Source organism: Suricata suricatta, chromosome 14, assembly GCF_006229205.1.
Source record: "Suricata suricatta isolate VVHF042 chromosome 14, meerkat_22Aug2017_6uvM2_HiC, whole genome shotgun sequence".
Taxonomy (NCBI): Eukaryota; Metazoa; Chordata; class Mammalia; order Carnivora; family Herpestidae; genus Suricata; species Suricata suricatta.
This window is the reverse complement of record NC_043713.1, coordinates 35,702,953-35,834,838: the sequence shown is the minus strand read 5'-3', so window position 1 is coordinate 35,834,838 and position 131,886 is coordinate 35,702,953. Positions and strand designations below refer to the sequence as shown.

At 40.3% G+C, this 131,886-nt stretch overlaps 2 protein-coding genes across 4 annotated transcripts; one reads left to right on the top strand and one right to left on the bottom strand.

The window, feature by feature from the left end:
• Positions 1–27,149: 27,149 nt before the first annotated feature.
• On the bottom strand, positions 27,150–49,491 carry SLC39A6 (solute carrier family 39 member 6). The gene is made up of 10 exons (XM_029921668.1): positions 48,772–49,491; positions 46,229–46,963; positions 44,536–44,719; positions 42,937–43,106; positions 40,916–41,134; positions 35,831–35,936; positions 32,125–32,502; positions 30,877–30,957; positions 29,518–29,708; positions 27,150–28,340 (listed from the first exon to the last, which is right to left on the bottom strand). Exons 2-10 carry the CDS (start codon positions 46,952–46,954, stop codon positions 28,188–28,190), a joined length of 2,208 nt encoding a protein of 735 aa, XP_029777528.1. The 5' UTR covers positions 46,955–46,963; positions 48,772–49,491; the 3' UTR covers positions 27,150–28,187.
• Positions 49,492–49,497: 6 nt separating this feature from the next.
• Positions 49,498–120,106, top strand: ELP2 (elongator acetyltransferase complex subunit 2). Of its 3 annotated transcripts, XR_003902401.1 has the most exons (24): positions 49,498–49,794; positions 52,296–52,374; positions 54,550–54,620; positions 58,214–58,370; positions 58,629–58,706; positions 61,129–61,193; positions 61,974–62,040; positions 62,517–62,657; positions 63,716–63,811; positions 65,239–65,339; positions 65,539–65,670; positions 68,319–68,468; positions 70,362–70,550; positions 73,076–73,145; positions 73,678–73,773; positions 73,914–73,971; positions 74,586–74,658; positions 88,473–88,665; positions 90,031–90,152; positions 91,758–91,891; positions 92,838–92,951; positions 96,781–96,955; positions 104,520–104,639; positions 119,939–120,106. XR_003902401.1 is itself a non-coding variant. In XM_029921665.1 (23 exons), the coding sequence occupies exons 1-22, from the start codon at positions 49,657–49,659 to the stop codon at positions 96,935–96,937; spliced, it is 2,481 nt and encodes an 826-aa protein (XP_029777525.1). In that variant the 5' UTR covers positions 49,498–49,656; the 3' UTR covers positions 96,938–96,955; positions 119,939–120,106. The 3 variants fall into 3 exon arrangements, 2 of the variants coding, with proteins under 2 accessions (XP_029777525.1, XP_029777526.1); XM_029921665.1 differs by lacking the exon at positions 104,520–104,639; XM_029921666.1 differs by lacking the exons at positions 104,520–104,639; positions 119,939–120,106 and having other exon boundaries at positions 49,500–49,794; positions 73,079–73,145; positions 96,781–98,065.
• Positions 120,107–131,886: the final 11,780 nt, after the last annotated feature.

Sequence of the window (131,886 nt, the reverse complement as noted above, 5' to 3'; positions counted from 1 at the left end):
CCCCGAACAAAGGCGGGTAGGGCCTGTATGGGTTTGGGAAGGGGGAGTTACAGGAAATTGTGACACAGATACAGGGGTCCAATCATTATCGCATAACATCATTGGCAGTAACTTTAACCATGCACATTGTCCAGAGTGTTACTTTTGGCGAGACCCAATCACAACATTTAGAGTGTTAACCAATTACAGAGTGGACCCAGGACCCTGGACCCTTATGTAGAGTGTAACTAGCCTTAAGCAATAAGTGATTATCTATAGCTTCTATCTCTAGGCCTGCCCTTAGAAATGTTCAGGGTGTTAGCTGGCCTTTCCTGATTGGGTGTTACGAGGGTGGTCCCTCCTGCCTTGGGAAATGTGTGCCCTTTTATTGTCTAAGGATTCTGAGAAATTGACACCTAGGCCTCCAAGGTCAGAGGGGAAACTTGAAGCCTGTCATGGAGTCAGTTTGATTCAGACCTGCCTCCTTACAATCATATGTATAGTTTATCTTTCCCATTAAAAAAAAATTTTTTTTTAACATTTACTTTTGAGAGACAGAGCACAAGCAGGGGAGGGGCAGAGAGAGAGAGACAGAGAGAGAGAGAGAGAGAGAGAGAGAGAGGGAGACACAGAATCTGAGGCAGGCTCCAGGCTCTGAGCTGTTAGCACAGAGCCCTAAGTGGAACTTGAACCCATGAACCGTGAGATCATGACCTGAACCTAAGACATATGCTCAACCAACTGAGCCACCCAGGCATTCCCCCCCCCCCACCATTTTTAATGTTACTAGAGCTTGAGGTTTTGCAATACCTCAAGAGGTGAGGTAACTCTCCTTTTTCTTTCTCTGACTCCTAGATCTGTTCCTGTCTCTACATTCTTATCTTTCTTTCCCTATTGTACAGTCTTTTGTTTTTCCAATCTACTTAGTCTAGATTTTAGCCTTCACTTTGTTCAAGTTTAACTTCTCTGTCTTCTGAGACCTCAGTGTGTCCTTAACACTATTCTCTTCCAGCCCCCAGAATTGCTACGTGTCATCTCCCAAACCATGTCTTTACCTAAGATTCCAATTCTTCCTACTCCTTTCATCTCTACCTCAATTCTACCTGAAATTTAAAGACCATCTTAAATTCCACTTTTTTTTCTTTTCCAGCCAGTTCAATGCATGTAAAAAGTTCCTTCCTGTGTCATATACTGATTTGAATGTCTTATTTAGCCCTTACACCACTAATATATGTTATGTATAATTATGCAGATTATCTGTTCTCTCTCCAATGCCTTAGTCCTTGGTCGGATTTGGCTGTTCCTGCCCTCACCTTCCACAGTATCCTGTACATGTATGTGACATGGCTTGCCACACCAAGCTGTTAGTTCTATATTTATTGACATTGGTACTTATTGCTGTGTTTTCAAAGTATTGGGCATAACTGCATATGCCCTTAGATAAGTATAACTTATTTTCGTAATATACTCTGACTATACTTCTTTTAAAAAAAACTTTCAAATTATGTCACTTTCTCTTTTTTTATGCATTTTGAGAGCGATAGAGCATAAGCAGGGGAGGGGCAGAGATGGGGTGGTCAGAGGATCTGAAGCAGACTCTGTGCTGGCAGCAGAGATCCCTATGTAGGGCTCCAACTCACAAGCTGAAAGATCATGACCTGAGCCAAAGTCAGATGCTTAACTGACTGAGCCATCCAGGCACCCCTCTTCTGACTATACATCTTGATTTTGTTTTTCCAAATATAGGCCTTAAATTCAGAATAATGTGGGGCACCTGGGCGACTCAGTGGTTAAACATCCAAGTTGGGCTCAGGTCATGATCTCACAGTTTGTGACTTGAAGCCTAACATCGGGCCCACTGCTCTCAGTGCAGAGCCTGCTTCAGATCCTTTCTCTCTCTCTCTCTCTCTCTCTCTCTCTCTCTCTCTCTCTCTCTCTCTCTCAAAAATAAAAATTTTTAAAAATCAGAATAATGCATTTTTTCCCATAAGCTGTCTTTGGCGCAGGGCGCCTGGGTGGCTCTATCCGTTAAGCTTCCAACTTTGGCTCAGGTCATGATCTTGCACTTTGTGAGTTCAAGCCCCACATCAGGTTCTGTACTGACAGCTCAGAGCCTGAAGCCCGCTTCAGATTCTGTGTCCAATCTCTCTCTGCCCCTCCCCAGTGGTGCTATGTCTCTCTCTTTCTCTCAAAAATGAGTAAACTTAAAAAAAAAAATTTAAAAACCACCTGGTTTTGGCTTTTTTGGAATGGCCACTAAGTAACAAAGAGATGTGCTCCTTCAACTTTAAAAAGAGAAGCCTTTTGCAAGAAGAGACTAGACCAATATGGAATGAATGAATATGGAAGCAAAAATCCTTAACAAAATACTAGCAAACCCAATCCAGCATCCTATTAAAAGGATTATACATCATGACCAAGTGGGATTTATTCCAAGAATGCAAGGGTAGTTCAAACACAAAATTCAATCAGTATTATGCATCATATTAAAAGAATGAAGTCAGGGCACTTGGATAACTTAGTTGGTTAAGCGTTTAACTTCCGCTCAGGTTATGATCTTGCTGTTTGTGAGTTTGAGCCCCAAGTCAGGTTCTTTGCTGACAGCTCAGAGCCAGGAGCCTGCTTTGGATTCCGTGTCTCCCTCTCTCTCTAACTCTCCCCCTCTCAAAAATAAATAAACATCAAAATTTTTTTAATTTAAAAGAATGAAGGAAAAAACATGATTATTTTAATCAGTGAAAAAAGAGAAAGTATTTGACAAAAATCCAGGATACTTTCATGATTTAAAAAAAAACCTCATCAAAGCAGGAATAAAAGGGAACTTTCTGAACATAATAATATATAATAATAATAAATGTATATTATTCTATATATAGCATAATAAGCATTGATATATAATAATAAATATACACATATATAATGTGTTATATATATAGCATAAATGTATGGGAAAGCCCACAGCTAGCATTATACTCAGTGATGAAAGACTGAAAGCTTTCCTCCTAAGATCAGGAACAAGGCAAGTATATATATTTTTGCCACTTCTATTCAACATTATACTGGAAATTCTAGCCATAACAATTAGGCAATAAAAAAGAAAAACAAGGGGGATCCCGGGTGGCTCAGTCAGTTAAGCGTCCGACTTCAGCTCAGGTTATGATCTCACGGTTCGTGGGTTCAGTCCCACAGCAGGCTCTGTGCTGACAGCTAGTCTGGAGCCTGTCTTCAGATTCTGTGTGTGTGTCTCTCTCTCTGACCCTCCCTTGCTCAAGCTCTCTCTCTCTATCTATCTAAAATAAATAAAAAACATTAAAAAATTGTAAAAAGAAAAAAAGAAAAACAAGGTATCCAAACTGAAAAGGAAGATATAAAATTATTTCTATTTACAGAAGGTATGATCTTATATATATAAACATTAAAAAATCCTAAAAGTTCTATAACTAATAAATTAACTCAGCAAGGGGCCCCTGGGTGGCTCAGTCAGTTAAGCATCCACTTTTGACTTAGATCACGATCTCATGGTTCAGGAGTTTGAGCCCTGAGTTGGCCTCTGTGCTGACAGGTCAGAGCCTGGAGTCTGCTTCAGATTCTGTGTCTCCCTCTCCCTCTGCCCCTTCCTTGCTCATGCTCTGTCTCTGTTTCTCACTCAAAAATAAATAAACATTAAAAAAATTTAATTCATCAAAATAACAGGATACAAGATGAATACATAAAAATCAACAATAGTTCTATGTTCTATATACTAGCAATAAACAATCTGAAAATGAAATTATGAAAATAATCTCATTTACAATAACATAAAAAATAATAAAATACTTAGGAATAAACTTAACCAAGGAGATTTTTCAGGTTTACACTGAAAACTGCAAAAGATTATTGAAAGAAATAAAAACAGATCTAATAAGTGGATAGACATAACTTGTTCATAGATTAAAAGACATATATTGTTAATATGGCAATATTAAATAAAATAATCTTCAAGTTCAAACGAATCCATTTTAAAATCCAGTGGCCTTTTGTGCAGAAATGGGAAAGCTGATTCTAAAATTCATGTGGAAATGCAAAGGACACTGCATAACCAAAATAATCTTGAAAAAGAAAAGCAAAGTTGGAGAACTCACAGTTCCCCATTTCAAAACTTACTACAAAGCTACAGAAATCAAAACAGTGTGGCATATTTTTAAGTCAAAAAAGGAATGAAGTAGTAATATATGCTAGAAGGTAGATGAACCGCAAAAACATTATGTTAAGTGAAAGAACCCATACACAAAAGTCACATACTATATGATTTCATTTATAGAATGTCCAGAATAGATAAATCCAGATATAGAAAATGGCTGCTAGGGGCTGAGGGGAGGAGGAACAATGAAGTGACTCTTTAATGGAGATGTTTTTTGGAGCGATGAAAACGTGTTAGAGCTAGATAGAAGTGATGGCTGCAATGCATTGTACATGTACTGAATGCCACTAAAGTTTATACTGTAAAATGGTTAATTCTCACGTGCCTGGCTGGCTCTGTTGGAAGAGCATGTGACTCTTAATCTCAGGGTTGCAAGTTCAACCCCCATGTTAGGTATAAAGATTCCTAAAAAAAATAAATAAATAATAGGGGCCCTGGGTGGCTCAGTTGGTTAAGTTTCAGACTCTTGATTTCAGCTCAGGTCATGATCTCACAGTTCAAAGGATAGAGCCCCACATGGGGCTCTGCACTAACAGCACAGAGCCTGCTTGGGATTCTCCCTCTTCTCTCTGATCCTCCCTCGCTCATATGCTCATATGCTAGTTTTCTCTCTCTCTCTCTCTGAAAATAAATAAATAAACTTTAAAAATAAAAACATAAAAAATAAACTAAAAATGGTTAATTCTATGTTATGCACATTTGACTTCAGTACTAAAAAAAAGGAAGTCTAATAGGGATAATTAGATGAGTGGTTTATTTCATATTTTCCAATATTTTTATTTGAGAGAGAGAGCATGCCAGCAGGAGAGGGACAGGGGGAGAGAAAGAGAGAATCTTAAGCAGACTCCACACTCAGCACAGAGCCCAAATGTATGTCTCCATCCCACAACACTGGGATCATGACTTGAGATGAAATCAAGAATCAGATGCTCAAGCAACTGAGCCACCCAGGCACCCCTTTCTTATGATTTTCTTGGTAACATTTTCTTTTCTCTAGCTTACTTTATTGTAAGAATATGGTATAGAATACATAAAGCATACAAAATATGTGTTAATCAGCTGTTTATGTTATTGGTAAAGCTCCCAGTCAACAGTAAGTTATTAGCAGTTAAGTTTTAGTTATAGTCAAAACCTATGTGTGGATTAATGACTGTCCAGGGAGGTTGGCACCCCTAAACCTTGCCTTGTCCAAGGTCAACTGTACTTACATCCCTATAGACTTCTCTGAAATCATTCATATTACTACAATGTTCTAGGAAACAAAGGAATTAGGAGATCAGTTACTTTGGTTTTTCTCGTACATGTAAATACTGCCATATAGCCATGGCCACATCAGATGATTCAACAGCTCCTATTCCAACAAAAGGAATATGAATTACTGAACTTCCATGCAATACCAGATGAAGTTCCCAAACAACCTTCCAATCAATGGAAGGAATCTTGACAATGGATCCAAACATTACAGAGAAACACATCCTGCAGTCTGACTTCATATGCCCTTGCTAAAAGGGGACCTGAGAAAGGAAAAAGATAACCCTGGAAGCTGATAGCTGGGCTGTAGTGTTCCTAAGAAAACATCAACTATCCTCCTAGGATATAAACAGTAATCGGACAAGGCCATTCTGTGACTATTTGTGGAACAAAACAGAGCCAAGGCCATTTTGAAGCCACAAAAGTCACTAACATCTTCCTCTTATAACAAACATAAATGATCACAGTTCCTTTACCAATGATATCTCTACCCCCACCTACCTTAATCCTTTGGCATTAAGATACAAATTACCAAAGATCTACCCACTCACCAAATTCTCCCTGCTTCCTGACAGCACCCAATCCAGAACAGACCCCTTCTCTCCCTAAAACCTTTGTAGAATCACCCAACATAAGCTTGAATCTTATAAAGCCCCTCCCAGTTCATTTCTAAAGACACACCCACAGTGCCTCTGATGTGTGTTCTTGCTGCAGCAAACGAAATCAACCAAACTTTAATTTGAGGTAGTTCTTGTGGTTTATCAGTTGGACAGCTTTAATATAAGATATACAACAAACTGTTAATTTAGCTCTATGGGTAAGAAAACAGGTAATGTCTTCCTTACAATGTAGATATTTCAATATGGTTTGAGGGTTTTTTTGTTTTTTTTTTTTTTTTTACTAGAAATTGAGTTTATTTGGGAATAGAAGAGGAATTGCCATTTGGGAAATGCGTACTGTAGCAAGCTACGTATGAGTGAGTCCATTGAGGGCTTGGGGTGGACTGCGTTTATGGTCCAGGAGTGCAAAGAGAGGACAGTTCACCCCCAATCCAAGCTGGGAACTCATGGGCTTGAGGATGGAGAGGGATTCTTAGCAGAAGTCAGTTGGTTAAGAGATGAATCTTCCTCATGTGTAAACCAGGTATTGATGGGAAATCGGTTTTTCAGTTTTTAAGTTCGGCTCTTCTGAAGGTGCATTCATGAGATTCTCCATTTCCTATTTCCTGGTTCCATTAGAGATTCAAATTCTTTCACCAGTGTAATGTTCCTAAGTTTTCCTGGTTCAAATCAAATTTTCTGTTCTTGGTTGTAAAAAATATGAAATATATTTAATTTTATTCATTTAGGTGAGAAAAAACATTCAGGTATTTTTATCTTCTGCCCAACCAGGAGAATATCAGTTAATACCTGCTCTACATTAGGTCACCTCACCATGCTGCTTGCCCTGATTCCCAGGGACACGCAGACTCTGCATCACTTTGCTCTTCTGTGGATGGTCTCTCGTACTGATATTGAGCCTTTTTTCATTCTGCATTAGGCTAATTCTTCATGTTTGTTTCCTCCACCAATGGAAGGTATTTCAAGCAAAAGATTGTGTCTAATTCATCTTTATATCCCGCAGGACATAAGATCTTCAGGACTTAATACAAGTTTCCTCAGAGCGCAGCCTGGTTTATTGATGTCTCTTCTGATTCTTGATTCAGAGCTCCGGTCTTCAACTTGGCCACATTTCCTGAAACTTGAAGCTTTTCCCAGTCTCCAAAACTCACAAGCGCAGGGAAGTATGATTACTGTATTTCCATAGCGAGGAGATCGTGGGAAGGAAGGAACTTTCTAAGGGAGAAGAACAATGAAGCAGGAAGAATCCAGAGATCCACAGTCCAAAGGTCCTGAGTAGGGGGTTGGTGTCGGCGAAAATATCTCTAGAAAAGAAGACGGACAAGATGGACAAGACAACAAGACAGAGGAGACAGACAACGTGGATGGTGGTTGGTAAAAGAGCTGGTTTGAGTTTTTGACCACAAGCATTGAATGAGAAAAATAATAAATATATTTTGATTGGGGCAGGTGAGGGCCTCCACTGGTTCCCTTTGCCTCTAAGAAAAAGACCATATCCTTAGTCTGGTGTACAGGTTCACAATAATTAAATTCCGCTAATCTCAGCCCCATTGGCCACAGCTCCCCTGGGTTCTTGAGCCTCTAGCAGTGCAAACTTCCCTAATTATTTCCCAAATTCTATGCAATTCCATTTTCCACTGCCTTCTACCCATTTAAACATGCAAACAATATCGTTTCTGCAACTGCCAGTTCTCTCCTACAATAAAGAATTTCCTTTTGAAGTTTAATTGGTTTGAAAATTGGCTTGAATCCAGGTGGCTCAGTAGTTTAAGCGTCCTATGCTTTATTTCAGCTCAGGACTTGATCTCGACATTTGAAAGAGTGAGCCTCATGTTGGGCTCTGCAATGACAGCTCGGAGCCTGCTTGGGATTCTCTCTCTCTCTCTCTCTCTCTCTCTCTCTCTCTCTCTCTCTCTTTCTCTGTCTCTCTCTCTCACCCTGTCCCATACTTGTCCCACTCCCCTTTCAAAATAAATAAGTAAATAAATAAATAAGGGTGCCTGGGTGGCTCAGTTGGTTTGGCGTCTGACTTTGGCTCAGGTCTGATCTCACCCTTTGTGAGTTGTGACCTGTGTCAGGCTCTGTGCTGACAGCTCTGAGCCAGGAGCCTGCTTCAGATTCTGTGCTCAACTGACTGAACCACCTAGGCACCTCATGGCCTCTACTTCTAGATACAAGTAGCTTTCCCCTCCCCTTTGTGACAACCAAAAATGTTTCCAGACAACTGCCAAATTTTCCATGGGAAGGCAAAATTGCCCCTAGTGAGAACAACTTCTTCAGAACTGCCCTTAAGAACTACACTGACTATCAAAAAATTAAAAATCGAACTACCCTATGACCCAGCAATTGTACTACTAGGCATTTATCCAAGGGATACAGATGTGCTGTTTCGAAGGGGCACATGCACCCCAGTGTTTATAGCAGTGCTGTCGACATTAGCCAAAGTATGGAAAGAGCCCAAATGTCCATCGATTGATGAATGGATAAAGAAGATGTGGTATATATACAGTGGAGCATTACCCAGCAATCAAAAAGAATGAAATCTTGCCATTTGCAACTATGTGGATGGAACTAGAGGGAATTATGCTAAGTGAAATTAGCCAGTCAGAGAATGACAAATATATGATTTCACTCATATGAGGAATTTAAGATACAAAACAGAAGGGAAGCAAAAATAATATAAAAACAAGGAGGGGGACAAAACATAAGAGACTCTTAAATATAGAGAACAAACAGGGTTGCTGGAGGAGTTGTGGAAGGGGCGATGGACTAAATGGGCAAGGGGCAGTAAGGGAGACACTTGTTGGGATGAGCACTGGGTGCTATACATAGGAGATGACTCACCGGAATCTACTCCTGAAATCATTGTTGCAATATATGCTAACTAACTCGGATGTACATTTTTTAAAAAAGGATTATGGCTGTAAGTAGTGATACGTGTCAAGTGTCAGTTGTGGCACAAATGCCTCCACTTCTAACACCTGAGTGTGCCCCAGGGAGCTGTGTCTCATGCAGAGCAGGAGGCCCATCTACTTAAAAACCACCGCTCCTCATGCACCAGCATTTAAACTAAAACATTACAGCAATTCTCTTGTTGATAACAACAGCAGAATAAAACAAAAAGGAAAATAAAAAGAAGGTGGATAGCGTTATATAAGAGAATACTGGAAGAAGTACTTTATTTTTTTTAATTTTTAAAAATGTTTATTTACTTTTGAGAGAGAGAAAGAGAGAGAGAGCATGAGCAAGGAGGGGCAGAGAGAGGGAAGCACAGAATCTAAAGCAGGTTCCAGGTCCTGAACCATCAGCACAGAGCCCGATGTGGGGCTTGAACTCACGAACTGTGGGATCATGACCTGAGCTGAAGTCAGATGCTTAACCAACTGAGCCACCCAGACGCCCCAAGAAGTATTTCAAATAATGACACAGTTGGTGGAAATGCAAGCTGGCGCAGCTGCTCTGGAAAAGTGTGAAGGTTCCTCAAAAAATTAAAAATATAACTACCCTATGACCCAGCAATAGCACTAATGAAATTTATCCAAAGGATACAGGAGTGCTAATTCATAGGGGCACATGGACCCCAATGTTTATAGCAGTATTTTCAACAATAGCCAAATCATGGAAAGAGCCCAAAGTCCATCAACTGATGAATGGATAAAGAATATGTGGCTTATATGTACAATGGAATACTATTAGCATTGAGAAAGAATGAAATCCTGCCACTTGCAACAACGTGGATAGAACTGGAGGTTAGGGGCACCTGGGTGGCTCAGTCGGTTAGGCGTCCGACTTCTGCTCAGGTCATGATCTCACAGTTTGTGAGTTTGAGCCTCACATCAGGTTTTATGCTGACAGCTCTTCGGATTCTGTGTCTCCTTCTCTCTCTGCCCCTCCCCCACGTGTGCTCACTCTCCCTCTCTTTCAAAAATAAATAACCATTAAAAAAACTTTTAAAAAAGAACTGGAGGTTATTATGCTAAGTGAAATAAGTCAGAGAAAGGCAGAAATCATATGCTTTCACTCATATGTGGAACTTGAGAAACTTAACAGAAGACCATGCGTGAAGGAAAGGAGAAAAATAGTTTCAAACAGAGAGGAAGGAAAACCATAAGAGATTCTTAAATACTGAGAACAAACTGAGGGTTGATGGGGGGGGGACTATGGAGGGGGGAAATGGGTGATGGGCATTGAGGAGAAAACTTGTATTAAAAAAAACTACACTGCCTATGTTTGTTTCATGTCTGTCTTCACTTCTAGACCGTGAAATCCTTAATGGCATATAGAGCTTCTTCTTCATCTTAACGTCACCAGTGTCTGATTCTTATTGGGAACTTCATAGGAAGAAAGCTGGGTAGATCTTCACAGAACTTCACAAAAGTCTGAAGCCATTAGGTCTAGCTTTAGTTACTTCTACAATATTCCTGCATTATTCCTCCAGCCTCTCTTAAGAAGTCAAGTCATTGGGATTCATCTTCCTGCAGAGGAGCTCATTTTGTTAAAATTCTTAGGGTGAGTGGAAGCTTGCTCACTCCATTACTTTATCCATTGTCTCAACGCCACCCTCTGAATTCTTAAACAATTAACCTAATTTCAGTCAAGTTCATATGACAGCCCTTCATGTATATGAAGACTGCCCTTATACTCATTCATTAAATCATCCAAATGTATGCGTACTTGAATAAGAAAAAAGCCTCACTTCCTTGAAACCTACCCCAAATCACCTAATAAAAGTCTGAATGCTTTAAACCCTTTAAGTGAGCCATTCCATGGATCCTTCTAGTGTACATTCTCCCTCACTGCAATAGCTAAAAGCCAAACTTGATCAACTACCTGTTATGCTCCTCATGATCTTTGGCTGGAGGACACTGAGATACGGAACACCTAAGAGAAGCCAGGCACTGCGGATACAGCAGTGAATAAAACCAACAAAAAGCTCTGCCCCTCATAAAGCTTATGTGGAGGTACAGAATGAGCCATGTACGTAAGTGTAATACAAGGCATGGCGGGCTGAGTGCCATGAGCAAAAGTAAATGGGGGGGGTAGTTGATGTTAGAATATTATTTATTTATTTACTATTTAAAATTTTTTTGTAAATCTTGTTAGAATTTTTAAATTGCTTAGCCAGGGAAAGCCTTACTAAGATGATATTTTGAGATCTGAAGGAGAGGAAGCATGAGCCAAACAACCATTTCAGAGTGTTCCCAGCAGAGGGAACAGCAACTGTAAAGGACAGGAATGTGCCCAGTGGGGCTCAAGAAACAGGGAGAAATCCTGGGGTGGGAGGGGGTGACAGGAGAGAAGAGGAAGAGGAGGCAGAGAGTAAGATGAAGTCCAGGGAGGGAAGAAGGCGCATACAGCACCTGTAGGCCATGTCAGGGATTTCGGCATTAATCTCAGATGGAAAATTGTTGGAAAGTGTTGAACAGAAATATAACATGATCTTACTTACATTTCATTTTATTTTATTAAAAAATTTAATGTTTATTTATTTTTGAGAGACAGAGAGAGAGCGCAAGCAAGGGAGGGGCAGAGAGAGGAGACGCAGAATCCGAAGCAGGCTCCAGGCTATGAGCTGTCAGTACAGAGCCTGATGTGGGACTTGAAACCACTAGCCATGAGATCATGACCTGAGCCAATGTTGGACTGTCAACCAACTGAGTCACCTAGGAGCCCCATTTACATTTTATTGAAAAAACAAAAAACACTCTAGCTGGTAGATTGAAGAGTCACTGGATGAGGGGTGGCAGCAAGTGGGGTGACCAGGTACTTGTAATAACCCAGTGAGAAATGATGCTGATTTGGACCAGGCTAGGAACACAGGGGATGAAAAGCTGACAGATTCTGGATCTATTTGGAAAGTAGAACAGACCAGATTTACTGTTAGGGGGTAGGAGGCAAAGAGAGCTAAAACTGGAAGGCAGGTAGTTACCATTGACTAGGACAGGAAGGATAGTGGGACAGCAGTTTTTTTTAGGAGGAAAGAATAGGAATTCACATAACATTTGCAATTACCAGCGGAGATGTTGGGTAGGCAACTGAATAGCCTACAATCCAGAAGGGAGGTCTGGTTTGGAGTTACAACTTCTGAGTTTGGTGATGGACAGTATTTAAAGTCCTGAGACTGCAGGAGGGCAGCAAGCAGGGAGTGCAGACTGATGGAGAAGGTCAGGGGTTGAACTCGGAGCAATATTTAGACATTGGGGAAAGGCAAAGAAAGAAGCTAATCATATCCAAAGGAATAGTAATGTGGAATCCTAGAAACCCCGAAAAATGATTTTGAAAGAGAGAATAATCAAGTGTCAAATGTTGCTAATAGACCAAGGTAAAGATAAGAGTTGACTATTAAATTTAGTAATACCTTGGGGGCACCTGGGTGGCTCAGTCAGTTAAGTGGCCGACTTTGCTCAGGTCATGATCTCATGGTTCGTGGGTTCAAGCCCCGCATCGGGTTCTGTGCTGACAGCTCAGAGCCCGGAGCCTGCTGCTGATTCTGTCTCCCTTTCTCTGTGACCCTACCCCACTCACACTCTGTGTGTCTCTATATTTCTCTCTCAAAAAATAAACGTTAAAAAATTTTTAAAAAATTTAGCAATATCTTCCTTGGTACTTTTTCTCCAGAAGAATATTTTATTCCATTCTCTCCACTGCAGTTTTTTTGTACAATACCACTTTTTTTTTTAAAAAAGTAAGCTCTGTGCCCTACCTGGGGCTCAAACTCACAACCCCAAGATCAAGAGTCACATGCTCCACCAACTAAGCCAGACAGGTGGCCTCAAATATCACTTTCTAATACACTACATAAATTGCCTATTTATCTCATTGTCTGTCTGTTCTTACTAGAATAATAAAATAAATACTAGGGTGAGAGTTTTAATCTATTTTTTCTGCATAGAACAGCACCTGGTCATAGTAGGAACTCAATAAATACTTGTGGAATGAATGGTTTTCAGATCCATTGTTATGTTGGTCTGACATTTATGAACATGCTTGTTTGGCAATGTGTCTCTGAAACTATTAGAATATGTTCCAGACAAGTCCTAAAATACTAGGATGGCTCTCCTGTGTTTATAGCCCGGCATTTTATAGCACAGCCCAGAAAGCTCAGCCTGTCTGGCAATCGCCTTGAGACTTCACGCCTCCCTATCTGGCGTCGAGTACTTCCACTGAACTGAAGAAAAACAAAGTCATAGCCAGTCATCCCCGGATTGCTCAGGGTATGTGCCTCATCTCTGATAATGAAATCACAATTTTCAGAGGAAATGGAGAAAAAGACATTGGACACCAGATGGGGAAATCTCTTTTAAGACAGGAGTGCCCAACCTGAACACTCAAATTTTTCAGCTTTTGAGACTAATAGGAATTTCAGCCTCTTCTGTGGCATCAAGTGGCATTGTGATTTTCATCAAACCAATGAGTTTAACTGAACTTCATTTTCATTATCTGCGACTTGTAACTAATCAGGTCCATACCACAGGGTTGTCATAAAGATTGAGAGAATTATGTATAAGCCTACAATAGACTTTAATAAATGCTATCATTTTTACTTCATAACCCCTTCCCACTTCTCAAGTGTTTTCAGCTATGATAAACTGGAAGTAGAGAGCTTATTTTTTCCCCCAGTAACACCATACAATAAAAAAGGACAAATACAGTATGTGTTCTTTTGTGTCTGGCTTATTTCACTTCACATGATGTTTTCATTATCATTCATCCATGTTGTAGACAATTAAATTGAGTTGTATTTTTTCTCATGAGTGAGAAATTTTGCAATATGTAATTTTTTATATGATGAAAAGTGATTTGAATCTTTTCCTGTGACCCCATGATTTATGCCATTTGTGACTTCCTCCTAGCCAAGAACAGGAAATGCCTTTACATTTATTCAAATATATGTGTCCATTAGAGCATTTTATCTTCCCATAGATCTTGCACAGATACATTGAATAAAACTGGTTCTTTAAATTAACACAGGAGGAAAACCTAAGAGTTGAACACAGAGAGTATCATTTATAGATCCTAGTCATCCTCTCAATTTGTAGAATTTTAGTTGCATTAAAATTCCACAAGGCGGCAGACTGGTTCCATTAAATTGGGCTCAATGGATTGATTTTAAATACATTTCTAGATATTCCCAATATTGGCAACCCCAAGAATAAAACAAGTTTTTAAGCCAACATAGGGAATCTATGAAGATATTTTCCCCCAGAAACAACTTTACAAAGCTCGTTGACAAGTTTTAGCACTCAGTTGTAATAGAATATAGTACTTTACATTCAAACCAAACATAAGAAATTATTTAGTTATGTCATTTTACCCAAGTGCAAATATCTTTATCTTTGGATTAAAAAATCTATGGCAAGGGCCCCTGGTTGGCTCAGTCAATTAAGCGTCTGACTTTGGCTCAGGTCATGATCTGACGGTTCGTGGGTTCAACCCTCACATCAGGCTCTTTGCTAACATCTTGGATCCTGGAGCCTGCCTCAGACAGTGTCTCCCTGTCCTCTGTTCCTCCCCTGCTCTCTCTCTTTCAAAAATAAATAAATATTAAAAACATTTTTTAAACCTGAATATATAATGATATGATTCAGCAATTCCACTTCTGGGTGGGAATTGTGAAAAGGAGTGAGGCAGAGACTCAACACACCCATGTTCACAGAAGCATTATGCACAGTAGTCAAAATGCGGAAGCAAACTTCTATATCAATAAATGAATGAATGAATGAATAGAATGTGCAATATACATACAACAGAGTATTATTTAGTCTTAAAAAAAGATTATGACACATGCTACAACATGGATGAAACTTAAAAACATTATACTATGTGAAATAAGCCAAACTCAAAATGACAAACATTGTATGATTTCCCTTTATATGGTAGATCTTCAATAGTTAAATTCATAGAGATAGAAAATAGGACAGTGGTTACCAAGGGCTGGGGGTAGGGTGAATGGGGAATTATTGCTTAATGGGTGCATTCAGTACAAGAACATGAAAAAGGTCTGGAGATGGGTGGTGGTCATGGTTGCACAACAATGTGGATGTGCTTAATGCCTTTAACAGTCCACTCAAAAATAGATGGAGTGGGGGCTGCACCTGGGTGTCTTAGTCAGTTGAGTTGAGCAACCAGCTCTTGGTTTCAGCTCGGGTCATGATCCCAGGTTTGTGGGATCAAGCGCCATATCAGGCTCCATGCTGAGGGTGGAGCCTCCTTGGAATTCTCTCTCTCTCTCTCTCTCTCTCTCTCTCTCTCTCTCTCTCTCTCCCTCTCTCTCTTTCCCTCTGCCTCTCTCCCCTTTCTAAAAAACAAAACAAAACAAAACAGGATGAAGTGGTATAATTTATGTTATATATATTTTACCAGAATTAAAAAGATATAGTGAAGAAAATTAAATTCAATTTCAAGTATAGAATTTTACAAAGAATACTAAAATTCCTACTTTACTGTATGTACTTCCAAAATTTATAAGCATACATCTGTATCTTTGTGTAAACAACTTGATTATATATGTGTGTATATAAAGTTTGTTTATTTTAAGAGAGAGCGAGCAAGTACACCCAAGCAAGGGAGGGCAGAGAGAGAGGGAGAGAGAATCCCAATCCCTCTATGCTAGCATGAGCTCGATATGGGGCTCAATCCCATGAACTATGAGAATATGACCTGAACCTAAACCAAGATTTGGACACATAGCTGACTGAGCCACCCAGGTGCCCTGATAACCTGATATTTTAAATTGTATAACTAGATCAAGAGAGAAAAATCTATTTCATCCTTGTTTTGGGGGAAAAAAAAAGTTTGAGCCAAGCTGTTTCAGTTGGTGGAGTTTGTGAATCTTGATCTTGGGATTGTAGGCTTGAGCCCCACACTGGGTGTAGAGATTACTTAAAAAATAAAATCTTTTTTAAAAACGTTTTTTTAAAAAAGTTATCTATTTATTTTGAGAGAGAAGAGGGGGGAAGGCAGAGAGAGACTGAGAGACAGAGTCCCAAGCAGGCTCCATGCTCACAAACGGTGAGATCATGTGAGCTGAAACGGTGAGCTGAAATCAAGAGTCAGATGCTTAAAGGACTAAGCTATCCGGGCACTGCCCACCTCCCCTCCCACTAAAGTTTAACACACAGGACAATTTACTTTAAAATTTTTCAATAGAGTTCTATTAATTCTAATGCATCATAGGTTTGTGTAACCACAAGAATCAGGACACAGAATGGTTCTGTATCTTCAAAAAACTCTTTGTGCTACCACTGCACAGGCATATCTTCCCCCTGAACACTAACCTTAGGAAACTACTGATATATTCTTCTCCCTATCTTCAGTCTAACGCTCTCCCAACGGAGCTATCTCGGCAAGCCCTTCTTCTCCCTATCTTCTTATCTTTCCCAGGATATTACATAAATGGTAACGCCTAATATGTAACCTTCTGCATCTGCCTTTTTCTGCTTAGCACTATGCTTTTCATATTCATGGAAGTTGTTGCCTATATCAATTGTTCATTCTTTTTATTACCAAGTAGTATTGCATTGAACAAATACAGCACAGTATTGCTTATTCACTCAACACTTGAGGGACATTTGGGTGGTTTCCAGTTACCTGCAGTTATGAATAGAGCTGCTATACAGCTTTTTATGTAAATATGTTTCAATTACTCTAGGGTATGTACACAGGAGAGGGATTGTTGGGTCATAATGTGGGTGCATGTTTACTTTCATAAGAAATTGCCAAAGGTTTTCCATAGTGGCACATACCACTTTGCATACCCATTAGCAATGTGTGAAAGTTCCACTTGTCCTATATCCTTGCCAGGAATTGCTATTTCTGTATGTATTTGTTTGTTTATTTATTGTGAACTCTACACCCCATATGGGGCTTGAATACATGAGCCTGTGATCAAGGGGCAACTCAGCCAGGTACGTGTCTGCCAGAACTTTTATTGTAGCCATTCTAGTGGGTGAGTAGTGATAATATGGTTTTTAAAAATCATTTTTTGTTTTTAATTATTGTATTTTATTTTTTTTAATGTTTTTTTAATTTATTTTTGAGAGACAGAGAGAGACAGTGGAAGCAGGGGAGGGTCAGAGAGATGGAGACACGAATCTGAAACAGGCCCCAGGCTCTGAGTTAGCTGTCAGCACAGAGCCCGATGCGGGGCTCGAACTCATGAACCGTGAGATCATGACCTGAGCCAAAGTTGGATACTCAACTGACTGAGCCACCCAGGCCCCGTCAAAAATCATTTTTAAAAGTTGTGTGCCATGATCTTCAAAGGGAATATTTTGATAAGAAATCATTTTTCTTGGGGCGCCTGGTTCATTTGGCTAAGTGTCTGACTTTTGGTTTCCGCTCAGGTCATGATCTCTCAGTTTCGTGAGTTTGAGCACCGTGTGGGCTTGGTGCTGCCAGCACAGAGCCTTGGGATTCTATGTCTCCCTTTCTCTCTGGCCCTCCTCCACTTGCACTATGTTTCTCAAAAATAAACAAATGTTTAAAAAATTTTTAAATAAAAAAGACATAATACAAATTCTACACAAACTGTTCCAGAAAACTGTGGAGGAGGAAATATTTCTAAGAGGCTAGCATTACTCTTTCAACTTAGTATAAGCATTTATGGTTGTATTTCTAGTTTTTTCTAGATATAAGAACTTGGCATTTCTTAAGCCTTGCCACTAGAAATATGCTACTAGTTTCAAAACTCAGTAAGAACCTCTTCTAAAACAGCCAATAACATTTAAAAAAATTTGTTCTACCCCTGACATGATTTGCTAATTTGTATATGATACTTCCATAGTTGGGAGATATTCGAACTTTTTTTTGCTATCACCTATGACAGAAGGAGGTCCATATGTGGGATCCTCTCCCAAGTATACCAGAGACATGAGTTAGATAGACTATGGCTTCCAATCCTTCTCGATGCTGTATGTACATAAATTACTACATGTAGTTTCATAATGTTACAGGGTTGACTGTGAATCCACTCCCAATTTATTTTTTAAAAGTTACTTCCAGTGGCTCAGTCGGTTAAGCGTCTGACTTCGGCGCAGGTCATGATCTCATAGTTCATAGGTTCAAGCCCTGCGTCGGGCTCTGTGCTGTCAGCTAGCTCAGAGCCTGGAACCTGCTTCCGATTCTGTGTCTCCCTCTCTCTCTCTGACCCTCCCCTGATCACACTGTCTCTCTCTGTCTCTCAAAAATAAATAAATGTTAAAAAATTTTTTAAAAAGTTACTTAGATTATATTAACTATCATTGGAAAGATGTTACTTGTACAAAGTCTCTTAACTAATAGCAACAATGTGACACATTACTGTTGGACTGTTGGAGAACCTCTATACTATTTCCTTATTTTATGTAAATTGTCTAATTTATTGCCATAATTTTGCTTGTAACATTTTCTTACCCTTTTTAAAAAGATTTTTTAATGTTTTATTTATTTTTGAGAGAGAGGGAGCATGAGCAGGGGAGAGTCAGAGAGAGAGGGAGACACAGAATCTGAAGCAGGCTCCAGGCTCTGAGCTAGCTGTCAGCACAGAGCCTGACGTGGGGCTCAAACCCATGAACCACAAGATCATGACCTGAGCTGAAGTTGAATGCTTAACTGACTGAGCCACTCAGGTGCTCCTCTCTTGCCCTTTTGACATCCATAGGATCTATCCTTCCTTTAATTTATGACATTGAAAATTTCTGTCATCTTTTTTTCCTTGATCAGTTTGGCTGGGGAGCTTATCAATTTAATTGATCTTTACAAAGAAAGATCTTTTAGGGTGCTTGGGTGGCTCAGTTGGCTGAGCATCTGACTCTTGATTTCAGTTCAGGTCATGATCCTACGGTCATGGGCTGGTGCCGAGTTAGGCTCTGTACTGAGTGTGGAGCCTGCTTGAGATTCTCTCTCTCTCTCTCTCTCTCTCTCTCTCTCTCTCTCTCCCTGCCCCCCCTGCTGTCCCCTTCCCTGCTCACTCAATCTCTCTAAAATAAAAAGGTTAAAAATAAAAAAAAGCCACTTTTGGTTTTATTGATTTTATCTATTATTGGTCTATTTTCTCTTTCACTGGTTTATACTTATGGTTTTCATTTGTATTTTCATGATTAATGATCTTCAACATATTTTCATGCCCTTATTTGCCACCATACATCCTCTTTGATGAAATATGTATGAATCTTCTATCCACTTTAAAAAATTGTGTATTTTCCCTGTTCATGTCATGAGAGTCCTTAACACACTCCAAATTCAAGTACCTTTTCAAACATGTGATTTGCAAATATTTTCCTTTCAGTCTGTAAGTTCCTCTTTTGCATTCTCAGAAACAAAAATTTTCAATATTTATGAAGTTCAAATGTCTGTTATGGGTCTATTTCTGGACTCTACATTCTATTTCATTAATTTATGTGTTTATCAGTTTACAGTAAGTCACAAAGTCAGATGGTATCACTCCACCAATTTTACTCTTCTTCAAAATTATTTTGGTTATTCTAGTTCCTTTGCCTTTCTGTATAAATTTTATTTCATTTTTAATGTTTATTTATTTTAAGGGAGATAGAGAGCATGCACCCATGAGGCGGGTAAGGACATATAGAGAATCCCAAGCAGGCTGTGTTCTGTCAGTGCAGAGCCTGACACAGGGCATGATCTCATGAGCCACGAGATCATGACCTGAGGCCAAATCCAGTCAGGTGCTTAAGCAACTGAGCCACCCAGATGATCTTCTATATAAATTTTAGATCTGGCTTGTCTACCTAAAAAGATACTGCTGGAATTTTGGACTTTAGACTTTTGGATTTTAGAGTTACTTTTGTGTCAAACTTTCCAATCCATGAAAATGGTATGTTTCTTAGTTTTTTCTTTTTTTTTTTTTTTTATCATTTTCTATTTTCAGCATATTTTGTTAGATTTGTAACTAAGGGTTGCATTTTGAGGGGAGCTATTGTAAGTGGAATTTCATTTTTAAATTTGTTTCCAGTTGTAAATTACCAAAAACAGAGATATGATTAACTTTTATCTGTTGACACTGTATACTGTTATCTTGCTGAAACTGCTTATTAGTTCTAGAAAGTATTTTTGTAGATTTCTTAGAATTTTGTATATAATCATGTCATCTGTGATTAAGAAAAATTTTATCTCTTCTTTTTTAATCCATACTCATTTTGATTGTTTTCTTGCCTTATTGAACTGGTGAGGATTTCTAGCAAGATGTTGAAAATGAGTGCTGAGAGTGGACAGCCTTGCCTAATATACAGTTTTAGGGGAAAAGCATTCATTCTTTGACTAATAAGTATGATGTGAACTATCATCTGTTTTATTGGTTTTTTTCTTAAACATAAATGGTTGTTAACCTTGGTCAATTGATATGATCATGTCTTTCTTGTAGCTTTCTTGGTTTTGGTATCAGTAATGTTGGCTTCAAAAAATGAGTTGGGAAGTGTTTCCTCCTATTTTCTAAGAGAGATCATTTACTGTAGGTATTCTTCTTCCTTAAATATGTGGGAGAATTCACCACTGAAATGATCTAAGCCTGGAATATCTGTTTTCAGAAGGTCTTACTTACAAATTCAATTTCTTTAACAGTTATGGTACTATTTTGGTTGCTTATTCATCTTGGTGAACTTTGGTAATTTGTAGTTTTTTAGGAATTTGTCCATTTGCTCTAAGTCACCAAATTTTTGTTCATATAGTTTTCCTTGAACCTTTCATGTTGAACTAAAAATGCAACATATTAAAATTTGTAGGTTATAGCTAAAGCAGTACTGAGAGAGAAATTTATAATATTAAATGAAGTTAAGTAGAAAGATTTCAAGTCAATAATCTAAGCTTCCACTTTAATAAATTAGGAAACAACAAAATAAACCCAAAACTTATAAAAAATAAATGCCAAAATTAATGCAGTTGAAGACAGATAAACAATAGAGACAATCAATGAAACAAAAAAGTGTATTCTTTGTGAAAATCACAAAGATTGATTGACAAACCTGTAGTCAGATTAATCAAGAAAAAAAGAGAAAAGAAACACATTATCAGTAATAGCAATGGTTATCACTACATAACCTACTGGTGTTAATAGGAGGATAAGGGGATTCTATGAACAACTCTATGCCCATAAATTTGCAACTTAGATGAAATGGACTAATCCCTTGAAAGACACAAAGCACCAAATCTCACTCAAGATGAAGTAAATAATCTGAATATTTTTCTATCAGTTAAATAAATTGAATACACAGATTAAAGACTCCAGGGTCAGATTATTTAAGCAGTGAATTCTAACCAATATTTTAAGGAAAAAATACCAATATGCTTTATACACAAACACTTCCAGAACATAAAAAGGAGAAAACACTTTCCTACTCACTTTATGCAGCCACCATTATTCTAACACTGACACCAAACAAGGACAGTGAAAGAAAACTACAGATCAATATCCATCATGAACAAATATAAATGGTTCATTTAAAAGTTAATTTAATCTACTCTATTAAAACTACATTATCATATCAGTTGATATCAAAAAAGCATTTGACAAGATTCAACATTAATTCATAAAAATTCTTAGCAAACTAGAAGGGATTTTCTCAATGTGATAAAGGACATCTATAAAAAATTACAGCTAACACTGTATCTAATGGTGAAACACTGAATGCCTAATGGTGAAACACTGAATGCCTCTCTAAGATCAGAACAAAGATGTCCATTTTCACCACTCCTATTCAACATCATATAGGAAGTTGTAGTGTAATGTAGTGTAATAATTAAAGAAAAAGACATAAAAGGCATACAGATTTGAAAGAAAGGAATACAATGAGCTTTCCTCATAGATGACATTACTACATAGAAAATCCCATACTATCTGCAAAAATCTCTGAGAATAGAAGTGCCTGGCTGGCTTGGTCAGTGGAGCATGTGACTCTTGATCTCAGGGTTGTGAGTTCGAGTCCCATGTTGGGTGTAGTTGAATTTGGAGATAATAAAAAAATCTTTAAAAATCTCATAGAATAAATGAGTTTAGCAAGGTTGCAAGGTATAAGGTTAACACACAGAAAAAATTTTATTTCTGTATACTAGAAATTAGAAATTAAAATAAAAACCAGAATGATTAAGAATGGTACCCAAAACATGAAATACTTAGGTATAAATCTAACAAAATGTGTGGAGGATTATGCATGCTAAACACTATGCATTGACGCATTTAGATAAATGGATAAACAAACATGGCTGCTCACTTATTAGAAGACTCAACATTAGCTGTCAATTCTGGGGCACCTCGGTGGCCAGTCAGTTAAGTGTCCGACTTCAGCTCAGGTCACCATCTCACAGTGTGTGGGTTTGAGCCCCGCGACGGGCTCTGTGCTGACAGCTCAGAACCTGCAGCCTGCTTCGGATTCTGTGTCTCCCTCCTCTGCTCACATTGTCTCTCTTTCTCTCTCTCTCTCAAAAATAAATAAAACATTTAAAAAATTTTTTAAAAAGCTGTCAATTCTTCCCAAATTTATCTATAGTTTTAACCTGATCCTAATAAAAACCCAAGCACAATATTTTTGGATATTGAAAAAAGTAAACAAAATTGGATTTGTCATTATTTCAAGACTTGATTTCAAATTTATGAAAATTTAGGGGCACCTGGTTGGCTCAGTCAGAAGAGCATGTGACTCTTGATCTCAGGGTCATGGGTTTGAGCCTCACATTGGGTATAGAGATTACTTAAATAAATACACTTAAAAACAATTCAATAGGTATCTGAGTGGCTCAGCTGGTTGAACATTCAACTCTTGATTTCATCTCAGGTCATGATCCCAGGGTCATGGAATCAAGCCCTGCTTAGCATGGAGCCTGTCTGAGATTCCCTCTCTTTCCTTCTCTGCCCTTCTCCTTTACTCTCGCGTGCTCTCTAAAAATTTTTTTTAATTAAAAAAATTCAGTAATCAAGACAGAATAGAAACTTCAGTAGCAGATTCAAATAAATATAGCTAGAAAGTTACAATAGGCAAAACAGTGTGGTACTCTATAAAGACAGATAAACAGACCAATGGAATAGAATAGAGATTTTGTATATATGGTCAAATTATCTTCAACAAGGGTCAAGACTATTCAACAGGGACAGGACAGTCTTTTCAACAAACGGTGCTAGAAAACAGGAGGATATCCACATTGAAAAGAATAAAGTTGTACCCTTACCTAACACCATCTACAAAAATTACCTCAAGCTGGATCAAAGAAATAAGAGCTAAATCTATGAAACTCTTAGAAAAAAGCACAGAGGAAAAACCTTGTGACATTGGAGTTGGTGCTGGTTTCTTAGATATGATACCAAAGGTACAGACAACAACAACAATAAACAAAATGGGCTTAATCAAAATTGAGTATTTTTGTGCACTGTAGGACAAGTTAACAGAGTAAAAATCCCATAGAATGGGGGGAAATATTTGTAAATTACATATCTGATAAGGGGTTAATATTCTGAATATGTGAAGAACTCCTACAACTCAACATGAGCAAAACCCAAGCAGCCCAACTAAAACATAAGCAAAGAACTTGAATAGACAGTTCTTCAGAAAAGATAGAGCGATGGCCAAAGAGCACATGAACAGATGCTAATGATTAGTCATTAGGGAAATGCAAATCAAATCCACAATGAGACACTACTTCACATCCATTAGGATGGCTATTACCAGAAACACTTACAAATAAACTAGAAAACAAATGTTGGTAAGGATGTGGAGAATTGGAAAGCTGGTGCACTGATAGTGAGAAAGTGAAATTGTGCAGTTGCTGTGGAAAATGGTACAAAAATTCCTCAGAAAATGACACCTAGAATTTCTATACAGCCAGCAATTCCACTGCTGGGTATATACTACGAAAGAACTGAAAGTAGGGAAATAAGATATTTGTACCCCGGTTTCCAGAAACATATCTGCCATAGCTAAAAGGTGGAAAGAACTCAAATGTCCATTAGTGGATAAATGGATTAACAAGTGTAGTATATATATACAATGAAGTAATATTCAGCCTTAACAAGGAAAGACATTCTGGCACATGCTACAACAGAGATGATACTTGAAGACATACTAAGTAAAATAAATTAGACTCAAAAGAACAAATTGTAGGATTTCACTTATATGGTATACCTATAGCAATTAAAAAAAAAAGTTGGATATTGGTTACCAGGGACTAGAGAGGAGAATGGAGGATTACTGTTTAAAAGCTACAGAATTTCAGCACAGAATGATAAAGTTCTGGGGATGGATGGTGGTAATGGTTGTACAACACGTGAAGATAGGTGATGCCACTGAATTACACCTTTACAGATGGTTAAAATAGAAAATTTATTATTTTTTTTTAATGTTTATTTTTGAGAAAAAGAGACAGAGTGTGAGCTAGGGGAAGGGGCAGAGAGAGGGAGGCACAGAATCCGAAGCAGGCTCCAGTCTCTGAGCTGTCAGCACAGAGCCCAACACGGGGCTCCAACTCAAGCCGTGAGACCATGTCATGAGCTGAAGTTGGACCCTTAACCCACAGAGCCACCCAGGTGCCCCTAAAATACTAAGTTTTATTTTTATTTTGCCAGAACTTTTTTGAAAGGAAACATTCTTTATAGTTATTGTGCTTATGATGACAGCTATGAAATTGTGGTAATTTGCTACCTCCTTTTTCACTATTCTTTGTATACTTTATATGGGAAGGTCAAGCTACATTGTTTTTGGAATTGTAGTTTCTCTCTCTTTGGTCTAAATTAGTTGCTCCTTCTCTGCACATTTCCCTTCCCTTCTTTTTTTTTTTTTTTTACAAAAATACTTATTTTGAGAGAGAACATGCATGTGCGTGAGCACACGTGTTGGGGGAGGAAGGGGAGAAAGAGAATCCCAAGCAGGCTCTGCACTGACAGCCCTGATGTGGAGCTCGATCTCATGAATTGAAACTTAAAGTCATGACCTGAGCTGAAATCAAGTCAGATGCTTAACCAACTGAGCCACCCAGGTGCCCTTCTCCGGTTCTTTCTCAAGTCCTTGACTTCATAGGATGGGGATACCAAAAAGGAGGCAAGTCTTTGAAAGACTTCCTGAATTCCAAAACATTTCTTATATTTTTAATATGCTAAAAAGTTTTCCTTTAATCCTGAATTATTCAACTTTTAAAAATTGTTTTAATGTTTATTTTCAAAAGAGAACATGAGTAGGGGAGGGGCAGAGAGAGGTACAGAATTTGAAGCAGAGTCCAGAGCCTGATATGGGGCTCGAGTTCACAAACAGTGAGAACATGACCTGAGCTCAAGTTGGATGCTTATTCGACTGAGTCACCCAGGTGCCCCCTAATTATTCAATTTCTGATCCAGTTATGATCTTAAGTTTTTCTTTTCTCTAACACAGATGATAGCAACAGGTGTTCTGATGAACCATGCCTACATTCCTAAGATCACCTTACCTGATGATAGTATAAACTGAGTTTGATTTGCTACTTAGGATTCGTGTACCTATATTCATTTTTTTTCTACATGATCCTGTGGTATTGTGAGGGTCTGAGATTTTATCCAATTTAGAAGCTGCAAGCTTCTAAATTTTATCCAATTTAGAAGCTGCATGTCTCAGGGATAATGGCTGAAATAGGAGACTCCATGGACACAAAGGATTTGACTGCTCACAGCATAGCAAGTAGCATGAATAGCATTTGCATCGGTACCTCTTGACCCCAAATCCCATAGTAGCAAAGTGGAAGGTCTCCGGTGGATGCTGCACATGCTGTGAATCTGGGCAGTGGCTCAGCTTGGGGAATTTGCCTCATATACAAGCCTGATCTTCATCTCTGACCTCACCCTGAAATGTTGTTCACTGAGAAATGGCCAAGCAAGTGGTCAGGGCCCTCCGTTCTTGACCTAGTTAGCAAGAATGCAGGGAGTCTTAGGGTCTCTGGTAGATTGCCTTTCCCAGCATGGTTGTATTTCGAGCTTATACTACCCTCAATTAACATGATGAACATTCTTTTTTTTAATCCCATAAGCTATTTAGATAAGCTAGGGATTTACGTGCTGCTTGAAGTTTTGGTCAAATTCACAGTAAACAATGCCTTGTTTGGGAGGAAGGGGGAATTTGATAGGATTATTTTAACAGCAATTGACTTTCTATTTTTTCTTGAGTGACCATTTATATTTTTCCAGAAAATTAATCCATAAAGTTCTTACGTATACATATTCTACTCTATGCTTTTTTTCATTCAAGGTATTACTGGTGCTTTTTTTCTATCAGTCTTTTAAGTTTTTTCCTCCCCTCCCTCCACCCTCCACCCAATCGGCTTTTGTTTCATACTCTACAGCTTCTACATTTTCTTCTAATCTCCATTCCCCCTCATATGGAGCCATGGAAACTACTTAAATCTTCCACTTATCTACTAAGGAATTCAACCCGGAGTAGGGATTCTTTCCAGTTCATTGTTTTGTGGCTGGTCCTGCACATCTTCCACCTTCAGAATCTATGAAAAATCTGTGTTCCCCAAACTCATGGAACATTTTCAGCTATTCCAGAATGTCCTCATCTTGCACTGCTTTAGCAGGAGCAGCAAGGTAGGTCTGTGAGCAGAATTCTGAAGCAGAGTAATCACTGAGCTAGAGGAGATGCCTCAACCCAGGACCTTCTTGTCCCCCCATATCCATCCCTTTCACTTGGTCTGGGGAATAGAAATGATGGTCCAGTTGACTCTCAGTTCGTCATAGGGTCTTGTCCAATTTTTTTCTGATTCTGTAGAATGTAGGGGACCAGTGCTTCTTTTAAAGCTTAAGGCTCTGGTTGTTATAAAAGAAAAATTAAGGGCATCTTGGAACAGACAGTGGATCATTATTTTTTGAAGTGTCTTTGTGGAAAAGAATTTCAAACTGATTAAGACCACCTAATAATACTTGGTTGGTAAGTATACTATAATCTGGATTGTACTTAAAATCAGACATCTCAGATTCATAGAGATGAAAGTAGGATGGTGGTTACCAGGGGCTGGGGGTGGAGGAAATGAGGAGCTGTTATTTAATGGGTATAGAGACCCAATTCTGCAAGATGAAAAAGCTCTGGAGTCCCACTGCACAACACTGAAAATACTGAAAACCAATAAATTGCATACTTACAAATGGTTACGATGGTAAAACAAAGAAAAATCAGATCTCTGATACCAAGCTGCCATGGGGAATTTATTTTGTAGAAAAGCAACATCTAGAGAATGCCACAGACAGTCCTAGTATGTCTAAAGTACTACATATAAACATGGTAATTGCTCAAAATGACAACACTGAAGCACCAAAAGATACCAAAGTACTTTCTGAATCCAAGAAGTCAAATTATACTTAGAATGGTTTTCATGTCCTTCCCTATCTCAAAATTCTAATATGCTGACATCTGGCAATCCAGATAACCAGAATAGTCAATAGCCAAGTTTTGTGGCCACATATAAACTTACTCATACTCATCCGGTATATCTCCATACAAATATTTTAAGATTCCAATTTCTTGGTTAAGTTATATATGCTTGAGTTTGTTAAATATACTTAGACTTCTCTATTATACACAGTTAAATGTACAACTAAATTAGGAAAAAGTGCTCACTGTGGTTTATTTTACTGACAAAAATGTTTATGAATGTGTACTCTATACTTTACTAAAACTGCTTTTTTTATTCAAAATTTTTCTTCTCTTTTATAACCAGTTTTGTGACTTTTTTAGGTAAGAAATCTATGCCTTCCTTATTCTTAGATTCTTAGCTTAAATTCAGTACAAGCTTTATTGGTATCTTAGGCTTTGCGTGCGTCCTTGCTCTCACACCAATTCTTCAGAGGCCTAACACCCAGCATGGGGCTTACTTTGTTAAATTAGTTCTAGAAAAAGGACTCAAGACATTTTTCCTGAAATATACAGAATATGTCATGCCAAATCTCTTGTTTATACAATAAACTGGTAAAATTGGTAAATTGCACATATAGCTCATATTCCCAAAATAGAATAACTTAAATATTAAAACGTACCTTTATGTTACCACCAAAACTGACCTTATAAGCACAACAAATGGAAATATTGAATAAAAAAAATCACAAAATCCACTAACTGTAAAGTCTGCATATCACAGCATACACTCTCATCCTCCCTATGACCTACTCAGACTATAGACAGCAATTATTTTTTTAAGCTACTCTAGCATTTATGCCCTAACTAGAAATTTATACGAAACACAATTTTATGTTCAAATATGGAAATAAGCAACATAATTCCAAAACCCAAAAGTATCCCAGCATTCTGTAAAAAGAAATATCCCCAGCGGCTACATCCATGGTCACTAGCATCATTGTGCAGCATCTCAGGTACCTTAAAGGAAAAAAAAAGCAATGCTTAAGTTTCAGAACCACAGATTTGTTTTTATAGAACTTAGAGGGCAGTAATATTAGCTGTATATTAGCTGAATATACTGAGTCCACTCCGGAAACTCCTTAAAATAGGACATGTTGACTAATGTATTAGCTATGTAGCTAATAATGCCACATAGCTTTTCTCAGCAATTTATCCTTTTTTAAGTTTATCTTAGAGAGACAAAGAGAGGCTACGCACATACGTGAGCAGGGAAGGGGCAGAGAGGGAGGGAAAGAATCCCAAGCAAGCCTTGCACTGTCAGCACAGAACCCAATGTAGGGCTTGATCCCAAGAACCATGAGTTCATGATCTGAGCTCAAATCAAAAGTTAGATGCTCTTCCAACTGACCCACCCAGGGGCCCCTCCCAGAAGTTTAGTTAACAATGATTATTCACACTATGCTCAACAAGCCACAATCTGTATTGGGCCAGTTTGCTCCACTATTAAAATGAAGAGCTATACTGATTACTCTCTCTCAGTTACTGTGTGTAGCTGAACTGAACATGACATGTAGCTTACCTGAGTTCAGAGATCTGGAAATTTTACATTATATAAAAGTTCAGCAATCAGATTACCTGGGACTGTTACATGGAATTTGGTGACACAAAAAGGTAACTCCTTTGTCCGTTAATAAGGAACTTATGAGCACTCTGAAGTATGCACAGCATGCCAACAAAGTGTGGGATGTGCTGGGTTTCTTACAAATCTATACACAATTCAGTACCTGATTACTGAGATTCTACTTTCAAGAAGACACATCAGAAAGGGGTAGATATTTCTGTGTATCCTAATACACATTAGGCAGGATAAATGTGCTTAGGATCATCAATCCAAAAAGATAAACTATAAAGAGCCTGTATTTTCTGTGTTACTTTCTTAAAATATAGACTCCCTTATCACTATTGCATTTAATCTAATGACTTTTTATTAATTTTATTACTTATTTATTTTAAAATAAGCTCTATGCCCAATGTGGGGCTTGAACTCACAACCCCAAGATCGAGTTACATGCTCTACTGACTGAGTCACCCAGACGCCCTCTGATCTACAGCCTTTATAAAAATGAGGTTTCACTGAACATTTTCTCTATTTTATCAGTAATCAACACTATAATTAAACTTCTTAAAAACTTACCATATCAACCAGAGCCACATACATGAATAAGCCAGCAGTAAGTGCAAATATCCACATAGAAACATTTTCAGCATAATGACCAATGAAGATTCCTGTTGCCATTCCAAGATACGCCAGCATGGCTGACAAAGCGTTATAAAGAACAGCCTGCTTAACCGTCATGCCTGCCTTGAGTAAAACAGCAAAGTCACCTTTAATAGAAAACAAAGAGGGACAAAGTAATGAAAAGTCACCTTTAAGACACAAACTCATGAAACTTCCCAATTTACAAAATTCTCTAATTTTTTTGAGGGGAAAAGAAAAAGAAGCAAACTTAAGAAATTACCCAGGATTAACAGTGTTAGTATAAATCACTCTAACGGCTCCATAAATTAAAAAATTTTTTAAGTTAATTAATTAATTTATTTATTTTGAGAGAAAGAGAAGGGCAAAGAGGGAAAGAGAATCTCAAGCAGGCTCCACACTGTCAGTACAAAGCCTGATGCTGGGCTTGAACTCACAAACCGTGAGATCATGACCTGAGCTGAAATTAAGAGTCGATGATTAACCGACTGAGCCACCCAGGACGCCTAAATTATCTTTTCTAGTTTTTGTTATGGCTTTCACTTTGTCGATGAATGATAAATACCACGAGCCTACTATTTGGGCTCTTGCACTGTCTTCACAGGCTTGTAACTGGCCACCAAGAAGAGGAGGGTAGAGAACACACATGAAATGATTAGCATATGATAAAGGCAATATATAACTGAGGACTACAAACACTAAGTAGGCAGAAGGGAGGACTTGTGAATGGCAAAGGAATAAAAGTAAAAATGGCATCACATGTGTGTACAAATATGTGTCTGTAAAAAGAAAAACAAGGACAAGAACGGGGATCCAGAACAACTCTGGGAAGGTTTTAAGTCCTGGTGACAGAAGAGAAAAATATTTAAAACATAATTCATCAACTTCCGTTTTCTTCAGCTCCAATGAGTCCTTTCGCAATTTATCTCTGTTAATAGAAGATGACTCTTTCGATTCCTGTGGTCTTATCCATATTGCAGGTATGAAGATAATGATCACCGATGTCATCAGTATGCTGGTAGAAAAAGATATTTGGTAGGGAAAGAGGAAAAGAGAGGAGGCCCAGGTTTCTCTCTGGCAACTCCACACGGACAACTGTGTAATTAAATTTACAGGGCCAGAGATCTGGCTGGAAACAAACCAGTGCTCAGTAAGAAAAGAAAACTAGCCAGGTTAGCGGACTTCTAAGAAGGCATGAACGTTCTTAGGAAGCTTGCTGGAACTCACAACAACAAAAGCCAGTGACACGAGGATGAGGCATCCCCCTGGAAAATGCCACTGATGTGGTTCTCTTACCTAATTCATGAGGCAACTCGTGACAAAACACAGCAACAGATGTACTTAAACCGCTCGAAAAACCTTCAGTAAAAGCAGCCCCTGAGTAAAAATCAGAGAAAGTTTGGCTACATTATTTTGTGGGTGTTTTTTTAAAAAAAAAAAACTTACCAGCTTACAAAATGAGGTAAAAGATCTGAACTATATTCTGGTCATGAATAAACAGAACTTTCTCAGCTGTACTCCATATCTCCTTTATAAGTAATGTTCGATTACATTCAGTTAGGTTTAAATTTCCCAGGGGAGCATGAGCAGGTATGCTAGAAAAGGGAAAGCTCCACAGGGTCTCAGAGTGATTACAGGATCTTATCACGGACCTCAGAAGTAACTGCAACCACATGAAACATTTATGTAAAAAATAAACTGATTTAAAAGGTTCAAGAGTACAGATATGTTTCACTGGCCTCAAAAGAATTCACTGTGGAATTAGACTTGTTTACATTCATCCTATCATTGTCCACCAAGGACAGTCTAAGACAAAGAGCTCCCACCATTTTAAAAGCTAACACCACATGTAACTGATTGCTTATAAAGTGTGACCGAGCACCTGCATGTCCTTCTTTGTTCCTGGAGGAAGAGCACCAGGCTTCCAGGGGGCCAAGGCCTGGGCTCATCTCTGTCTGGCTACAGAGCAGCACCACCTCCTGGGGCACGCCGTTTGCCCTGCCGCGCCTCAGCTGCCTAACCTTATTTGTTTCCATCGCTCCTTCCAGCACCAAGTCACTAAAACTCCTAAGTATTCTATTATCTCTCGATAATGATGTAATAATTTAATAGCAAAAACTCTAGTTTCTTGGATAGAAATTGATAACTGAACTTCTCAGATATGCTAAGACGATTTCGGTATAAAAGATGATGAAGATTCTCTTCCCTTAATATGGTTTTTTTAATAAGTAAGGGAACTTAAATGTAAAACAAAAACAAAAACACATGCTCTGTACATGTTAGACCTTGATCTTAGGACTGCAAATTAAAATAACTTTTGATAGTTACGTTAGGTAATGGCCTAGGCAGTCTGTAGCACTTAACCTTACCTAACACTTATTGAGAACTTCCTTGTCAAAGTAGCTACAGAAGAAATAACATTTTGACAATCTTAGAAGTTAATAGCCTTGTCAAAATCAACCTGTTCTTTGTTAGAACTGGACTGGTAGTTTAATGTGACGTTTTCACAGTCAACCAGCAACAAGCAAATGTACAAATGCATACCGATTGCTAGGCCATCGCTGAAATTGTGCAGGCCGTCGCCCATTATCACCATCCAGGCCAACGTGGCAATGCCGGCATCTTTCAGCTCCTCCCGAGAGTAACGCTGACTGTGGCTGTGGGGGTGGTGGTTTTGGTGGTGGTGGTGGTGGAGAATATGATGGTAGTCATGATGGTGGTGAATGAGATCGTCTGACTGGCCGAGCGTATCATGGAAATGCGAATGACATTTATTCTTGCACCCTCGGGGTACGTATTCATTATAGACTTCTTGCGGATGAGCATGAGCTATCATGACCTCTTCTTCTTCCAAGACTGCTGGCTGTTGAGAATCAAAGTGGGAGGGCTCCTGTGAGTCTGCTCGTAAATAGCCTTCAGGTCCTAGGTATAAACACAAAGGACATTGGGACAGAGTCAGAAAGCTTCGTTAATGTGCTTGGACACATTTCAAACAGTCCCACTGACAAAGTCAAAAAAGATCTTAGAGCACAGCAAGTACTAAACAGAGTGCTATTGATGAAAAACATTAACAGGCTTTATAGCGACAAGCAGAAGAATGAATCAGGACCACTTTCTTACATCATGCACAAAAATAAAGTCAAAATGCGTGAAAGGTTAAATATAAGGCAGGAAGCCATCAAAACTCTAGAGAAGAGAGCAGGCAGAAACCTCTTTGACATTAGCTGCAGCAACTTCTTACTCAACGCGTCTCCAGAGGCAAGGTAAACGAAAGCAAAAATGAACCATTGGGACCTTATCAAGACAAAAAGCTTCTGTGAGGCAAAGGAAACAATCAGCAAAACTAAAAGGAAATCAATGGAATGGGAGAAGATACTTGCAAATGATATATCAAATAAAGGGTTAGTACCCCAAATCTATAAAGAATTTATGAAGCTCAACACCCAAAAAGCAAATAATCTAGGGAAGAAATGGGCAAAAGTCATGAATAGATACTTTTCGAAAAAGATATACAGATGCTAACTGACACATGAAAAGATGCTCAACATCACTCATCATCAGGAAACTACAAGTCAAAACCACAATGAGATACCACCTCACACCTGTCAGAATGGCTGACATTAACAACTTGGGCAACAACAGATGCTGGTAAGGATGCGAAGAAAGAGGAACCCTTTTGCCCTGCTGATGGGAATGCAAACTCGTGCAGCCACTCTGGAGAACAGTATGGAGGTTCCTCAAAAAATTAAAAATAGAACTACCCTCTGACCCAGCAATTGCACTACTAGGTATTTATCCAAGGAATGCAGGTATGAGGTTTCAAAGGGGCATATGCACCCCAAAGTTTACAGCAGCGCTATTGACAACAGCCAAAGTATGGAAAGAGCCAAATATCCATTGAGAGATGAATGGATAAAGAAGATGTGGTGTGACCACATCACACAATGGAATATTAGTTGGCAACCAAAAAGAATGAATTCTTGCCATTTGCAACAATGTGGATGGAACTGGAGGGTATTATGCTAAGTGAAATTAGCCAGTCAGAAAAAGACAAATATCATAGGACTTCACTCATACGTGGAATTTAAGATACAAAACAGATGAACATTAAGGGAAGGGAAACAAAACTAATATAAAAACAGGAGGGGTCAAAACATAAGAGACTCTTAAATATAGAGAACAGAGGGTTGCTGGAGGTGTTGTGGGAGGAGGGATGGGCTAAATGGGTAAGAGGCATTAAGGGAGACACTTGTTAGGATGAGCACTGGGTGTTCTATGTAGGGGATGAATCAAGGGATTCTACTCCTGAAATCAGTATTGCATTATATGCTAACTAACTTGGGTGTAAATTAAGAAGGAGAGAAAGAGAGACAGTCAGACATTAACAGGTGTCAATGAACTTTAAGAAATTAACTGGTCACACAGATTAGCCTTCAATAATAACTGCCCAGATTCTCCCTTGATTTCTTCTGTCTCCTTACATTTGTTTTCTCTAAGTTTTTATTTAAATTCCAGTTAGTTAACATACAGTGTAGTATCTGCCTCCTTACATTTTTGAAAGATGACTGCTTTCCTGATTATAAAAGCACCACATACTTTTAATCCTATTATCCAATTTCTTCTGTTTTGAGGGCAAAGTTCAAGGAAAAACAAGTACTGTATTCGAAATACAATGATCACCAAGGACCACTTATTATCTACTTGTGCAAAGAGAAATAAATTTCAACAGTAAAGTCTTGTTTTTTTCCCCTTTATCCTGTCCACTGAAAACACTTTTCTTAGGAACATTCCTGACACTGTGGTCCAATTCTAGGGCAGCTATTTCTGCTCAATGTTATATATTTCACTGGACTCCATTAAAAAGGTTGAAGAGAGAAGAGACATAAGAAAAAGAGCAAGAACATTACACTTACTCTTTAGAGAAAAAAAAACCGTGTGAAAAAACAAAGGGTGGACAGGAAGTCTTACAAGTAGACAGTAGCAAAAACGTAGTTTTTTCTCTCTTGTCAGTTGGCAGCTATGTAGTGAGCACCCACCCTGACCAGGTATCCTGTGGGGCACGGGGGACGGAATGGAGCATGACAAAGTCTCTAACTTCAAGGAAGTTATGTTCTCGTGGGGCGGCAGCCATATTTGATAAGGAAAATACATGTATAAATAAGGTCATTTAAGGCACCAGAAAGCATGGGGAAAAAAACCAGAAAAGGTTAACATGAAGGACGGTGACTGGGAGACTTTTGTCTTTTGGTGATGACGGAAGGCCTCTGACCCCAAATGATGGGAGCAGAAATTTGTGTGAAGATCTCAAAGGAGGCTTCGAAGCAGAAACAACAGTGAATGCAAGGCTCTGAGATAAACTTGGTGTGCTCACAGAATGAAAAGGCGGCCCATGAAACTGGATACGATGAACAATGAGAGTTGATGGCAGGGTCGGACCATGAAGGTCATGGCAAGAAGTCTGGTTTAAAAATTTATTCCTGATTCAATCTGTCCAACAAGAAATGCCAAGCTAACAAGTTTCAAGAAAAATAGTAACTTTATAGTGGAGCATCATGTTAGGTGCCACATCATGTCACTGAAAGGATGCAGTATCACGTTGTGGTATTCCTGCCCACAGCGATCAATCTAATGAGAGAGAGAGAGAGAGAAACCCCAAGTGTGGGGCAACTAGATGCAACATTTGATTCTGCACTATACTCTGGATCAATTTTTTCTTTTGGTGGAGGGAGAATATAAAAGAATCATTAAGACAATTGGAAAAAATAAGTGATATCTACAGAGACTAGATAATGCCATAGTATCAGCATTAATTCCCTGATTTCAGTAACTGAACTGTGATTAATAAGACAATGTCTTTTTTTCTTAAAAAAACATATACTGAGCATTTGGGGATAAACAGACATCTTATCTGTAACTTACTTTCAAACGGTTTAGCAAAACAATGTGTGTATGTGTACTCAGAGAGAAACAGAATGATAAATGTAGGTAAAATAACTGGGGAATATATGAAAGAGATACAGAAATTCTTTGTATTATTCTTGAAACTTGTCTGTATGTCTGAGTTTACCTCTGGAAAAACAAATACAATATAAACAACTTACAATTAAAAAGAAAAGGTATAAGGTATTTCAAAAGTAAAAAAGAAAACATTTAAAGAGGGACATAGTCCCCTTTCTTCCAGACAGTCCGAGCCACCTGCAGATCATGGCGCAATCAACCACCTCCAGCCCTTGGACTTGTTAAGACTTACGATCATCTGCATCTACTTTCTCGTCATTTGTTGAAGGCTGAGATTCATACTTGGACAGCTGTTTCTTGATCTCAACATCATCATCATTTTCAGGTTTTTTCTGATTCTAAAATGGCAAGGGAAAGCATTATTTTAAAACAGTTGACTTTGCTTATGTGTGCAACTGTAAACAGTTAAGTGAAAGGTTCAGCAAAAGACAACAGAGTAAAAGAGTTTTATCGGTATACAAGTCCCCCAATGGTAGGCAGGGCCTATAGTTAATTTACACTGCACCTAGTAGTGTGTTTCAGACATAGTAACTACTCAGAAAGGTGAAGCATCAAGGCTCCACTAATATGATATGTTGCAAAATCACATAGTCATCTTTCTCAGCGTCTCCCAGGTCATCTACTTTAAGTGTGCTCTGGGAGTCTGTTAGAAATGAATGATCTTGGGCCACATCCCAGACCTCATGAATCAGCATAGGGATTTTAACTAGATGCCCAGATGATTCATACACACATTAAAATTGAACTCTGCCTCAGGTTATCAATTTAGAACCAACTAGAGACATTTTCTCAAGCATTTAGTGATCTGCTACCCAACTGCTTGGTACTCTCTTCATTCTTCTTTTGAATGAAACCCCACACTTCCCTTACTTTCTACAAACTGAAACTATACTGTGACACTGATTGTTTGCTATTAAAACTAAAATACTTTTCCTGTAATAAAACACCATTAACAAGCTTCCTTTTTTAAACAATCTCTATTGGTTAGCTTTAAACTTATCACCATGTTTTTTAACCACCTCAATACCATAATATCCTTACTCTGAGCCCAAGTATCAAGGTCACCATGTGAACAATTATGCCTGTGTAGGATTTACTTATGTAAAAGATAATATTCAAAATGATGAAAATTGTCACACAAATAATAGATTTCTTATTTGCAGTACTTCTGAATATAACTTAATCACTACCAGACCTGAGATTTCATTCTAGCTGACAGCATATAAAATATACATCCTTAGATTATACATTTTTTTAAGGGAAGCACACAGACACATCTTTTTTTTTAAATGTTTTATTTACTTCTGAGATGGGGCAGGAGGGGTGGGGGGAAGACACAGAATCTGAGCTTCAGCACAGAGCCTGATGCGTCATGAGCTAAAGTCAGACGCTTAACTGATGGAGCCAACAGGCACCCCACATCTTTTTTTTAAATGATTATTTATTTTGAGAGAGAGAGAGAGAGAATCCAAGCAGGTTCGGCCCTGTCAGTGCACAGCTGGACATGGGGCTCGATCTCATGAACACTAAGATCATGACCTGAATTGAAATCAAGAGTCAGACGCTTCAGTCAACTGAGTCCCCACAGATGCATCTTCAATTTATCCCTAGCTTAATGCCTTAAACAGAGAAAGTACTTCAATATTTGTGACAAGAAATGAATTCAGGATATTTTGTATTACTTCAGTTAACGCTTTCTTATTGGGCAATGACTCACCCTAGAACCCACAGTTTAACCAATTCTTTCCTTCTATAAGTATTTGGGACCTATGATATTCCTATGCTAAGTGCTAACAATACAGCATAAAACAAGATACACATGGTCTCCGTTTTCCTGGAGCTTATCACCCCCAGGAAGGGAGGTTGTACAGATACAATGAATAAACAATTCTTCAATTGCTATTTTTGGTATGTTTTGCAAAGGAAAAACATACAGTGCTATGAGAGTGTATAACAAGATCCGACTAAGTTCCAGAACAGGCATCCTTGAGAAAGTGATACTTATACCAAGACCTAAAGAGAAGCAGGAGTTTGTGGGGGGTAGGCTGGATGTATTCCAGGCAGGGAAAACAGCAGGTAGGAGGGCCCTAAAACAGGAAGGGGCCAATCCCACCCCATAAATGAAAGCAGTGCAAGGTGGTTGGGGCTTAGTGGGTCAGAGATGGGGCTGGAGAGGAGGCTGGGTGGCAGAAAGAGACGTAGACGATGAAAATCAAGTTTAAAGTGTGGACTCTATCCTTAAAGTATCAAGAAGTCACTGGAAGGATTTTAAGTGGTGGTGTACAAGTTCACCAGATTTCCATTTAAATAAAATCACTTTACCTGCTCTGCTCTGGACTGGGAGAAGAAAACAAAATAATGTAGACAGGCCAGTTAGGAAGTGACTGCTGACATTTAGGTAGGAGATAAGCATGGCTTAGACTAGAATTATAGCAAAGAAAAGGGATAGAAACTGAAAGACTGGATGTATTTAAGAAAACTAGCTTGGATATGAGAATAAGAGAGATGTTATTGATGACTTTCAGGTTCCTAGCGTGAGCAATAACCTTTACTGGTAGAGAAAAGGTTTTGAGGCTGAACTTATTATAAAGGCAAGTTTGAGATGCAACCCTAGTTTGCATGTAGAGATTTCAGATTGACATACACAGTATGATATGTGGAATCGCCCAGAGTACAGAATGGATGTCTTAAGGAAAATGCTAGATAAAATATCCTGTTATGAGGTTGAAGCAGCTCTCAACACTCACCATATAATGAAGAGTTTTTAATTTAATTTTTTATTTTTTAGAGAAATATAATTTAAAGCTGGTAAACAAGTAATGCTAAGATCTGGATGCCCTTGACAAAAGATAAACTTGATACATTCTAAAAAGATAGAGAACATGTAACATTTGCAAAACTCTTTTGGGAAATCCATCTAGAAATTATGCTTATTTGCCATTTAATGTTTCTTATACATTGAACAAATATTTATTAACTACCTACTGTGTGCCAGATACTATTCTAGGCACTGGAGATCTGGCAGAGGTCCTGCCTGACTCTTTAGAGCTTATATTCCAGTAGAAACTATTTTAGAAAAGGTATCACCAAACCTTTTTTTATTACAAGTCAAAATAATACGTACATAGTAAAAGACATAATATACTGTAATATTACTGCTGCATTTAAAAACATTGGTCATGGGGCGCCTGGGTGGCTCAGTCAATTAAGTGTCCAACTCTTAATCTTGGCTCAGGTCTTGATCTCACGGTTTGTGAGTTTGAGCCCCACATCAGGCTCTTTTCTTATGGTGCAGAGCCTACTTGGGATTGTCTCTCCTCTCTGACCCTCCCTAATTGTATTTTTTCTCTAAGATGAATAAACATAAAAATAATTTAAAAACATTGATGATGACAGAAGACTGATTTCACAACTTATTGAGTTATAACTTAGGGTTTGAAGATAATTGTTCTCTATTAAATAAGAGAGAACCTACTTCTTAAGAGTCTCACATTAAAGAGTACCAGATTAAAGAAAAGCTATCTTTAGGCAAAATTTGAAAACTAAATTGAAATTAGAATGTTAAAGAAATGATGGCATTTGAATAGAGAGACAATACAAACAGACCTCCAAACCCCACACCCACCAAAAGAAAACTAAAAAGGATCATTTGTTTTTTTAAGGAAAGAATTCCAGAGAATGTAAACAAATAGGATGTATCCTCAAATCAGTCACAGAGAAGCGTCTGGCACGGTGGGAACATGGAAGATGACTCCTGAATTAAGAATGAACAAGTTATTCATATTTCCCTTCTTTCTACTAAATTTGGGTCCAGCAAGATGAAGGTTCAAAATTTGTAACTTGAGGTTTTAGTGGCTGTCTTATCTATTGGGTCAAATATTCAGAGGATGAAGGAGGCACTCTCCTGTTCATACACGCACTTGTTTCCCACAGGGAGCTCTGTGTTCAGCAAGATCAACTATGCTCATTTTCAAACCTCTTCATGCCAGTTATACTTGTTATTGTAATTGCACAATTTAATTACATACAGCTCAAATTGTGAAATGATGGTGAGAATAGGTACATCTATGAAAACTTATGTTGAATGCTTTTCAAAGATTCAAAGGAGAGTTGCTAAAAAGAAAAAAAAAGACTATCAAGTTATATAAAGCAACCACTGTTTAAAATTTTAAAAACCTACAAAACCTAGACTCTACTCTCAAAGAGCTTTACCAATGAATAACTTATTGCTCGACTTGAGAGAAACTGAAATTGGAGATCGTGGATGAAGTCACATGGCTATAGAAAAACAATGATCATATAGAACTCCAACTCAAAGAAAATCTTGGTCAGCATCAAATGACCAGAATATGAATGCATGAATGTTTTAAAATTAAAACATCTAAGATGTGTACCTGCCATTTTTAAGAGTTCCCATTAGAATAGTCTCTTGATGGGCCTGCCTGGTCACATCATACAAAAGGTGGCAGACAGCCACAGGGGACTCATGGGGTGTTTTTACCAGAGATAAGGAGCCTACTGTTTGGTTTCATACTATTTTCTGGTGGCAATTTGCAAAGAACAAGACTATGAAAGTTACAAACCCTCTTAAACACAACAGACTATTCAGCTACTGGGTGAATAAAGTTAATCACAGCAGTTAGTCTTAACTACCAATAAATACCAACAGTGTATCCATAATGCTTCTTGAAAACAAACAAACGGGCGCCTGGGTAGCTTAGTCGGTTGGGTGTCCAACTTTGGCTCAGGTCATGATCTCACAGTTTGTGGGTTCGAGTCCTGCGTTGGGCTCTGTGCTGGCAGCTAAACCCTGTAGTCTGCTTCCGATTCTGTGTGTTCCTCTCTCTTTGCCCCTCCCCTGCTCATGATCTGTCTCTCAAAAATAAATAAATGTTTAAAAAAATAAAACAAACAATCCTTTACTGACAGGTATGACTGACAATGAAAACTGCATATATTTAATGTATATAAATCAATGAATTTCGGTATATATACCCGTGGAACCATCGCCTCTATCGAGGCCATAATCGTGATGCTTCTGACCTTTAAGGCCCTGCTTATGCCTTGTTTGGTCATTTGTACAGATGTTCATCCTTTGCTTTTCCTACCCTCTCATGAGTTTGAAAGAAACACTGAAAATAGAGAGCTTCAGGGTTATCAATAATATGAATGCCTCTGGGAACAAAAATTATCTCAGGGCACTGAACCCCTGTCAAATGAAGATCACACCCCCTGGACAAGCTCAGCAAACAGACTGGTTAGAGTACTTCTCAAATAAATGTCTGATGGATAGTATGTAAACAGTACTTTTTCTTACCTTCTTCTTCTTATCTTTAAATTGCTTGATCAATGTGAGTACATGTTCGACGAGAAACATGAAATACAAGCCACCCAGAGCTGTCAGACCCTTCCATGTGGAATCAAAATAGGTACTTTCTTCTATGTTTTGAGAAGACAGATGACTGAAAAGTGGCCCTCTCTTCATTTCCATTGCTGATTCTTCATGGCTGTGACTATGGTGGTGACTTGCATGAGACTAATAGAAAAACAGTATGTATTTTATAAATTTGTGAGTTTCATACATGTCAGAAAAACTGGCTAATAAGGTCAAATATGAAAACATTCAGAATTAGGCAAGTGATGGAATACTTCAGAGCTGAGAGGGAAATTTAATATATTAAAATGACCCACAGTCAGCTGATAATTTAGAGCTTAATGTAACATGTACTAAGGCACTTAACCGAGTGCCTCTGTTCAGTGTGAAGACAGATCCCTTCCTTAACAACTCTCATAAAGGTAAAAGGTGTTTTCAATGTTTGACAAGTTACCAGGGCCACAAACAGCAGGGAACTAACAGATTTTACAGACAGACAGCGTCTACTGTCTACAGTCCAAACTGAAAGAGCCCACACTAGTCCCATCACTGTGCTTACACGAAGCCCGTGTGGGTCATGGGCTCTGGCAGGTAGCTGAGACCCACATGCATGGCCCCAGCAGTCTGCAGCCGAGCGCAGTAGGAATCACCACCACTGCACGTCAGGGAACGGAGCACGGGACACACCAACCGAGACAAGACGGGGGCCGGGTCACAGGGCCCCCTACGCATCAGCTGCCTGGTGCGGCAGTATTCCTGAACAGGTGCCTGCTGGGCCCAGTGAACTGATCATAGCAAAATATATGCAGTACTCCAGGAATGATTTTTTTCTCGCTTACCTGTAAACCTCTAAGGAAAACTTAAAGGATGAGATCCAATTATTTTAAGTATTTAATGGAACTATTAAACTTTACTCAATTTAAGAATGTACTTGTGTCAATGAGCATGAATCTCACAAATTCAACTCTCAAGGAAAATTCGTTCCTTGAGTACACAGAGAATCAGTTTTTATTTCTGTGGCAATTACACTAATGTGAGCAGATAATTCACGTTGCAATCTGTCACAGTAATAAAGCTGAGCAGAATCTGTTTCCTTTTATTAACTGGGTCCAAGAAGTTAAATTAGACTTTATTTAATAAAGTCCCATAAAGAGAAAAGCAAAAACAAACCATGAACATATATTTAGATCTAGTACAAAAGTGAAGCTTTCTGTTACCACATAGATTTTTTAACAATTTTTGTTAAAAAATTTTATTTTAACTTCTTTTTTATGTTTATCCATTTTTAAGAGATACAGAGTATGAGTTGCAGAGGGGCAGAGAGAGAGAGGGAGACACACAGAATCCAAAGCAGACTCCAGACTCTGAGCTGTCAGCGCGGAGCCCAACGTGGGGCTTGAACTTGCAAACCATGAGATGATGACCTAAGCCAAAGTTGGACGCTTAACCAACTGAGTTGCCCAGGCACCCCTAAAAATTTTTTTAAGTTTTATTTAAGTAATTTCTACACCCAAAATGTGGCTTGAACTCATGACCCTGATATCAAGAGTTGCATGTTCTTCTAAGTCAGCCAGGCACTCCACTAAATACATTTTAAAATCAACTCTTCTAGGGGCACCTGGGTGGCTCAGTTGGTTAAACGTCCGACTTCAGCTCAAGTCATGATCTTGCAGTTTGTGGGTTCGAGCCCCACATCGGGCTCTGTGCTGACAGCTCAGAGCCTAGACCCTGCTTCAGATTCTGTCTCCCTCTCTCTCTGCCCCTCCCCTGCTCATGGTCTATCTCTCAAAAATAAATAAATGTTAAAAATTTTTTTAAAAAATAAATGAAATTAACTCTTCTAAACCAAATTTCTAACCTGTTATATATATCAACATAAGGAATTCTAGTACAAACCAAAAATATATAAAGTTTTTCACTGTTGAATAATAAAATATACTAATAGGACAAATGACTGTACTTACATGTGGAAGGAGGTGTAAAAAAGCATCACCACTCAATGTCCCAACAGCCAGTGCCACAAGGAAACTCAGGAGAAACTTGAAAAATACCCGATTCATGAGAGGCACTAAGATAACACCCAGCAAAGACAGGAAACTGATGATGGAAATGGCTATAAAGCCACCAACCCAGGCTGTCAAATAAAACACAGCAAAGGGAAAATTATACAATTGTTAAACATTAAGAGTTTTTTACTTATTTTGAGACAGCACATATGCACGCAAGCAGGGACAGTGGAGGGGGAGAGAAGGGAGAGAGGGGAGAGGAGAGGGGAGTGGAGAGGGGAGAGGAGGGGGGAGAGTTCCAAATAGGCTTCATGCTATCAGTGCAGAGCCCAATGTGACGTGGGGATCAATACCACAAACCATGAGATCATGATATAAGCGAAAATTGAGTTGGCTAAGTCATCAGGTGCCCCCAGGTTGCATTTTTTTTTTAAAGTTCATTTATATATTTTTAAGAGAGAGAGAGAGAGAGACAGGCAGATAGACAGGAACAGAGACAGAGGTGGACAGAGGATCCAAAGCAGGCTCTGCACTTACAGCAGAGTCTGGTGTGGGGGTTGAACTCATGAACCATGAGATCACGGCTGAAGGCAGACACTCAACCAACTGAGCGACCCAGGTGCCACCCCCCTGCACCCCTAAGTTGCATTTCTTAAGCTAAGGAAACACAAACTCAGTGGAAGAGGGCTTTGGGAATAGTGCAATAACCAAGACCCTTGCTGCTGGCTCAAATCAACAACCTGACTGAACCCTCCTGGTAAGACCAGAAGTCTAGTAGGAAGTTCTTCAGGTAGGGGTGAACGGAGGGGAAACCACTGTTACCAGTGATGATGTCTACATCATTTGGAAACTGAGTTTTTGGACTCCATACAACTAAATCATAAAAGGGAGAAGAGTTAAAAAAAAAAAAAAGAATGAATGAATGAAGAGGAGGAAACTGGAAATTCAGCAATTTCTTTAGTGAAAAAAACAATTATTTTTTCACCATACATTTTGAGCAATGCTACAATAGAGCAGAACTTATTCTAGTTTATTAATTTATTTTTATTTTTTTAATGTTTATTTTTGAGAGAGAGAGACATACACACACACACACACACACACACAGAGTACAACTGGGGAAGAAGAGGGGGAGACACAGAATCCAAAGCAGAATCCAGGCTCTGAGCCGTTAGCACAGAGCCAGATGCACTGTGAGATCATGACCAGGGCCGAAGTCGGATGCTTAACTGACAGAGCCACCAAGGGGCCCCTCCCTATTAATTTATTAATAAGAACATACCATTAGGCTCCTAAACAGCAGATATTAACTCTGACCTTCTGAAGACAGTGTGACAACGTATAAATAGCCCAAATATTGGATGGCCCTGTAGGATGACCTCACTTACAATATGCTTTTGTTTTCAAGGCAAGGCTAACCAGTTTGCTTTCTTCACACTTGGGGCAGAGAACAATTAAGATAAGGCTGAAAAACGAATGGGTTTATGTAAAATTAGGGAAAAGGACAACATAAATATGCCTACTTGAAATTATCTTTAGTAAGAAAGGGTACCCTACCTATTTGTAAAGAATAGGTCTTTGGAGGGATTTCAGCTTTCTTTTCACTCGTTGTATGAATCAAGCACGATCTAGCGTCAATTTGATTGATGATGGCTGGGCAAAGATAGTTGAACTCTGTTGCATTCAGCAGAACCTGGATGCCCATGCCATGAGACGTGAGCAACTTGGATGCATTGAAACACTGCAGGAAACAAAGCAGTGAAAGTCACCAGAAAACGTTCCCATTAGACAATCCAAAAAAATCGTCTGATGATACAACACCCTTCCCACACTGAAGCCACTTCTTTATTTTTTTAAGCCAACCCATTAGCATCAACTCGTTTCGAGTACTTTGGAACTTGCCTCAAGCTCCTTAGAGATACTATGTGACAATGGTGGTGTCTGCCTCTTCTGCCTGCTTCTTTGGGAGAAGCAGTTAAATCATCTAGAAAGCCCTGAGTGGAATAACCTTCAGGATAAATGACATTCATAAGTCTGTTAACTCATTGTATAAACCTATTAAGGAAATGAGCTTTAATTTTTGAGATGGAGTTCATTAGAGATTGAGAAATATGTTGTTTTAATACTAACGCTATCCTACCTGGCCTAAACAAGCCCAAGACATGTCACTCTTCCAGCAATGACTGTACTTGCAAAACTTAGCTCAGTTTTAGTTCTATCTACTTGGCAAAAGCTCTACAACGAGAGAATATTAAATTATGTAAATTACTCTTGTGGAGGGCAAGGCTGGTTAATAAAACAAACCTGTACCAGCAGGCAGCTGTTTCAACAACTTAATTAGATGACAAGCTTAGTTTGAAGAGAATACCCTCTAGGTAATCTAAACTCCCCTTACCCCCCCCCTCCTCACGAACGCACACATACACATACACATACACACACACACACACACACACACACACAATTGGCAATAGCACCTGTTTCTCATCTTCTGTAAGTTACTTTAAGTTCCCACAGTTCCTTGGCCAATACTACTCAGAACAAACTTTATTACCAGTGTTGCTATGGGAATGACCATGAAGACTATTCTGGAATTGGTACAGTCATATGATGATTTGAATGAGGTACTCTTTGACTTTTGCTCTTTAATGTGTACCAACTAATTCCCTGTCCTTGGCATCTCTCAGCCAAGGAAAACTGTACAGTCTGGAAGTCTAGTCTAGGAAAAACATATGAATTCAGAACCTCACTGACCAGACTTTTAATTTGCCTACCACATGGCTCTTGGTAGCTAGGACTTCACAAGCCACAGAGATCCCTCTTCCAAGGTAACACTATTATTTTTGCCTTCTCTTGTGCTTTCAATCACGCCTTTCCCTAAAACATGGATTCTAACCGCTGCTTTTTAGAATTCCCCTTTTCTGCTTTTCCTGAACAAAATCCACCTTTAAAAGACCTATTCCAAAAATAACTTTGGTAACTGCTTTCCACACCCATTTTCAATTCTATTAGAAAACAGCTTTCGCTCCCAGTACCATTGTTACCAAAAAACTATCCCCCAAGTTTCGTATCAGGAATGTTTATAACACAAGAGAGATCAGGGCTTTTGGACCAAGTGCCTGGATGAGAAAGTAGACATTCCCTTTTCAAAAATTCATCATTTTATTTTTACTTTATACTCCTTACAACTAAAGACAGAATGGCAATGATGGGACAAATAAGCAGGCATAAGGTAAAGCAGTCACCTTACCTCCTGAGTATTTTCATTTGTGTTTCTGGAATACATAAAGCCTTTTATGGGCTCACTCACAGATTCGTTTGTTTTCCTACTAGCCAGCTGGCTCATCCGGCCTTTTTCTGTGATGCTGGGTGGAGTAGAACTGCTCACATCTTTGGGGAAAAGTTTTCCAGGTTTTGGAGTGTCGATTGTTTCTAGAAAGTGAGTTCCTTCAGAGACAGTGTTATACATAGCGGAGGTCACTTCACTAGCCGTAACGCCATCCTTGATTACAACACTCCTTCTACCATTAGTGTGTTCTGATCGGTGAGATCCTTTTCCCTGGCCGTTTCTGGGATCTTTACTGGAACTATCAGGCTCATGGTCTGGGCAAAAAGCTTTCCGATTATTTTTATTGGAGGCAGCATGATTATGGTGAGAATGGTGATCATGGTCAGAGTGATGATCGTGGTCATGGTGTATATGGATTTTTTTAATCTTATCTATGCCTATATTCTGAAGCAATTTTCTGAACCCTTCAACTGACAAGGAATTATTTTCTCCATAGCGATGGAAAAGCTGCTGTAGATGATGTCGCCGTGTGGTGACTGCCAAGTCAACGTTAATGCCAGATTCCCAATTTGTAATAATTTTCTCAGTGGTCTGAGGGAAAGCAGTTGCTGGTTCTAGTTCATGGAGGGGATTTGTGACTGACAGGGTGAAGGTCAGAATCAAGATTACAGATAAATTCCTCGCCATTGCGCTTTCCTAGAGAAAACAGAAAAAAAAATTCTTGCTTTCACTTTTAAAACAATTTGAATTAAGAAATTCCATGCTGAAAATCGATACTGAATAATCTAGGTTTACAAAGTATCATTTAGTATGATCACTGTAACCCTACATACTGTGAAAACATAAAGAACTCTATATATGTGTATATATAAAGGAAATATACAAAGAATTCTAGGCTCTACCCTTGCATTGCGAAAACACATGAAACAAGGAGAACAATTGAGTGCTAAGGGACCATAATTAGCACTGAGAAAGCAACAAGTATTGCAGAAACTGGAGAGATTCATGTGGTCACAGCCATACCAGCAATTTATTATGGCAAGAACAATGATTCAAAATGAAACAAAACCCAATTACCTCCATCATCATTAGTATTTCATAAAACAATCTTTTAAAATCAGGGAAAAAAAGTAGAAAAGGCAATCTCAGAATAATTCACATTTATAACTTTTCTAAACTGTGTACAAATCAATTTAAGGCTTCTCTCCTTCCCACTCCTCAAAGGCAACCCATTTTGCCAGTTTCTTGTATATCTCTTAGGATATTTTCTTTGCATACTCAAGTAGATGTGTCCTTTAATGACACAAATGGGATCCTTTCTCCACTCAACAAATGACACCTTTCGGTGTTGGTACATACAGATTGATCTCATTCTCTTGAATGACTGCAAAATGACACCTCTAAGTAAATTAAACTTCATAAAAAAAAAAAACAATCATTATGTTCCTATAGAACAGTAAAAATTTTATCATGGACTATCATCACTCATTCACACAATAGTATTTGGAACAAAAAGGCCTAACCTCCAAGAATCAAGATGAGCCTTGGGGTGCCTGGTTGGCTCAGTGGCTCTTGATTTCAGGGTTATAGGTTCGAGCCCCATGTTGGGTGTAGAGATCAAAATCTTAAAAAAAATCTTAAAGAAATCCCATTTTATTAAAAATCAGGTTGAGCCTTGAAAAGCAGAACTTAGTGAAACAAGGGAAAGTATAGTCCAGATAAGCAGATGGACTGATATCTCAGGACCCGGCTGACGTCCAGGACCAATGAGGGACGGGGATTGCGACCAAGTTAATCTGCCTTCAGCCAAAGAGGCAAGGGTCGGTTCTGGAGCTAGAGAGCAAGGACAGGGTAACTTAGCTTTACCACTTTCATCTGTTTTCTGCCCCAGGAAAAGCTGGTAATAATACATATTTGACAGATGACTGAAGAAACCACACGAACGAATGTATGTGCAAGCGCTCCATTAACCGTCGTCTGTTGCACACGGCTGCTTATCAAACTGGCAGCAGTGGAAAATGGAAGTGTGTAACTATTAGAGGGCTAGACTCCTCAAAGAAGAATCTTGGCGGCCTGAAGTTTTAGGAATTAATTAATATGCAAAGAATTAAGATCATTCGCAGGAGAGAAAGTCAAAGAGCAGAGTGGGTAGGGACAAGCACAAACGGGTGGCTCAGAGGGCAGCTCCATGCCTTTCTCCTGGGAGGATGCTTACTTAAGGCGGTCACGGACCTGCCGCCAATTCTTCCCTGCAAGTCAGCGTGTGTGGAAGAAAAAAGAAAGCCTAAAGACAAGGGCCTGGAAAAAGGGGCGGGAAAAGGGGGCATAAAACTGCTTCCAAAGGCTTTTGTATTTTTAATGAGATGAACAGGACAGACCGTTTCCTCCGAAAGTCCTCCGCTAGACCCTGAAACCCATCTGTGCACCCGAAACTGGGAAGTCCGGCCTCCACGGACCGCGAGGTTCCCTTCTCCGCTGTCCCTTCTCGGACCTGCGGGACTCACCTCTCCGCGGCCTCGCCGTCCCACGGCCCGGCCCCGCGCGCCGGTTCAGTTCCCCGCGGGCGGCCCGGAGGGCTCGGAACAGCTCCGTTCTTCTCTCTCGAAAACCTCTACAGGGCACGGAGAAGCGGCGGTCTCATCTGCCCGGCTACCCCTCAGGCTGGGCCGGGGTACCGCCGCGCAGCCACCGGGAAGCCGCGCCCCACGCGCCTCGCCTCCCGGGAGCAGGAGGACAATTACTAATTACCGCCGCGCGCAGCGCGCCGCCGAGAACCACCGCCTCCGCCAGCCATGACTTCAGGGCATGCGCAGTGCGGCCCGGACCCCGTCCCCGGCTGGCGGATCCGCGAGTCCGCCGGTTCGCCCGCGCCGTGGGGGTTGCAGCGGCGGGTGATGCGAAGACGCGGTCGGAGCAGACTGTGCGAGCCGCCACCAGCTGGGATCCCTTTCGTCCAGCTCCTCCCTGGCGCTGCGCCGCTCTGAGGCCCTAGACTCGCTCTTCAGGTCCCCCGGCCAGCCTCCGTCCCGCTGCTAGGAGCCTGGCCGTGAGGGGCAGCGGACGTTCCTGCCGTTCCTGTGGCACACAAGCCTTGCCTTTGTGGAGGGTCTTGAGCCACTCCACGCGGGTCTTCGTTCCTGCAACACAGGCTGTGCTTGTGTGCCGGGCCACGGTCCAATAGAAGCGAGCTGAGAGCAGCGCCCAGACACTAAGGACCACTCGTGCCAGGAGTGGGCGGGGCCGACGTGGGCGTGGCCGCCTCCGCCCCGCCCTCGGACGCCTCTGAAAAGCGGTGTGGATAACGCCAGCAGGAAAGGCCTCCACGCGGGTAGTTCCGCTCCGAGGGCGGAAGTGCGCGCCCAGGTCTCGGCCGCGGCACAGCTAGCAACATGGTAGCGCCAGTGTTGGAGGTAACCCACGTGTTTTGCTGCCCAAACCGAGTGCGGGGAGCCCTGAGCTGGAGCTCCGGGCCCGGGGGACTTTTGGCCTTCGGCACATCCTGTTCCGTGGTGCTCTATGACCCTCAGGTAAGAGAAGTGGCCGGACGCCTGTTTCCATGTTCTTCGGGGGCGGTCTCCTTTGGGTGCGTTGCGGACTGTAGACACTCCTGCAGAGCTGCAGGTAAGGTGTGTGTGGGCGAGGGGTCGTCTTTGGACGTGCCAGACTCACTCGTCTCGCACGCCGCGGCAGCCTGAGGTCACCATGTACTGCCAGTAACCTGTTTGTCTCTCGTAGCCCCCTCCCCCCCCGTATGAATGACAGCCTTTTTTGAAACCTTCCTTGGGAACTGCCATACTGTTAATGAGTTTGGATTTTAAAAGATTTGCAATTTAGGTTGGATGGAAGCCATTATCACAGGTGGTACCTCATTTCTGTATTTCAGGTTTATTTAATAAACTTGCATTGGGTTTCAAAGAAATATTTCTTGTATTTTGACTTCGGGAATAGGTATTTTAAAGAAGGCGCCGGTGGGGTAAAGGTCAAAGGGATTAGGAATCCTAAACAGGCAGGAAAGGCATATTCTTTTTTATATTCTTATAAGGCAGGAAATACATACACTTGGAACGTCACCAGGTCAGTTGATTGTTTTCTTGGTGCTCTAACCAGACTTTTTTTCTTTAAAATGTTTATTTTGAGAGAGAGAGAGAGAGAATGAGAGAGAACACACGTAGGGGGAGGATTAGAGGGAGAAGGAGAGAGAGAATCCCTGCAGGTTATGTGCTATCAGCCCCCGGAGCCCAGCAAGCTCTATCCCACCAACTGTGAGATCTTGACCTAACTGAAATTAGAGTCTAGCCCTCCATCTCGGGAGTCCAGCGCTCAATCGACTGAGCCCTACAGGCGCCCTTAACCAAACTTTCCAAGTGACTAGTTTTTGCAGTCTTACCAGAGTTTTTATGGCTCCATTCCCAGGGTCTAATTTTGGAGGACACAATTAGTATCGCTTTTCAAAAGGAGTCTCAGTATGAAAAGTAAAGTGCTAGAAATGAAAATGCAATGCAGGAGGTAGTTGTATGTATTATTGTACTGCTTTATTAATTTGATTAAAATTCCCATTCTCATAATCTTTGCACATTCAAATTTATACATCAAATAGTTGTATTCCTTTTCTGGATCTTGAGCCATCTTGCTACTTCTTTGTTTTCTTTTGTTGCCATGCATTCTTTTTTTTTTTTTTTTATGTTTATTTTCGAGAGACAGCACATTCGGGGGCCTGGGAGGGGCAGAGAGAGGGAGAGAGAGGAGAATCCTAAGCAGGCTCTTTGTTGTCAGTGCAGAGCTCAACTTAGGGCTCAAACTCCCCATGAGATCATGACCTTAGCAGAAATCAAGAATTGGCCACTTAACTTACTGAGCCACCCAAGAGAAAGCATGGAAAACCAAGGTAAACTTTACTGAGACAGTCAACAAGGACTGACTCAGCTGTAGAACGCTATTTTTTTTCTTCGCCATTTAACATATTTGTACCTGTGTCTTCCATCACAATTTTACTTTTAGTGGTAGCCTGGTGGCCATGTTAGGGGATTTTAACTTACCGAAAAAGAAGTATATTAGGCCTAAAAAGTACTTTGTTTTGTTAAATATTATTGTTTGGGCTTTAAATTAAATATAGGAATATGAGTGTGTCAGGTGGTAAAGTAAAGCTTTGGTGTGATATTTAGCAGATTTTTGAGGACCCCCAGTGCTAGCCCTGGACTGGGTGGTGATGACACAAAGAAAATGGGTAATAAGCTCTGCCCATCAAGGAATTTTACAACCTCAAATAACTTATGTGTGAAATATACTAGTTTTTGCACATTTGCATCTGAATTTCAGTTGGCATATAAGCTGATAGGAAGCTTGTGCCATTGGCAGAAAATAGGGAAAGGGGCCCTAAAGAGGAAGGCACTGTAGTCACAGAGTCAATATCTTCAGCAGCACGTGAAGTAAAAAAGAAAGCCCAAGTGTGGAGGGATATTGCTAAAAGCACTGAATACCCTGAAGGGAATGTCTGAGGAACTTCGTTGTGGCCTGGTAACTTTGTTTCTTTAAGGTGGATAATCCAACACCTGATCAGTCATAGCATGTAAAAAGAGCCATGAATTTCAATCCACTAATCATAAATTTCTCTTTTGAGGGTTTTTTTTTTTTCGTCAATAAAAACCCCCCAGATTGGTACAAGTTTGGTAGCAGTGGGCCTGGGGCCTGTGGGAGCACAAGGAAGAGTTACCTGGTCTAGCCTTGGGTGTCTCCCCGGTAGGGAAGGACCAGGGTGGTCAGAGGAGCGAGCAGATAAAGACCTGAGAGCTCAGCATGCTGAGAACACAGAACATCGGGAATGTGGAGTGGCGAAAAAGGCAGGCACATGTTAGAGTGAATGGATAGTTTAAGCTGCGGTTTAGTGTATGAATTCAGGGAGGTGATTTGGTTTGAAGTAATCCTGAACTTTTGGTTAGCATCAAAACCATTGATATCTGACTTCTATTAATCTGTTAATTCCTCTGTAGGATGAATTGTAATTTATTAACTGGTGTTTTCTTTTGTGAAGGAAAGGGTTGTCATCACCAACCTGAATGGTCACACTGCTCGGGTCAATTGCATACAGTGGATTTGTAAACAAGATGGTTGTAAGTATTCATCTGGTGTTAAAGGTGATCTCAATTGTTTTCTGATAAAGTATGAGTAGTCATTTTTCTAAAAAGAATTACTTTTAGATGGTGCTTCCAAAATCCTTTGGTATTTCCTCAGTGTTTTATATATACCTACTGTGGTCTTCTTATGGACTCCAAATTAATTTTATTTCTTATTCCATAAACATTTATTGAGAGCATTCTGAGCCATGCACAAATGCAGAATTTGCTGAATAAGTAAGACTTTGCTATGATTTTATCAGTGACATTAGAAAAAAAGTTTAATAAGCCACTTATTTCAGTTGGGAATGCAGTATTAGTCATGTTAGGTCAATAAAACCATTAAATAATAGGAAAAGGGGCTGTTGGTGCAAATACTAAAGCACAATTGTAATTACATTAATTGCCACCAACTGACATCAAAGACTACTTGAATTTCAGTATAGGGCTTTATTATAAAATGTTAATTTGGACTTTTATATCTTTCCTTTAAAAGTGAGGTTACATAAAATGAATTGGCTTGTGTTTCACTGTAATCTGTAACTATTAGGTTTGATTTCCTAAGATTAGGGCTCTACCACTAGAGAATTAAGATATTTTTTCTAACCCAAGTATTAGTGATATATAAAATTTTAACAATGTGATTTCGTATTTTTAGGAGCACCTGGCGGACTTGGTTGGTAGAGCCTGTGACTGGAATCTCAGGGTCATGAGTTTAAGCCCCATGTTAGGTGTGGAGTCTACTTTAAAAAAAATATTACATATTAAAAAAAATTTTTTTTAATGTTATTCATTTTTGAGAGAGAGAGAGAGCAACAGAGCATGAGTAGGGAGGGACAGAGAGAGAGGGAGACACAGAATCTAAAGGAGGCTCCAGGCCCTGAGCTATGAGCACAGAGCCTGACACAGGGCTTGAACCCATGGACAGGGCCGTGAGATCTTGACCTGAGCTGAAGTCGGATGCTTAACCGACTGAGCCAACAGATGCCCCTTCATATATTTATTTATTTTAATGTTTATGTTTTGAGAGAGAACATGAGTGAGGGACGGTCAGAGTGAAAAGGGGACAGAGGATCTGAAGTGGGCTCTGTGCTGGGGCTTAAACTCACAAACCATGAGTCAAAGTCAGATGCTTAGCCGACTAAGTTACCCAGCTGCCCCCATTTCATATTTTTAAAATGTCTGATTTTTAACACATTACGTTTATGGGCCTTATACTAATTCTCAAAAATCATGTAGTTAGATAATTGGCTTAATTTCTGTGATGCGTGAAGAAATTAAATCCCAAGATCACAGCTGACTGGGAGTAGGGTTTGGACATGAACCTTGGACTTCTGACTATGGATCTAATGTTCTTTAGACAATCTCCCTGTTGCTTCTGCTAAATATCTTGCACATAGACCAGAAGAAATACATAAGTGGAAAATTATATTTGATTATTTCTCCCCTTTTTTGATTGTTACTTCTTTTTCTTCTGTTACCAACAAGAAGTGTTAGTGTTTAAAAGAGCTACTTTGAAATAATTGTTTATTTCAAAAATATGTACTTGAAAGCAGCTGAGCATAAATGTCCTATATGTGTTATTCCTGCCAAAAATATTTAGCTGAGAATCTTATATGAGGAGACAACCAGATATATCCAGACTGAGGGACATTTGCAAAACAACTGGCTAGGACTCTCATTGTCACAAAAAAGGGGCTGGGAAACTATGCTAGGTTAGTTAAAGGAGACTAAAATGATATGGCAACAAAATACACAATATGTGGTCCTGAGATTCAGAATTTATAAGTGTTATAAAAGACATTACTGGGACACTTCAGGATAATTTAAATATGGACTATATGTTACATAATGAAACTGTATCAATCAACAATTAAAACTTTTTTAATATGTTAATTGCACTGTGGTAATATAGGAGAATGTTCCAGTTCTTAGGAAATCTACAATAAGTGTTAAGAGAGTCAGAGGTCCTGATGTCTACAACTTATTTTTAAATGGTTTGTCAAAATAAAGAGAAAGTGAGATGTTAAGCAAATGTGGCAAAACGTTAACAGTTGGTGAGTCTAAATAAGGGTATATGAGTTTTCTTCTATCTTTTCTATAGTTTTGAAAGTTTTCAAAACAGCTGGGGAAAAGCAATGAAAATATTTACAGAAATATAACTTTTTTCAGCTCCTTCTACTGAATTAGTTTCTGGAGGATCTGATAATCAAGTGATTCACTGGGAAATAGAGAATAATCAGGTGGGTAGACATGTTTATAGTTATAAGAAATGACTTATCTGCCTTTTTTTCAGCTCTTTTTGTCATTTCTGCTGTGTTTTTCTTTTATGAAGTTGCCTTATTCATATCAGTAATCCAGATCCTGCTTTCTATACTTCACATGCCCTGTACCCTTCCTTCTGATATTTGCTCTCATATTCATATGCTGTCATTCATCTCTGTGAATTTCCCATCATTTTGGAATGGTTTTTATACTGCACATATGGGGCTATTCTGTCTTCGCTGATAGCATAAATTAATACTGCCTTGTTCATAGGGGAGCTGTTACCATGTAGATATAGATTTACATAATTCTGAGTGATGTTAAAATATGCAGTGCTGAGGATGGATGGATGTCTATTGATGGACACTAGGTTATTACTAGTTGTAAGCAAAGATTAAAAGCTAGTGTGTTAGATATTTGACCATCTGTCATGCAGTAGATGTGGATGAGGCAGAATCCTCTTCATGATTCATGTACCTGGTTTTGAAGGCAAAATGTACTTGAATAGTTAAAGAACAAGGGTAGCTCCATAGACACGTGCTGTAGCTTGCTGTACCACAGCCGTGCTTCTATGAGTTCAGTAGAGTTTTAAGAGGTGGCCTTTGAGTTGGGTCTTAAAGTATCAGGTGGTTTCCTTGCGAGGAATTAAAAAAAATTTTTTTATGTTTCTTTATTTTTTGAAGGAGAGGGACAGAGCATGAGTGAGGGAGGGGCAGGGAGAAAGGGAGACACAGAATCCAAAGCAGACTCCAGGCTCTGAGCTGTTAGCACAGAGCCCGACGTAGGGCTCAAACTCATGAGCTGTGAGATCATAAGCCAAAGTCGGATGCCCAACCCACTAAGCCACCCAGGTACCCCTCCTTGGAAGGAATTTAAGGGTTAGAGACTTCCTGGTAGGAAAAATGGCTTTAATGAAAAAGCCCAGTTGATAAAGGAGACCACCTGCTCAGCAGTATCCAGTCTTAACCAAAGCCTAACATGTCTTTAGGGCAGGGCTTTCTAAAGTTCAGGGAAGTATTCATCTTTCAAGAAGTTAAGTGGAAAAAAAGGAATCTCTGGCCAATTAAGGTTGGGAAACACTATATTCTGTACCCCCTTTAGAGAGTCCCAGTGCACTGGGAGTGTAATGAGGGCCCTGCGAAGTTTGGATGTGGACCAACATGAGTATCTTGGTTTAACTAGCATTTCCGGAACTTCTTTCAAGACTGAACTTGTTTTTCCCTTTTAAAACTCTTAGCATTCCTTGTAACTGAATGAATGACAGAATTCTGGAAATGTTTCTTGATAAGTCATTGTAGGTAGTAATACTGGAAGAAGTACTGTAGGAGAAGATTCTGTGGAAATGTGGATATCAGCTTTAAGAGTTCTTTGTTAGTAGGCATTAGGAAGTCCTTGATGATTTCTAAGCAGAAGAGTTTGGGTATCAAAAGAAGATTAATCTGACAGCAATGTGCCAAATCAGAGTGGGGAAAAAATAGGAAGAAAGCAATGTGGGATGTTTTTGAAGGGAAAATGATTTTGACATTGACTGGCTAATTATCAAAGGAATGGGAGCTGGTGTTAGGATAGTAAGTAACTAAACCTGGTGCGATTCTGTTTCCAAGTCCTGAGAGAAAGGTGCCTCTACAAAGTAAGATAGGGAAATAGGAGGGAAGATGTGGAATTGTAGACATTTCACTTGAATTGCTGGCCAGCCATCTATACTTGTTCTCAGAAAGAGAGGGCAGGTGTGGAAATGGGGATTTTGGAAGCACCTAGACTTGAATGACAGCAAAGAGAGGTGTAGCAAACTTAACTCCTGTTTGGATTGATCTTGGTAGAGGAATCCAGAGAGCATGAGTGATTTGAACACTCATTTTTGAGATCTTGAGGTGAGACTTAAACTCTTTTCCCAGTGCTGTCCCATGCTCTGTCAATAGAGGATCGTAGACGAGTATCTGGTGACAGCAAACTCAGGGAGGGGCTGGAGGACAGAATGTGAGGCCAGACAGGGAGAAGGGCAGGAGGGTGAAAGGCATAAAAGGGACATAAAGGGAATAAGATGATTTAGAGGAAGGGGCCACACATGGAAACCTTAGAGCCTTAGGCTCCTTTCCATATGTGTTTCCATGTACACTGGTGCTCAACACACCTTGACTTTTGATAAAAGGAAATAATTCTAAGCTGGTATAATGAGAGCTTTGAGTCTTTGAAGAGTCAGTATTGTTTTCTTTTAACAAGGTGATGAACTTGAGATGTTTCTTTTTTTGAGTTTTTAAAATTCTCTGATGGTTGACATATACCCCTGCTTAAAAATGTAAAATGAGTATTTTCAATACATGTAAATTTTTAGGGAGGAAAGATATAGACTCATGTGAAGAAAGTTTACAGGAAAGCGTGGCGAAGGAAAACTAAGTACAGAACCTCAACAGAGTTAACATTCTAATGAATGTTGTTATACTTCTCTATTTGGTGTGTATAATTATACATAAAAGAGATTATACTGTGCTTGAGTTCTTTAAAATGACTTTTCAAGGAAACCAGAAGTTAATGATTGTTGGAAGTTAGTGTACAGACCTTTATATGTAATTATTATCTTCTTGAATGGTAGAGTTCTGCTTAATTGGGAAAACAATTGAGATGTTTAAGGGATCCATCTATTTTGGTAGATAGCAAATTATAAAAAGTACTTTTCAAAGATGTGATGGAATCTCACACATTTTGAACTCTAAAAAGCATACGTAAAATAGCATAAATGATACCACAGGGAGTAATCTTGCATGGAAGCAGGTAGACAGTACACAAATGGAATTTTTTAGTTCTATTTGCTCTTTTTTGTTTTTCATTTTCTAGCCGTACTTGATGCAAGCAAGTATCATGAGTGTACGCTAAAAGTATTTGGTTAAAGTTTGATGGAGAAATATTTATCCAATTCCAAAGTATAATCTTATATCACCAAAGAGATTTTTACCTTTACAGTGAAAAAACCTGTCAGAGAAACTACCTTTACTAGGATACCACACTTAACTTCACTAACGTTGGGACAGAGTGATACCATGTGCTTCCTGATGGGATACATGTGGATAGTAATGTCAAAATGTATATTCAGAATCTATTCATGAGGAAATATCAGACTGATCCAAAAGGAGGAACATTCCACAAGGCTGGCAATAGTCTTCAAAAAGTATCAGCATTGTGGTTGTCCTTCATGTAATCCTTTTTCTTGGCTACAGTGTATATCTACAATAATTCCATCAGTTCCTATTAGAAATTTTAGATTGATTGCAATTTTTCACTGATATAAAGTGTGTGTGATGAATGTTATTTGTTATTGTTTGTTACACAAGTGTGGTTAGTATCTCAGACTAGATTCTTAGATGTGAAATTGCTGTGTCAAGGGGTATGTACACATAAGAGTCCTTACGGTAGTCAGACCAACTTCTCTCAAGTTTACTTTCTCTTCACCTTGAGCGGATGTATTCTGGGTCAGGTATTTTAACAGTACTTTTAATTCTGTAATTTTAGTTCAGTAAAGGTAAAGCTGTTAATTCCTTTTTTATCACCATGTTTTTGTCAATTCTTTCTGACATAGCTTTTAAAAGCAGTCCATCTCCAAGGCCACGAAGGACCTGTCTATGCGGTGCATGCTCTTTACCAGAAGAGGGCACCAGGTGTCGCCTTACATACACTGATAGTGTCTGCAGCTTCCGATTCTACAGTTCGAGTCTGGTCTAAAAACAGTTCAGAAGGTAGGTTTAGAGAAATTATAATACAAATGAAATAGTAATTGTCAAGTGATGAAAGAACACACATGTCACTTTTTTTTAAGTCCTTTTATTCTCTGTAACGTTGTTAAAAATTGACCATTTACGTTCACATGGTCCTTGGGGCTCAGGATTAACTTCTCTCATCCCCTGCTGCACCCAGGGCTATAATGATGCTGCCGAGCTTTCCTAAGTGGATAAGCTCAGTGTTAGTTGTTCATGGTGTTTTTTATTATTTCTTAGTAACATGCCTTCAGACGTTGAACTTTGGAAATGGATTCACTCTGGCTCTCTGCTTGTCTTATTTGCCTAGTACTGATGGTGAGTATCCTGCTAAGTATACGATAAAACAGCAGTATAGGGTGTCTGGCTGGCTCAGTAGAGCATGTGACTCTTGATCTCCGAGTCATGAGTTCGAGACCCATGTTGGGTATAGAGCCTACCTAAAAATCCCCAAACCCCACGGAAAACAGCAATATATTTTTGTGTCTCCATACAACCAGAAACATTAGGGCTTAATATTTTATGTAAATGTTTTCATGAAACAAGTTGAAACGTGGATAATATATACCTTTAAAAAAAGTGGAAGTATAGTTGACACAATGTTACTTAACATTAGTTTCAGGTGTACTACATGGTTATTCCACTACTCTATTCCTTATGCTGCCTTTCCCAGAAGTGTACTTTTGATTTCAGTATTCAGATGATCTGTGTATAGAGCATAAAAGAAACTTAAAAATTTTGATAGCTGTTGAAGATTTAAGTGACCTAATCTGAAGTTGGGATTGGTGTTCTTTATCATGTACCTTATCAACATCTATAAATCTAATTTGGGAAAATAAATTCTTTGAAGGTGAAGGTCTGGGATAAGTTGAAAAAATACTGAAGATGAACCCTGTGAACATTTCTCTGAAGCTAAGAGCCTCTTCACATCCTGCATAATGACCATTTGCCTAAGACCACTTAGAATCTCCCAACAGAAATTTCCCTTTTGCTCTGAAATCCATCTGTCCATACTTCTGATTATCCTCCACAGAGGTGATGGCCAATGAGGTTCAGTGCATCTCTGCCGCCTCGGTTGGCTGGAGGACAAACCTGGTGGAGAGAGCACACCAGCCTCCTTTGCAGTCTGCAGCAAGAACTGTAACTGTGTTTTCACCTGATGAACTTTGTGCAAGGGCTTCCCTGGGAGGAGGAGCTCACACATTCTGGCTTCATAACAGAGAATTTAGTTTCTTCCCATCCACAGTGAGGCCAAGTGACTGCCAGCCAGCGGGGGAGGGGCAAGGAGAGACTGGGACAGAGAATCCGAAGTGCTGACAGCAGCGAGCCCCATACAGCTCAGACTCACAAATGGTGAGATTGTGACCTGACCTGAAGTCGAATACTCAACCAACTGAGCCACTCAGGCACCCTTGGGGTTTTGTTTTGTTTTGTTTTACCTGATTTAAAGTGAGAAAATCTTTGAAAAACACACTTAGTTTACGTTCACTTAGAAAAAGAGTCCTTATTTAACTGCTGTCCTTTGGTAATGTGAATTTTTTTATAGTCAGATCTTTCATAACATTTTAACCATGTCTTTAAGTACCTGCTCTTTTTTAAAACATTGAAGTATAGGGGCACCTGGGTGGCTCAGTCGGTTAAGCCTCCGGCTTCGGCCTAGGTCAGATCTCACGTTCGTGGGTTTGAGCCCCACATCAGGCTCTGTGCTGACAGCTAGCTCAGAGCCTGGAGCCTGCTTCCGGTTCTGTGCCTCCTTCTCTCTCTGCCCCTCCCCCTCTCATGTTCTGTCTTTCTCTGTATCAAAAATAAATAAAACACTAAAAAAAAATTAAAAAAAACAGAAAACAACAACAAAAAAATTAAAACATTGAAGTATAAATGACATTTATTAGTTTTAAGTGTATAGCATAACAATTTTATATTTATATATATTGTGAAATCACCACAGTAAGTCTGGTGAACATTCCTTACCATCTATAGGTATTATTTCCTTGTAATAAGAACTTTTAAGATCTATTCTCTTAGCAACTTTGAATTATGCAGTAATTTCATGCCCTTTATTTTGTTCTCTACTTGCTTCACAAATTTTTTTTTCCTGTTGAATTCTCAAAGTATAAGGTCCTTGAAGTAACAAACCCTTAAATCTTTGTGCTATAGCCAAGATGCTGGACTCATACATAGTTCTTACATTTTCTAGTTGAGTTGGGCCAGCAACTTTTCATCTGGTTGACATGGTGAAATGCTCCCAGCTTGCTTTTTGTGTTTCTCTTTTCACTGCTTCCTCTATCATAAATGATACAGGATGGAAGAAAGGACTCGCAGCTAATTAGCAGTGATTCTTTGCCAAGTAACTTTTTTTTTTTTTTAAGTTTATTTTGAGAGACAGAGTAGGGGAAGGGCAGGGAGAGCGGCAGAGAGAATTCCAAGCAGGCTCCGCACTGTCAGCACAGAGTCCAGTGGGGCGCTCCATCTCACAAACTGTGAGATCATGACCTGAGTTGAAATCAAGAGTCTGATGTCCAACCATCTGAGCCTCCCAGGGGCCATGCCAAGTAACTGTTAGTAGGACATTTGAGAGTATTTATTTATTCCACAGATATTGAACACTTTAAATTCATTTGTTCAGAATGTGGGAAATAGAAAAGTCTGGATTCTTTACCAAGTTCTTAGAATTCATCATAGGTGATAATCATAACATGTGACAGAGTATTTACAGTGAAGCCTCTTTTTATCCTCCCAGTACCAGTATTAGCATGTGGCGATGATGACTGCAAAATTCACTTATTTGTTCAACAAAACGACCAGGTAATTAATGATTTTACTAAGATACTGGAATTCTATGTTCTGCTTAATTACATATTTTAATGTAGCCTATTTCTAGATTATAGAATTTTAGGGATGTTCCACTCTAAACCAAAATAATCCAGCAGGAGAATCTTTTTTGACAGTCCTCTTTTAGACAGTTTTCCACTCTCTTTGAACACCAAGTGAGTGCTGCCTTGGCCCCCTGGCCCAGAGTTGTTAGCGGGAAAGGATCAGTTGATGGTGGAAGGACAGGAGAAGGATGCTGTGGTAGTGCGTTTTTTACTTTTTTTTTGTCAATTCTAAATAAATTGTAACCTATCTGTGGTGAAATACAGCCGGTAGTGTTTGTCTTTCTGAGCTTACCTAGATATTAAGACATTAGAGGAGGGAGATTTGATTCCCTTAAAACTTATTTAATAGTAGAGATACTTTTTTCTTTGCCTTCTGTAGTAAAGTTTAAAATAGTTGTGAATGCCCAACCACCCAACTTTTTTCTACAGAAAAATACATGTAATTTTATCCTGTAAACATTTAGAGTATTTAATTATTTATAGATGTTATATTACCTACTTAGCATTGCTCAATTTGATGAGTTAGAGGATTATGAGACTTTTCATTCCCAAATGAGAGCTTTGTCTTATGTCTGATTAGATAGTGTTCCCAATTAAAAAAAAACAAACCAGTGCATCAGGACTGTCTGTGACCCCAAATGAAATCACTGATATACATGAAAATATTAAATTCTTACATCAAGGCTGATGATTTTTGTTATCTTACTAGTTTCAGAAAGTGCATTTTCTCTGTGGGCATGAGGACTGGATAAGAGGCGTGGAATGGGCAACCTTCGGTCAGTATGCAGTCTTGCTGAAGTTCCTGTGACAGGGCAAGTGTGTGGCACTCCCTGCAAAGCAGCCTCTTATGGTTTCATTTAAAGTTTTGTTTGTATGTAACATTTTTCTGTTCTCCCTTTTAGCAAAGAAGGTATTTACCCCTTTTGTTAATTATTAACTGTGGTGGTCGAGGATGAAAGCAGTGGTGTTTTAAAGAGGACACTAGCTGACTATTACACATGTAGACATTTATGGGTTCTTTGTAGAATTGTGTAGACTGTTTAAGAACACCTGTCATAACCATTTATTAGCATTGTATGTATATTTGCCAATGTTACTGAAAAAGAATATAGATCAAGTGAGTAAAGGGTAGGGAAGCAAAATCTAATTTTTTCAGGAAGTTTGAAGATCTATGTATTGTTGAAGAGAAAGTCTTTTACATAAACTGAAGAATATAATGTTAAAAAAATAATAAAATTTGTTGTTTTATTAGGTAGAGACCTTTTTCTAGCAAGCTGCTCACAAGATTGCCTGATACGAATATGGAGGCTGTATATAAAATCAACGTCTTTAGAAACTCAAGATGATGATAATATAAAACTGAAGGAAAATACTTTTACAATAGAAAATGATGGTGAGTAATAAAGAAAATATTTCATGTGACAGTTTTCTAATTCATTTATCAACACACTTAGGTGAAAATTAGTTTTTCAAAAGTCTCAGATACCAGTGTGAAACTGATACAATGCATTAAAAAATTTTTTTTTGAGGATAAGTTATTTTTCATTTATGAAATTTATTTTTCTTCTAAACCATATTAGTAAGATTTTTAGAAATTGCTGAAAATGTTTATTATTTTCTCAAATTATAAATTATCAGATGCCAGATTTGTAGTTTGAGCACTGGAAGATTTAAAGGAACAAAGTAAGTTCCGCATACCTTTCCTGGATGAGAGAAGATGAGCCAGAGCACTACACTTGGGTTGGGATGTGTAATCCTGACCTCCTTGCTGTGGGAAATGGGAGCAATACCTCTGCACGACAGACCCTGTTGGTGTGTCGTATTCGAGGGAGATACGTTTAAGTGTTGAACTAAATTACAGAGTTAGTCCTCAGTCAGTGTTGTTCACCCAGGAGGGCTCTTCTTTGTTATCACCCTTCTTGGTTTGGAAGCCCTTTGGAGTTAATATTTTGATAACATAGCTTTATGGGGAGAACCAAGAAAGAAATCCTTAACCAACATTTTATTAGTAGCTAGCTATTCCCAAACATGACATTTTTGTTGCATTTTTATTAATTACTTAGTTTGAAAGGTCACAGTGCTGTTTTTTAAAGTGGTGTTTTAGGCTGTTACGTACTGGTAATGCCCGAGCTAGGAGGCCGACGCGTCTGTCTGCTGGGTGACAGCAGCTCTCCCAGGACACTTTTCGCATTGAACATACTCCTTAGTATGTACTTATGACTAGATGGAGAAAAAATTTTTAGGTATTTTTAGAACCTTTTCTCTTGTAATGTTGAATAGTGGATGAAATTAATGAAATTTGTCTTTTTGTTGAATGCTCTTTTTGAATCTAAATCAGAAATTCTGTTCTGATTTTTGGAAAGGGAGTACAGAATTGTACAACCTAGTTGGTAATGGAAATTCTTCTTAGAAGAGCTTTCAGGAGAGAACACGTCATTCTTTTTGTTGTAGGTATTACAGTAGCTTTGGCAGTCACTCTGGAGACTGTGCTGGCTGGTCATGAAAACTGGGTAAATGCAGTTCATTGGCAGCCTCCATTCTACAAAGGTAGGAAAAAATACATGTATTCATCATTTCAGTTGAATCTCACATGTGGAATTTTAAGCTGATCAAATGCAGTGGAGGAAATTTTGGTAGTGTGACCAAGTGCTCCACTAGCTGGCTGGCTCAGCTGGTGAGCCTGCAACTCTTCATCTTTAGGTTGTAAGTTTGGTCCCCACATTGAGTTTAGAGTTTACTTAAAATCTTGGAAAGAATAAAAACCCTAAAAATCTCAAATATGAGACATTTTTAAGTTGGCACGGTATAATACTATAGTTATGTTCTCCTGGACATTTAGCTTCATTGAAATTTACACTCCTAAGTGGGAAAAGTGTGAGTCCTGCTGTGATGCTGAAGCCACCATGTCCCTTTTAACTTGCTCTTTAAAAGTTTTCATCTAGTCTTCATGGGATTTAAGAGAAATTGATTTAAAAAAAATTTTTTTTAATGTTTTTATTTATTATCGAGACAGAGAGAAATAGAGTGTAAGTGGGGGAGGGACAGAGAGAGAGGGAGACACAGAATCCGAAGACAGGCTCCAGGCTCTGAGCTATCAGCACAGAGCCAGATGCGGGCCTCGAACCCATGAACTGTGAGATCATGACCTGAGCCGAAGTCAGCCACTCAAGCGACTGAGCCACCCAGGCACCCCGAGAAATTGACTTTTAAGGCAACTTCTCTGGAACCTTTTCCCCTGGAAATAGGAAGTTGTTAATACTGAGCTACATCATTTATGAAAAAACAAGAGCCTTTGTCCCTCTTTCTTTTGCCCTTACCCTCCCTTCGTGGAGTGCTAGTTGCTTGCTGAAGCTGGTGCTGCACAGCTGAACGAAGCACAGGCTTCGGATTCTTCCCCTGACCCCTTCCCTGAGGCAAGAGGAGAGAATACCAACAATGGATACTCCACTAACTGCTGTTCAGCTGTTATTTATATTAGGGTATATTTGCTGCAGTTAAAAGTGGGTATTATTGGTATTGAGGGACCCCTGTGTATTCTTTCCTGGACCCTTTCCCCTCCATTCTTCCCCTAGGACAACTGCAAGGCTGAATTTACTGCCTATCGTTCCCATGAGTGTTTTTATACTTCTACTACACATTTCTGTAGCCACAAACAGTATTGCTTTACAGTTGTTAAAACTTGATATCAATATGTATTCTCCTCTTACAACATGGCTTTTTAGCTTAACATGTTTTAGAGTTGTATTCGTGTCGATCCATGTAGCTCTAATTTATTTTTATTGAAGTATAATATTCTATTGTCTAAATATACCACAACTTATTTATCTGTTCTTCTAATGATAAACTTCTGTGGTGTTTCCAAAATGTTGCTATTGCTGCAGGTGAATATTTTTGTAGTACCTGTGTCATGTTTTTCTCATAATCTACAAACAATGCTTGTTGATCACCTAAAGGCAGTAGTTTTTATTCTTCAGATGGTCTTCTGCAGCAGCCAATGAGATTGCTGTCCGCTTCCATGGATAAAACCATGATTCTCTGGGCTCCAGATGAAGAGTCTGGAGTTTGGCTAGAACAGGTAAAAATGTGTATATTTAAGGAACAAAAAATTGGGTTTAATAAGTGATATTTAGCCCCAAGTCTGTATTCTAGAGCTGCAGAAGTGTTCACTCTGTATATGTTAAGCAAGTGAGAACATAAACAGTCTCTGCAATCTATGATTTCTACTGTGAGAAGTGTGGACTCATGATTACAAATTATTTTCTATTATTGCATAGGTTCGAGTAGGTGAAGTAGGTGGAAATACTCTGGGATTTTATGATTGCCAGTTCAATGAAGATGGCTCCATGATCATTGCTCATGCTTTCCATGGAGCACTGCACCTTTGGAAACAGAATACGGCTAACCCAGTAAGGAAAGCGTTCTTATATAAAGCATTTGTGATCACATAGAGTGAAATGCAACCTGGGTAAACTGTGATACATATTTACAGTACTCTGCTAGAAACATAGTTGGGGGGTGTTTAAGTTCAAATGACTTGTTGCTTATTCACTTCTTGTAGATATTATACTGTAGTTACACTAAGTGAAAGACTTAAGCTTTCCTAAGAAAAAAGTATTCATTTGTTGAGTCTTGTTGAGGTTTTGAAAATTGCACATAGGTCAGTTTTCTATAAAAGTGAAGTTTAAGCTGTATAAATTTTAAGCTCTGCCTTTAAGCTCTATAAATTTTTTGGTGAAAATGTTTCCTATAATGTGCAACATTCCTGTTTTCTTTAAAAATGTTTTTTAACATTTATTTTTGAGAGACAGAATGTGAGTGGGGGAGGGCAGAGAGAGAGAGAGAGAGAGAGAGAGAGAGACTGAGAGAGAGAGACCGAATCCAAAGTAGGTTCCAGTCTCTAAGCTGTCAGCACAGAGCCTGACATAAGGCTTGAACTCCTGGACCATCAGACTATGACCTGAGCTGAAGTCAGACACTTAACCCACTGAGCCACCCAGGTGCCCTATGTAACATCCCTGTCTTCTTAAAGAAGAGAACATGATTTGGTCTCCTCTTGGACAGTTAGGTACTCCATAGGCAATTACTGGTTGAATGACTGACAGAAGAGCAATAGAACCACCTGTTATTTTGTGAAGGAATGTATTAATGCTCTCGAGTTGTTGATGAGTGTAATTTTAAATGGCCGTTTAAATACTGGGCTATTTTACATCTTTTTAATAATTGTTAGTCTCCACTTATAGAGAGGTGATTTTCCTTTTGTCATCTGGGTGCCTCTTCGAATTATTCCATCTCTTACTTTCTGATTTGCTCCTGATCTCCTCCTTTGGATTTGGGGAAGTGAAATTGCAGGAACAGCAGCTAAGAGCATAGACCTTGGAGCTAGACCATCTGGCTTCAGGCCCTGGCCCCAGAACTTACTGGCTGTGTGCCCTCGCGGTCTTTGCCTAACCTCTGTCTTTGGTTCCTTCTCTGTGAAATGTGAATAGAAATATCACCTATTTATGGGGTTTCTGTGATGCTTCAGTGAGTTAATATTTGTACAGTATGTAAAACCAGGTCTGGCACATAGAGATTACTGTATAAATACATGAAGTAAATAAAGAAATAAGAGCATTGAGTGAAATGCAAGTGAGCAGATTCTGAGTGTCCATCTGATGGCTTCCTTTATAATGTAAAAACTCATGGATTTACATAAACTTTGGTAGGTGGGCTTTGTAATTTTTTTAAAGAAGTTGTAAGTTCACAGAAAAACTGAACAGAAATTACAGAGGGTTCCCATATACCCTCTGCCCCCATGCATGCATGGCCTCCCACACCAGAGTGGCACATGTGTGACAATCAAGGCTGAATTTAGGAAGAAATACTGTCCTTTAGGACTGTTACAGTGGAAAACTGTACTGATAGTCCAAAAGTGCTGCCTTTTGTTCAAAAGTTTTTGGAAACTGCATTAGTGCTTACTTTAGAATCAATTCTTACGTCACAGAGAATTAATACCATTTCTTAGTCACAATCTTTTTATTATTTATTTATTTAAAAATTTTTTTAATGTTTGTTTATTTTTGAGAGAGAGAGTGTGTGAACCAGGGAGAGTCAGAGAGAGAAGGAGACACAGAATCCAAAATAGGCTCCACGCTCTCAGCTGTCAGAAGAGAGCCCGATGCAGGGCTCAAACTCATTGACTGTGAGATTATGACCTGAGCCGAAGTCAGATGCCCAACTGACTGAGCCGCACAGGCGCCCCCCCTTTTTATTTTTTTGACCAGAAAATAAGATAGCTTAATCTCTATATTCAGTTATCTTGGCTTTGACTGACCTTTTATTGATACAAATTTAATTTTTCCTCTGAAGATCACGTTTTACCACTATGTGAGATTCTGTGTGGACCAGACATGACATTTTCTGTATTTCATTGTCACTGTTAGTTCACATGGTTGCCAGTGCAGGCTCCCTCAGCAGGTGGCCAGCTAGGTTTGATTTGGCCTCTGTTCTCTACACCTGAAGCTTCTTTTGTTCAATAAAGAAAGCCTTTGGAATCTACCGACTCATTTTACGTAATACTCTGTATTATGTAGGTTAATACTCACATAATACCCAGTATGTGCCAGCATTGTTAGGAGTGCTTTACAGATATAAATTTATTTTATTCTCCTAACGGCCATACAAGCTTGGCAACTTTCTTACGGAAGAGTTCTTTGAGGCAGAGAAAAGTTAAGTAGTGTCTGGCTTTTAGGAGGCATTCAATAAATGATGAATGGAGGGAAATTTCCTAGGGTTACTGCTTTAAAGGTCTGCAGCACAGATTTGAATGTGTAAGTTCTCATATTCTTGATTAGAAAACGCTTTTTAAAATTTTAGGATTCTATTATTTTAAGATCTCATCTTGGTTTTTTTTGTGTTTGGATTTTTGTTTGTTTGTTTGTTTTGTTTTTATAGCTTTTCACATTGCTTGGGGGCATCAGTCTTTTTCATCATTAGCCCTGAGAGCATTATCGGACTGATTGTGAGTAGCGCTGACCTTTGATTATTTTGATGTGTCAGCGTACTTTCATTGCAGAGAGAGTGGACTCCAGAGATTGTGGTCTCGGGGCACTTCGATGGCGTCCAAGACCTGCTGTGGGATTCAGAAGGAGAGTTTATCATCACTGTTGGTACTGACCAAACAACTCGACTTTTTGCTCCGTGGAGGAGAAAAGGCCAATCACGGGTAAAGTGACTTTCTAATTGACTGATCTACTTTAAAAAACCTCCCCGAGCACGTGAAAGTGGGGCAACTTTGTTAGCCCTTATGGAAATGCAAGTTAGAACCGTGATGCCATGATATACCCTAGAGATGGGCTGAAGTAGAAAGTACTGGAGGAGAGGAGCAGTGGTCAGGATGCGGGGCAACCGCAGAGTTCCTGTACCACCGGTAGGGGTGCAGAATGGTAACAGCCAGCTAGGAGGGCAGGGCGGTATTTTCTTAAAAACTTAAACGTATATATACACACACACACACACACACACACACACACACACACATAAACTCTTTACAAATTGAGACAATTTAAATGTTCATTGTTTTCAAAATGTGTTTACTGCAGTTCTATATAAGAATTCGGTTATCCATTATAATTTTAGGTTTAATTCATTAGGAAACACTCTCACGTCTGCAGTAAAAGCTAATTTCTAAAGTTATATAGTATTAGACACTAGTGCTTGAGGGCAGTTCTTAGTAACTTTTCAGGCTTGTCCCTGAGCTTGAAAAATTGCAACAAAACTTACCACTGACAAGCCATGAGTACAAGCCTGTGCTATGTAGTAGAGGAAGTTCGTGTACTCAGCTTCAGTTCCAGACGATTCACGGAACTGCCTGGGGGTCAATCCATAAAAATGAGTGGAATCTGCCACTGACACTACTAACTTCAGTGGCAATGGTAGGTTCAAATTAATAGAGTTGAGTCAAAAACAGGGCAGCTGATTTGCAGTGGTTCTCTGTGGCTTTTTGTGATTTGTTACCCATATAGCTCAGTTGTTGCTTATTCATCATCTATTTTAAAAATAGGGGCGCCTGGGTGGCTCAGTTGGTTAAGTGACTGACTGGGCTCAGGTCATGATCTCATGGTTTCTGAGTACAAGCCCCACCTTGGTCTCTTCACTAACAGCACGGAGCCTGCTTTGGATTCTTTCTTTCTCTCCCTCTGTCTCTGCCTCCCCACCCCAAAATAAACTTAGGAAAAACTAAAAATAAACAAATGGATAGATAAATTAGACTTCACTAAAATGTAAAATTTCTGCTCCTTTAAAGATACCGCCAGGAAAATGAGAAGACAAGTCACAAACTGGTATAAAGTATTTACCAAGCACTCCAGTGAGGGATTTATATCCAGAGTGTATAAAGAATATCTCAGAACTCAGTGCTAGGATAACAAACAATCCAGTAAAAAAAAAAAAAAAAAAAAAAAAAAAAAAAAAAGGGCAAAAGATTTGAACAGATATTTCTCCAAAGAAGATATAAGGAAATAAAGACAGGACAAGATTCTCAACACCATTAGTCTTAGGGAAACGCAGAGTAAAGTAAAGCTTGCAGTGAGATACCTACCCTCAACACTTGTCATGTCACCAAGTGTTGGGGAGGGAACAGGCAGCTGGCACGCTTGTACTCTGCTGGTGGAATTGTAAAACACATAACCTCTTTAGAAAATAGTTTGGCAGTTTCTTAAAAATGTCAATATGCATCTCTTATATCATCCAGCCATTCTACTTCTAGGTAGTATTAACCCAAGAAAAACAGCAGCCCACGTGTATGCGAACACCTGTACAGAAATATTCACAACTGCTTTTTCAGTAAAAGACAAGCTGGAAACAACCTAAGTATCTATCTATCAGTATGTGAATGAATCAGTAGGCTTGTGTGTGTGTGTGTGTGTGTGTGTATCCATATAAGAGAATATTACTCAGTAATAAAAAGGATTGGATTATCGATAACACAGATGAATCTGCTTTGTTGTCATAGTTCTATGACATGATAAATGATTTTGCATCTGATGTTTTGCTTGTTGAAAAGAATTTGGTTTTTGAAACATATGGTCATTTTTATTTATCCTATTTTAATACATAGGTTACTTGGCATGAAATTGCCAGGCCACAAATACATGGGTATGACCTGAAATGTTTGGCGATGATTAGTCGGTTTCAGTTTGTATCTGGAGCAGATGAGAAAGTTCTTCGAGTGTTTTCTGCACCTCGGAATTTTGTGGAAAATTTTTGTGCCATTACAGGCCAGTCACTGAGTCTTTTGCTTTGTAATGTGAGTATTCCTCTAAATTTAGTTATGTGGAATTAAATTCATTCATTTCATTTAAAAAAATGTTGCTTAAGCCTATAAATGGAGATTATGGATAGAAAGGAAGTCAGATTGTATTTATTATTGGCCTGACAAACTTTTGTGCACACTGTGGCATGTAGTAATTTAAATGTTTAAACCAGAAATTTCTTTAGAAAGTAGTCTAAGGCGGGAATACCATGTATCATCACTGTGATTGTTACCTACAATAAAACAACATATGTTAGATGGGTCATATTTTCAAGGAGGTTTCCATGTAACTCTGGGTAGGTGTAGGGAACAGTAGAACTGAAGTACTTGCCCTTGGATGAGGCCAAGTATTTTTTGGTGGCTGAAGAAAATTATTCATAGAAGGAAGAGGTCTCTGTACTAATGAGAAAATGGTTAATGGGACTTCATTTGGGTTTTAAAAAGGTAAGGTTTTTTTTTAATGTTTATACTCTCTTTGTACAGAAGATTTGAGCTACTTATAAAAATACATAAGTTATGGGGCACTTGGGCACTAAGTTGATTGGGCATCCCAACTGCTGCTTTTGGTTCAGGTCATGATCCCAGGGTCATACAGAGATCAAGCCCAGCATCGGGCTCCAAACTGAGCATGGAGTTGCTTGGATTCTCTCTCTCCTGCTCCTTTCCCCTCTGTCATGCGTGCGCTCCTCGCGCTCTCTCTCTCTTAAAATTAATAAATACATGTATGTTATAAAAATTATAAAGTAGTTTAGAAGGAAGGGAAATTAGGAAGATAGTTTCTGTGTTACGCAGAAGTGTGCACATCATATGGCTCTTTACCGTACTTAGAGTTGGGTCACAGCTTTGGTTCTGAGATTGAAAAGGGTAAGTACACTTGATAGGGAAAAGGGAGGGGAGAGGGGGAGCATGCACATGCATGCAGTAGGGTGGCTCTAGCTGTTCGAATGAAGAGTATTGTTTCCAGGGAAATGGAGGGAATGGGAGAAAGTCAAACGCGGGAGGTCCTTGTGAGGCAGGCACAATTTAGCCTATGGGGTGCTGTTGCAGGTCCCTAAACATAGGCAGTGTTGAAAAGTACTTTGGGGTGAAGAGAGAGCAGGATACATTTGAGCCTGGAGACACTGAGGACAGGGCAGCTAGCACCATCTGGGTAAGACTGGAGAAGAAAGTGAGTCATTTGAAATAAAATTTCCAACTACATTCTGTAGAGTGTATACTGAGCACCCATGACACAGTTATTCTTGATTATGTGAAGAGGGGTTAAGATTCTGTTCTGCTGGTTTCTAATCATAATAAACAAGGGGAATGAGATCAAAAGGGAAGTCTTGATTGGGATTATTAGGTAGAGCCACGGGGGTGGAAGGGCGGTTAGCGTCAGGCTCTTAGTTCTAGGGGTTGAAATACGGTTTTAGGATTCCACAAGAGCCTTAGTCACAGGTAGACCCTCAATCCTGTGTCCTAAGAATCAGAAGCTTCATGGACTAGAAAGCCTCTTGCTGTGTTTTGGATTGCTGAATGTTGGGATAGGTTTGTAGCAGTGCTTCTTATTGCTGTTTTCCATGCTGTTTTATTTTTCTTGGTTTCTGAGATAAAGCATGTGGTCTCTTATGTCCCAAGTAGCTCTTCTTGATGCTTTAAATTCCCATTGCTCATGTTTATGTTGAGTTCCAGATCCTATATTAAAGCCTAAATTGTGAGAAGTGTTCTTAGATTATAGACAGTGCCAGTTATGATGGTTAGCATATAGTTTTTATGAGATAATTTGATTGGTATACATTGCAGAATATAAACAGATTATTGGCACTTCAAATGGCACCTTAAAAGTTTTTAAAAATACTGAGTTATTTAAATATGTTTAATGAAAATACTATGTGCCTTTTTAAAATTTTTATTTTTTTAATGTTTGTTTATTTATTGAGAGACAGAGACAGAGAGCGAGCATGGGCAGAGCAGAGAGAGAGAGAGGGAGACACAGAATCTGAAGCAGGCTCCAGGCTTTGAGCTGTCAGCACAGAGCCTGATGTGGGGCTCGAACCCATATACCACAAGATCCTGACCTGGGCCAAAGTCAGACGCTTAACTGACTGAGCCACCCAGGTGCCCCATGTGCCTTTTTAGGAAACTGTGGTGTCTGCATGTGCATCATTAGGGTTTGCTTGGGAAGCTCTTGGAAGTAGAGCCCTGGGCATGCCATTTCCTCCCACTCTTCTGTTAGAAATGAGCCCAGTGCATGCCCTGTCAGACTCTGAAACTCACTGAGCTGTTAGGGTTCGATGAGCTCATGGATGAGAGGATGTCCCACTCTGGATCGGGTTGAGGCTTGGGGGTCAACTGTAGCCTGTCTGTGGAGAGTAAGTGTTTAACATTGCATCTGTTGGTTTAGGAAATGGAAGTGTAGGCAGATACCACACAGGTTGGTTTTTAAATGGTTCTCTGCATTTATAAGCATGACATTTTTGTATGCCTGAGGTAACAGTAACTTTTAGTGTTTAAAACATGTATCATACCTTTTATTCCAGCAGGATGGTGATCTTCCAGAAGGAGCCACTGTCCCTGCATTGGGGTTATCGAATAAAGCTGTCTTTCAGGGTAAGGCTTTAGTGTCCAACATTTTTGAACCGATTGTATTTAAAACCTAGTTTCACACTTGTGTAATAGGTACCTCTTGTTTATTACTGATCTTTTTTTTTAAAAAAACACAATACATACATCTTCTTTCTCCACCACATGTTCACGGTAAGCACTCCCTACATGTACAGACCCTGAAATAGGTACATTTTTCACAAAGTGTATTCATGGAGCTCTACCATCTACCACTTCACATGCTAATATGGGGAGCCAAAAGAATCTGTCCAGTTGTTCTAAAAGTTTGGGAAATATTAGGGCAAAGAGAGAGGAAGAAATCTTTAAGGGATTTACTAGGGATTCAAAGGACACATTTGGAAAATACTGGAAGAGTGGAAGTGCCCTTGGATTTGGAATCTCATTGATACATCTTGAAGTACAGTCAGTACTTTGAGGTACCACTGCTTTCTAACCGATGTCTTAATATCAGGACGTATGTAGGACATAAAAATAGAGGGACTGTATTCATAATGTTGACGTGTTTCTTTTAAACTAGGAGACCTAGCTTCTCAGCCTTGTAATGAAGAGGAGCTGTTAACAAGTCATGGTTTCGAGTATCAGCCAGTGGCCTTTCAGCCTTCCGTACTTACCGGTAAGAAATGGTAAAAAGGTGGTTCAGTAGTCGTCCCTGCACATCGTGGGGCACCTGTCACCGCTGACCGAAAGAAGTGCTGTAGAACTCACCTGCATGAAAGCAGAAACAGTAATTGCCGTGCTGTCCGTTGATTATAGAGCCGCCCACCGAGGATCATCTTCTGCAGAATACTTTATGGCCTGAAGTTCAAAAACTGTAAGTGAAACTGTGCTAAGCTCTTTGATCCAGTTCTGTTATAACTTGTGATTTTTTTTTTAATACACAAAACTTGATTTTTTTCCTTTGCTTTCCTCTTACCTACATTTTCCCCCCAGTCTAAAAATTTTCAGAGGCCTTCCCAAGAGGCAAGAAGAAGAATCGAACTTCTCATAGATTTTTATGTTACTGTGCATTCTATTTACTTGATTTATATATATATTTATTTACATATATATATAACATTATGTTTCTTTTTCTTTCTTAAAAGGACTTCTAAGATTTATTATTCTGTTTTTTGTTTTTGTTTTGGTGGCTCTCCATCAAAACCTTTCCCAGATTTATTGTGTATCGTATAGGCTGGCTAGGGGTGAAAACTTGCATTTTAATCTAATTGTTTGAAAGCTTGTATCACTTCTAGGAAGCTGGCATTTTCCCCAGTAACTGTGTTTTTTCCCCCAAATGTTTGCTTAGACAAAAATGTTATGTCCCTGGAAAGAATTGCATGCTAGCTAGAGAGACTGATGTTCTTCCCACGTTTTAAAACTTAGCAGCATGAAGGTAGGTACTTTTATTAATACAGGGGTCATGCATTTTCTCTTTTTAAATTTTAGATATGGACACGGTTATGAAATATTTTGTGTTGCTTGTAGCAACTCAAAGACTCTGCTTGCCTCAGCATGTAAGGTAGGGGATTGTACTTCTTTATTCCACTTGGTCCACACTATATGAGTCACATGAGTTCTCAGGCTTCTGTGGGTTCTGGCCATGTAGGCAGAACCTTCGTGAAAGGCCACTGGGGCCTGTTTCTGAGTCTTGCTTTCTCAACCTCTTTTCCCTCTGTCCCTTCAAAAGCTTGCAGTTGAGGGGTGCCTAGCTGGCTCAGTTGGTAAAGTGTGTCACTTTTGATCCTTGGGGTCATGAGTTCAAGCCCTGCATAGGGTGTGGAGCTTGCTTAAAATAAAAAGCTTGCAGTTGAGGGATGCCTGACTAGCTCACTTGGTAAAGTGTGTCATTCTTGATCCTCAGGATCATGAGTTCAGGCCCCATGTAGGGTATAGAGCTTACTTAAAATAAAAAGCTGGGGTACCTGGGTGGCTCAGTTGGTTGAGTGTCTGACTTTGGCTCAGGTCATGATCTCACGGTTCATGAATTTGAGCCCAGGTTTGGACTCTGTGCTGACAGCTAGGAGCCTGGAGCCTGCTATGGATTCTGTGTCTCCCTCTCTGCCCCTCTCCCACTCGTGCTCGGTCTCAAAAATAAATAAGCATTTAAAAAATAAATAAAAAGCTTACATGCATTTTAAATCTATTTCAACCATATACTTTTTTCTTCAATACTTGATTTGAACTGATTTACACCTGATTTATTTAATCAGGTATTTTTAACTTAAAAATGTGATAAATTAAAAAAAAAGTTTAATGTTTGTTTATTTTTGAGAGAGAGAGAGAGAGAGAGAGAGAGAGAGAGAGAGAGGGGGAGGGAGGGAGGGAGACAGAGTGCAACTGGGGGAGGGGCAGAGAGAGAGAGGGAGACACTGAATCTAAAATAGGCTCCAGGCTCTGAGCTGTCAGCATGGAGCCCCATGCAGGGCTCGAACCCATAAACTGTGAGATCATGACCTGAGCCAAAGTCAGATGCTCAACTGACTGAGCCACCCAGGCGCCCCATGAATGTGATAAATGATAATAAATAATTGGAGTCCTGGAGACACAGGGGAGTGAGAAGTGAAATCCAGAGTGCGCTTCGTCTGTTGACGGTTTCTCCAGGAACAGACTTGGGTCTGAGTGAAGTGGATGGGGTCCCTCAGGCCGTGCTGGGGTGGGACAGAGTGGTGGCTGGCTCACTAGCACGGGCCATTGCAGAGTAGTGCTCTTTACCATTTGCTTGTGAGACTGATCTCGTACTTACAGTCAGTATTTATCCATGTTCTGTGCAGTGAACTAATATGTATGGAGGATTGTCTGAAAGGTCTTGAGACCTACCCATTTTATCTACGTTTTCTAAAATATATTTACTCGTTTCAAGCCTGAGGATGCGAGTTGCCTATCTGACCAGGCTCCTCTGTCTTTGTTTTTGCTGCAGCTTCTTGCTGTTGGCCTGTACTGACATGCATCCTAAGAAATATCACTGTGCCCCTCCTGCCCCGCCTCCTTTGCTTGTTGTCCCATCTGTGAGGGTGGTACTGAGAACAGGGACCTGGGGGAGGGACGGAGCTCGATGGCCGGGAGAGCCGTGCTTGTGCCTATCAGCCAACCTATTTTTAGCTTTGGGGATTGTCAGTCATGTAACTGACTCTTTCCTTTTCAGCTTGGCTTGCTTGTCGCAGATATGTGCAACTTGCTTTTTGTTATTTGTATACTTTTTCTAAGTATTTTGCATTTTAATAAGTAGAAAAGAGGTGTGGATAATAGTATGGCTTGAGAAGTTTAAATCTGAAGGTTTGTCTCAACTTCTCTGCCCAATAGAAGGGTAAACGATCCATGGGAACTTTCAGTTCTTTTGGGCACCAACCTAAAGGTAGCTTGGTTTCTTGAATGGAGGATGCCACAGATAAAGCAAGTGATTAGGTCCATCTTTCTTTGAAACTAACATTTTTAGCAATTTTATTTAGATGTTGTTTGTATATTATAAGTTGTGTGTTGAAAGTGGCCAATTTGATTAATTTTGACATATGTTTACACTATGAAATCATAACCACAATTAAGATAATGAACATAGCCATCAACCCCAGAAGTTTCCACTGCCCCTTAGTAAGTCCTCTTTCCTGCCCCTTCTTACCTTCTCCTGCCCCATCTCTAGGAAACCACTAATCTGCTTTTTGATAGAATACTTGGCATTTTCTAAAATTTATATAAATGGAATCATACAGTATGACTGTTTTGGTTTGGGTGGTGGTGTTTGTTTTTGTTGTTTTGTTGTTTTGTTGTTGTTGTTTTTGGTCCAACTTGTTCATTCAGTGTAAGAATTTGAGATTCATCCGTATTGTTGCATGTATGAGCAGTTGATTCTTTTTTTTTGCTGGGTAGTTTTTCCTTCTACAGATGTATTACAGTTTGTTGATCTCTTTACTTATAAATGGACATTTGAGTTGTTTCCACTTTTGGCCTTTACCTATAAAACAGTTGTGAATATTTGTATAAGGTCTTCATATAGGTATATGCTTTCATTTCTGTTGAATAAATATCTCTGATAGAATTGCTAGATTATATGGTAGATGTACATTTAAAGTTTTAAGAAACTGCCAAACTATTTTCCAAAGCGGTTATACCCTTTTACAGTCCTACCAACGGCGGGCATTCCAGTTGCTCCACAGCCTCACCAACACTTAGTATGGTCAGTCTTTTTAACCATTCTGTTTGTTGTATAACATATCATTGTGATGGTAATTGGCATTTTCCTAAGGACTACTGGAGTTGGGCATCTTTTCATGTGCTAATTTTCCATCTATATTTCTTCTTTGATGAGTTATCTGTTCACATCTTTTGCTCATTTCCTTATTGGATTGTTTGCGTGTTACTCAGTTTGAAAACGTTCTTTTTATAACCTGGATACAAGTATCAGATACATGCTATTTAGATAATTATTCCCAGAGACTTATCTTCATTTCCTGTTTTTCAAAGAGCAGAAGTTGTATGTTTTGGTGAAGCTTAATATACATCAACTTTTTTCCTATATGGTGTTGTGCTTTTTGTGTAGTAAGAAATCTTTGCCTAACTCTAAGTCACAAGCATCTGCACATCTGGTTCTCTGAGTTTTATAGATTTTTTTTAAGTTTTATGTTTAGACCTATGATATGTCTGTAATTAATTTTTGCATTTGGCCTGGAATATAGGTTAAAGCTGGTTTTCTACATGTGGATAGCTAATTGTTCCATCTTTATGTGTTGAAAAGACGATCCCTTTACTCCCTGCCTTTTGCACCTTTGTCAAAACTCAGCTGTCCATATATGTGTGGGTCTATTTCTGGACTTTTGATTTTTTCCATCCGTCTTAATAGGTATACCTTTCTGTAATAGGTCTTAAAACCAGTCAGTAATTATCTTCTAATTCTCTTCTTTTCAAAGTTATTTTGGCTATTCTAGGTTCTTTACTTTTTTATATAAGTTTTAGAATCAGTTTGACAGTTTCTACAAAAATATCTATTGCAATTTTGTTGGAGATTACATTGAATCTATAGATCAATTTGTGGAGAGTTTTAACAATATTGGGGTTTTTATGACACACAAATGCAGTGTGTCTTTTAGGTGTTTAATTTCTGAGGACTGATTTTTTTTTATGTTTATTTTTGAGAGAGAGAGAGACCGAGCACAGGCAGAGAAGGGAAGAGAGAGAGGGAGACGCATTCTGAAGCAGGCTCCAGGCTCTGAACTGTCAGCACTGAGCCCAACATGGGGCTTGAACTCCCAAGCTGTGAGGTCATGACCTGAGCCAAAGTTGGATGCTTAACCAACTAAGCCATAAAGTGCCCAGGAATGATTTTTTAAATTAGACATTTTATTTTATTTTAATTCATTTTATTTTATTTTATTTTTAAGATTTTATTGTATTTTAGTAAAACATTTACTTTAGAATGATTGTAGATTTAACAAAATGTTGCAAAGATAATGGAATACCTCTGACCCAGTTTTCCCCAGTGTTAACATCTTAATATTAATAGGACTGTTTTGTAGTTTTCAGTGTCTGGTCTTATACATATTTTGTCAGATGTACCCTTAATTCATATATTTTATGTCTATTCATTATTTACATACGGAAATACAGTTGCTTTTTGTTTATCAATCTTATATCCTTCCTAAACTTATTAGTTCTTGTAGCTTTACTGTAGATACTGTAGCATTTTCCATATAGATGCTTATGTTATCTATGAATAAGGAGTTTTACTTCTTCCTTTGCCATACAGATGTCTTAATCTTAGATAAAAATGGTAATAGCAGAAATCCTTAGCCTTATTCCTCACCTCAGAAACAAAGCATCCCTTCTTTGTCCATTATGGATTATCCCTATGTCCATTATGGATTCTGTGATTCTTCTTTATCAGGTTGCCGACAATTTCCAGTTTACATTATATCAGGAATACATGAGGGGCACCTGGGTGACTCAGTCGATTAAGTGTCTGACGTTGGCTCAGGTCATGATCTCCCAGTTTGTGGGTTCGAGCCTGCTTCGAATTCTGTGTCTCCCTCCCTCTACCCTTTCCCTGATCACACTGTCTCTCTCTGTCTCTCAAAAATAAATAAATGTTAAAAAAATTTTTTTAAATATATATCAGGAGTAAATGATAGATTCTGTTAAACAATTTTTCTTCTCTATTGACAGGATCATACAGTTTTCCTTTTTTAGTTTATTAACATGATGAATTACATTGATTGGTTTTTCAAATAATAAACCAAAATTGCATTCCTGGAACCAAACCCAACCTGTTTATGATACATTATCTTTATATACTGTTGGACTTTACTAAAATTTTGTTCAAAAACTTTTATGTATAGTACATGAGGGATATTGCAGTATAGTTTTCTTTCCTTATAATGGCTTCATCTGGTTTTGGTTTCAAAGTAATGCTAGCCTCTTAGAAATAGTTCCTCCTCTGCAGTTTTCTGGAACAGTTTGTATAGAATTTGTATTAAGTCTTTTTTATTAAAAAAATTTTTTTTAACATTTATTTTTGAGAGGGCACAAGCAGGGGAAGGACAGAGACAGAGAGAGACACAGAATCTGAACCATGCTTCAGGCTATGAGCTGTCAGCACAGAGCCCAACGCAGGGCTTGAACCCACGAACCATGAGAACCTAAGCCAAAGTTGGATGCTTAACGACTGAGTCAACCAAGTGCCCCAATTATTTCTTTTTCAAATGTTTCAGAGAATTCTTCAGTAAAACACCTGATCCTGGAGTTTTCTTTGTGGAAAGGTTTTAACTACAAATATAATGTCTTCAGTAGATGTAGGACTATTTGGGTTATCTAGTTTTTCTTGAGTGTACTTTGGTAGTTTGTATATTTCAGAAAATGTGTCCTTTTTACCTGAATTGTCATATTTGTTGGCATAAAGTTATTCATAATCTCTTATGAGACTTTTAATATCTAAAGAATTTCTGGTGATGTCACCTTTCTTATTCCTGCTATTAGCAATTTGTGTTTTCTCTCTTACTCCCTCTTTTTTTTTTTTTTTTTGTGAAGCATTCTGAGAATTGATCAAGAAATCAACAATTTTTTTGATACTTTCAAATTCAGCTTTTGGTTTTGTTGACTTTCCTCTGTGTTTTTCTTGTTTCTGTTTCATTGATTTTTGCTGTTTCTTTCTTTTACTTGGATTTCCGTTTTTGTTTTTAGTTTAATAAGGTTAAACCTGAGACAATTGAATATAGATCTCTTTTTAATATGGATGTTGAGTCCTATACATTTCTAAGTATTTGAGACATTCCATAAATTTTGGTATGTTTTCATTTTCACTTAACTAAAAATATTTTTCAAATACACTTTGATTTTTGTCTTTACCTATTGGTTATTTTGAAATTTATTATTTAGTTTCCATATACTGAGTGTTTTCCAAATATCTTTCTCCTATTGATTTCTAATTTAATTTCATTGTGGTCAGAGAACACGGTATGATTTCAATCCTTTGAAATTTAATCTTGATAAATCTCCGTGTTCACTTGAAAAGAATGTGGATTCTGTTTCTTTTGGGTGGGGTGTTCTGAAAACAAGAATTATGTCAGATTGGTTGATAGTATTCAAGTCTTTATTCTTTCAGTTTTATTGAGAGTAGCATTTGAAATCTAGGACTTTAATTGTGGGCTTATCTTTTAATCCTTGTATTTCAGTTTTTACTTTATATATTTTGAGATCTCGTTTTAAAAAAAATTTATGATTGTTACATTTTGTTGATTAATTGACTAATTTATCATCATGGGATTATCCTCTTCATTTTTGGTTATATTTTGTGCTTTCAGATCTGTGTTGTCCAGTGCATAATAGGCACTCCAGGTTTCTTCTAAGAAGTGCTTGTGTTACATATCTTTTTCCATCAATGTGCTCTTAAGCTACTTATTTCCTTTTATTTTCAAGTGGGTTTCTTAAAGTCAGCCTACAGTTAGCTCTTGTTTTTTTTACTCATCTTGATAATTTTTCCTTTTTCTCTGTTAAGTTTCTCCTGTTAGACTTATTAGTGAAAACATATGGTATCTGTCCTTCTCTGCCTGACTTATTTTGCTTAGCATGACACCCTTGAGGTCCATCCACGTTGCCATGAGTGGCCAGATTTCATTCTTCCTCATTGCCATATAGTATTCCGTATACATAAACCACATCTTCTTGATCCATTCATCAGTTGATGGACATTTAGGCTCTTTCCATGATTTGGCTATTGTTGAAAGTGCCACTATAAACATTGGGCTACATGTGCCCCTATGCATCAGCACTTCTGTATCCCTTGGGTAAATTCCTAGCAGTGATACTGCTGAGTCATAGGGGAGTTCTATGGATAGTTTTTTGAGGAACCTCCACACTGTTTTCCAGAGTGGCTGCACCAGTTTACATTTCCACCAACAGTGTAGGAGGGTGCCCCATTTCTCCACATCCTTGCTAGCATCTATATTCTCTTGATTTTTCATTTTCGCCACTCTGACTGGCATGAGATGGTATCTCAGTGTGGTTTTGAATTGTATTTCCTTGATGATGAATTATGCTAAGCATCATCTCATGTGTCTGTTGGTCATCTGGATGTCCTCTTTGGAGAAGTGTCTGTTCATGTCTTCTGCCCATTTCTTCACTGGATTATTTGTTTTTCAGGTGGAGTTCGGTGAGTTCTTTACAGATTTTGGATACTAGCCCTTTATCTGATATGTCATTTGCAACTATCTTTTCCCATTCTGTCAGTTACCTATTAGTTTTCTTGATTGTTTCCTTTTCAGTGCAGAAGCTTTTTATTTTAATGAGGTCCCAATAGTTCATTTTTGCCCTTGATTCCCTTGCCTTTGGAGATGTGCTGAGTAAGGAATTGCCATGGCTGAAGTTAAGGAGGTTGTTGCCTGCTTTCTCCTCTAGGGTTTTGATGGTTTCCTGTTCCACATTCAGGTCCTTCAGCCATTTTGAGTTTATTTTTGTGTATGGTGTAAGAAAGTGGTCTAGGTTCCTTCTTCTGCATGTTGCTCTCCATTTCTCCTAGCACCATCTGTTAAAGAGGCAGTCTTTTTTTCCATTGGATACACTTTCCTGTTTTGTCAAAGATTAATTGGCCATACATTTGGGGGTCCAATTCTGGGTTCTCTATTCTATTCCATTGGTCTGTGTCTGTTTTTGTGCCGGTACCATACTGTCTTGGTGAGTACAGCTGTGTAGTAGAGGCTAAAGTCAGAGATTGTGATGCCTCCCATTTTGGTTTTCTTCTTCAATATTACTTTGGCTATTCAGGGTCTTTGGTTCCATACAAATTTTAGGATTGTTTGTTCTAGCTTTGAGAAGAATGCTGGTGCAATTTTGATTGGGATTGCACTGAATGTGTAGATTGCTTTGGGTAGTATTGAAATTTTAACAATGTTTATTCTTCCGATCCATAAGCATGGAATGTTTTTCCATTTCTTTGTGTCTTCTTCATTTCCTTCATAAGTATTTTATAGTTTTCATCATACAGGTCTTTTACATCTTTGGTTAGGTTTACTCCTAGGTATTTTATGGTTTTTTGTATGGTTGTGAGTGGGATCAGTTTCTTGATTTCTCTTTCAATTATTTCATTATTGGTGTATTAAAATTGATTTTGTACCCTGTGACTTTGTTGAACTCATGGAACAGTTCTAGTAGGCTTCTGGTGAAGTCGGTTGGGTTTTCCATGTAGAGTGTCCTGTCATCTGCGAAAAGTGAAAGTTTGACTTCATCTTTACCAATTCTGATGCCTTTCATTTCCTTTTGTTGTCTGATTGCTGATGCTAGGACTTCCAGCACTATGTTAAACAACAGTGGTGAGAGTGGACATCCCTGTCATGTTCCTGATCTCAGGGGGAAAGCTCTCAGTTTTTCCCCATTGAGGATGATATTTGCTGTGGGCTTTTCATAAATGACTTTTGTGATGTTTACATAAGTTCCTTTTATCCCGACTTTTTTTTTATGGTTTTTATTAAGAAAGGATGCTGTATTTTGTCAAATGCTTTTTCTGCATCTGTTGACAGGATCATATGGTTTTTATCTTTTCTTTTGTTAACGTGATGTATCACATTGATGGATTTGTGAATATTGAACCAGCCCTGTAACCCAGGAATGAATCCCACTTGATCATGGTGGATAATTTTTTTTATATGCTGTTGAATTCTATTTGCTAGTATCTTCTTGAAGATTTTTGGATTTATATTCATCAGGGATATTGGACTATAGTTCTCTTGTTTTGCTGAGTCTCTGGTTTGGGAATGAAAGTGATGCTGGCTTCACAGAATGAGTCTAGAAGTTTTCCTTCTATTTCTATTTTTTTGACTAATTTGAGAAGACTGGGTATTAACTCTGATTTAAATGTCTGGCAGAATTCCCCAGGGAAGCCATCTGGCCCAGGACATTTATTTATTGGGAGATTAATGGTAACTGATTCACTTCCCTCACTAGTTATGGACCTGTTCAGATTTTCTATCTCTTCCCGTTTCAATTTTGGTAGTCCACGTGTTTAGGAATTTGTCCATTTCTTCTAGGTTGCCCAGTTTTTGGCATAAACTTTTTCATAGTATTCCCTGATAATTGCTTGTATTTTTGAAAGATTGGATGTAATAAATCCATTCTCATTCGTTATTTTGTCTATTTGGGTGCTTTCTCTTTTCTTCTTGAGAAACCTGGCTGAAGGTTTATCAATTTTGTTTATTTTTTCAAGAAACCAACTCTTAGTTTCAGTGGTCTGTTCAACTGTTTTTTTGTATTCTATAATGTTTATTTTTGTCCTGATCTTTATTATTCTCTTCTTCTACTGGGTTTGGGGTATGCTTGCTGCTCTCCTTCTACCTCATTTAGGTGCGCTGTTAGATTTTGTATTTGTGCTTTTTCTAGTTTCTTGAAATAGGCCTGGATTGCAATAGTCTTAGGACTGCCTTCACTGCATCCCAAAGAGTTTGGATTGTTGTATTTTCATTTTCATTTGTTTCCATATATTTTTAAATTTCTTCTCTAATTGTCTGGTTGGCCCATTCACTCTTTAGTAGGCTATTCTTTATCCTCCAGGCTTTTGGAGGTTTTCCAGACTTTTTCCTGTGATTGATTTCAAGTTTCATAGCATTGTGATCTGAAAGTATATCAGGTATGATCTCAATTCGTTTTATATTTATGGAGGGCTGCTTTATAACCAAGTTATGTGATGTATCTTGGAGAATGTACCATGTGCACTCAAGAAGAAAGTGCATTTCGTAGCTTCAGGATGTAGAGTTCTAAATATATCTGTCAAGTCCAACTGGTCCAATGTGTTGTTCATGTCCATTGTTTTTTTAGTGATTTTCTGTCTAGTTGATCTATCCATTGCTGTAAGTGGAGTATTAAAGTCCCCCGCAGTTGGCACATTCTTATCAATAAGATTGCTTATGTTTGTCTTATGTATCTGGATGTTCTGGAATTCGGTGTGTAGACCTTTATAATTGTTAGCTCTTCCTTATTGATAGACCCTGTGAGTATTGTATAATGCCCTTCTTCATCTTTTGTTATTGCCTTAACTTTAAAGTCCAGTTTGTTTGATATAAGTATGGCTATTCTAGCTTTCTTTTGACTTCCAATAGCATGATAGATATTTCTCCATCTCCTCACTTTAACTCTGAAGGTGTCCTCAGGTCTAAAATGAGTCCCTTGTAGATAGCAAATAGATGGGTCTTTTTTTTTTTTTTTTATCCATTCTGATACCCTGTGTCATTTGATTGGAGCATTTAGTCCATTTACATTCAGTGTTATTATAGAAAAATATGGGTTTAGAGTCATTGTGTTCTCTGTAGGATTCTTGCTTGTAGTGGCATCTCTGGTAGCTTGTATTGCTTGCAACATTTCCCTCATAGAATCCCCCTTAGGTTCTTTTGTAGGACCTTAGGTTCTTTGTGTAGTGGTGATGAAGTCCTTCAATTTTTGTTTGGGAAAACCTTTATGTCTCCTTCTATTCTGAATGACAGCCTTGTTGGATAAAGGATACTTGGCTGCTTTTTCCCCCTGTTCATCACATTGAAGATTTTCTGCCATTCCTTTTGGCCTGCCAAGTTTCAGTAGATAGGTCTGCTACTACCCTGATGTGTCTTCCTTTGTATGTTAGGGCCCTTTTATCCCTAGTTGCTTTAAGATTTCTCTCTTTATCCTTATATTTTGCTAGTTTCACTATGATATGTTGTGCCGAAGATCAATTCAACTTACATCTGAGGGGAGTTTTCTGTGCCTCTTGGATTTCAGTGTTTGTTTCCTTCCCCAGAGTGGGGAAGTTCTCAGCTATAATTTGTTCAGGTACCCCTTCAGCTCCTTTCTTCTTCTGGAATTCCTATGATATGGATATTGTTCCATTGATTGCATCTCCCTGTTCTTGAATTCTGCTTTTGTGCTCCTGGATAAATTTCTCTCTCTTTTTCTCAATTTCTTCTTTTTCTATAATTGTATCTTCTAATTCACCTCTTCTCATCTCTGCCTCTTCAATCTGTGCTGTGGCTGCCTCCTTTTTATTATGGACCTCATTTATAGCATTTTTAAATTCATCATAACTTTTTTTTAATGTTTTTAATGTCTTTATTTTATTTTGAGAGACAGAGGCAGAGAGCAAACTGGAGAGGGGCAGAGAGAGAGGGAGACAGTATCTGAAGCAGGCTCCAGGCTCTAGGCTGTCCGCCCAGAGCCTGATGTGGAGCTTGCACCCACAGACTGACGTCATGACCTGAGCCAAAGTCAGACGCTTAACTGACGAGCCGCTCCTCATCGTAACTATTTTTAAGATCTATACTCTTTGTAGGACAAGCATCTCTGCCGTCTTCTATGCCTTTTTCAAGCCCAGCGATTAATTTTATGACTATTGTTCTAAATTCTTGGTCAATTATGTTGCTTACATTTGTTTTGACCAATTCTTTAGCTGTCACTTCTTCCTGGAATTTCTTCTGAGGAGAGTTCTTCCGTTTTGTCATTTAGGCTAGCTTTCTATCTCTTGTAAATTTTGAAAGCTTGTTATTCACTCTGCACCTGTGAGTATTGCTCTATTAAAGGAGGCTCATGGGCTGTCCAGGGCCTGTCCATACTGGAAGTGTTCTTTTAATGGTGTCCCTTTGTCTCTCTTGTGACTTTGGTTATTTTATTTCCCTACTCGTAGTGATATTTGGGACTCCCTACCATGTGTGCTTTGGTATCATGGAGATATGTACCATGTTTGTTTCTTGAGGTAGCCCTGGGAAAGGAAAACAGACAAACAGGGAACAAAAGCATGCAAACGTACAAATACACAAACACACAAACAAACAAAACCCCCAAAAACAATAACAAAAGACAAAGGACAGTCTCAAAGCATAAAACCAGAAATCCTAGCTACAAATAAAGAGCAGTGTGGAGGCATGGCTGATGGTAGAGCATATACAAAGAGAGAAATGACAGGGTGGAGTGAAAGAGAAATTAAACATTGACCAGGCAGAGAGACTAAAAGGCTTAGTTCAGAGAAGAAAAAGAATAAGGCAGGAGGTGAGGAGGAAGAAAAACGGAGATAATGTTACCCTGAGAAACTGTATAGTCTTAATTATTTCAGAGTGAGAGAAAGGAAGGGTAAGGAAGATGTAGAACATGCATCAAGAGAATGGATTAAATATGCCTGTGTAAGCAAACCTATAACCAGAATACCCAGTCTGGAGGAGGAGAGAGATAAGAATGAGATAAAGGAGAATATATCTGAATGGCAAGAATTGATCTAGAGTTAATCCTGGCAGTGCATCAATGCTGGTCTTGGAGGAGGGGCTGTCTGTTCCCAAAGCATCTATCCGTCTCCTGTAACAAAGCAGCTAACCAGCACAGATGGGCGTGGTTTGGTGTACGCACCTCTCACCTCCACTGTGGGTCCTGTGGGCTGCTCCTTGAGGCCGCACCTTGGTGGCTGTGAGGAGAAAAATGGCAACCCCCCCCCAAGTCTTTTCTCGAATCAGGTGTTCCAAATCACTCCTTTGGGCCTGATCTCACTGTGCCGAGGGTGCAGCCAAGGTGGGCCGTGTTCTATGTGCCATGCCCAGCTGCATTTTGAGCTCTTACTCCCTGTGCATTAATGATACCGCCCGAAATGTATTCCGCAAGCTGGGGCACTTCCTAGCAGGGGTCCGAACAGGACTGAGCAGGGGACCGGTTCCTCCTGATGCTAACTACGTCCCTTGCATACCGTCTATCCTGGAGGGAAGTTCTGGGACCAGGGCACTGAGCCCAAAGAAACCTCCGCAATTAGAGAAGGGGTCTCTCTCAGAAAGCCCTGCGGTTGGATGTGGGATGATAGAATCCCTCTCCATCCTGGGCCGAGGTTTTTCTCTTCTCCAGGTACAGTTCTACAATTCCGCAGCCGCTCTTTCTCTTCCCTTTGTCTCTCCGCAGAAGGGGCTCCCTCCCCTCCGTGCCTCCGTGTCCCGGCCAGTTTTTATCTTCTCCCGTTTACAATCACATATCTGTGAGGCTGTCTTCTTAATGGACTCCATCTCTTTTCCTCCAAGACTCTTGCGGGTCAGAGTCCTTTGGCTTCAGCCCTTCCTTGTTTGAGAGATGCAGGCGAGAAGTATGGAACTCCCTACTTCACCATGTTGCCACCTACCGCAACATCAGAAAAGCAGTTTTTTTGGTCTCTTAATGATGAGTTTTTTTTTTCAACAACTGCATTTTTCTTTTATGGCTGATTTTAAACAATTTTCTTCATGTGTTCTGTGCTTGGGTTTTTATGGAACCTCTTGAATCTGTAGGTTCATTGTTTCTATCAAGTTTTGAAAACTTTCAGCCATTTTTAAGTATTTTTTCTTTCCATTCTTTTTGGAGACTCTAGTTATACCTATATGTTGCTACTTAAAGTTGTCCTAGAGTTTAGTGATGGTCTTTTCTTTTTCTTTTTGTTTATTCACTCTGAGTTTCATTTTGTCTCTCAGAAATTAGTGTTCTTTGTTGCCAAGAATCATATTTTGAAGTGCTGTTATTTTCAGCTATAATGTCTAGTTTTTTAGTTCTGTCGCACCAGAGTCAGTCTGGTCCCTGTTACTCCATCATATTGACCACAAGTCAAAGTCTCTAAATTATTAATTATACAATTATTACACAAGTATATTCTTCTTGTAAAGTGTTGAAACTCTGTGATGACAATGCCAGTCTCTGATGAGTCACCTATTTGAGTCCCATTCTTCCTCCTCCCGAGGTTGAACTGGCTTGTAGTGTGTATCTCCTCAGAATTTTTTTTCCCATTAGACATATACAAAAAATACAACCATAGAAACAATATATAATTTTTTTTAATGTGTGTTTTTATTTTTTCAGTTCATTTCAACCTAAATTGCTGATTCTTTCATCTCTATCCTACAGGCAGCGAAGAAAGAGCATGCAGCTATCATTCTTTGGAACACTACATCTTGGAAACAGGTGCAGAATTTAGTTTTCCACAGTTTGACTGTCACACAGATGGCCTTCTCACCCAATGACAAGTTCTTACTAGCTGTTTCCCGAGATCGAACGTGGTCACTGTGGAAAAGGCAGGACACAGTCTCTCCTGAGTTAGGTAAACTAGCTTCTGATTGGAAGATTATTAGTGAAAAACTTATGTCCATTTATCTCCCTTGAGTAGCTGCTAGGTGAAAAGGGATCGAAATAGTAACGGGGTGAGGAACAGAGTCTCTGTTAGGAAATCTTTCAAAGTTATGTATAACTAAGGAAGATTTGACCTTCCTTTTAAGATTTAAATGCAGATGATCCTTGAGTTCACTTCCTTGTGATTATATAGTCGGATGTGTTCAGACATCTCAGTTAAACATCTCAGTTAAAACACAAAAATATTTAAAAAAATACAGATTTGGGGGATGGTTACAAAATGCCAGCATAAAACCAAATGGACAGCATATTTTGAGCTAGGATTTTATGGGATAGCATTAATGAAGATGCGATTAAATTATGGAACTTTAGAGGACATTATATTTACCCTTTTCCTCCTTCCTCCTATCACTTTGATAATTAGGAAGGGCATTTTAGGTATCCCTCTGTGAATACCATGGCCCATGGGCAGGATGTTAACACCTACCTGCATTCTACCTTGAGCCTAGCATAAATTAAAAACAAAAGGGAAAAAAAACTATATTGTTGGAGCATGGTCTATTTGTATTCCCCCAGTTTCTTTGGGTAAAATCTAGAGTCTTAAAAATATCTTTGTGTTATTTAATTGTTTTTTAATTTTTCCATTGATAGAACTTGCATGCAGTTGTTTTTTGTGATATTCATAGTCTCTTAGTTTCTTGTATTTTAGAGACTGACACATACTGAACATTATATGTTAGAACAGACTGACTCCTTTTGCATCTAGTGATTTAAAAAAATTAACGTGATACCAAAAATATACCCATAAACTATTGTTATCTCTGTGGATTATGAATTAATAGATGCATTCCTCTTCCCTCTTTATAAGTAATTAATGTGTTTTAGGTTTAGTCCCTATAAGGGCTAGAAGTTACCTTATGTTTAAATCTTACAAGGGAAAAGGTTTTTTAAGGTTTTCATTTGTTTTTGTTTTTTAAGAGTACATTAATCTTTTTTCCGTATATGTGAATCTGGCTACTCCCTGAGTAAAGTTAATTTGCTCAGGCTTCTTTCTTGGGAACTGAAGTGGAACTTTCAGTTACATGCCTGAGAGATGGTTGCCATCTGTCACTAGAGAGTGACTAGTAATATAAAAGCGTTCCCTTCCAGAAACTGACTATGGCCCGTGGCCTTCTGGTGAGGGTCAGCTGCCGAGCTGCGGTCTGTTGCCAAAGTCAGCATGTGTAATGGATTATGACAGGACGTGATGTATATGACGCGTAAACATAGATTTCTAACAGTTAAAAACCTAGATTTCTGTCTGCCTAGTGAGTGGTGTGTATGGTGATTCTTTCAGACCCCATTTTCAGCCTCTTCGCCTTCACCAACAAGATAACTGCTGTGCACAGTAGAATTATTTGGTCTTGTGATTGGAGTCCTGATAGCAAGTATTTCTTCACTGGGAGTCGGGACAAAAAGGTAATTTTTTTACCTTCATATTTTTTCAAATGTAAAATAATATTATAGGTATGCTTGGATAGAAAACACATAAACCTGACTTTCTGATTCGCTTTTTAAAAATAGATGTTTTCTCTTCTGTGTTTTTCATATGCATGCATAAAAAGGCTTTTCTTATTAAATTGTACAAATACATGTCTCCAAAATATCCAGTATGGAAAGAAAGCCTTTCAGACACATCACATGGCACCAGAGGGAGAGAAGTAGTAAATGAATGGTCCAAGACTAACTAGAAGAGCAGGCGGGGATGGACGGGTGTAAGGAGGAAAATAGTTGCTTCTTTTCTTTTATACTCTTAGGAGTTAAAATTTTTTTCTATTATAGATGATTATTGCCTTTTCATTCAGTGGAGGAAGCAGTGTGTGGGTGGGTGGGTGTTTCCCAAGCTTGTTAGATTTGAAAAAATCAAAACAAGTTGCTCATGGCCCTCACCTGGCCTTTGGTCTTTCTAGTCCTTACACTCTTTTTTTAAAGTCTATTTATTTTGAGACCGAGACAGTGTGTGGGAGGAAAAGAGAGAGAGAGAGAGAGAGAGAGAGAGAGAGAGAGAAAACGAACCAGGCAGACTCCACACTGTCCATGCAGAGCCTGAACCCGCAAACCTTGAGATCATGAGCTGAAACTGAGAGTGGACGCCTGCCTGCCTGAGCCCCCCGGACACCCCGTCACACTCTTTATTTAAAATATTCTCTCCCATTTTCTGCAGTGCCTGCAGACCAGAGATGGTGAGGCAGTTGAGCATTTCCTTTCCTCTCCTTGCCCCCTCCAGTTGTCGTCCTGGTACAAATTACCAAAGCAGGGGGCTAGCATGGACCTGCAAACACTGAAGTGTTAGCCTCTAACCTGTCTCTGTTAGACCATCACTTGCAGTCATTTGCCTGTTCGTTTCTCCCCGGCGTCGATGTGCCCATGCTGTGCTTGCTGCTGAGGAAGCAGGACTGCCTCTGCCCTGCACAGTCCCCCCAGTAGCAGAAGGCTCTGTGCCTTCTGCTTGGAATCTTTGGTCCTGCATTTTGCAGCTGTTGTCTGCTTCAGTTCCCTCTCTTCTTTGTGACCAGTCCCACCCCCTGGAAGTGAGAGCTTCTGGGGAAGCCTCCTTTCTTACGCAGGATATCATCAAGGTTAGGTCCTCCTGACTGCCGAGTTCCCTGAGTGCAGTGGTGTAGGAGGAGAGTCCAGGGCTCGACTGGGCCCCATACGTTGTGGGGTAACTCCTTGGAGACGTGCGTGAGCTTCTTGGTGAGGACCTGACCAGTGGACTCTCCCTGCATCAGAACTGGTTTCCTGAGCGTACAGAGCATGCTAGACCTTCTCTGGTCTCTGGGCAGGGAGAATCCATCTTTGGACCAGCACAGTTAGGTAGTTGAGGACTCAGAGACTTGTGTCTACTACATATGGCTTCTCAGTGATGCTTGGAATACTCTGAAATCCTGGAACATAATCCCCAAAAGTAAATGGGGCATTTTTTAAAAATGCTAGAGTGAATATTTTGCATTATCTATGCCATCGATACTCTAATTAATGCACTGCTGGAAATCTTGACCGAGTTTGATCTGTCTGTGTTAGGTGGTCGTCTGGGGTGAGTGTGACTCCAGTGATGACTCCGTCGAGCACAGCATCGGCCCCTGTTCGTCTGTCCTGGATGTGGGTGGAGCAGTGACAGCTGTCCGTGTCTGCCCGGTGCTTAACCTTGCCCAACGGTCAGTCTCTGAGTGGGGCTTTGTTTTAAGTTGTTATGACCACTTGGTTTCTTAGTACGTAGCCCTCTTAAACTTTCATTCTTGGTTCCTCTTAGCTTCCAAGTTGCTATTATTTTCATAATGCTTATGTTTGTGGTAAGAATTGTTAAATTGATAGAACTTGATGATACTCAAAGTGGGAAAATTGGAATTGGGAGTGTGGCTCAGAGGTTCTTATGACACCAAATGTAGAACTGTGCTGCTTTCTCAGTAACCATCTGCAGTACAATGGGGCCCCTGCAGCCAGCCGGGGCAACCCGGGCTTGTGGGCTCTGCCAGCAGAGGACAGGGAGAGGACTTGGTGCACCCTGGGTAGAGAGGAGGCTCCATGACGGCGCACTAGAGCAGTGCTCTGTCTCCTGGGCTGGCGTAGTCGGTTAAGCATCTATCTGATGCTTGATTTTGGCTCAGGTCATGATCTTCTGGTTCTTGGAATCGAGCCTCCCATAGAGCCCCATGTCAGACTTTGTGCTCACAGTATGGAGACTGCTTGGGATTCTCTCTTTCCCTCTCACTCTGCCCCTCCCCCATGGACACATGTACACACAGCTTTCTCTCTCTCAGAATAAGTAAATAAACATTCAATAAATATCCTTTTGATATTCAAAGTTTGTTTATTTTACAGAGAGAGAGAAAGCAGACAGGGTAGGTGCAGAGAGAGGGAGAGAGAATTCTAAGCAGGCTCTGCACAGTCAGCACAGAGCCCGGTGGGGGGCTTGAACTAACAAACCGTGAGATCATGACCTGAGCCAAAACCCAGTCAGACAGTCAACCGACTGAGCCACTCAGTTGTCCCCGTGGATGGTTGGGAACATTGTAAAGAAATACTTTAGAGTATTGATATGATGATGAAGATAACAAATTCATGCTAATTAATCACTGTCCTCTCCTCCTCCCTTAAAAACAGATACGTTGTTGCAATAGGATTAGAAAGTGGAAAGATTTGTTTATACACTTGGAAAAAAACCGATCAAGTTCCAGAAATAAATGACTGGACCCACTGTGTAGAAACAAGTCAAAGGTATTTTCTTAATATTTTTGCTTCAATCAGACTAGATATTATTATAATTATATAAATTATAATTATATTTGTTGTGAAACACTGAGTTTTTAACAGCATTTTTCCCAGTTGTATTGAGAAGTAATCAACATACATCACTGTGTATGTCTAAGGGGTACAGCCTGATTTACATACACTGTGAAATGATTATCACAATAGGTTCAACTTACATCCACCTAATAGTGTAGATGTGTATGTATAAAGAAGAGAAAGAAGAATAAAGGGAAAAAAATCTCTCCTGGTGATGAGAGCTCTTGGGATCTACTCTCCGAACAACTTCTTAGCACATCACCCAGCAGTGTTCTCTGTCATCCTCGGGTCGTGCATTCCATCCCTGGTACTTACTCTTCCTACAGTCGGGAGTTTGTACCTTTTGACCACCTTTATCTGATTCCCCCTCCCCCCACCGTCTGCATCTGGCGACCAGATACCTGATCTCTTTATCCATCAGTTTGTATTTATTTTTATTTTTTAAAAAGACTCCATAGGTAAGTGAGATCATACAGTATTTGTCTAGTGGCAAATTGACGCCACATTCTCGTGGAGAGGAACACAAATCTTTGTTTATGGTGCTTACCCCTGAGTGGTACTTGGGTGTTCTGCGGTAGTCCCTTGAGATCGATGCTTGCTACCATACTGCACTTGGTTTGTAAACGATTACTTTAACAGATTGCTTGTTGCTTCATATTGTCTTTATATGCAACACATTTGAGATGAAAGTGATTTTCCTAATGAAGTGGTCTAGAATATGACTGTGGTAGATTTTTCATAAAATTGGGTTAAAAGTGTTGGTGATATTTTGAAATGTTGTATGTTGTGTTTTGGTAGCCTTGTCTTGTTTGAACATGTCAGCTCAGATTCCATGGTGGACCAGATTGTCACGTGCCCCTCAGAGCCACGGGAGTGCTCTCAGGCCCGGGAAGTGCTCCCTGGGCCTCCTGCCCTGGGCCCAGGCCGTTGCCTCCTGCTGGCTTAGAGCACCTGTGGGTTACAGACTTCTCCCCACCCTCACCCACCTAGGCGGGATCATTTTCTAATCTAATTTTAATCCGTCTTCTGCTTTTACGATGTCTAAATTATCAAAAAGTCAGTAACCTCATTCTGTCAGATTTTTTAAGGATCCTTTAGCCTTCATATATGCAAACTGTTCAAAATAGAATTTCAAACACAGCTCCAAATGAGTCTCACGATGAAAGTGATGGGCTTGATGGAGAAAGACCTGTGACATGTCTTTTACACGGTATTTCATCCAAGGGAGTTTGTCTCCGTCTTAGCAAAGTATGTTAGAGCTCATAACAACTGCACTTGTTAAAATGTGATTTCTCTTTACTCCTGCTGCCCTTATGGCTTCTCTCCCACCTCGCTGACGCTGGGTACAGCCATTGAGACAGCCATGCTGTTGCTTGCTGAAGAAGGGGTCCTTCCGCAAAATTTCATTTTTCAGGCATTTGAAATTTTCTCTGTTCCTGGCCTCCCACTCCCTTCTCTTTTCCTTCCTTACACCCTGCCCTGTCTGTGGTGCTCGCTCTTGTTAACATACTAGATTTAAAGAGTAATGCCAAAAAAAAAAAGGAAACTTGCCATTGTAAAGCTAAATAAGTACTGTTCCTCAAAGTTGCTCCCCTGGGAAGCAGTGTACAAGCAGCCCTTGAACAGCGTGGAGTTAGAGGTGAATCAACCCCAGAAAAGCATAATTCCTAGTAGCCTACTGTTGACTGGAAGTCTTAGTGATGAACAACAGATCTACCCATATTCCGTATGGTCTGTGTATTAGGTGCTGTATGATGACAACAAAGTAAGCTAGGGAGAAGAAAATGTTATTCAGAAATCATAAGAGAAAATACATTTACGAGATTGTGCTGTGTGAATTGAAACAAATCCGTGTATAAGGGGACACATGCAGTTCAGGTCTGTGTTGTTGAAGGGTCACCTTCAAGTTATATATACTTGTTTCAGTAATATGTCAGTACTTCAAACCATTCCTCTAATGAAATGAGAGATCTTTAATATTATCAATAACATGAGATTCTGGTGATGTTTGTGTCACTTAAAATACCTTTGGAACTTCCGTTTAGGAATTATGTTCAGAACCAGCTTACTATGATTCTAATACTTCAGTTGTACTCATTTGATCACTTTTTTCTTAAGCTTGGCATTGACTTTACTTGTAAAGCTCAGCTCCAGCTGACTCTTGACTGCCTTCAGTGTTGGGATTCAAACTCCCAGGAGGGCCAGTAGTACTGAGATACTCAGGTCCCAGCCTGCGTAGTATGGAAGCGATGCCTTGCGAAGACTGTGAGGAAGCGCTAGTGGGCGACCGCGTTGTTGAGATGTGCGGAACCTCCAGGGTGGCCCCTTGCAGGTCCTCACCGCCATGTGGTGTGTGGCCTCTGCTGTGCTGATTTTTAAAATGGGTGTCATTACCTCAAGGTTATATTTCATTCCTGCCTTTGGTGCTGAGAGTGTCTGGTGCCATGTGGGCTCTCAGCACCTGAAAGTGTAATTGGTGTGCTCTGGTATTGTTTTCGGGGTTTACTGCCTTAAAGCCTACTGAAGGTTTCTACTTTATTCTTCCTTGCTTCAGAGGTCTAATTTGCAGGTTAAATTTGTAGAGGGTGTTACATTCTCCTAGGGATTTATTAATAACCCGTGGTAGCATTCTAGGCCTGTCGTGGGGTTGAGGGGGCATTAATAGGAGCGTCTTACCCAAGGTCATGCAGTTAGAGGTCACATTGGAGTCTAAGGTTGTTTCATTGGGCAATTTATTAAATCTTTCATTATCTTTCCTTACCCAGCAGTAAACGTGTAAGAGTCCCATCTATGTCACAGGGATGTCAAGTGAATAAAATAATCTAGAATATGTAGCAAAGTTAGAATTCTTTAAAAAAGAAACTCATTTAGTAATGTTACCCGAAAGACTGATTCTAATAGCCATTTTATGAATTGCACTGATCACTGAAACACAACTTGACAAAAATTTGTTGTCTATGTCTTATGGTGGTGTGCCTTGTCAGTAAGAAAGACATTTAGTCTGACAGTTTTAAGTAAATAGAGTAAGATGTTTCCAAGGTTAGAATAAAATTACAAAAGTAATTGTGATGGTATTTTAAAACCTGTAATTAAAATAATTTTTTTTACCATTTTTTTATTTGAGTATGGTCGACATACAGCGTTACATCAGTTTCAAGTGTACAACTTCGTTTATACATTATGCTGTGTTCACAAGTGTAGCTGCCATCTGCTCTTTTACATCACTGTATTTAAAAAAAATTTTTTTTAATGTTTTTTAAGTTTATTTTCGAGAGACAGTGTGAGCAGGGGAGGGTGAGAGAGAGGGAGACACAGAATCTGAAGCAGGCTCCAGGTTCTGAGCTGTCAGCACAGAGCCTGACACAGGGCTTGAACCCACGAACTATGAGATCATGACCTGAGCCAAAGCTAGACGCTTAACCGACTGAGCCACCCAGGCGCCCCTTACATCACTAGTACTATTGACTGTATTCCTTTTTTTCTTTGTGACTTATTCATTCCATACCTGGAATCCTGTATCTCCCTCTCCCCTTCATCTATTCTGGCCAACCCTCCACCCCACACCATCTGACAACCATCAGTTTGTTTTCTGTATTTATAGGTCTGACTCTGCTTTTTGTAAAACCTGTACATTTTGTGTACAGGTTTTGACTTCCATTTATGTTCCCATTAATAGAAGGGCATAGTAATTAATATGTAGGTAAAATATTTTGTAGTCACAGCATACATTTATTTCATGATTTCTCTATCTTTGTTTTAGCCAAAGTCATACACTTGCTATCAAAAAATTATGCTGGAAGAATTGTAATGGGAAAACTGAACAGAATGGAACAGAAGGCGCTGAGTGGTTACACTTAGCAAGTTGTGGTGAAGATCATACCGTGAAGATCCACAGAGTTAACAGATGTGCGCTGTGATGGACTTAGTAACTACAGGCATGTAGATATTGGTGTCTTTAAGATATTTATCGTGTAAATAGATGACTTTACCTCAGAATTTCCTTGATTTTCATTTTTAAGCCCTACTGCAGTAGTACTGGGTCACAGACCCTTTGATGTGATGACAGCTGCAGACTTTTGTCACAGATATGCATATGCACACACCCTTGGAACCTTGCCCACACTTTCAGGGATCCACACCTGCATCCCTGTGTCCCAGATTAAGAACCACGTTCTTTGTGACTGAATTTCCCTAATTTTGTGTTATTTGGGGACTTTTCTTTTCATATGCCCGTCTTTGGGACATTTCATTGTTTATTACCCTCTTCAAAGGGAGGATATAGAAAATAAAAAGATAGAAAACCCAGATTATTCCACTTTTAACAGTTTTTGTAAATGAACAGGCCACGCTTTGTGTGGTCTTGACCCTTCCTTCCAGTACATCCCAACCATTTTAGGAATTTGGCAGGCGGTTGGTTGTGAGTTTGAACTGCAGTGACTTCTTTTATTCTTTAAAAGGACATAGATTCTTCTTTTATGGTTTGACTTAAAGCAGAATATCCTGATATTTACACTGATAGATGTAGGGGCTAAAAAGTGGAGTTCTGTCAAAAACACATGAATTGATGTGAAGTCACATACATGAGTCATGAGAGAAAAGAGTGTCCCTGAGGGTAAATGAGTAGTAGGAGCAGAGGGAAGAAGAAGATGCTAGAAACAGAATGTTGAGGTTGCCAGCTGAGGTTTGGGAGGTGGGCCATGACAGCTGGGAGCCTGGGAGTTGGGCGGAGGGAGGGTAAGCCCAGGAGAGCAGTGCTGGGAAGACGGGCATGAGAGAAGAGATTTGCCCTGACCCAGTGTCCTCTGGCAGATTGGCAGTGAAATGAACATTGTATGTAATATACTGAGAAGAGGAATGTGGGGATCTTCCTGGTTGGCATTTGCCATTATCTAACATGACATTTTGCTTCCAAAGGAGTGGTGATATTTTGTTTAAATGGAGATTTCTAGACCAGCATTATCCAGTATTTCTAGCCCAACAGAAATACAATGTTAGGTATATAAGTAATTTTCTGGTAGCTATGTAATAAAAAGAAGTGAAATTTATTTTAGTGACCTGTTTCAACCTAGTGTGTCCAACATAAGCTATATATTTCAGCATCTGCAACATCAAATATTGTGGAGGTATTTTACACTTTAAAAAAATTTTTTTTAATGTTTTTTCATTTATTTTAGACAGAGAGAGACAGTGCGAGCATGGGCGGGTCAGAGAGAGGGAGACACAGAATCCGAAGCAGGCTCCAGGCTCTAAGCTAGCTGTCAGCACAGAGCCTGACACGGGGCTCAAACCCACGAACCGTGAGATCATGACCTCAGCCGAAGTCGGATGCCTAACTGACTGAGCCACCCAGGCGCCCCTATGCTTTTTTTGTATAAAGTTCTTGTACAATATAAAGAGTGTTTTATATTTAGAGCCTATCAGTTTGGACAGCCACATGCTGCTAGTGGCCATCCATATTTGACAGTGCAGTTCTAGACGATTGAGTCTGTGTAAACTTGACATACTCCCTCAGGCACGTGTGTGCATGTATGCCCCAAGCAAGGCAGGGAGAACCTGAGTGCCCAACCTCGGAAACCAGGCCACCCTATGGTAGTTTCCTTGCTTATCAGCTGAAGGATCTGAGTCTTTAACCCCACCTGCGTGCTGGGAAGTGTTGGGATCCCAAGCGTGTAGGATTCCAGAGCAGAATCAGTGAAATAACCTGGTATTGTAGAACCTTTTCAAGCACAGAACTCAACCCCCTGAGTTTCCCTGAAAATAGCCCTACTCTTGGGAAGACTGAATACATAGGTATTATTTTGTCAGTTGGGTTTATGCTAGACACTTTCCCCAGGTTGTCCTGAAGCATTTTCCTCAGGAACACCCTGGGCAGTTCAGTTCAGTGAGTGTTCAGAGGACTTGCTCTACACGTGGGCAGTCGGCACTGTAGTTCATACCCATGCATGGCAGTTTGACAAGTATCTTAATCCGCTAAAGGAGCACCCTTTGAACCATACTGTATTACAAATCATATTGTTCATCACATCTTTGCTCCCCCCGTGAGGGGAACTTGCTGCCTCTCCTGGAGAAAATTCCATGGTTGCATAGATCCGGTTGTTAGAAGGCATGCCCACAGGACTGCAGTGTGACGGTCCTAACGGAGTTGAAGAGAATGTGGCTCTGTTTCAGAGGTGGAGGGCAGGTAGCTAGCTGTAAGGATACCGCATAGGATTACCATACCCAAAGTTTAGATTTATTCTTTTTCTTTGGAGGGACAAATACTATGTAGAAGACACAGAAATGCTTACATAGTCTTCGTTGTTAGAAAGAGTGGTGCTGGGTAATAATATCGGTCTAGTACATGGCTCATTGTTTTGTAGATTAAACAGGAAGCAGTTCCCCTTTCCTTACTGACTTCTGTTAGCTTGCGATGCAAAGCTTCAATAATAGGATGTATATCCATCTCGGCTCCCCGATTGGAGAGTTTTTGCCCTCAAGGAATTGATAATCAGAATCTAGACTTGGTTGGTAGCAGACTGTATGTGGGAAACCAGAGGAAATACAGGCTCATTAATTACTCATTAATAGTTATTTATTATTTTATGAATATTGTGCATCTCCTCAGTTGGACTGCGTATTCCTTCAGGGCAGGAAGTGTTTCTCCTGCCTGACTGTACATCCAACATTGAGCACAAACAACACCACACCAGTCTGGGCTTCATAATTATCTGTAGAAAACTGTGTTGTAGGGAGCGCACTGAAACAGGTGTTGAAGATTAGTATGATTAACGATGGCCAACAAGCCATTGGTTTAATGCTAATAAAACATACTAATTTAAAGAGTACACTGCATTTATTTAACCCCTCATAACCCTTAACACATGTAAACTTTTGTGTTTTTAAAGTGCTTTAAAAGATACTTATTTTTGTAACAGATGGAAAATAATGTCCTTTAAAAGACATTTAGTTTTTAGTGGAAAATGGTATTACCAAAAGCATGTAACAAGTTGTTCATCACCTTCAAGATACGGGATTTTTATAAATAACATGCGACACCGAGTGCCAAAATGACGGGTATGCATGGTCAGAGTATGAACTTTGACTTGCTATTAATCCCATCTAGGCAGTGTCTTAAGTCAAGAATGATCTTGAAAGACAGGGAGGGATGTTGGGTAACTGTGCTTTTGAAGGTGACTTCCCTTGCTGTGCACTAGGTTTGCGCTGGTGGTCAGGACAGCCATTCAGACTGACAGTTCCCTGGACATCCATGGCTTCAGTGACAGGGATGGGAACGTGGTTGACTTGAATATTCTTTAGACAGCCAAAAAATGATTTCCACACAGGGAACGTCAGGGTCTTCAAATTGGCTTAAAGAGAAAAGGGGAATCATTCAATGGATAATTCATACTGTTAAGTGAATGTGCCCAATTGAAAAAAAAAATAGTCTTATTAGAGCTAAAGGGACAAAGGACCTCAGGCCACCAGGTCACCTCCTCCTTTAAGCTGATACCCCACACCCCTGCCTGCTGTGAAAATTCACCAGCAAGTCTACTTACTCTTCAAGTTCTTCAAAGAAGCAAGTTACCTGCCCAAATCAATAGATAATAACTGAATGCTAGTGCTTTTTAGAGGTCATGGAAGACCCATAAAATTAACAAACTATTTGGAGAAACATAAAACAAGGAAGAATGACAAGGCCCTTTCCAGGCAAAATTCCAGAACCTGCCTGGCTCTCCCATTCTGGCCCCACAAAGCTTAATAACTCATCAGTAAAACTAAATGTTTGGAGAGGAGAGAACAGTTTCTTAGCTCCTTTCCTAATTCTTTGCTGATATCAGGCTTCTAGGTGAATGCAGCCTCCTTAGAGAGGGTTATCAACAATAGGCTTGGGACAGGAGAAGCAGCAGTAATGTGGCTTGGGTTATACAATGTGCCCATTGCTACCAACTGGGTTTTTCCATGTGTTGGAGCAAAGGGCCTTACTGTCTCCACTGTCCAGCCAACGGCTGCCCGGCTAATAACCCATGGCGGGGGCAGTGGATTTGTTGGGGTAAGATGGAAATGGTAAGAGCTGATGTGGGGCAACATGGGTGTGAAGTGAGGACAAGAGTTACCTGGAATGCCTCCAGTGTATAGTGGTTCCTGAGTGCTGGACGGTGGGAAGGGGAGGCGTCCAGCCGTGTAGCTGTTTTCTGTGTCCAGCTCCAGGTGCAAGACATGTTGTTTTATGGTGACTGGTGGGAAAGGAAGTTGGTCAGGGTGATTACCTGAGGAGAATCCTGCCCGATGTTTAATGACTACACTAGTGCTTCACCCCAGGCTTCTTTCAACTCATTGCTGTGGGAACACTACTGGGAGGAATTCCGTCAACCCAGACACAAATTCAACTAATTTGTCAACACTAAGTGGCATTTAGGTGCTTCTACATACAGTACAGAATTTAATCCTTAAAATGAATCTGTGAGAAAGATATTGTCATTATTCTGTCCCAGATAAAAGGTGGTGACCCTCAACCACTGAGGAGCCTGGCAAGACGGCTTGGTTATAAGTCCAGCTGCTGTTTCCAGAGGCCATCTTTACTTCACCTGATCTTAACTTCCTTCCAGGGAGACGCTGACTTCTGAAAACAGAGTCACTTTTGACCCTCCAAATAAAATTCCTCCAATGTTACAATCTTAACTAATTGCAATGTAGTTAGCATTCAAATTAGACAAGAGACTTTTTTTTAGGAAAGGTATTTTAGCCAATACAGTTTAATATATCACCAAACTAATGTGCATAAGTTATTCATAAAACAGCAGATTTGGTTTGGGAGGCGATGCCTATTCTCCTCCCAGTGGGGTTTGTCTAAATTGTTTGCAGTAATATTAAATGGTTGTTGAAAACAAAAACCTAACCATGAACTTGAACAATAGCAAGAGCAAATACTTACTGGATGCTTACTACATATTGGACACTGTTCTGCACTTTACATGGATTATCCCATTTGATTTTCACCACCCTGGGAGGTGGACACTATTTTTTATCGCCACCGTGCAGAGGGGGAAACTGAAGATAAAGAGCAATTAAGTGGCTTGCCCAAGGTCACTGAGATAAGGGCCAGAACTGAGATGTGATCTCTGTTCCTTTTGATTTGAGCTAAAATCTTTTTTTTTGTTTGTTTGTTTTTTAAACATATATTTTTTAGTGCTTTATTTATTTTTGGGAGAAAGAGACAGCGTGAGCAGGGGAGGGTCAGAGAGAGAAGGAGACATAGAATTGGAAGCAGGCTCCAGGCTCTGAGCTAGCTGCCAGCACAGAGCCCGATGTGGGGCTCGAACCCATGAACCGTGAGATCATGACCTGAGCTGAAGTCAGATGCTCAACCGACTGAGCCACCCAGGCGGCCCTCAGAGCCAAAATCTTAATATTACACTGCCTTGAAAACACAGATGATCAGCTTTCTGAGCTCAAAAAGAAAATTCTCTGTATGTTACGGAAAACAGGTTGCAGCAGCCATGAGTTGCATAAATAGAGTTGGGGCTGAAAATGGACATGTTCTCACCGTGTTAGCCTGGTGGACTGAGCCCGGTCCTATGCTAATGGATTGATAAACCGAGGCTGTATCTGGGACATTCAGATCCAGATGGAAAGGGACAGGGTCTCAGGGTGTGAACAACAGGACACTTGACATCATACCTGTCACCGAGTGCCACCACCTGTCACACACAGACTGCTTTGGTGTGACTGATGTCAACATCCCCCCCGCCTCACTGTCCACAGAGGCCGTGACATGGAAGACACATGCATTTTCCTATTTCCTTCAGAAAGGCTGTGGGGCCAACTTCCCTGCCTCCTTCCCTTCCCAACAGCTTGTCACCCTGACAGCCCTGAAGCACCTTAGAGGTGATCCCCCTCTCCCCGCTGCACCAGGTGATCACAGGAGGGCCAAGGCTTTGCAAGAATCTCTCTGCTGCATCCCTTCCAGGAAACAAGCTGCAAACAAACCCAAGGCTGACCTGAAGCTGCTGCCAAAGGTGACAAGCTCTTCCCTCCCAATCCAAACCCCTCCTCTGTTAGGCTCTACTCAGAGGTGACTGATCAGAATCAAAGATCCTCCTCAAGGCATGAATACATGACCATGACGGTGGTTCTGTTTAGAAGGACGAAAAATTTGGAAGGCAAAAGTGCTAGCTGAGGCCTATGCCCTGCTGCGAGGGCCAGACAATTAGAATAATTCCATGAACGCATGCCTGAGGGTTCTTGTTCAAGGAATTCAGCAAGCTAATGGATTGTGCTTGTACTGGGCTCCTGTCAGGGGTCAGGCCTCAATGCTCCCATGTAGAATCCTATTCCCATTCTCTGGACCAGGGCCAAGGGCTGAACCAAGGAGAGAGAAATGATCGTTTATTACATATAGGAGAGTTTCTGTTCTCTTGTCAAAAGCCCCAAGATATAATCATTATTATCCACATTTTAAAGATAAAGAGCGCCTGAAAGAGGTCAAGTAACTTCTCCAGGGCCATATAACTAAGTGGTGCACTTAGAATTCAACCCAAGCTGATGAACAGGAAACACAATGACCAAATGACTTGCTAAAGGAAAATAGTAAGTTAGCCCTCAAGTCAGGTCTCTTTTTTCTTTTTTCTTTTCTTTTCCTTTCTCTTCTCTTCTCTTCCTCTTCCTTTTCCTTTTCTTTTTTTGAGACAGAGAGATAGTACAAGAGGAGACAAGACGGGGGAGAGAATCCCAAGTAGGCTCCATACTGCCAGCACAGAGCCGGAATTCAGGCCTCAAACCCATGAAGCTGTGAGATCATAATCTGAGCTAAAACCAAGAATCAGATGCTTTAGAAACGGAGCCACCCAGCTGACCCTGAAGTCAGGTCTCTTAAAACAAGATTGGATCCCACTCCATCACAACTCCACCTACGGTGGTCTCCAGAAATGAATGTGGTTCTAATGTAAACCCATAGATCCTCCCCCAGCCCTCCCCCCCCCCCCGCCCCCCACCGCACCCTCTCCATCAAACTGTATGTACGCACATTACCTCCCTCCATATAAACACATAGGTGCTTCCCAGGCTGACTTCCGATGTGCATTAGGACACCAGTGAGGCTTCTTGGGCAAATGCTGAAGACAAGTTTAAATTCCAGCCCCAAGAGCACAGAGTTAGCTTTCAAAGGAAAATACAGTTAAAACAGTGTAATTGAAGAAAAAGAATGGAGTTCTTCAGGCTCAAAGACATAAACTCTTCCAAATTGCCCCTTACCTAGGATCGATCATATGACCTCATTCTTGGGAGAAATAAATGCCTTTCTCCAAAGGGCCACCCAAGCAGGGGGACACAGCGACACTTGCAGCAATGGTGTCCAGGGGTTTCAGATTCAACTGAAAGTTCCTCAGGTATCCCATAAAGCTGTTTTTGGGGAGGCTCTGCAACCAAGCCAAAGAAAACCCAGGCTTTAATAGACCACAACTGTCACACGGGCAGCCAAGGTTAAGGGCAGGGCAACTGACTGCAAAATCCATCCTCCCTCAGAGAATCAGGTGGACCTGACTGTTGCATTTGGCTCCCTGCTCACACTACCAAGAAAATCCTGGATACCAGACGTCCCGTGGATTGCTGAAGTTTGAGGACGAAGTCTGACTGCACCAAGTGGTATGTGTGCAGGGGGCAGGGGCAGTGGGGGTTGCTAGCCAGTGCTGGTCACTGACCTGACCGCGGTCCACATGGACTGGGCTACAACAAGGACGTTTCCGCCTTCTGGTGTACAGATCTCACTGCCTCTTTGTAGGTACAAACCACTTCTTAGAGTTTCAGGAGCCTATGTGATTGCTTAATACAGGGCAGCTGACTGGAAAAGAGGCCAAAACATTCCAAAAATTACAAAGTGCAGAAAAGCTTCCTAAATTGTTGGGCTCAGCACGCCACCAACAAATCATGATTGCTGTGGAGTTAAAATAAGACATGAGGCACAGCATCAGTGGGCATGTGTGCAGCACCCGAAGGTGGCCTGGAACAAGGGCTCCTCACCTGGGGCCCAAGGGTGCACCTCCAGGGTTCTATGATCTCTTAATGCACATCTCTGATGTGCATTTCCCTGGGGAAGAAGACTAGCTTTCTTTTTTAAATTTTTTAAAATTTATTTTTGAGAGAGAGAGAGAGAGCATGAATGGGGAGGGGCAGAGAGAGAAGGAGACAAAATCTGAAGCAGGTTCCAGGTTCTGAGCTGTCAGCACAGAGCCCTATGCGAGGCTCAAACCCATGAACCATGAGCTGAAGCCAGATGCTTAACTGACTGAGCCACCAAGGTGCTGGGAAAGACTGTGACTTAAAAAAATTTTTTTTTTCAAATTGAAGAATCACTGAATAAAATCCTTAAGCTCCCTTCCAAAATAAATGCTTTTAGGACCCTGGAATCCTACACAGACAATGCACTATATGATAATTTTAAGACATGGTGATATTAGAGATGCATATAGTGTCAGTGCCAACAATAAACTACCGATGGGGCTCCTTATGAAAGTTTTTGTTTCTTCAAATTTACCACCTTATGCAATGAAGAGCCTGTATCTGAAACCAAGCTCAGACTCCTCAGGGAAGGTCATAGCCCAACACTGAATCCCTAAGCGAGACTGCAGTTTGTGGTGCTCAGACTGGACACGGATTGGATGCTGCCTGCCCTCTGAAATGATGTGGAGCAGAGTAATCCGTGGTTTGCATCTTCAGGTTGAGGGGATGTTGCAAAAAGAAACTTGGTTTGTACAAATGATACAAATGGGGTATTGTGGATTGTCCCAGAGATTAGGATGCCAGCTGCAGCTTATCCAGGCCAAAAGCATACCCGTACTGTGCTTCTGAATAGCTACCCCATCCTGTGATTTCTCCTAGAGGCAAATTGGTAGAGGGTACAGAAAAGCAAACATTAAGGATTCTCCTTAGCAATTAATGTTATATATTTTGCATGTATTATACAACATATCACATACATATATTGTATAATATTCATTATATAATGCATATTATATGTTATATAATATGTGTAATAATATATAGTACTAATATATGAAAATTATATATCTTTATTATATACTATATGTAAACATACATAATACATACAGTACATATATGTATAATATGTATTGTACATGTATTATATGTGTATATAATATATAATATACAGTATATATGTATAATATATAATATAGCAAAACACTACTTCATGACAGGTTGGAACTCTGACCCTCCGGCAAAGCTCAAGTGGGTCAGGCTGAGCCCTAGGGAGACACTGTGGCCTAGGTCAGCCTGACTTCCCAGAATCCAGATTGAAATTTCCTGTTCTGATTGCTTCCATTTCCAGGCCCAGATTTAAGTCTCGGTACTTCGTTCCCCACTGCAAGCGAACATTGCACCAGAATAGGCCACCAGCCCCAAGTTAAGGACGAGAGGGGCTGGGCATGTGGCAGCACATTTAGGTGAAGGGCAATCCTAGGCCTGAACTGTTGACAGGACCAGCATACTTCACTGTGTGGGAGAAAAAGGCAAACCTGGGAGAAGAAAGGCAGGTGGGCGTCGTGCCCCAAGCAATGCAGGTGTGATCAGGGTCTGCCAGCGGGGGAGGAGGGAGGAGGGCTAGGGCATTCACAGGGCTCAGCCCCAGAGCCGTGGCCACACGGGAGCCTCTGAACTTGACAAATCCAGTACGTATCCCTGCTGCTTGGGGACAGACGGACTTGTCACTGGCCCCTAGCCCAAAGTTTTCCCAAGTTTGGTTCTTGAGGTAATTTTATTTCAGGCACTGAATAACATTAAAACACATATTCAGTTATTAAGTTAGTCCTTTTTCATTCGTCTTTCTAACTTTCTGATTATGACAAGGAACAAATTCTAGATTTGTGCTAATATGTCTTAAAATGTTGTAAATTATCATTTCTTAATATCGATCACTTGGGAAGCTCCTTTTTCTCCGAATGAAGGGGGTATAGGGCACACTATCTGGTCAGACTTTAAAAAACACTATTTTGTTTACATATATTTATATTTATGGTTACCTACTCTATATGGTAAAAAGTACTGGGTTTCCTTTTATGGGGAGACAAAAACATCTGTTAAAAATAAGCTTAAATTAAATACTGAGTTGATGGAGCACCTGGGTGGCTCAGTCAGTTAAGCATCTGACTTTGGCTCAGGTCATGGTTTATGGGTTTGAGCCTTGCATCAGGCTCTGTGTTGACAGCTCTGAGCCTGCTTGGGATTTGCTGTCTCCCTCTCTCTCTGCCCCTCCCCTGCTTGTTCTCTCTCTCTTTCTCTCTCAAATAAATAAATAAATAAATACTGTAAAAACATTAAAAAATAGTTGACTGAAAGTAAGCTATTAAGTAAATTTTTTACATGTGCTTGGCAAAGTTGAAGGTCTGGCTAAGGTTCAGAAAACATCTTAATCAAAAATCTCCATCTACCACCTAAAACCTATGTTTCTGCATTCCCTGGAAGAGAAACTAATATATTCATGTCTAAAAATCCAGGTGGGGGGCGCCTGGGTGGCTCAGTTGGTTGAGCATCCGACTTTGGCTCAGGTCATGATCTCACGGTTTGTTGGTTCGAGCCCTGTGTCGGGCTCTGTGCTTACAGCTAGCTCAGAGCCTGGAGCCTGCTTCAGATTCTGTGTCTCCCTCTCTCTCTGACCCTCCCCTGCTCGCACTGTCTCTCTCTGTCTCTCAAAAATAAATAAAAAACATTAAATTTTATAAAGCCAGGGAGAAGCCTTAGATTCACTCCCTCAGGCCTGTGTCTCAAGCTGAATCTTAAAAATGAAGGGCTTGGAATGGGGAAGGGGAATCTTCTCTGTGGGCTTAAGGAAATTAAATGTTAAAAAAGTTATTTAAAGTATTTTGAGATTCTTGGGGCACCTGTGTGGCTCAGTTTGTTAAGCGTCTAACTTCAGCTCAGGTCATGATCTCGTGGTTTGTGAGATCAAGCCCCTCACTGGGCTCTGTGCTGATGCTTCAGAGCCTGGAGCCTGCTTCAGATTCTGGGTCTCCCTCTCTCTGCCCTACCCACTCACACTCTGTCTCTTTCTCTTTCAAAAATAAATATTTTAAAAATATTTTGAGATTCTGGAATATAATTAAAATATATATTAGAAATGTTTTAAGATATAATTGATATATTATTTTCAGGTATGCAGCATACTAATTCTATATATACAGTGTTTTGAATACCATAATAAGTCCAGTTAACATCCATCACTACACACAGTTACAAACTTTCTTTTCTTATGGTGAGAACTTTTATGACTTACTTTCCTAACAACTTTCAAATATACCATACAGTATTACTATTAACTGTAGTCACCGTGCCTTATATCCCTGATTTATTTATTTAATTTCTTTTATAACTGGAAGTTTGCATCTTCTGTTTTCTTTTTTTTTTTACAATTTTTTAAATTTTTATTTGTTTTTTAGAGACACACAGAGAAAGTGTGAGCAGGGAAGGGGCAGAGAGAGGGGGAGACACAGAATCCGAAGCAGGTTCTAGACTCTGAGCTGTCAGCACAGAGCCTGATGCGGGGCTCTGCCCACCAGCCATGAGATCATGACCTGAGCTGAAGTCGGACGCTTAACTGACTGAGCCACCTAGGTGCCCCTGGAAGTTTATACTTTCTGGCCACTTTCATGATTATATTATAAGGTGAATTATTTTTATATACGATTCTGCAGCATGATTGGTTTGTTTTTGTTTTGTTTTGTTTTGTTTTGCATGAAATGCTCACCATGCTGTGGTTACCATTTGTCACCATACAAAGTAATTACAGTATTATTCACCATATTGTACTTTATATCCCAGTGAATTATTTATTTTACAACTGGAAGTTTGTATTTCTTAATTCCTTTGACCTCTTTGGCCCATCTCCCACCCTCCTATACCCCACCAACTTCTGCCAACCACCAGTCTCTTCTTTATATTTATGAGTTCTATTTCTTTTTTGCTTGTTTGTTCATTAGTTTTGTTTTTATGATTCTACATATGAGTGAAGTCATATGGTATTTGTCTTTCTCTGTCTCACTTATTTCACTTGGCAAAATAGCCTCTAAGTCCAGCCATGTTGTCACAAATGGCAAGAATTCATTCATTTTTATGGCTTCTTTATCCATTTATCTATCAGTGGACACTTGGCTGCTTCCATATCTCAGCTATTGTAAATAATGCTGCAATAAACATAGGGGTGCCCAGATCTTTTCAATTTAGTGTCTTAATTTTCTTTGGGTAAATACCCAGCAGTGGAATTACTGGACTGCACAGTATTTCTATTCTTAATTTTCTGAGTAACCTCCACACTATTCTCCATGGTGGCGCACCAGTTTGCATTCCCCCCAACAGCGCATGAGAGTTCCCTTTTCTCAATTTCCTCGCCAGCTCTTGTTGTTTCTTGTCCTTTTCATAATAGCTTTTCTGTCAAGTGTGAGGTGACATCTCATTGGGCTTTTGATTTGCATTTCCCTGATGATGAATGGTGCTGAGCATCGTCTGTGTGCTGGAGAAGCATAAATATTTACCTTTGGTTTCCATGAGAGAGGCGACCCCAGGTAAACTGGTGCTCTGAGGCTGAAGGTGTAATTCCAGGCCAACTTCCCTCCCGGGCCCTCAGACCGTCTACAACCAAGTGCCCCTTTTCTCCATCTTGCCCAAACACCACCTTAAGAGGAAAGAAGATAAAGCAATCATTTTAATCTTTGACAACTGGCGATGCATTTGATTACCGGTCACAGGACATTTTTAAACAATGTTTTTCTGTTTCTTCAAAGACCTTTAAAAAATTAGAAAATTTTCTCCATCGTATTATCAGCATCATCACCATTTTATGAAATTATGGTAGATATTGGATAGAGTAAGCTAGAAAAGTGAGCTTTGAAACAACGGATTCCTAGAAACTGAACTAATAAAAAGACACCCTTGATCTAGAAACTTATGCAAAAGAGAAACAAATGAAGAGCCACAAGAGTATAAATGAAGACACACCCAGGCAACAAAGGGAAAGGAACAGTTTGTGCAGAGCTAAGAAGGTGAACATCACACACTCCCTTCTGCACGGCTCCGGGAACAAGGGGCCAGCGGCTACTTCTTTACTAACAAGGGAGCACACATTTTAAACTCTTTGCTAAATGTCAGGATCCCTGGGCTCTCGGGTGGACCCTGCCATCTCATGGCTATGAGACTATTCACTAATGACTCCCCAGCGTATACTCCCAGCTGTGACCTCTGGCCTCTCCACCTGCCTACTGACAGGCGGGCTTGAATGTCTGACAGACAGCTCAACCCAAGGATGTCCACAGCAGCACCCTCCCCCTTCCCCAGCTCTGAAGTGCCCCCTCCCCGGCCACAGCTGCTGCCGCCCAGTAGTAGTCCCTCTGTTGACCCAACTGCTGGCCCTGCATCACAGGACTTGATACTGACTCCTCTTTCTGTCACGCTTCACATGCAATCCATCGGCAAACCCTGTCGGTTTTCAGAGCACGTCCTGGACTGTGCACTTCTGTCCATGATCATGGAGGCCTCTTGGAGCAAAGACAGTAGCGTCCATCTGGCCGCCTTCCATGCTTACCCCCACTTCATCTCTTCAGGCTAAAGACAGCCTTGAAAATACACATCTGTTTGTGCAGTTTTCCTTTATGAATTTCAGACCTCAGAAGCGTCAGAGACACTCAATAAAATCCGAGTCCTCACTTTGGTTTCAAAGCTTGTATGATCTGGGCTCTGCCTCACTCTTGAGTCCCATCTCTTATCCTTTGTGTTCTGTTCCCTCAGCTAATTCCTATCTCAGGGTCTTTGAGCTTGCTGTTCCCTCTGCCTGGAACACCTCTCTATAACTTCAAGTGACTGTCACCTCCCCAAGGAAGTTTTCCCTCACTACCCTATCTGAAGTAGCCCCTGTACTCAGCCACTTCCTTACCTTGCTTTAATGCTTTCTCCAAGCACTTACCAATATCTGACATTATATGGGGGATATTTGTTTATATGCTCTAGGATGGCAGCTCATTAAATATTTGTTGAAAGACTAAGTGATGGGGCACCTGCGGGACTCAGTCAGTTGAGCATCTGACTTCAGCTCAGGCCATGATCTCATACTTTGTGGGTTCGAGCCTCGCGTTGGGCTCTGTACTGACCGTTTGGAGCCTAGAAACTGCTTCGGAATCTGTGTCTCCCCCTCTTTCTGCCCCTCCCCCATTAGTGCTCTGTCTCTCTCTCACTCTCTCAAAAATAAACATTAAAAATTTTTTTAAAAGACTGAGTGAGTATAACTTGTCAAGCTGCTTGCATTTTTTGAGTTCTAGTTCCCTCATCAGGAAAAAAAACCAAGATCCCTTCTTGTCTTAAAGTGTATTTCTTCTAATTTGGGATGCCTTCAGGGAAGATCTGGAATGCTAACGATATGGGTCTTCAGGCTTGCACTATGCAGAAGGCATTCCAGGCTCAGAGAGGGGCCTGGAGACCCAGACATGGTCTTGACAGACCTAAATGGTCTTGGAAGCAGGGGTAGGAAGCACAGCCCAGGGAGGCAGGGCGGGGACCAAAGAAGTGGTCGGTAAAGCCCATCCGGGCACTGAGGCATCCGTGCACAACATCCTTGCCTGGCACTTGCAGCCATTTCCGGTGCCGAGTTTGTGGGGGTGCTAGGCGCCTCCTACCACACAGGCTCTCTGTGGCTGGGGCTTCTGTGGCCGGCAGAACGCTGAGACTCCGAGACTCCTTTCAAGATTCTCAATAGTAAATTCTGATGCGGTGGAGGGTCTCACTCAGCTCCAGCTCTTACCATGTGCCATTTCCCATCATTGCACTTCTTTTTGCTTTTGAGCCTCAGCTTTTTCCCTTCTGCTCCCAAAGCAAAGACGAGTCGTCCCTTTGAAAGATAAAGAGCCATGTAGGAGTTCTTCATGCCCTTGTAAAACACGAGTCCTCTGGAAGACGCCGTCTGCACGTCCACAGCGAACAGTGAGCTGTCATGAAAATAAAGCAATAGGCAAAGAAGGAAAACAGAAGTTTTTAGTGTTATTCTGAGTCTCTGAAGCTGGTTAAAGAAGATGTGGAACAAACCCCCATGATTCAAATGAATGAACTAAGGCACGTACTGATTAAATGACCTCTCTCTTTAGGAATTTTTTTAAAGCCACTGTAGTCCAGCTATTAAACGTTTTATATATAATTTTCTTTCTATATTGGGGAATAATGAGCAAACTCTATGGCAGACCTAGCCAGTGGGGTAAACTTCAGCATATGGCAAAGAAAGAATATGCCCTACTGTTTTAAAAAAAATCTGCATTTAAACAGATCATGGTAAGTTATATACATAATTTGCCATTTCAACCTTTTTGAAGTATACAGTAATTAAGTACATTCACACTGCTGTGCAACCGGTCTCCAGAACTCTCTTCACCTTGCAAGACTGAAACTCTGTACCAGCAAACAACACCTCTGCATTCCCTGTCCCCCGTACTGCTGGTGACCATCCTACTTCCTTTCTCTCTGAATTTGATTACTGAGGTCTTTCATATAAGTGGAATTACATAGTATTTGCCTTTCTGCGACGAACAGTTCATTTCACTTAGCAGCTGGTGCCTTTTTAACCCAGTGACTATCATTCGATTTTGTATATGTGCAAGGAGTAGGACATTGTAAGGGGAAGTGTGTGTGTGTTGTGGGTGTGTGTGTGGGGGGGAGGTAATTTGGATAACAAGGATTTGATTTAAGTATCAGGTAAGCATTTCTTTCTGTTAGACATATTTAACACAGAGGCAGGAAGTACAGATCCACCTTCTCCCATCCACCTTTATATTTCTTGGACCTTAATACCCCACCTACAATGAAACAGGAATTAAGCAAGCATCATGCAGTAAAAGCAGAGAATGAAAGTTAGTATTCCTTTGCACGATGGTTACATATCATACGCACATCTGGCTGAGCTACCTAAAAGTACAGCGTGACAAGGTGGTGGGCGACACACGGATTGGTAGCTTGTCATCACCCACTCCCTGTGGCTTATGTCTAAGCACAACCCAGACAGAAGCAGGAACTAGGTCTATGCTGCTTGAAGCTGTATCTCCAGTACCTCGTACACAGTAGGCAGTTAACAAATAGTTTGGCTGAATTAAATAGTTAACTGAATAGTTGAATTAAATGGTAAATGGAAAACTCAGAGGCAGAATCGGGAAGTGAAAGAAAAAAATGACACTATTACTTCTCTTTGCTTTTTAATACTGTGAGGCTGAGCAAACATGGAGATGCTTTAACTTTTTAGATTAGCAAGTTTCCTTGAGGGTGATGTTCTTCTAAATGAAAAAGAAATCTATACTTGTTAAATTAAACTGACCAGATGCTGACACCACTCAATATTTCTCTTGGTGTAGTTGTGTGTGGAAGTTTGGAGAATGAGGGTTAGGCAATTTAAGGAGGATATTCCAACTTGCTACAGAATGAAAGTACATTACATATTACATTACAAACTTGACATTTGCTTTTCAGAGTTATTTCTTAAAGCCGTTTCCTTTCATAAAAGGCTAACTGACTAACACCCACAAAAGACAGCCGTATATTCAAATCCTGGCACATAACACTGTAGCTATGACTCTTTTTTGCTGGTGGATAGGAGAATGAGGAGGGAGTGAACCAGCGTTTTTTTTGCATTCATCAAAAGGATAAAAGAGTGGTGCAGCATTTTAAAAGAGAGGCCAAAAATTGCTAGGATATAAATTAGAATGAGAACAATGGAAGAGATATTGGATATCCCATATTCTGGATCAGTAGCATCCTGAAAATACACTCTGATTGCTAAAATATTTGAGACTAAGATAATAAAAAATATATCTACTAATGATAACTTTTTCCATTACAAGTGTTCCATTTCCCATTTATTGCGTATAATTCAGTGTTGCAAGTGAAGGTGCGGGGGTCAAATCCTCAGAAGAAGCCAGAGGACTCACTACACTGAACGTGATGGACAGAAGGTGCAAGACAAAACAGGGCTCTGCAGGGAGGGCGGAGGGCAGGGCTGGTGGAGAAGCGTCTGCACAGAGAGCATCGTCCATTAAGCTCAGCTTGACCAAGAGCACAGTGAGCGGGAGTGGGGCCTTCCTCCCGACAGGAAGCCCCGGAAAGGGCTAACCGAGTGGGACCCCACTTCTTAGTCTCCACTAACACAGTTCTGGCAAATCAGGGATCCCAGCTGGAGTTGGAGAGCTGCTGGCTTAGGGTTCTCCTCCCAAACTCCACCCTTCCCTTTCCTGGCCTTCACATCTGCCTGTGAATCGTGCACTTGGCTTACTGAGTGCGCGAGGTCCAGCCCTGTGCAAGCTTCTGTGCCTCCTCCCTGCAAGGAAAGCATTATCGATGCCACTTAGCTAATGAGCAAATGGAGAATCAAAGAAATGTAGCAACTTGCAAAAACATGTGAGACAAACATAATGATGCCAAGTTTACAGAGAGGAAGCTGGGGCTTAAGGAAGCTGAACACTAGCCTCTGGTGTCCATGGACTTGCTGCTCCCAGCTCTAGTGAATGTGCTGTGGGGACACAGTGACTGCCCCCGATCTCGCCCCCGTGCCCTCAGGTCTGCAGAACCATATGGGTGATTCCCAGCCAAGAACTGAGCTCTGCAGCAAAACTAGAGCCGGGCCATTTATGCCCAGCTGTTCTGAGGGGGGACCTTTGCTGCTGCCCCACAGTTTATGGGTGCCATTCCCCTGTCTCAGCCAAAGGCTCTCCCTCCCAGCCCCTGCTCCCTCCACCTTTATCTCCCACAGGAACAATACATCTCTGGCACATTGAATCCCATCTTGAAATGTGCCTCCCAGAGGACCGAACTGGCAAATGGCCCGAGGTCACACAGCCAGCAAGTGGCTGAGTGGGTACGGAAGCTCAGTCTCAAAGCCAGGCCTTTTTGACCCCTGGGAAATTTTGCTTCTGGACATAAATCATCATGGAATTTTGGCACCTTGTTATTTATGTCTCTGTATCACATGAAAACGGCAAATCTTTTTTTCCTACTTTCTTCCGACATAATTAATATCTCTTCACTCCTTCCTCCCCCAAAGTGAGGCAACTTGTTAGCACAAGAAGTCCAAAAGTAGTCTCTAAAAATGATCTATGTGGCACTGAATCTACTTAAAAGAATTATTTTCCTTTTAGTATAGAATGCAGACAAGAAAGGTAATTTATCACAGAAATAAATAGCAGCTTTGAAAAGATACATCAGTCTTATTTTTAGAACACTGTCAATCCTGCCCCAGAGCCCGGTCGATTGTTTCAGCCGCCGAGCAGCCCCCGGCACGTGTGCGTTCCAGCTGCGGGGAGGGCGCACACTCGGGCAGTCACGCTCCCTGTCCCATGCGGGCCAGCACCACCTTCTTTCACCGAAGTGGTGGTGCCACCTCATTAGGGACAGGTGCCTGGTGTCATGCCGGCCGCCTGCTCTGGGGCAGAATTGCAGAGTCAGTTTCCGAGCTGGTGTGGGGACAGGAAAAGTACCTGGGTTTCAGCAACTCCTGGGGTATCGTGAAGAGCAAGTGGCTGGTGGGACTGTCCCCAAACCTGAGGGCTCTGTGACTGGTCTGGGCCCGGGGAGGTGGCATCAAGACTGGGCCTCTCGCCACATGTCTGTGCTCCTTGAGGAGGCTGCCAGCACGTCCCACACGGGCTGCAAGGGAGAGAAACAAAAAGCAAGGACATCAGCTAATCATCAGGGGAAAGAGTAAAGAATACTTATCTCGCCAAGTGGCTCACGCAGTTTTTACTTTGATCCTAGGAGGTTAATTCCATAGAGATGAATTCATCCTCAGGGAGGATGCATGTTCCTCCCATCCAATACAAGTCTGGTCTCTTTCCTGACAGCTGCCGCACCTGGGACCAGAGGGTATCCAGAGCCCCTCCCCACGATGGAGCTCTGTCCTACTGTCCCTTGAGAGAGCCACCATTTGGCCAGCAGCATGAGGCCTGCACAGCCAGCCAGTGGGACACAGAGCCACCGACCCACCCCCTCTCCTTGGAGCCATTCACTCGGGTTTGTGCAGCAGGGCAGTGAAAGAAACAGCGAGAACCAGAAGGCGTGGGGTGGGGAGGGGGGCATGGCCCATCTCCACTTTAATCAGAATTGACCCAAGCACAGAAGTGCATCTTGGGCTGGGTGAAATGTGGAGCTTTTGAACGGAATTGAGTTTTAATGCCCCAAAACAACTGTAATACATATCAAGTAGGGATAGAAAAATTGTTAGAGACGGAGACTCCCCAGCTGTTCTCCCCTTTTTCTCGACTCAGCAGAGCCCAGATTTCGATCATGTGTCCACGACTCCCACAAGACCCAGTGCTCCCCTGGGTTCTCTGTCAAAGCAAAGGGCAAGGATTCGCTGTGCCAGAGACTGGTTGAGGAGCGAACATGTGACCTCCCTCTTGGACAATGAACCTTGAGGGGAAACGGGCTGGGGCCTCTGAGAAATATATCTTTGCTAATAAAGACCAGCTGAGCACTGGGTGTTGTATGGAAAACAATTTGACAATAAAATATTATGGAAAAAAAAAAGACCAGCTGATCCTTGGGTCTGGGGCTGGGCGTTATCCCGCAGGGATATGAAGCCCTGAACTACGCAGGATGGGGCCGAGGTGAGCTGAGGTGGGCCAGGCCTCAAACACTACCTGTCTCCGAACCATCCATTATGTGACCCTGTAGATCTTCTTATTTATTAAGCCATTTTACTTTGGAGCTAATGGCTAAAGGCTTCTAAACAAATTTAAATTCCTTCAGGAGCAGGTTCCTGATTCCTGGACGGGGTGTTCAGAATAGAAGCCCCATACCACTTATTTAAAATGCTTTATGTCTACACGTTGCTGAGTGGAGATGGACACTTATACTCACCAGAGAGTTAAATGAATTGCTTAAAACTATTTCCCAGCCAGCCCAACGCGGCTTCGAGTGGAGCTTCCTTACTGGGGCCTCGCTCCCTCCCTGAGTCTTCTCTGTGTGTCAGTAGCAGTAACATCAAGATGAACAGTTTTCATAAATACCTTTCACCATCAACTCTTCCTTCTCATAATGGCACCAACCTCCTTCAAGGCACCCAGGCCCTACATCTTGGCCATCATGGATGCCTACCTCCTTGCCTCTTCCCTGAGTTCAGTCTCCATCTGAAATCCTACTGATGAAGTCCTACTTCATATCTGTGACACAATTGCCACTCCCAGTCCCTCTGCCTTGAAAGCCAGACTCCTGACTCTCTTGCCTGGACTTTGTCAGGAGTTTGCCACTTTGACTCCTTGTTTCTAGAACTTTCCCTCATCAAACCATCCCATGAGCCGCTACCTGTTAATCTCTACACATGGTTTAAAGGAATCCTTTCTTTTTTTTTTTTAAACTTTTTTTCTTATAGTTTATTTATTTTTGAGACAGAGAGAGACAGAGCACAAGTGGGAGAGGGGCAGAAAGAGAAGGAGATATAGACTCTGAAACAGGCTCCAGGCTCTGAGCTGTCAGCACAGAACCTGATGTGGGGCTCGAACCCACAAACCGCAAGATCATGACCTGAGCTAAAGTTGGATGCTTCATGGACTGAGCCACCCAGGCGTCCCTCAGAATTCCTTAAGTCCTAATGCTGTGTCCAATTCATTACCATGCTTCTGCTCCTCCAAACAAGAGACTTTACTTCCTTTCAGCCTCTCTTAGTGCTGCACAGTAGAATCACCAGGAAGCTTTACAAACTCCTGCCACTTGGACCTATTTCAAGAGCATATGATGTAATTAGGGGGGTTGCATCCCAAGCACTGGGATTTTAAAAGCTCCCCAGATGTTTCCAGTGTGCAGTCAAGGTCAAACCACACTAGTCTCGGCAAGGCCCCCAGTGCATATGTATATGTTGTTTTAAGAGCCATGGTGGAGGGTAGCCTGTGGGGAGGGGAAGGGGCATGACCCCTGTATTCTAGAGAAAATCACTGTACCCTGTTGGATACACAACAGGAATGTCAAAAGAGCGAGATATTAAGCGTAGAACTTGAGAAACCTGGGATTCAATTTGTTCTGTCTATAAAAAAATAGCCAAATTTTCATCAAGATACAAAATAAAAGCTAATATGGAAACCTTTCCCACATATTGGCATAGTCCAATTGTTGATGACCCACTTAATCCCACTTCCTGGAGGCACAGACTTTTCAAAGGATGAGGCGATCTGCACCCCTCCCCAACATCTCATGTGGGGTTAGGATTCTCTCATGAGACCCTCTGGGGAGAAGCAAAAACCAGTGCGGGGTACACTTACCTGGTTGATATTGAAAGTGTGGGCTTTGTTAATCCTTGCAGAACCGCTAAGCAACATGGGGAAAGGTGGTTTGTTTAAACTGCAGCCTCCCAGGGACACACCTCTCTTGGTAGATTTGCTGGCCAAGTCCAGGACTGCAGAAGACTCTGCTGGCCTGGAATGGGGGCAGAAAAGAAAACTACTGCCAACTCTGACATCGCAAGGAAGACACACTGGCACAGAGAGCCTGCTTTAAGAACACACGTGCTTACTGTTATGGTTTCTAGGTAACCTTTCCTCTCTACCTGTACGTTGTCTCCAGAGGAGGTGCCGGGCTCCGAGGAGAAGGATGTGGTGGGCTGTTACCCACGTCTGCATTCCCTAAAACACCCAGCACGGTGTCTTGGCAGCAGAAAGGCCCAGCAGTTGTATTCACTTGGATGGTTAGGGCTGGGGCCAAGCCAGAAGCCTACAGCTCTTTCTTTGGAACACGTATCATCTAGAAATATGAAAATGAAGTATGCAGAGAGGAGAAAAGTAGGTGTCGATGACCTAGAGTGATGGTAGACATCAGGAAATCTTAGAAGTGAGTTTGCAGAAGGGTTTTCATCTTGCTGCACTTGTGTAGGGGGGTCTCACAGATAAATCTGCTTTATTTCATGATTGGTATCTGAGCCTTGATGGACCAATAGGAGCCCCTAAGCTCCCATCAGGTTGCTTAAGTTTCCTGACCAGTCCTGGGCTCTCCTCCTGCCCTGGGGAGGGTTTTGCCTTTTATCTAAAAGTGATCATTTTGGGGCCTGGGTGGCTCAGTTGGTTGAGCATCTGACTCTTGACCTTGGCTCAGGTCATGATCTCATGGTTTGTGAGTTCAAGCCCTGCATCAACACGGAGCCTGATGGCACAAAGCCTGCTTGGGATTCTCTCTCTTCCCTTCTCTCTCTGCCCCTCTCCTGCTTGTCCTCTCTCTCTCTCTCTCTCTCTCTCTCTCTCTCTCTCTGAAAATAAATTAACATAAAATAAAATAAGAGAAAATAAAGTAATAAAATAACATAAAATAAATAAAATAATAAAATAAAATAAACAAAATAAATAAAATAAAGTGACCATTTTGAGTCAAAAGGAAAGAACATCTAGACATTTGCATGTAAGCCCCAAGCTCCTTTCTCTATGGAAAGTCATATTTGAGTTTGACAGTGTGGTGATTTGGTTTCCCGGCAGTTCACGGGTACATGCAAGGCATCAGCCCCCAAATCAGGACACATCTGATTAAATCACATGTGCAGTCTTGATTAAAAGGAAGTGAAATCTCAATTTGAAAACTTCTCAGGGACATGATCTGAAAATTAATTTTCATTAGACCTTTTCCAAGGTTATGTGCCAAAGCTGCTCCCACAAAGGGAGGCGGGGAGGTGTTGTTGGAGGTGGTTTGTGTTTAACGTGTGTATCTTGTCTAAGACGGCATGGGTGAGTCTGTGGATTGACAGCCTGGTGCAGCAGGTGGCAACAAATCCACTCATGCCACCAGAGCAAGGAGACGGCTCTCACACCCACAGCCACACACACAGGAAAGGGCACGCACCTCTGGATAGAAAAGCTGCTGATACAAACCTCCAAGTGACTCCCGCCCAGGCACAGGGTTTGCTGGTAATCTGTCAAGTAGTGTAGCTTTTGGTTATTTTTCAGAGGCTGGTCATCAATGAGAAGCCGGAGTCTGGAAAAGGAGGAAGACAGAACAAGAGAACTGCAGGGAAGAAACATTTCTCATCATGTGCCCAACTTCTCGCCTTCGATTCAGCTTCAGTATCTTTAACCTAAAGTAACTCATTAAACCAGATTTGTTTTTAAAGGGCATTTACATTTTCCCCATGTATTTCTTTTGCACATATTTTCGTTAAAGTATTCTATACGTATGGGAAGTTCACATATCCTGTGTACAGCTCAGTGAATTTTTTGCAAGGTGAAAATACCAATGATACCAGCAACCAGACAAAGCAGAACAGACCAGCACTCAGGAACCCTGCCTTGTGCTCGCTTCTCCCTCCTCCAAGGGTATGACCACTATTCTGAATTCTGAGAAAAGAAATTAGTTTTGCCTGCTTTTGATTATTATAGAAGTGAAATCATTGGAGATGAATTCCCTTATGTGTGACCTCTTTCACTCAGCAGTACACTGGGGAGCTCATCCAAGTCAGCCTACACAGCGATAGATCTTTTTGCTCATTTTGTTTCATTCCTCCATTTTGAATGTACCACAACTTGTATATCCATTCAACAATTGATGGATATATTGATTGATTTTTTTAATGAGGAAATTGATCCAGAACCAGGAAGAAGGCAATTCTTACTAGTAAAACAGTATCAGCATCAAGGATACATACTTCACAAAAAAGATTCTAGAATATTCTACTAAACTAAATAAAAGGCTTAGGGGTCTGGCAGAACGGCCATTCCGCTCACCCAGAGTTGTCACTTATTATAGATACATAGTGCAGCAAACCATCTGTGTATGTCTGGGGAGATTTAAAACTGATGTTCAGTTCAATGTGACCATCTTCCAGGGTGACCTGCAGGTTATTTGTCTGAAATCATCACAGAATATACCCATCAATGTTATTCATTTCCATTTCAAGATTATGAGTGTATCAATACTGAATTTATGATCAAAACCATGTATAAAACAGGCAAGTGGGTTTGACCCAAATGTTTTGACTTTGCTATTTTAAGCTAAAGAGTATTTCTGATACTTGAGACTCTGTGTTTATGAATATAAAAGTCTTTTGCAAGTTGTTTAAACGCTGATGGGTCCATCAAAAGCATTTTATGGACCTACATTCATAAACCAATTTAACTTCTCCATCAATTACACAAAGCAGTTAAGCCATCTCTAAATTTAAGCCATCTCTAAATTTTTCTATTTCTGCTTCCAATTTGCTGAAGTTGTTTTCATCAGGATCAAGTCTTTTCATCATTATGAATTGTTTATTTTCTGGTCATAATTTCTAGGAGGTTCCATTTCTGGATGTTAAACTCTGCAGAACTAAATTTTGGTCAGATGGTTAGATTCTTTTTTGTCAATTCTTAATTTAAAAATAAGTAGTGTTTGTAGTTGTCATTTAAATTTTGTTGTTCTTTTTTTTCTAGCAAGTACAGGCTTTGTTTTTTTTTTTTTTTTTTTTCAGTAAGATGTGATAGTTCAGTGAGCTTTTAGGCTAAAACAATTTTTACAGCATGTGGTTGTAGGCATTGTCATTTTTATATTTTGATTTTTTTTAGTTGGTACTATTCATTATGAAATTGGTTAAAGAATACCAATTTACATGTATTTCTTAGCTAACCCATTATGAGAAATATCCTAGGATATTTCTAGGATTTCTAGGTCTAGAATTGATCTCCTTTTCTGCTAAGTCAACTCTTAGGCTGGCTTTCAACTGTTTTGTCTATCCCCACCCCAAGCAAAGGAAACGAATGTTGGGTGTCAAAAGAGCTAGGTCAAAGCACCCTACTTTGATAGAAAGGGCACTCTTGCAGTCAAAATGCTGGCATGTGCTTCTTCAGGAGGTGGTTTTTAAAAAAGCTCTTTAAAGGCCGATTGAACAAATATTATCAAGAGAGAGGAGGCCTTCTAAGATGACACAGCCACAGAGTCACAGAGTCAGCTTCCATTCTTCCTTTCAACAAATACTGGATGCCTGTTGTGTCGTGTTGGCATTCTTGAAGAAACACATCCAAGAATGTCAGTATTCTGCTTCTACCTCTCTTTTAAAATCCCTCTCATTCCACAAGGGGGTTTCTAAATATTAGTTGACTTCTACACCTATTGAACCACACAAGTGAAATCCTGTTAATCTATAGAGGGCACTTCCTTGCCAAAGAGGATTCTGTCTTGTTGAAAGGACCTTATTTTCTCTCATTCCCCAGATAAATATTGTCCGACTAGCTGATGCTGCAAACAAGGAATCTGAAGAACTATCTTTTGTAGAATCAAAAAAGAATAGCGGGTGTATATTCTGATTTTTTCTTAGCTCTAACACTTTAAGCTACATTATTACTTATAACAGTTATAATTCACATTAACTCCTAAAATAAACCCAAGAAAAATGAAAATGGGTCCATGAATACATATAAATTCAATTCTATAAACTATAATGTACTTCCTCAGCCTTATTTCTTTTAGGACTTGCCCCAGGAAGAGGAATAACTTTCATGGTTAACATATACAATGCCCTTTACCCTATGATGATGGATGAAATGTCTACTTAGTTCACCTTCAAAATCTCTCTATTGTTTTTGACATTGAAGTTGGAGTCAGTTTAAATCTTATTTGGTATTCATGCACTATTTCATACCTGTGTCTGTTGACTTAATAATAGGCCACTGGGTTGAAAGGTCTGAAATCCAAAGGAGGCCTGGAAGTAGTTGGGGAAAGGGAAGTCCAAATTTGTGAAACTCAATTGTCTGTCCCTGGAGAATGAGGCAGATCGCATGAGCTGAAAGGCAAATATGGAATAAATTATTGGCATTGGAATCATTTCATGGCTGAAATCCAGTATCGTATCCTCTATCACTTCACCTGAGCTGATTAATGTGGTTCATGTTGCCTTGGGAAGAAACAGTGTGCTTTCCTGCATGATAATTTACCAATCATCTGCATTTTTGGTATTCCTTTTTTTTCCTAAAAATTTAACTTGCAAACCTGAAGGAGTGCTGTAGCTTAGAAATATGTGTGAAGTATAAATGAACCAGCTCATTATAATACTGTGTGCTACTGGGAAGACTTGAAAGTTGATGTGTAAATGAATACCATTGAAGATGATATTAGCTGTGGACTTTTCAGCTGGGAGAACTGGACAGCATTCTTCTGCAGAAGAATGAATCTAGACCACTTTCTTACACCATATGCAAAAATAAACTCAAAATAGATGAAGGACCTGAATGTGGGACAGGAAACCATCAAAACCCTAGAGAAGAAAGTAGGAACCAACCTCTTTGACCTCGGCCATGGCAATTTCTTCCTTGGACACATCCCCAAAGGCAGGGAACTAAAAGCAAAAATGAACAATTGGGACTTCATCAAGATAAAAAGCTTCTGCACTGCAAAGGAAACAATCAACAAAACTAAAAGGCAACTGACAGAAAGAGAAAAGAGAGTTGCAAATGACATATCAGATAAAGGGCTAGCTAGTATCCGAAATCTATAAAGAACTCACCAAACTCCACCTGAAAAACAAATAATCCCGTGAAGAAAAGGGCAGAATACATGAACAGACACTTCTCCAAAGAGGACATCCAGATGGCCAACAGACACATGAAACGATGCTCAGCATCACTCATCATCAGGGAAATACAAATCAAAACCACACGGAGATACCAGCTCACCTCGGTCAGAGTGGCTAAAAGGAACAAATCAGGAGACTATACATGCTGGCAAGGGTGTGGAAAGACGGGCACCCTCCTACACTGTTGGTGGGAATGTAAACTAGTGCAGCCGCTCTGGAAAACAGTGTGGAGGTTCCTCAAAAAATTATCCATAGAACTCCCATATGACCCAGCAATAGCACTGCTGGGGACCTACCCAAGGGATACAGAAGTGCTGATGCATAGGGGCACATGTACCCCAATGTTCATCGCAGCACTTTCAACAATCGCCAAATCATGGAAAGAGCCTAAATGTCCATCAACTGATGAATGGATCAATAAGATGTGGTTTATATATACAATGGAATACTACATGGCCATGAGGAAGAATGAAATCTGACCATTCATGGCAACGTGGATGGACCTCAAGAGTGTCATGCTAAGCGAAATAAGTCAGGCAGAGAAGGACAGATACCATATGTTTTCACTTATAGGTCTAACAAGAGAAACTTAACAGAGGGCCATGGGGAGGGAAAGGGGAGAAAAGAGTTAGGGAGAGGGAGGGAGGCAAATCATGAGAGACTCTTGAATACTGAAAGCAAACTGAGGGTGTTAGCCTTGGCCAGGATTCAGGACTACTCTGTGAGGGGGATTTGTCATTCCACATCTGGGCCACTTTGTGGGACAGGATTGCCTGCAACACGTACAACCAGGATGGCCACTGGCATCTGTCTTAATCGTGCAGAGCAGGGAAGCAGACCTAATTGGTGACTGTCCACTTGGGCAAGGAAAGACCTGACATGATTCTCAGTGACACACCATGCCAAAGAAGAGAGAATGCTGGCTTTGTGACCCAACATGGGAGACCTGGCCAGCTGAGCCAGGTGGATATAGCTCCTTAAAAAGTCCTACAGGACTGGACAAATGGACATAAACTCCATTTTTTACTACTGTGTGCTCAAGAGCCGAGGACAGTGTCTGAAATACAGTAAGTGCTCAAAAAAAAGTTGCATAAGTTGATGGGAGGGGATTTCGAGCAGTTAAGGGAAGGCAAGGAGTCATTTGGCCACTGTGCTTTCAGAATAGAGGGCATTTCATAGCTTTTGATTTATTATTTTGTTTGATTAGTTGGTGTTTTCGTAGCCCGGACATGGGTTTATTAGAAGGGAAGGGAAGATGTTTGGACAGGAAAGGAAAAGGAAAGAATGATTCCCTCAAAGTGTATGTTTTGGAAGAGACCATGAGTCCTTTTGGTTGTTTGGTCCCTAAGCAGCACTCAGGCCAGCCCAGGAGCTGTCCTCAGCACCTGGCCTTTACCACGTCACCTTGCACACTGAGAACCAGCTGCTCATGGTCACAGATGCCCCTTTTCAGAGCAGGGCCCTTGTTTGAACAGTGGCTACCTCTCTAGAGAGGTTATGATCCTACCACATGCCCTGTGCAGCTCATGGTCAGTGACCAACAGACAAAGAGGTACAACAGCAGCCCCTTTCATGAAGCGGGGCCATGCCTATGATGTAATTTGCATATCTGAGTGCTTCCTGCGACCAGATTGACATTAGTCTGTATTAGGGTCCCTCTTCTTTAGCCTTCCTCCCCTTCACACCTGCTTTCCCACCTCTCTCCTCCTGACAGACCCCCCACTTAGGCCAGGCTTCTAGGGACTCTGACCTAAGAGAGCCAGAGTTCATCTTTCTTCTGGACAAGGGCTTTGCTCTCTGCTTGAACATTATGATCCCCCTAGTTGGATGTCTGTTTCTCAGACTCTGTGAGCTTGGGGATTTCATGTTTACCTTCTTATCCTCATGCCAAAAACAAGTGTCAGTGGAAACATTCCCTCTAGGAACAGCCTTGCTAATGGGACCAAATATTGGCAGTGTATTGATTTCCTTTTCTATTGCACAGTGTTTATTTGGTCACTGGAAAAAGTTATTCCCACTCTCCATACTTTTCTATTCTTTTTTGAAGGGTAATCATACTTCAGTCATTGCCCTGTGCGGGGGGAGAAAGCTCACATTTACATATCCTAAATATAGTAGGAGGTTTGAATCTCACTAGTTTCTTATTTCACTTTTGGGAGCAAACTCCATAAACGCTTTCATTTGTCAAGAGATCAAGAAAGAAGACTTTTTGTTACAATACCTTATCTTCTGAAAGATATTTTAAAGATCACAAGAATCTGCAGATTGATTTTTCCTGTGCTTGCTTTATGTAATAGTGTGTCTGTGACGGAAGGTGCATCTGCTTACAGAGAGGCTATTTCAATCTTTGGCTCTTAGTAACGTGGTAAGCTAGAAGTTTTGTCCGTCTTTATTCTTACCTAGCTCCCAGGAATGATTTGCATATTAATGAGATAATGTCTGAGAAGCACTCTGAGCTCTTAAGAGAAAAGAATCAGATCAACACAAGGTATCATTAGAGTCACTACATTCTGCTTGACTTTCATGCTTCTGGGAAAACAATTAAGCAGCTTCTTCCTTTCCAGCAGTCCTGTCCCCAAGTGGCCAAATCCTTGATTTCTGCGCAGATTGTGAGCTCTCTCTGGCCACACTTCACCTTCCCTGTTTTAACAGAAACAAAAATACAAAATTTTAAGTAACCAGTCATAAGTCATATAGGCTCCTAACTGCACATTCTAGGATTTGACTGTTGATCCGTTTAACCTCAGATCCCTTTCTCTCTCTTGTTTTTCTGAGGGTAAGAAGTAGCTTCCCTAACCTCCCCACTTCCATGATGAGAAGAGGCTGGAATAAAGTAAATGAGGTTGAATAATACAGTGTAGCAATTCCAGAGGGGGGCAGGTATATTCACATTGTGGTAGGGGCTTAGGGACAGAGCACTTTCACCTCACAGTGCAGGGTCTGTCATTCCCAATGAATTCTTGAGTCCTCCTAAAGCCTTGTGTTCAAGTACCAAGGTATTATGCATGTTGTAGTGGCTCTCCAAGGTCAATGCCAGGACATGGGTGCTGAAGGTGGAGGCACAGCCCAAGTCCTCCCACCCCCCAGAATGTGTTTGGTGTCTGTCTGTGACATATGTTAATGCCGCTGTCCTGTAGCCACTGGAGGGCTGTGGAAAGGACTCTGGTCCAGACTGCCCATCCGGCTGCTGATCCTAATTCTGCCCTTGCTCACCAAGAGACCTTGAACAAATCAAACCTCTGAGCAACTCAAGTGCTATGTGAGTTGGGGACGAGGTGGAAAGTACATTTTTCCCTCCTGGAAAGTACATTTTAGAGACAGGGGAAAAGAAGACTAAACCACAGCCTCTGACCCTGAGGTGCTTCCTCTTCCAAACACACCTGGACACACTAACCAGTGCGTATTTGACTCCCTTGTCACCATCTTCCTCCAGCTTGGAGAATAGGCTGGCGCTCATGGTGGAGCCACCATCTTGCACACATGAGTTATGAGAAGGAGGAAGAATCCGTGGCCCGCAGTGACAGGACAGAAGCACAAAGCAGCCTGAGACGCTGGAGATGTTACTGCTCACCTGCACCAGCCCAGGACCACTTGTCTCGGGACCCTGGGCGTGTGAGAAAACTTCATTCCCGTTCACTTAAGCCAGTACTGTAGGGTTTCCATAAAAGCAATTTCATTCAATCAGATCTGAGAGAAACTGGACAAAAAATTCAGCTCTATCAAGAACTGTTTGAAATATGTCTTATTAATGATGATCCTTGTCCTGAATTTGTTGTGTGTCCTGATTTATTAGTGATAATAAGATGTATATATATATGCTAAATATTAATGCCATCTATATAAAATATAAATATAAATATCATATACACATATTTGATGTAAGTTTAAATACTATTTAAAATTATATACATAATGTGCATATGTTTAATATCATACATATAGCATACATATAAATGCAAATACCATATGTGACAATATTCATTTAACTGTTACCTGATATAAATAATGCGTACAATCCCTATATATTTAATTAAAAATTTTTTTTTAATGTTTTATTTATTTTTGGGACAGAGAGAGACAAAGCATGAGCAGGGAGGGACAGAGAGAGAGGGAGACAGAGCCTGACACGGGGCTTGAATTCACGAATGTGAGATCATGACCTGAGCTGAAATCAGAGGCTCAACTGACGGAACCACCCGGGTGCCCCTATATATTTAATTTATAACTTATAAATATATCATTACTTCGAGTTGGGGTGTATGCACAAAACCCTTTTCTGATAGGTGTGTGTGTGTGTTCCAAAAAGCATGGAGACCATCTCTCCATAATGTCTCCAAATTCAGTGGCAAGAGTCATACAAAGCTTTATAGTTTCCAGTGCATTTAATATTCATAATGACTCTGAGACATGAGGATTATTAATATTACTGCTTAGGTTGTATAGCTGCCAAAACTGTAGCTCAGAAAGGCTTTGTGGTTTGTGCTGTATTCCTGGGCAAGGAGGCCACGAGGGCAACCACACCACACACCCAGACGTTCTGGTTTTCTGGCTCATGTCCTATTCCTCAGTTGTATTATTTTTCCATTCTGAAACAGAATTTTTTCCTGAAATCACTAACGTTGACACGTTTTTAGAAATTATCTTAAGGGGTGCCTGGGTGGCTCAGTTGGTTAAGTGTCCAACTTCGGCTCAGGTCATGATCTCACGGTTTGTGGGTTTGAGCCCTGCATCAGGTTGTGTGCTGACAGCTCAGAGCCTGGAGCCTGCTTCAGATTCAATATCTCCCTCTCTCTCTGACCCTCCTCTGCTCACGCTCTCTCTCAAAAATAAATAAAAACATTAAAAAATGAAAAAAAAAGAAATTATCTTATGAAACATATTGCTCACTCCACGGGGTGGCAGGGAATGCCCTAAACGCCACTCTCCTCGCATCTAAGTTTCTACCAGGTTGTCAAATCTAACATGATTTGCTCTTCTAGTGCATAAAATAAATGGCATCCGGATATATGGGGAAAAATATGCTCGATACTCGTTATTTATTAGAGAATTCTTCTCAAAGCTGATGGCTTCAAAAGTACAGCCTTCACTCAGACACCTGGGTGGCTCAGTCCATTAAGTGTCTGACTTTGATTCAGGTCATGGTCTCACAGTTTCTGAGTTTGAGCCCCACGTCTGGGCTGTGTGCTGACAGCTCAGACCCTGGAGCCTGCTTCAGATTCTGTGTCTCCCTTGATCTCCTTTCCCTGCTCAAGCTCTGTCTGTCTGTCTGTCTGTCTCTCTCTCTCTGTCTCTCTCTCAAAAATAAATAAACATGTGGTACCCGCGTGGTTCATGGTTAAACATCTGACTTCGGCTCAGGTTATGATCTCACGGCTCATGAGTTCAAGCCCCGCATAGGGCTTTGTGCTGACAACTTGGAGCCTGAAACCTACTTCGGATTCTATGTCTCCCTCTCTCTCTCTGCCCCTCCCCACTAATGATCTGTCTCTCTCTCCTTCAAAAATAATTAAATATTTAAAAATTTAAAAAATAAAATAAACATTAAAAAATTCTTTTTTAAAGTACATCATTAAGAAAAAATTACATTAATGACAATAATGATATTACACATTGGTTTACATTTCATAGCTTATAGGTTATTAAATATATTCAAATGTGTTTCCTCATTTTGTTTTTCCAACAACCTTGCAAGTTTAGTTGGGCTTGCTTATACCAAATCATAAATCAGCCTCACCTTACAATTACTGAGAAAATCACATGATATACGAATTTAGCCACAATAAAAAAATTGTGATGGCCCAGCAAATGTCATAGGATGTGTGGCAATCTAAGATTATAGGGGAAAATACTACAATCCACCACTGACTGGATCAAACTATATTAATTTATTCTGTCAGCATATTTCACTTTATATGATGTAGTCATAACTTAGCTAGAATTTTGTGATTTTTTAAAACATATCAGAAACATCTTGCTACTGGTTTTTCATAATTAAAATATATGACTACTATTCCATGAATAACCTGTAAGTGAGATCAGATCTATTAATCCAATTCCTTATTGCTGGGTAATCAGGTGTTATCTCTAGTTTTTTCACTATTACCAAACAATGTTGTAATAAACATTTTATGATGAAAATGTCTTCCCTATTTTAGATTAGGTCTTTAGGAGATGTTTATAGAATTTATGTGGGATGTATTTTCCCACATTCCTTTATGAAAGGAGTCTTCAGATTTACCTTGGATTAAACAAGAAACACGTTTGCATTTCAGCATAATTTTTACCAACATCATTTACTACATTTCAAAGGTAATCATGTATTTCACGGGTGAAAAATTGTATTTCATGTTGGTTTTAATTTTTCTAATCTTAGCTTTAGTGTGTTGAGGATCTTCCCATGTATTATTTTTCTCCCAGCTAAATTTCATGAATTATTTAAACAATATGGATAGCAGCCGCACTCATTGTCGTATATGTTGTTCCTATTCCCCTTGATCTATTGTTTTCTTTTCATATTTTCAGGATGTTAATTCTTATTATATGGTTTTTTTATTGCATGGTTTAAATATAACAACATTGAAAAACTTTATTTATAGGTTTGTGCAAGCCAGCTCCATGGAGGTGTATATGGTGAGTTAATGGGGGAACGCGAGGGGTTCTGGGAGTGGAAACATGAATGAGAGTTATTTCCTGGGGCCCAGGTATGCTCTCATGGAATGTTGAAACCTACACTTTTATCTCAGCAGCTTATTTAGAGCAGAACCGGGGACTATAGGTTGAATCCTAAGGGGACAAGCAAGTGACAGTGATAGATTTTGATCATACGAGCAATTGGGATTCTTCTTGGAATGGAGCTAGATGTCCAGGTGAAGCAGCATGAGGGACCATGGGAGAAAATGGCAGGTGTGTTATCTATGGCTGAGGAAACTGGGGGAGCACTGACAGCCCCCAGAGGCCACACTTCCTGTTTGAACAAGAGGGCAGGAAGAAGGTAAGGGTGTTGTAAAAACCACTAATGGCTAAGGAACACTATCTGTCATGTCCTTTCTTACTTATGTTACTTCCCTGGGTTAGCCAACCGCGTACATTCTAAGTGATAACATAGAGGGACAGAGAAAAAAAGACAACCCACAGTTCCTTTTCCTCTTCATCTTTTCCTACTTGTCAGAAAACTGAAAGTAGAGTGCTGATAGCATGTGTGTGCACCAAGAAGTGAAATAAAAACAGTTGAAGTATGGGTGCCTGGATGGCTCAGTCAGTTGAGCATCTGAGCTCTTTTTTATTTATTTATTTATTTTTTTTACTGTTTACTTATTTTTGAGAGAGTGGGACACAGAGTGTGAGCAAGGGAGAGGCAGAGAGAGAGGGAGACCCAGAATCTGAAGTAGGATCCAGGCCCTGAGCTGTCAGCACAGAGCCTGGACTTGGGGTTCGAACGTACCAATGATGAGATCATGACCTGAGCTGACATCAGATGCTTAACCGACCAAGCTACCCAGGAGCCCTTGAGCGCCTGACTTTTGAGTTCGACTCAGGTCGTGATATCATGATTCGTTCAAGGCCCTCATGGGTCTCTGTGCTGACAGTGTGGAGCCTACTTGGGATCTCTCTCTCTCCTTTTTTCTGCCCCTCCTCACCCTCAAAATAAATAAACTTAAGAAAAAATACAGTTGAATTAGTTTTGTGTTAACAGTTTTGCTGAGAACAAAATACAAATGCATGTACAAGCTACAAAATACAAATTATGCTGAACTTCAGTGATTCTGCATATGAGATACATGCTCTCATAGTAGCATTAAAAACTGACATTGCAGGGGTGCCTCGGTGGCTCAGTCAGTTAAGCCTCTGACTCCGGCTCAGGTCATGATCTCATGGTTTGTGAGTTTGAGCCCAGCATCGGGCTCTGTGCTGACAGCTCAGAGCCTGGAGCCTGCTTCAGATTCTGTGTCTCCCTCTCTCTGCCCCTCCTGGACTCATGCTCTGTCTCTCAGTCTCTGTCTCTGTCTCTGTCTTACTCTCTCAAAAATAAATAAACATTAAAAATAAACTGGCATTGCAGAATATCACAATTTGTGGTTAAATCCATGCTAATTTTTTTTTCATATGGAACATCATTAAATGGAAAATTAAAAATGCTATGACAATTGGAGAGAAAGGCCATGGTAGAACGGGAAGAGCTTTACATCTAGTAATCCTAGAAACACTTTTCTCCTGCTTTTTGAACAAGGAGACCACATTTTGCACTGGCATAATTCTGTATCAGAACTCACAAACTGCATAGCTGGTCCTGGATTCGTTTATCTGGGGGGGAGACCAATTATTTTAGGGGGTCTCAGAATGCTGCCACTGTGCTGA

Coding starts and splice junctions, on each gene's coding strand:
- SLC39A6 (XM_029921668.1), bottom strand. CDS start 46,954: ATGGCGAGGAATTTATCTGTAATCTTGATTCTGACCTTCACCCTGTCA. Junction 41,135..42,936: donor TTTTACACCTCCTTCCACAT/GTAAGTACAGTC, acceptor TTTTTCTATTAG/TCTCATGCAAGTCACCACCA. Junction 35,937..40,915: donor TTAAAGATAAGAAGAAGAAG/GTAAGAAAAAGT, acceptor TTGCCATTTTAG/AATCAGAAAAAACCTGAAAA.
- ELP2 (XM_029921665.1), top strand. CDS start 49,657: ATGGTAGCGCCAGTGTTGGAGGTAACCCACGTGTTTTGCTGCCCAAAC. Junction 58,707..61,128: donor TTATTTGCCTAGTACTGATG/GTGAGTATCCTG, acceptor TTATCCTCCCAG/TACCAGTATTAGCATGTGGC. Junction 65,340..65,538: donor CTGGAGTTTGGCTAGAACAG/GTAAAAATGTGT, acceptor ATTATTGCATAG/GTTCGAGTAGGTGAAGTAGG.